The following is a 121,896-nucleotide window of genomic DNA, read 5'->3' on the forward strand; positions in this document are numbered from 1 at the left end:
GAAGCAATCGCATTAAGTCACTCTTCTTACGTCTGTGTTTTACCAAACACAGTTGTACTTGCTCTACTTGTATATGGAAACCACAGAGCTAACTAGTAACGTAAAGGAAAATATTCATCCTAAAAATTTTAAATTACACGACCCCAAATCATTTCAAAAATTGTAAACTACACAGAAGGAAAATACTTATTTCTATATCTATGTAAATGAATTACATGCCCATAAACTCTTATGAGGTTTATATAATAATTTGGAAAATGGAGGAAATCTGTCCAATATGGAAATCGTGGTTTTGTAATTTATTTCCCAAGTAATTAATAATGCATTCTTAATACTGAAGGCTTTCACCATGTTATGTTTCATAACTTTAAAAGGTGCTGATTTTGTTGAAAAGTAAGGTCACTACAATAAAACAGGCTAAATTGTCATTCGAACCCAAACTCTATGACCCAAACTTTCATTTTTAAAAAGCGGAAAGCTCTCAGCCGCGCTTTTGACCTCAAGGACGGGGGGAAGGTCAGGGGGCAACGGCAGGCGGGACTCGTGTGACACGTGGATGGGGCCGTGCGCAAACCCTCTGTGACGTCATGGAGGCCCCTAGAGGAAAACGGCCACTGCTTTCTAGGCCGCCCTAAGGGAAGTAGCGTCGGGGCCTCCCGGGCAGGGGTGAGCGGGCTCACTGGAAGATCTCACCGCAGCCATGAGCAGTAATGAGTGCTTCAGGTGTGGCCGCCCTGGCCACTGGGCCCGGGTGTGCCCTCAGGGAGGCGCCCGAGGACGCAGGGCCAGAGCCCGTGGCAGAGATTCTCAGGGCAGTTCCACCCCCGTACCTGGCATCTGCTACCGCTGCGGTGAGTCTGGTCATCATGCTAAGAACTGTGACCTCCTCGAGAACATCTGCTACAACTGCAGAGGAAGCGGCCACATCGCCAAAGACTGTGCTGAGCCGAAGCGCGAGAGAGATCAGTGCTGTTACACCTGCGGCAGAACAGGCCACCTGGCTCGTGACTGTGACCTTCAGGACCAGCAGAAGTGCTACTCTTGCGGCAAATATGGACACATTCAGAAAGACTGCACCCAAGTCAAGTGCTACCGGTGCGGCGAGATGGGCCACGTGGCCATCAACTGCAGCAAGGCGAGTGAGGTCAACTGCTACCGCTGCGGCGCGTCTGGACATCTAGCCCGGGAGTGCTCCATCAAAGCCACCGCTTAACGTTTTCCCTCCGTGTTCCTCGCCCCCACCACCACTTTTGCTGATCCATCGTCTGAAAACTCTTCAGTGACCAAAGGCTGATAGACAGAGACTACGCCTAGGCCAGTTAGCTTTAATTACCACGTTACAGGAAAGGGATGGAACGAATCTCAAGGAAAGGTATTCGCTTGTAAATGTCTCCTGATTAATGAGTTTCTGCACTGCTGGTGAAGCTCTTCGTTGGGCATTGCGAGCCCTACGCACTTTCTAGGTTCTTCGGACGTACTTTGGTTTAACCTGTCGTTGAGACCGACTATGTGCCAGCTGTTATTGGAAGAGTTGGGACTATATCAGTAAAGGAATCAGAACAACTTGGGGAACACAGGCCTAGAATCTATTAAGTAAAATATATGATGTGTCAAATGAAGATAAATTGCTACACAGAAAAGACCACTAGGCAAAACGATAGACATCGTGTATGAGACTTAGATACCCAAGACGCAAGACACCTTGAGGAGGTAACATTTCCTCCAAGATTCATTGTACAAATAAAGCTGATTCTAGGAATAACTATGACCTTGCCAAAGTAACTTTTTCACTTTATTATATATTGATTGCTTGGAATTATCTGACTTCATTAGCTTTTAAGTAACACTGAAAGATATCTCTATCTGGCCCTTCATAGAGTCTATAGTTTAATGAAAATAACCCGGAAAAGTATATTAATGTGTTTAACTAGCTTACAGAGAAAGCAAAGAGAAAAACAAAACAGCCAAGCAAAAATCCTTAGCAGCAAGCTGTGGGCATAAATATATTGATGGCAAAGTTTGTACTTACATATTTTAAAAAAAACATAAGAAAGCAAGTATAAACACTAAGATTAACATAGATTGGCGTGTCCGTAATTTCAAAAATATACATTTTCACAAATATAAATTATATTCCTATTTAGGAGTTTCTGAAACAATGTGTTTTCACACATGTGAAAATGTTCAGTTTCATGTCCTGGAATTTATTTTTAAAAATCAGCTCTGAAAAACAAGTTCTATCAAATAGAAAAGAAGGCCATTTTAAACTAAATAAAACCTAGGATGGGGAGGGAGGTAACTATTATTTCAGGAAAGAATTGAAGTCATAATGAAAAATAATTTAGAAAATAGCAATGATGACAATACTACACATCAAACCTAGAATGCGATAGACTTTATAGCAGCAAGAATACTGTAGAGGGTACAATTGTTGGTCCATAAATTCAAATGATTTAAGAAATGTATCTGAAGTTACATCCTTTCATGAACCTTCATAACGGTTGATGTATAACCCTTCATTCCCATCTGAGAGACCCCCTCAGCTGAGTCTAAACTTCTATGACCCTCCTAGGCTTCTAAAAATTGATTCACTCTCTGTGCTGTCTCAACAAGATAAATGCGGGCACCCTCCCAGCCCCTAAACGGGGTGATCTCAGTCAAATCTGCCAAGATACAACACGAAACTTGTACTTTACGCTGAGACAAATTTTTGAGTCTCATCTGTGTTGAACTCTATTTAGGAAAGGAGGAACACAGGACTCTTCTTTCGAATCCCCCAAAACCATCTGAAGTTTACTTTCCTATGTCCTCAGGAATTTGGCCCAGAGTTGGAGGGGTAAAAGAGGCTTTGTCCCTTTATTAAGGACACACTCAATATTTAAGTTCTCTCTACAGTCTCTCTAGGTAATCTTGTCTTGTCTCAGAGGAAAGGAAGCCTTATTTTGACTCATCAGTACTCCTGTGCCAGAAGTTACATACTGGTAGCCCTCTCACTGAATCAGGTCCACGATATGTTTAGTTTGACCTGCACGTTGCCTAACAATATTTATAAATTAGATGTCGACCTTTAAAAATGGGAACATTGCCCACACAATATTACTTTTGGTCTCTCTAGAACAAAAACAAACATCAGTTGGAGGTCAGTAGTACAAGTTTCCCCTTTAACTCCAGAACCTATTACATCCCCCGGTCTTGCAAAAGTCCCAGCCAGCACTCCTCACTCATTTACTTTACCTGCAAGGCCCTTCGAGCCACTTAAGCCTGTAACAGAACTCTGCTGTATGCTTGGGGACAGGGGTAGACAACTATATAACATTCGCCACACATGTTTAGTAAAAACTGCTTGTGAAATCCTTATCTTGATAGATATAGACGGGAAAGCACATTATATCAATAGAGGTTAAAAAAGCACTTTATAAAATTCAAGCTTGTTCCTGATTTAAAAAAAAAAGATATCTTAGAAAATAACTTAAAATAAGGTTAATGGGGCTTGCACTTCCAAGAAGGAGGAATAGAAGTACTTTTATCTATTCTTCTCATTCAGTGCAACTGAAATCCATGAACATTATATATAAACCGACTCTGAAAGGTAGAGAGAAAAAGACAGATATGCAAGGGGCCTCCGAATCGAAGGAACTGCACAGTGATGAGTCCCTGGGTTTTCTTCTAGCTCCATATATCCCTGACATGAAGTGGAAGAAGCCAGCGACCCAGAAATTTCAAGCACAGTCATAAAAAGACCCTGCAAAATCCTGTTCTCACTAGCCAAAGGGCCAGAAGAGAGGCAGTCTAGAAAGATAGAAAACATTTAGACAATAACCGGTCTACCTCAGCCAAACATCACAAGCAAAACTATGGCCTCACCCACCCCCAGCAAAGGCCTAGTGGAGGGGCTTAGACTCACATCATTGTAAAGCTACAGCGAGGTGCCCCGGCACCCCAGCCAGAGTACCACCTAGAGAAGGCCCAGCGGTAACGAAATCGCTCTTTGAAAGATGTAAAACATTAACAAACCTCCAGCAATACTAACAAAGAAAAAAGAGAGGAAAGATAAGTTACCAGTATTAGGAATGAAAAGCCCCTAAAGATGTCAAAGGAATCATAAAGGATTCTGATGAACAACTCTACACACATAGATCGAACAGCTTCGATACAATGAACCAATTCTTTTTTATTTTATTTTATTTTACTTTATTTTATTTAATTTTAATTTTATTTTATGCCTACAGCACCTGGTGTTCCCAGGCAGTCTCCCACCCAAGTACTTACCAGGCCCAACCCTGCTTAGTTTCTGAGATCAGGCTTACGGGCTTGTTCCGGGTGGCGTGGCCGCAGACCACGGACTGTGGCTCCACTGGGGCACAAACCCAGGACCTTCTGCGTGTAAAGCAGATGTGCTAGTCGCTACACTATGGCACCACCTCCCAAACCAATTCTTCAAATGCAAAGTATCACAACTCATCCAATATAAAATGGTTAATGTGAAAAGCCTTATACCTATTAAGGAAATTAAATATGTGGTTAAATAATATCTCTCAAAAAAATCTCCAGGCCTAATTTTCACTAGAAAATTCTAGCAAACTTTTAAGGAAGAATTCACACCAATTTTACACAATCTTTTCCAAAAATAGAAGAGGAAGGAACATTTCTCAATTCTTTTTATGAAGCTAGAATTATCTCAGTAGCAACATTTGACAGTATAAAAAAGAAAACTGTAGGCCAATATCCTTTATGAATATAGATGCAAAAATCTTTAACAAAATGTTAGCAAATAAAATTCAGCAACATATTTAAAAAATTATATATCATAACCAAGTGAGATTTTCCCCCCAGAATGTAAGGCTGGTTCAGTACTCAAAAGTTAATAAATGTAAACCAACATATTAATATGCTGAAGGAAAAATCATATGGTCATATAAATTGATGCAGAAAAAAAGCATTTGGCAAAATCCAACACTCGTTCATGATAAAAACTCTCAGAAAAATAAGAATACAGAGGAACCTCCTCAGCATGATAAAAAAAGAAATCTACAGAAACCTACGTTTGACATTAAATTTAACCGTGAAAGACAAAATGCTTTTCTCTGGAGATTAGGGAAAAAGAAAGGATGTCAGCTCTTACCACTCTTATTCAACATCGTGAGGGGAATTTAAGTTATTGCATTAAGGTAATGGGAAATGAAAGGCATACGGATTGGAGAGAAAGAACTAAAACGGTTTCTATTTGCAAGAGGCAAGATTGTATATATAGAAAATCCCCAAGTAGTCACCAAAAAAATTCCTAGAAGTAATAAGTGATTTCGACAAAGTTGCAGGATACAAGAAAAATATGTAAAAATCGATTGTATTCCCATATATTAGCAATGAGTACATGAACACTGAAATTAAAAATGCAATACCAGTTATAATCACTCAGAAAAAGAAATAGCTAGGCATAAATTTAATGCAATGTGTACAGTAATTGCATGTTAAAAGGTATAAAATGTTGATGAAAGAAACCAAATATCCAAATAGATGAGAGACATACCATATTTGTAGATTAGAATACCGAACATACAAGTGACATCAATTGTCCCCAAAATGATATACAAGTTTAAAGTAATTTTTACCAAAATGTCAGAAAGGTTTTATGTATATGTAGATTATTCAAACATTTGTATACAAAGGCAAAGAAAGTATAATAGTCAAAGCAATTTTGAAAACCAAGAATAAAGTGGAGAAACATTTGGTGGTGGAAGGAAATTTAACTTTGGGTGGTGAACACACAATGCAGTGTGTGTGTGTGTGTGTGCGTGTGTGTGTGTGTGTATTTGAATTATACACTTGAAACCTATTCTCTTTTATTAACCAATGTCACCCCAATAATTTTAAATAAAACATACTGAAAAAAAATAAGAAAGGGGGAGGAATTGGTCTATCCAGTTTCAAGACATTAATTAGCCATAGCAATCAAGACTGAGTGGTGTAGGTAGATATATATAGACACGTAGATCAATATAACAGAATAGAAAACACAGAAGTCAATGCACACAAATTTGTACAACTGAATTGAGATAAAGGTGTGAAATCACTTCAGTTGAGGTAAGAAAGCCTTTTCGACAAATGATGCTGAGCAAATTAACAAATTAACTTCAATCTAAGTCTCGCATCTTACACAAAAATTAACTCAAAATCAGTCACAAACTTAATACCTCTTTTTTTATGTGAATTTATTTATTTATTTTAATGAGTTTTAAGTACACAGTACATTGGTTAGACATCTCTATAGTTCATAAAATGATCAGACTTAATACCTCTTAATGCTTAATGCAAACTATAAAACTTATATGGAAAAAATAGAAGAAACTCTTTGGGATATATGGGTATTGAGTTCTTAGACGTGATAATAAATCACAACCCATAAAGGAAAAATTGATAAATTGGACCTTATCAAATTTCAAAATGTTTGCTCTGATACATCCAATAAATAGAATGAAAAGACAAAACTGCAGAATAGGAGAAAATTGTGAAAACCATCTATTCATCAAAGGACTAGTATCTAGAATATGTTAAAAAGCTCTCAAAACTCAATACAGTTAGAAAATGGGCAAAACAGATGAAGAGACATTTCACTGAAGTTGTATGGTTTCTAAACTCAGTTCCTTGTTAGGCTTTTCCCCAACCCCTCCTTTAAGAGTTCATGGCTGGGCACATTAGAAACTGTCTCGTGCTGAGCATGGTATGTACCGTTTAGTTCAGGCAGCATGGATATAAGATGCAACTAAATATAGCTCCGAAGTTGTCAATAATGAACCAAAACTTTAAAGAGCTTGAAAATGTCCCCAGTGAATGCAGCACATCCTATTACCTAGAGAAAGAGACAAGTAACAGCAACATAATTTCAGAATAAGGAAACAATGAAACCGACTTTACACACCTGAGAAAGCTGAATACTAAGCAATGAAGAAAACTGAAAAGTAATCCAAGTCACCACGAGAAGACCCCAGATTGCACTTAGAGTTTTTCTGTGAGTCCAGCTGGTTTTGTGACTCACTTGCTTCCCCCTTGCCCTTAGCCTTCCACTTTTGTATGTCTCCTCCTTGAATCACGAAGCCTGAGGACATAAGCTTCCAGCCAATATCAAACCTCTGAAGAATGAAGGCTCAGCTTTATGAAGGTGAGGACAATAAGTTTCAGTTTACACTAAGGATAACATCTTGACTTTAGGTGTGTTTCAGCCCCAGGCCCATTCAGGAGGAACAGCCCCACCCTACCAGGAAACCAGATGGGAGGATGCCATTGCTGAGTCCAGAGCCAGAGGGACACAGTGATGAATTACCTCCGCCCTATCTAATCGGTGACCCCCAACTCCTTTAGTGTCACCACCGTTGATTTTTCCTGACACACCCTGGAGCCAGGCCTTTGAGCGATAGCTGGCTTGTGTCTCCAGGACTCGCAACTCTCTAATAAACCCTTACTTGCTCTGCTGCAAAACCAGTGAGTAACTGATTCACTTAGCCACGGGCAGGCCGACAGATGGATTCCTTTTGCTCTGGTAACAGTGCTCCTTAAAGTGGGAATGAGGGTGGTGATAAAAACTAGAGAGTCAGTTGTGTAAATTTAGATTTATCTAAAATCAGTTAAATCCATTTATCTCCACACGCTGAGCATAGCCAGTCATCTGCCTTTCTTCCAACTTAGCTAAAGATTGGAGAGTCATTTTCCAGAAACGGTTAAACAATTTCTGGACCAGGAAACCCTGGCAAAGTTGAAATGAAGAGTACTATGCTTAAAACAGAGTAATTCAGTTATACAAATGCTTACGCAGCCTATACTGACACCCGCCCCAGCCCAGCCTCTGAGATTCCTGCCATCTAGGTTCACAGCAGGGGAAAGATTGGAAGACTTTTGTGAGGAATTGACCACCCCAACAGAAAAAACAAAAAAAGATACTGACATGGGGAGCTGCCCGAAGAAATAGAGAGCAATCAGAACCCTACGCAGCAAATTCATCCTTAAGTCTCACGCACATGCACATAGCTTCCAACTGGCTTTCTAAACACAAGTTGACAATCAAGGATCACCATGCATTCTTTTAAAGATAAATATGCATTTGAGGAAATATGAATATAAATAATACGAAAGACACAGACCAAAATCAACAAATACAGGAAGTATTTTGGAAGAAACAGAGGCCATTCATGGAAAGGGAAACTTAAAAAAAAATCTAAACATTCAATTTCTCTAATATTCCTTGCATATCTATTCTATAATTTCGTCCAGATCTGGCATGTGTTAGGGTCTTCCTGCCTCTACTAAACTGCTTATGTGGGTGTCTTACTTCTCAATAAGTAATTGAATTTTTATTAAAAATTTTGCATTATAATTAAATATTTAGGAATAAAAGGCCATGACCTCTACAACTAGCTCTCAAATGGTTTAGTAATCATGACAACAATAACAACAATAATAATAATAGTATAAGGTATATGGAAACTCCCTGTGCTATAATTGCAACTTTTCTACAGAAAATTTGCAAGTTTTACATATATGCTAATAGTAAATTAACATTTACACGAAAACTTACATGTTTTATGGTTTTTTTTAAATTAAGTTTATTGGGGCAGCACTAGTTAATACTATTATATAATTTTCAGGTGTCCATTATCATTTGACCTCTGTATATTCTATTGGGCGTTTACCACCCAAAGTCCAGTTTCCTTCAGCTACCATATGCTTGATCCCCTTTACCCACTTCATCCTCCCCCTACACCCCTACATTTGACCCCCTTTACCCCGTCTACCTCCCTCTCCTCCCCCACCCCCTACCCTCTGGTAACCACTAGCCTACAGTCCATGTCCATGAATCTGTTTATTTGTCCTGCTCATTTGTTGCTTTTAGGTTTCTATCCCACATATAACTGATATCATACGGTTTTCAACTTTTTCAGTCTGGCTTATTTCTCTTAGCATGATTATCTCGAGGTCCATCCATGTTGTAGCAAACGGCAATATTTCATCTCTTCTTATGGCTGAGTAATATGCCATTGCATCTATGTACCACAGCTTCTTTAGCCAATTATCTATTGTAGGACACTTCGGTTGCTCTTATGACCTGGCCACTGTGAATAATGCTGCTGTGAACATCAGTGTGCAAATATCTTTTTTCAGATATGAGTTTTTAAGTCTTCAGGGTAAATACTCAGTAGAGGGAGGGGTTGCTGGATCATATAGTAGATGAAGTCATAGTGTTTTGAGGAACCTCCATACAGTTTTCCATAGTGGCTGTACCAATTCGCAGTCCCACCAGCAGTGTATGAGGGTTCCTTTTCTCTGCATCCTCTCCAACATTTGTTATTACTTGTCCTGTTGATAATAGCTATTCTAATGGGTGTGAGAGGGTATCTCATTGTGGTTTTGATTTGCATTTCCCTGATAGCTAGCAATGTCCAGCATCTTTTCAAATATCTGTTGGCCATGTGTATATCCTGTAGGGAGAAGCGTCTGTTCAGGTCCTCTGCCCATTTTTTGATTGGATCATTTGTTTTGTTGTTGTCGTTATTGAGTTGGATGAGTTCTTTGTATATTTCATATATTAGGCCCTTATCGGAGACGTTGCTTGCAAATATATTTTCCCATTCTCACGTTGTCTCTTTACCTTGTTGATGATTTCTTTTGCTGAGCAGAAGCTTTTTAGTTTGATGTAGTCCCGTTCATTTATTTTAGCTTTTACTTCTCTTGTCTTTGAGGTCAAATTCATAAAATCTTCTTTAAGTCCAAGGTGCTTGAGTTTAGTTCTATGTTTTCTTCTATGAGTTTTATTGTTTCAGATCTTATATTCAGTTAATTTTGAGTTAATTTTGGTGTGTGGTGATAGACAGGAGTCTAGTTTCGTTCTTTGGCAGGTGGCCTTCCAGTTTTCCCAGCACCATTTATTGAAGAGGCTTTCCTTTCTCCACTGTACTTTTTTGGCTTTTTTGTGGAAAATTATTTGCCCATATAAATATGGGTTTACTTCTGGACTCTCAATTCTGTTCCACTGGTACTTTTTTTTTTAAAGGAGAAATATATTGTGTTAGACAACACATGTTTTTATACAGCCCTATGTGAGCCACTTTCCCTTGGGATTTCTCACAGGAAATCTTATTTAGAAACTGCTTAGTAAGCACAGTTCCAATTTTCCACTTGAAACACTGCCTCTTGAAGGTCACCACACCCACTGACTCTAAGGGAATAAACCCAGCTCTTTCTCATATTTATCTCTCCTTAATAGAATGTTCCAAATGCCATTACTGCTCATGCTAAGTTTATCTCAATTTCTTTGCATGAGTTTTCTAACAATCTGGATGCCAGAAATGAACATTTCTTGGATCAGATCTAAGGCACATTTAGATTCAGGTTAGAGTTAAACGTGACTCCATGGTTCCATTATCATGGAAAAGTTTCCCAAAGATAACCATTATGAATATTGGGCCCATGTGGTCTGATTGTTGAAAGGAGTTGTATTCAAAGAAATATATTCAATAGAGGTCAAATAATTTAAAAATATTTTCCATTTTTATCTATGTCTCTTTAAAAATAAAAAATCGAGTCCAACTTATACATAACAGCAATACTTTTTATATCCTCTCCTATCTCTTCAATTTTCTTACATCGCTACCCTAATATCCCTGGAGCTTCTTATCTGCAAAAAACGCCTTCAAATACTCCTGTTTTTCCCCCCTCTTCCTCCCCAGTACCTTTCGGTTCTTTATTCTGTAGATTAATTTAGCTTCTCTCTCTTTGCATACTTTCTTTTATTTGCCCACCTTTACTATGTTGTCTTTCTCAGTTCATTTTCGATTTCTTCATCACAGAAAGTCTAAAAACTGACCTGGTGGGGAAACTGGTCTCCTGGTTGAGGCTGTTAAACTGGAAAGATTGCTTCTCTTTGCTTCCTTTGGGGAAAGAGGACAAATTGATAACTTTAGCATCTTAATATATTTTTACCCTTTTACGTAGGCAAAAGGGGAAAAAAAGCATCCAGGGACCAGTGCTCAGGGCGATTCAAATAATTCTGCCTGGCAGTCTCTTTACCGTTGAGGCTGCTTTTAACAGACCAAGCTTGGAGAAAAATTTGCCCCAGATCAATCTTTAAGAGACTATTTGTTAGGTTTTTCCATAAGAAGAGATGAAATGCTGCCATTTGTGACAACATGGATGGACCTCGAGATAATCATGTTAAGTGAAATAGGCCGGGCAGAAAAAGTTGAAAATCACGCGATATCACTTATATGTGGGATATAAACCTAAAAGCAACAAATGAACAGGACAAACAGAGTCTCATGGACATAGAGAAAGGACTAGTGGTTACCAGAGGGTAGGGAGTGGGGGAGGAGGGGGAGGTCGACGGGATAGAGGGGTTAAATATAGGGGGTAAGGGGAGGCAAAGTGGGTAAAGGGGATCAAATATATGGTAGCTGAAGGAAACCGGACTTTGGGTGGTAAAAACACAATAGAATATACAGAAGTCAAATGATAATGGACACCTGAAAATTATATAATCGTATTAACCAATGTTACCCCAATAAACTTAATTTTAAAAAGATCGTTTATTAGGTTTTGAAATGCAGAAAAATATAAAAAAGAAACAAAAGATCTATAATTCAAAAATAAAATAAATACATGAACATGAGCAGAAAATTCGAACAAAATAGAAGAGTATAAAAGAATGTTTCTCTTCACCATGCTGCTCCCATTTGCCTCCTCAAAGGTAAAAGGACTAACGAAAGTTTCTTGTGTGTCCTTTCAGAAACGTATTTGTGCCTATGCTAACACATGTGTGTTGCATAGTATTGTCTCAAAAGCTCTAAGCAACAATACAGCCTGAAAATTCTTTTCCTAAATCAAGACGATAGAAGAAAAGTGGTGACAATGTGTATCTGAGCCCTGTGCTATTGGAAAGCGGAGATGGTTGAGAAATCCTCCACCCGTCTGTGTTCTGAAATACGCCTAAGCACCAAGGGCCACCTGCCCTCATATATTCACCTCCACGTCCCCATCACTTCGATAACATTTGCTGTCCAGCTTTTCTTCCAGCCCCCTTGTTTATCTGCCTGTGTAAAACTCAGGCCCCCTTCCTTTCCGTTGAGACATTCTTCCGCAGAAGTGAGCACTCTCCCCATTGCAATAGCCTGAATAAAATCATCTTTTTAGTCATCCAGTGCATTGTATCTTTCGCATTAATGCCAGAGAAAAATTCGCCTGCCACTTGTTAAGGAACAGTAAGGAAGATTTTATTCAAGGGACTATTGCGGCAGCAGGGAGAGATCAGGCTCAACTGGAATATATCCAGGACAAGTGGAGATTTAAAGACAAGGAGCGGGCTGGGGGTCAGTGGGTAGGAAATCACTAAAAGACAACCTCAGGGGTAAGGGGGGACTCTGACTTGACCTGAAGCGGAATGTCAGCCAGATCTCTCTCCAGCAAAATGGGTTTATTCGGGAACGATAAAGAATTGTAATCTGCTATGCTGTACTCCTGAAACTAATATAAAATAGTATTGAATGTCAACTCTAATTGAAAAATCAAAAGAGTTCCATAAAAATACCTGTGTATTTAAATAAGACATTTTCCAGATCCTCATACATGGGTAAAATCAAAGGACATGTTCTGAGATGCATTTCAGTTTCGAAGAAAGACGTTAATGTTCCATTTACCCTATCATTAATAATTCCATAATAATTTTAATGCCTGTCAACCCACACCGATTATAGGGGATTTCGAATAGAGTTCTCAAGTAGGGAAAAATGTACTAGGGTCAAGAGTTTGGAAGAATTCTGATTTGGTAGCAGAAATAGAAAACTTTATCACTTTTTTTTCACGAGGCAAGTTAACTTCTATATTACATGAATTATTTCTATCATGAACAGCATCACAGTAGAGACGAAAATGGATTGTTAGTCTTCAGTCACTTCTATGAAACAAAGCAGAGTGATTTAATTATATATGCTTAGCCTCCTAAAATGGACTCTCCCTTTTTTGGCTTTTACAGTTTTCACTAAGTACCTACTAAGAGTCATAACTTTAGAGTTTCTTTTCAAGTTTGCAAACAAAATATTTCAGTTTAGTTTATTTGTTTAACTTCATCTGGAAAAAAAATATTTAAAGGATGATGATGTACTGAACCAAGCCACATTCCAGATGAATAGGATTTCTAAATTCACGTATTTCTTTTTGACAAAATCTGCAGTACTTTCTCTATTACAGTGGTGTAAAATTAAAGGAAAAGTTCTTTTTTTATTGCTGTTAGTTAACCAGGAAGAGTAATGAACTCAGAGGGTAGGGGGGAGCCACTGAATAATGAACAGTAAAATGATTCCAATTAGGTCCCAGGCCTGAACTCCAACTTTTCTCATCTCAAAATAACTGACATATACTCCAGAAACAAAACTGGTTTTCTTGCATGTTTATAAGTGTTAATGTAAGTGTGAAGCACTGAGTTTTCTTCTTCTCTTCCTTCAAAAACAATTCTTTTGGTTTAGATTTTCATTTTTCATTGTTCTCCCATGCTTTGGAATTATGTCAAGATGCTGGTGCAAATCAGCAAAACCAAAAAAAGTCATTTTTTAACTGGGTCCATTAAAGGATATTATTTGAAGTGAATTTTCATAGTTCTTTCGAAAATCAACAGAATACATCGTTTAGTGGTCACATCACAAGCTCTTCACTTGACCTGGGACTTTTGAGGGTGGGTATGTTCATAACCACATCACTGCCCCGTTTGATTCTCTGTTTTAAAGAAAAAATAATTCTAGTAGTTTTTTTCCTAACTTCTGCCATGAAATTATGTCTTTATGCTCTCCAGGAGCTTAGAGAATATTTGAAATACAACAGAAAACTTGAGGGTGAAAAAGAATAGGTAAGAAAGGGAAAGACAGTTCTAAACATGAAACTTGAACAATATCAATCACCTACATAAATGCAACCAAAAAATGATGACAATACTTCTCTATAGTGAATTTTAAAAATTGCAATCCCGGACATGCAACCACGGTGGGTAACTTGCAAGTCCAATAAAACAAAGGAGAGGAAGCTCTTTTATCAAGGGGAAGAGGAAGTTATAGGGGGAGGGCTACTACAAACAAAGTGTTCTTGTTCTGCTCGGTGATAGACATAGGGCGTGAGAGCTCCCCCTACAGGCCTTCCACATTCATTTCAAATGAAGTTACTGTTGAATAAATTTTTTACACAGGATTCTTACTGAAGGCAGGTCAGGAGGATCAGATATACCACCGGTGAGGGATGCAGAATTTAATCAGATGTTAAGGGCGATCATATATTAAGCATGTGTATTCTTGCTAAACTTATTTAGCAGTATTTTTGCTAAAATTGGGCAATGCAAAGATGGATGTGGAAGTACAAAGGCGAAGGCCTTGTTGGGAAGAGAGTTCAGAGGAGCCTGACTAAAGTTTAGTGGGGGAGAGTGTCTGTGTCACTGAGAACTGAGGAATGCCACTTTCTTTTTTTTTAAGTGAAGAATACGCAGTAACCTTCAACATTAGGTCATAATCTGTGTGTAATTTTTGTTCTTAGCTCTTCCCAATTTCTAATTTTAAACTGCAGGAAATGAGGTGCCAGGGAATTCTTTGGGTTCCTAACCAGGACTTCCAAAACCTTAAAGATGCATTCTTAAAATCTTTTAACACTATCATTTATCCATAATAGTTCTCCACAAATGGTTACTGAACAGCAAGTCCAATATTTCAGCAGAGAATAATTAAAATTGTCACTATTTTACTGGCTTTTTCTTGCAATACTCTCTCTCTCCGTCTCCCTGTCTCTTTGTCTCTCTGTCTCTCTCTGTCTCTGTCTCTCTGTCTCTCTCTGTCTCTGTCTCTCTGTCTCTCTCTGTCTCTCTCTTTTAATATTATTCACACAAGCCACAGAGCCACTCCTCCAATATTCCCTTGCTCCATCATTTTTTTCCTTCCTTATTGGCAATGACTATGAAAAACCATGTAGGGCAACAGGAAGTGCACGGGAATTGGAGCCTAATCCATATTTCAGCACTGCCCTAGATGCCAACACAAATGAAGATTGAATTTTCCATAAATGCAAGTTGCCCACTGTATCTTTAATGGGAGAGAAACATCAACAAGACGCCTCATGGCAACAACGTTCTGAGTAGTCTCATTGCTTCCATCCTTGCCCACAGTCTATTCTAGGCAAAATTACCACAATGATCCAGTTAATGACAGGATGACATAAACTTTCTCCTCTCCTGGAACTGTGATGGTTTCCCACCTTCTTGTGAGTAAAAACCAGAGTCCTTGTCAAGAACTGCAATGCTGCATATGATATGACTGTCACTCCAGTTGTTCCCCATCATCCCCGTGACATTCCAGGAGATGATGAGCACCAGAGCAGATCCCAGCGGTCCCAGGCAAGAGGCCTCCGTCAGCCACAGGACAGCCCGCCCGGTCCTCTGGCGTGTCCGAGGGCTGCTCCTGCCCGGGGTCCCGGGTCTCTCCTCCGACACTCGCCTGCGCGTCCAGACCTCCCAGCCGGGTCGGGACCCTCACGCGCGCAGCCGGCCAGCCGGCCCCCGTGAGAGGGCCCAGCGCCTTGCAGACGCGTCCCCGTGCGAGGCTCCGTGGGGGGGCAGGTCACAGCGTCCAGGATGGGGTCCCCGCGCACGGGCAGCTTCCGCAGCAGGGCGGCGGGGCGGGAGGGGGGCGCGCCCACGAGGGCAGCCACTGGGGAGAAGGGACAGGGCCCTGCGGGTGCGGAGCAGGTGCAGCAGCCCGGATCCCGGGCGGAGGCGGGGGGACACGGCCCAGGGGCTGAAAGGGGCAGCGGCCCTCCACGCCGTGTCCCAACGTCCTCTCGGGCAGACCGGCTCCCCGAAAGCAGACTGCGAGGGGCGTCGCCCCAGATCCCTCGTGCAGGGGCCGTCGTGTGGCCGGAGGACACAGGAAGACCGCTCACCCCTGCAGAGGCCAGTGCGCGCACGAACTTTCGTGCCGAGTTTGCTGTCCTCGAAATCCACGTGTCTTTCCCAAAAGGCGGGTCTTCTCCCCGCAAGGGCCTGTCCCCCCTCCCATCTGGCAGCGCGGCGTGGGCACCCCCAATGCCAAGCGCCCTTCCCGGTTCGCATCGCCGAGCTCGCCAGCGCATGGGGCGGTGGCCCGCGAGCACAAACCCTGTGATTTCCTCCTGCGAGTTCGTCTTCCGTCGGCTTAATTCGCACGCCCCCGTCACGGCGCCCGACAGCGTGCAGGGGTTGTGTTTCCTCCCCCGCCGTATCCGGAACCGGAACCTACAGCTCCATGCGCCGGTTTCGCTTAGCTCCGTCCTGACTCAAATCGTCTGGGGGCGAAACAAAATTCTTCCTGACTCTGCCGAGACACCCGCTTCGCACAGCGGCGACGGGGCACTTGATGCCGTTACGAAACTGGTGTGAGTTACGAGGGGCGACACGAGGGGCCCTGAGGAGTCAGAGCTGGACCCTCACCGTCGACAGTGCAACGATCGTGCAGGCGCGCGCGGACGCCGGTGACGGGCGCGGGGGCCCTGTGCTGCCCTACTGTGTGTACGCGTGAGATCGTCCACAGAGGAGCGTTTCCAATGCGGAACAGAGAGGGCCCAGGTGCGGCTTATCCGCGGGCCGCGGCGGGCGCCTCCGCACGCATAACGGGGCTGCAGTCCAAGAGCGAGTGCGATGGGCGCGCGCACCAGCCGCGGCGTCGCCTGGAGACGGAGCCGTCGCCCCCTCATCAGGCAGCTTCTGTGGGGCTCCTCTCGGCCCTGACAGCCCGTTCGGTTGCCAGGCAATGGAAGGCGCAAGCCAGAGCCCTTTTCTCGGGAGGGAGGAAAGGGGGGAGGGGGGAAGCAGAAAGAGGTCGCCAGGGGGGAGGCTGGGCCCCGCCGGGGGGCCTGGCCCAGGTGCAGCGATGGCGGTGGCGCCCCGTGGGAGGCCGGCTGCCCACATCCCGCGGCCCCCCTCTCCCTGGCTCGGTCCTGGAGCTGGAGGCGGCGCCTAGGCCACAGCATGAGGCTCCGAGGGGGTCGGGGCGACGCCGGCTCCTGCACGTCCCGGGAGGACCAGTGAGGTCCGTCCGTGAGGCGCTTGTCACACCCACTCGCGGCGGCGGTTCTGGACAGGCCTGTCCCGCACGCTCCTGGGGGGCGTCAAGTTCACAAGCTCCAGGGAAGCGGCGGGTCCGCTGCAGAACGTGCACTGCCGAGCGCCCCGGGCGGGGGCCACCCCAGCAGCTGGGGGCGGGGGGCAGGCAGCTGCCTCCTGGGGTGGGGACGCCTGTCCGCACTGAGCCGTGGGGACGGGAAGCAGAGGCCTGTGGCGCTGCGCCGCGGCCTGGCCGTCTCCCGCGTGCTCCTGCGTCGGGGAGCCCTGTGTCCTGCCACTGGCTCAGACCCCACTGTCCCCGAGAGGCCGCGTGGGCCTGGGCCCGTCTCTGATTCAGTCTCCCCACCTTAGAAGGGGGAGTCGCCTTGCGCGGTTCCTCGCCTCCCTCCGGGCTCAGAGGGCCTGGGATCCGCATGGGAAGGGGGGCACCCCCACCCCCACCCACACCCCTGGGCAGGCATAGCTCTCACCCAGGGCGAAAGGGGCCTGGCCCACCCTACTCCCACCCTCCGGGCCAGCCTGGAGGCCCCAGCACAGCCGGTGACCTCTGCCTCTCGTTGCCTAGAGCCACCTGCCGATCAAGAGCGGTCTCCGTGCAGGCCTGGGAGGTGAGGCTCAGAGGGGCGCCAGGCTGGCGGGATGCGAGGCGGGCCCTAGCAGCCGCCTCGCAGACCAACCCTGGAGGACCCGGCCTCTGAGAGCGGAAGGGTGTCTGCACCCAGCGCGCGAGGACATCGGGGCGGGGGGCCCGCAGCCGGGAGCTGAGCAAGAGCAGGGCCCGTCAGCCCCTCTCTCTGCAGCATCTTCGTGGTTCCCGGTTGCTAGGTGCAGGCTCTTCCGTTGCTAAGCAACGGGAGCCCAGTGGATTAAAACCGATTTCCTGAGCTCGCTGGAGGGGATGGGGGCGGGGGCGGGGGCGGGGGAGAGGGTGGGGGGAAGGTGCATTGCAGATACCCGGGGGATGGGGACGCTCATCCTCACCTCCGAGCTTTGCCGGGGGATGTGGGCGGTGGGTGCAGGGAAGGAGAGGTACAGCTGGGAGCCGGTCCCTCGGGGACGGTGGGGGGTGGGGAGGGCCGTAGAGCAGGCGCTCATTACAAACAACAAAAGACAGAGAGCGAGCTAGCGATTAAGATGCCAATTAGAGTCCTAATGAATGCTAATGCTGCTCCTTTCTGAAACCCCAGGGAAGGCCTGCAGCCTCGGGGGCGAGGGGGGGGTCATTTCTGAGCCGCCTGCCTAGGCCAGACGGCACAGCGCTGGGTTTGTCCTCCAGACGGGCGAGGGCCAGAGCACTCTAGGGTCCACGGGCCCCCAAGGGTCCTGGGGCCCGACCCCTTGCGGAATGGCAGGCCCGTGACATGTGGCCCTCGGCTCCTCGCTTAGAAGGTCACCCCGGGATGACTTCAGCTCGCGCCCTCCTGCGACGGCCCTTTCTGTGCCGCGGCCCCAGAAAGCCCTGTGTCCCGCCAGTCTGCTCGCGGCTTCTTCCTGCCACGAGGCGACGCAGGGCCGAGGCACGGGAAGGACGCAGAAGGCGAAGTGTTAAAGGAGCTGCGTGCGGGGCCTGCAACGTGCGGACGGCCCTGGGCCCGACCCCGGGGACCTGCAGAACGGAGGAAGAGCCCCGCAGAGATGCCTGACCCCGCTTACTCACGCCGCGAGGGCCGCGGCCGCACGGGGCAAGGCAAACAGGAAAGCGGTCTGCAGGTCCTGCCCGACGCCAAACAAACCCGGCCATTCAGGCCCCAAGGCCAGACCGCGGGGCACCCGCAGAACAAAGGCCGAGACCCCTCCCGCGCCGCGCAGCCTTCCCCGCTGCACCCGGCCGTGGAAGGAAACCCAGAAGTGACTCCCGCAGCACTGGGGTCTCGCTGTCTGAGAGGAAGCCGGGCTGTGTGTGCAGCTCGGCCCGGCCCCAAGCGGCTCCGGTCTCTAACTGCGGCTCCTGCCTCTTTCCCGCGGAGCCGAGCCCCTCCCTCTCCCGGTGCAGGCCTCGGGTCCCCACTCGGGGGGCCCGCCCGCCCTGCATCGCGGGGAGCCGTGGCCTCTGTGCCCCGTGAGCCCCGCCCTCCCCCGCGGGCCACCTCTCGGGGGACGGACCGCGTGGGGGCCTCGCCACGACTCGCGTCCTCCGTCTCCCCGGCTGCCGCCTGGTCTCCTGCCTCCTCAAGGGGCAGCCAGTAGGATGGACATTTCCGGAGTGGCCAGGACCCAACTCCTGCCCTGCAGTGCAGGCTCGTCCCACTGCCCCGCTCAGGTGGGGTCCCCCTGGCCCAGGGCTTCGTCTTGGTTCGGAGGGAAGCAAGAAGATTATGTGGTTTATAACTGTTATCCCAATCCTAAACCTAAATTGCTGGTCTAAGGTTGAGCACCTGACTATTTAGAAACTCTTCCCAGGAATTTGAAATTGCATGTGGCATGTGTGTGTGTGTGTGTGTGTGTGTGTGTGTGTGCGCGCCTGTGAGAGAGGGAGGGAGAGGATGAGAGAGAATCTTTTTCCCATGCCGCAGAACCTTAGAAAGTAAACAATAGTATCCAGTGCCATGGCCCTATGAGGAAGCTATATTTCCGCGTGATTTATGAGGTCAGCAGAGGAAGCTGCTCCTCAGAGTGTGAAGCAACAAACAGACAAACAAAAACATTATAAAGAGAAGGATAAATGACATTGTCTATTGCCTCAGTTTCTAAAGACTTTGGAGTTGCCCGTTCTAGTCCATTCCTGAGGTCCTCGTAATATTCTTGAACTTGATTTTATGAGACACTCTTAAGTCCTTAAAATAAATTTCCCTATTTGGCCTGAAGCAAGTTTTCATTGGTTTCTGTTACTTGCGGCTGAAGAATCTTAGTATAGATACCTTAGGTTGATCATCATGCTTAAAGCCCTGGACCAAGTTCCTTTCATTTGTCTTTTAGCATCATGTCCAAAACAATGTCCGAGAATATCCTCTATTATCCCTGCTTTCGACTGTTCTCCATGCCCTTTCTTTGTACTGGCTGACATGCTGCAGTTCAGCTAGTTACTTTTGCAAGTCAGTGCCCAAGGGGTTGAGCCAGAGCCAAGTCACAAGTCAGCGCCAGCAAAGTAGCTGCATTTATTTCCAGCCTGTAGAAGATAATTTATATACTTATTTAGAGTGGGTTGGAGTTTGTTATAGAGAAAATGGAAGGACGGAGAGTTCCAGAGTGAACACAGACACCGAATCAGTAGAGGATGAAACACATTTATTAGACAATCTGCAGTATCCCAGCCAGGGATCTCAGAGAGGATAGAGCAGAGAACTGTAGGTAATTCTCTCAAAATCAAGTTGCCATGATGTGGTAACTGCTTTATGGTGCATAGGTTTGCTCATGAGGCAGAGAGGGCAAAATTATGATAAAGAGGTAGAGTTAGCAACCAGAAAGGACAGGAAGTCCAACGCAGAGAAATGAGAGGAGAGAAGGTGAAGGAATAAGGTGACAGAATGGAAGAAAAACAAGGCAGAACCCCCTAGAAACCAAAGCATTCTAAAAGCACGAAGTCACAAACCGGTTGACTCATCTGAAGATCAGCCAAGTCAGACAGGGAAGCCCTATGTCGTGTTGATATAGCCAGCGGAGCCAGGAGCTTTCAAGGCAGTGATTTAGGCTTTCTTGATTATTTGTGCAAGAAATACTTCCACATTTCCACCCCCATACTTATACCAACACAATCCTTTTTCATTGCCGTGGCGGCCCTTCGACCTACATCAAATGAGACAGCATTCTATCGGAGGTCTCGTTTCTCTCCATCCCTATTTTCCAAGCAGAATATTGATAGAGACACCACAATTCAGCTTGCAACTAATATCTATCATGACTTGGTGCAAGTTTCAGTATAAATGCAACTCATCTTTGTGTTTGATCATTTTATCCAGGGTGAAATGTTCCATCATAACCCATGAGAAATTCAGGAAAGAACCGAGGGTCTATCCTGGCTCAATCAATTGCAAGAAATGTACCAAAGTTAGCTTATGTAAAGGGAGGTTTATTCTAAGACTATGAGTACAGTAATAGGATGGAAAAAGTAGTACAGAAATCCAAGAATAAACATTGTAACAGGAATGGACCTCACCAGGATTAGAGTGTGGGATAGTTCTGGGCTTCAAGGTAGCCCTAGAGAATTTCAGTAAGAGTTTAGAGTCTCCTAGTGACTAAGTGCTTCTTTGCATTCCAGTAGCATCTGACTGCCTCTAATTAGTCATTGCTCCTCATAAAACTCTTTCTGCATGGTCTACGAATGCTTCTCCAGTTCAAAATGTTGCAGAAAAGTTGCAAAAACCAGACCTGCGGTAAGCCAAGCAGCACTCGGAAAGTTGCAGAACTCAGGCTGCGCTTGCAGTCTGAAGATCTGCACCCAGAGCTCAGTTGCAACTTTCCTGAGAGCTTATTTGGCCTGGGCTGATTGGTTAATTCCTCCTCAGATGGTTACAAAACCCTGGAGTTGCTAGGGGTTCCGGCAGTTACATTTGTTGCTTAGATAGAACAAACAAAAGGGAGGCTGAGTCTTCAGTTAGTTTTGAGGTCACCCTGCCTCACTGTCTATGCAGCAAGCTTCTCTACAGAAGCAGAACAAAGAGCCGATCAGCCCTTTGTGTGAAAATTCTTCACAACTATGCATCATGACGTTTTACCTGTAATAATTCATTGTTTGTTTTTTGTTTTGTTTCATATTGTATATTTAAGAAAGGAAGTATCTGATTAGCCCAGCTAATTTTTTCAAGCCAGGCCATACAAGCCAGCTTATGTGCTTGGGGATGTCTTTCTCACTCCTGTACCACAAAAATTTAGCTGTGGCAGGGAGAGGGTGGACCCGCAGAGTCACGTGGCAGAAAAAAAATGATTACTTAGCCAGCACCGGGTGCGGCAGGGCCATTTCGCGTAGAATAGGGTATGGATAAAGCTTGTACTGTAACTAACGCGTCTGTGAAGGGAAATTACGGCGGTGTCGAAGGGAATGAGACAATTGAATATGACATAAAGTGGGAGGGAGGAAAATGGCTGAGGCACTGGCGCGAACGACACTGTAGAAAGGCGGTCACGGGGTTCCCTCGCGGGGACACTCACTATACGCCGAGCTGGGCCCAAGCAGCTTATATTCATTCACTTATTTTTCTGCTGCCATATTATACCTGAGAAATAATAGTTACAAGTCAGTTATACGGGTGAAAAAGTTGAAGCCCAAAGAGTTAAGTATCTAAAGTTAGGAACAAATGAATGACAGGAGAAACGGTATAAACCTGGGAAGCCTAAGACCTAGTCCGTGTGTTCCTGGTACGGAGCAGGAAGCCCCGCGGGTGGCAGGAGATGGTGGCCTTCTCCAGGGAGATAGGCTCATAAGAAGAAAGTCATGCAAATGTCGTGGGCAGTTGGGTTCGCCTCCTGGGGCCATCCGAATTGGCACGGCAGTCTCTGGGGGCGCCGGGCGGGGCGGCAGCTGCTCAGTGTCCCCCGGCTGCGGGACAGCTGGCCGCCCCCGCCCCCGCCCCCGCCGTCCGCCCCGCCCCACCCCGGGGTGGGAAGCGCTCTTGCCCGGGGCGCCGGGGCGCCGGGTCCCCGCGGTCTCTGCGCCAAGCCAGGCGGGGCCGCGGGGGGCCGGGTGTCCCATCCCCGCGCACGGGAGGGGGCCGCTCGGGGCCGCCGCCTCCTCCCCGTGGGACGAGGCGCCGATTCCCGCCACCCCCCACCGGCCACGGGACGCGGGGTGCGGGGCGGCCCTTCCTGCACCTGAGAGGACCGAAGTTTGGTGCTGAGCCTTGTAAAGTCCCGGTCGCCGTGGAGGAAAGCGGTCAGCTGACGACGTCCCATGCAAGGCCAAGGTGGAGGACCCCCCCCACAACCCGAGGGCTCAGTCCCTCTCGCCCGAGTGGGCCCTGCAGCAGAAGGCGACGGCAAGGACCCGGGGCAGGAATAAGAGGGCAGGGTCCGGACCCTTCCAGCGCACCGCGTCCCCTCCTGGGCCGCCCGAACCCCGCTCAGCATTCCCGCCCCAAACCCACCTCGCCTCCGCCAGTGGGAGCCCTGGGCGTCCTTTCCTCGCCCAATGAAAACAGCCACATTAAAAAAAGTTTTTAATTTAAAAAGCCACATTTACCAACATACATTACAAAGATCTAGATTCATTGTGCACATAAAATAACATATCAAGCTGTAAGAATTAAGTAAAAATTTCTCCAAATCTCAAGTCCCAGAAATAACTCCTAATAACATCTCGTGTGTTTTTTCAGGTAGACGTACTATTCTACATCTCGCTTTTGCATTTTTAAGGAAAAATTTCGACGTATATATACAGAGAAATGCACAGATCATAAATGTATAGCCCGATGACATGTCATAATGTTAAGTTACCCCATAACCACTAATCGGACCACACACAACATTACTCGCACCCCGGAAGTCTCCCGTGGCTCCCAGTCATGCCAGCCCAGAAAGGTACCTACTATTCTGAGTTCTAAAAGCTCGGTTAGTCTTCCTTTGCATTAACTGAATTATAAGCACGTATACTTTTTTGTCTCTCTCTCTCTCTCTCTCTCTCTCTCTCTCTCTCTCTCTATATATATATATATATATATATATATACACATATATACACACATATATAGATATATATCCATATGTATGTGTACGTGTACATATATATAGATATATACTTTAAGTATATTCATGTTTTATACCAGTAGTTCAGTTCTTTTTTCCTCATTGCCATATAAAATTCCATTGTCTGAGAATCTCAGTTTACTCATCCAATCCACTGTTGATGGACATTTGGGTTCTTTCATTTTTGGATATTATCAATAAAGCTGCCATGAATATTCTTGTACTTAGATACACATCCTTGTTTGATATATGCCGAAGAATAGGACGGCTAGGTTTAATGGTGTGCTTCTATTTTCAGCTTCAATAGCTACTGCCAGTTTTCTAAACTGGTCACACCAGTTTACACTACTATGAGAGGTGAGTGCATTTTCCAGTTGCTCTAGACCCTCAACAATACTTGCTATTTTGAATACTTAAATAGCAATTCTTATATGGGTGCCCTGGTATCACCCTTTAATTTTAACATGAATTTCCCTGATGATTTATGAAAAACACTTTTCTATATGTTCACCAGGCATTTAGATATAGTCTTTTGTGAAGTGCATTTCTAATTCTTTTGCCAATTTTTATTTGGTTATCTGTCTTTATTTCATATAGATTTGTAAGGGTTTTTTATATATTCTACATATGAGTATAGTATAGTTAGACATTAAAGTAATTTACAAAGTGATCTCCCTAATTAGTCTATAGCTATTATACATATATAGTTATTACATTATAACTACGTATATAATTTAATATGCTATACTACATTATTTACTAGATTCCCCATTACTGACTAGTTTCCTTATGCTGTACTCCACATCCCCATGACTATTTCGTAATCACCAATTCGTATTTCTTAATTCCTTCCCCTTTTACGCCCAGCTCCCTGACCCCCTCCCATCTGGCGACCATCAGTTTGTTCTCTGTATATATGAACCTGTTCCTGTGCTGTTTGTTCCTTTATTTTCTCTTTAGATTCTGCATATGTAAGATCATATGGTATTTGTCTTTTTCTGACTCATTTCAGTTAGCATAATACCCTCCAGGTCCACTCGCGTTGTTGTAAATAGGAATAATTCATTTTTTATGTCCAGGTAATATCCCATTGTATATATGTACCACAGCTTCTTTATCCAATCATCTATTGATGGACACAGGTTGCTTTCATATCTTGGCTATTGTAAGTAACACTGCAGTGAACATAGGGGTGCAGATGTCTTTTCAAATTAGTGTTTTGGGTTTCTTTGGATAAATATCTGGAAGAGGAATTTCTGTGTCATAAGGTCATTCTATTTTTAATTTTTGAGGAACCTCCATATGTTGTTTTACATAGTGGCTATACACATTTGCAATCTTACCAACAGTGCGCGAGGGTTCCCTTTTCTCCACATCCTCACCAACACTTGTGTGTTGATTTATTGCTGATAGCTGTTCTCACAGGTGTGATGTGATATCTCATTGTGGTTTTAGTTTGTATTTCTTTGATGAATAGTGATGCCGAGCATCTTTCCATATGTTTCTTGGCCATCTGTATGTCGTCTTTGCAGAAATGCCTATACATGTCCTCTGCCCATTTTTAAAAATCAGATTGTTTGTTTTATTGGTATTGAGTTGTATGAGTTCTACATGAATTTTAGATATTAACCCCTAATCAGATGCATCATAGATAAATATGGTTTCCTCTGCTGTGCAGCAGTTTTTCAGTTTAATGTAGTCCTATTTGCTTATTTTTTCTTTTGTTTCTCTTGCCTGAGGAGACATATCCTAAAAAAAAAATACTAAATGCAATGTCAAAGACTTCACTGCCTATGTTTTCTTACAGGAGTTTTATGGTTTTCAGTCTTACATTTAAGTCTTCAATCCATTTTGAGTTTATTCTTGTATATGATACAAGAAGGTGGTTGAGTTTCATTTTTTCCATGTGTCTATCCAGTTTTCCCAACACCATTTGTTGAAGAGACTGTCTTTATCCTATATTCTTGCCTCCTTTGTCATAGATTAAATGACGGCACAGGCATGGGTTCATTTCTGGGCTCTCTATTCTGTTCCATTGAGCTATGTGACAATTTTAGATTCCTTATATAAGTGGAATCATGCAGTATATGTATTTCTGTGACTGGCTTATTTAACTTAGCATAATGTCCTGCAGGTTCATCCATGTTGTCACAAATGGTGATATTTCCTTCTGTTTAGAAACCTGAATTTATAATATTCCATTGTATTTATATCTATATCTATCCATCACAATTTTTTATCCATTAATTTTTCTATGGATTTTTCCCCAAATGCATTCTTCATTTCTGTTATAGTGTTTTCTATTTCTAGAATTTATTTCGATTCTTTTTTAGATTTTTCTATATCTTTGCTTACATTACCTTTCTGTTCTTTTATGCTGTCTATTTTTTTCCATAGAGCCCTTAGCATATTAATTATAGTTCTTTTAAATTCCTGGTCTGATAATTCCAACATCGCTGCCATATTACAATCTGGTTCTCATGTTTGCTCTGACTTCTCTTCAAATTGTGTGCATGTTTGTTGTTGTTGTTTTTGCCTTTTAGTAGTTCTTGTAATTTTCTGAAAACCACACACGATGTTCTGGGTTAAAGGAGAAACAGTCTGTGCACCTATAATTAGGTATCAGTCTTTTAGTGAGCTTGTGCTCCTGGCCTGTGAACCTTCCAAGTGATTCTCACTTTTTTATTCCCTTATGTGGGGCAGGAAGGTCAGAGTGTGCTGGAGTTGGGTATTTCCCTTCCTCCAGGTTGCGTAGACTCTGATAAAACCCCAATAGGTTACACTCTGGTAAAACAGTTTGGAAGGCAAGCCTTGTTGTAAAGAACAGAATGTATTGGAACTATTTCAAAATGGCTTCTTTTTATAGTCCCCTGACGGAAGCACAAGGACATTTTTCTCCAGTCTTCATTGTGAGGACCTTGTAGGGATCCTGGAGGCAAAAATCACAGAAGTGTTGGGGCACCACTATGATTAGGATCCCCAGGGTTTTGAACTTTCAAACTTGTCCACATTGAGCCTCCAGTAATTTATCGATTACAGTTTAGGTTTTCCTACCCCATTAGTGGTACCCGTGGAGGCCTTTGCTTTTGGTTTCTGTTCTGGTAAATGTAATTCTCTGTATCTGCCTGTCTTTCTCTCCAATTTTGGGGGCATCAGTTTGTCCCACATTCTCAATTCTCTGATGGATCTATAAAGAGTTGTTGATTTTTAATTTGTTCGGTTTTTTACTTATTAGGATGGAGTGATGATTTCCAAGCTCCTTACAGGCTGTACTGGAAAGTGGAACTCTTTCCTTCATTTTTGAAGGTTACTTTTGCTGAGTATAGAGTTCTTAGTTGATTTTTTTTTCTTTCAGCACTTTAAATATGCCATCTCATTGCCTCTGGCCTACAGAGTTTCTCGTGAGAAATTGGCCGTTAATATTATTGAGGATCCCTCATGCACGTTCAGTCACTTCTCTCTTGCTGATCGCAGTGTGGATCTCTTTAAGTTGAGCTTCTTAAAGATCGATTTGTTTTTCCTCAAATTTGGGAAGTTTATGGTCATTATTTTTTCAAATATCCTGTCTCCTTTCTCCTCTCTGTCTGGGATTCCCATTACATGCATATTATTACTCTTGATGTCATCCCACAGGTCTCTTAGATTCTTTATTTTCTTCATTCCTTTCTCTTTCTACTCTCCAGAACAGATAATCTCAATTGACATATCAAGTTCACTGATTCTTTCATCTATTTATGTAAATATGCTGTTGAACTCCTGTAGTGATTTTTTTCATCCCAATGATTGTACTTTTCAGCCCTGGAATTTCTACTTGATACCTTTTTATAATTTCTCTCTCTATTGATATTCTCTATTCATTTAGACATCATTCTCCTGGTTTCTTTTAATTCTTTGTTCATGTTTTCCTTTATCTGTTTGAGCATATTAAGACCGTAGATTTAAAGTCTTTGTCTAGTAAGTCCAATTCCTGAGTTTCTTTATGGACAATTTCTATTAATTTCTCTTTATTCCTGTGAATGGACCATATTTTCTGGTTTCTTTGCATGCCTCATAATGTTTTATTAAAAACTGGACATTTTGACTATTATAATGTGACAACCCTGGAAACCAGATTATCCCTCCTCCGCAGGGTTTTTTCTGCTGCTTATTGTGGGCTGTTGTTTGCATGTGTAGTGACTTTTCTAAACTAGCTTTATGAAGTCTGTATTTTTTGTTGTGAGTGGCCGCTGAAGTCTGTGTTCCGTTGCATTATTGATCAGCTGGTGCTTTGACAGAGTTACCTTAAATGCCTGGAGCAAAAAATGCTAAAAAGAAGAAAACAAGAAAGGAAAAAAAATGCTATCCCAATTTCTGCTGATTGGTTCTGTGTTAGAGAACTCTTTCAATGCTTAGCTAGGTCACTTACAGCTCTGCCTTAACTTTCACTTTCTACATGTGTCAAACCTTAATATCAGCTAGAGGTGAAAGCTTAGGGTCTTCTCAGGCCTTTTCAAGCATATGTCCTGCCCTGTTTATGCACGTGGGTTTCTTGATCCCCCAGTAAACACAGAAGCTTTTAAAAGCACTCATTCCACACATATCTTCTTCCCAGCCTCTTTTTTTCCAGGCTTCTAGGGCTCTCGACTGCTAGTCTCAAGTGTTTTCCCATGCCCCAGGCTATACCAATACCTATGTCTTTAAATGCTTTTGGAAGTAGCTTTCCTGAAAGCCTACTGACCCTGTGAACATGCTGAGCAAGTGAAATGAAGGGAAACCTTTGTGCCAGTTTTTGAAGGAGTCTCCAGGCAGGTTTAGACCCTTAACACACTTCTTTAAGAGTAAAGTCCATATTGCTCCCGCTGGTCCTAGCAACTTGCACCATTTGTGCCAACTACTGTCCTCACAGTGGTTGATCTGGGGTGTGGGGGATGGTAAGGGAATGATTTAAAACACCATGGCAGTCTCTTCCCATAAAGCAATATATTCTTTCTTCACCAAATCTTTGTGTTGTAAGTCCCCTTGTCATAAGTTTTTGACTAGATTCCAGAGTTTTTCTAAAGCTGATTCTGATGGTTTGTCTAGCTCATTAGTTGCTTTTTGGGAGGGTTGTATATCTGGAGTTTCTTACTCTATCATTTTCAGTGACCGATAGCCCTAATTTTAAAAATACTGTGTTTGCCAAAATATGTAGTTATGAGTACTCCATGCACCCTGAGGGCTGAAGTGCCTCTGGAACTTCTGAGTAGGTAGTTTTTAAGGGTGGCAGAGGGACTGGTTAAAGGAGAGGTCTAGGGAGCTTTTCTTCAATCTGTATTTGCAAAGAACATTGCATAAACTTGAGAAAACACCAACTGTCAATATCATGTGTGTGAGAACTGATGAAAATCATGGGGTGAGGTGTTGAGTCCTTCCCAGGCCCCTCTTGGTGCTGCAAAGTAGCAACTGGTTCTTTGACTGGGAAGCTACTTCTGAGACTACATGTTAAGATGAGAGGATGAGCCTGATCAACCACTAATCGACCCTTCTTGAGAGGGATTTGGGAGTCAAGCAAACTGGTCTGAATTTTTGGGTAGGCCCAGGATTTATAGAGCCTTTTCCTATCATTTTTATTTTGTACTGAAGAAAGTATATAGACTAGTCTGGTGCAAAGGCCAGGGCTATAAAGCCTTCTCATCCCCACTCCAGCTCCCCCAAATGCACAGTCTCTGAGGCTTGCTGAGAACCACTGTGCTCTGGAACTAGCTGCCTTCAATAGACGCCAATCTGGTCCAAAAGTAATTATCATATGCATTGATGCCTACAGCCACCAGGGGGCAGCTATACTTTATAGACTATTACGACACCCTCCCCCCCAGACTAAGATTGGATGGCAGCTTCCAAATTTCTTCCTGTAACTTTGCCCTGGAGCATGAAGTACACTGCAAGAAAGTAGGCAACTTCTCAAATCGCTTGACTTAGACATAGTCATCAAGTTACCTCTTGGGCCAGGAGAATATCCAAGTCTGGTAGTTAAGATTGAGAGTCTTAGAAAATCAGCCCTGGAGGGCCCTTGGTATTACCTGGGCCAGGCTTTGGGTTCTCGTTCTCTTCTCTCTCTCTCTCTTTTCCTTTTCTTTCTTCAAATTAAAGGTGCAATTTTTGGGGGGTTAAAAGATAGTGGTGATTGTTGACAATGGGAGGTCCTGGGCTCAACTCTGGTCTGAAAAGATGTCTCAGAATTCTAGGGCAGTGCTGTACAACTTCAGTCATATCCAGAACACCTATATCATTTTAATCTTATCTACCGGCCAATGTGTCACTATTTTTAAATGTTTCTTTAAATTGACTCACTTTTTCTCTTAAATAAATTCAGCCTCATCTTATGTAATACCATATTTAATGTACCAGGCACGCATGCGTGCGTGTGTGTGTGCGCGCGCGTGTGTGTATGTATCTATCTTCTAATTCATATTAAAATACATCCACAGCTATTGAAATTTAACATTTATTTCTTGTAACAGCTAAAATTGTCTTATGTCCTTGGATTTCACTTTGGGAAATGATATCTTGTGGCTCCAAAGAGCACATTTGAAAAAATACCTATCCTAGTTTATTTTTTTTTGTCAGGTAAAGACACTAAAGAGCCAAAAAGGGTAAGGGACTCACGAAAGGTGACTCAGTGACAGTGACAGAGCTGGACTCAAACCCAAGTCTACCAACTCCTAGTCTTTTTTTCTTTCACTTTACCAGATTCCAAAGGTATTAGGAAGCCCCTCTACTATCCAGACTCTGCTATAGGAAGGAAGAAAAAAAGGAAAAATGGCAGGAGAAATAAAAACAACTATTTACTGAATTGGGTCTAGACCAATGCCGTGCTCAGGAGGGCCAAGGCAAGTATGAGGTATAATGATTTCCTATGTCTCTCTGAGCCAAATACTTGCAAGGCATCATCTTCAAAGGCCTGGTCTCATTGGCTCATACATGCAACATGAAATTATAGAGCACCTATCATGTGCTTAAGGAAATAAAGGAGCTCACATTCCAGTGAGTGAAATAGCTCAGTAAACAGCTGGTTAAAGTGCTGAAATGTGGAGCACAGGGTACTGCAAAAGCAGAGGGAGGCCCGATGTGAATGAGAAGGGGAGGAGAGTGGGCACAAGCCCTCTCCTACACAAGTTCGACATCCTTACTCCAAAGGCTTGATTTTTCTCTTCTCTCCACCATGGGGACTGATACATGTTAACTGCCCTCGAAAGTCTGGGGTTGGCACCCTCATGCCAGACAAAGGCTATGACCATGGAGCTCTCTGCTTTTATTTTTACCACTGATATTTTCCACCAATGTTCCTTCCTTCCCCCTGCTCCTTCATCTTACATGCAAACAGAGAACCCATCCTCAAAATTGGAGTGAACAAATTGAATGTGGCCAGAAACTCAACTCCAAGAGTACTGAGCTCCGGGCTGTGGCTCCTCCCAACCTCCTCCCCAGTCCAAGCTGGGAACTGCAAAAAGGAAGTGTTTCAAATAGGTCTGTAACCGATTAGTATCATCTGATTCTGGTAGATCTATTTGGCTTTCCCTAGGTAGATGAGAACCTGGGGACATATGCCCATCTCCGTCACACATGTGGCGCTTCCCTAGAAATCTAGACATAAGGATTTTGTTGCTGATTGGCTCACAGGGCCCTGAGGGCTAACTCTTACCAACATCTCTGCACCCCCCTCAATTCCCCCCGAAATATCCTAATTCCTAAAATCAAATCTTCTCATGAGAAGAGGGCCTAAAATATTGTTTCTTTCACAAGTACCCTGGATTGGATCCCTTCTAGCCAGGGAAGTGTGCACCCTGAGGTAGCTATACTGGTATAGGTATAAAGCTAAAACTGGGGCTCCCAAGGCAATGATTATGGACATAGGCAGACCAGACACAGCACCAGACTCATCTTCAACTGTCTCTCCCTTCAGGATCCTTCTCCTTATCTGTAGTTTTCTCCCTGATTCCTTCTTGCTCCATTCACATCCCTAGGGCCCCCCAGTACCTCCACCTTCACCAATCTGATAAATTCATTTGAGGACGGAAAATTTCTGGATGGAGATAAGAAAACTTAGGTTCAAGTCTTGGCTTTTTCACATACTGCTTGAGTACCTAGAAACAAAATAATTTCATCTTTCTGAGCTTCAATTTCCCCTTTGCATGATAATCTGACTTGCCCACCTCAGAAAACTTCTGTACAGATAAAAGGGAATACTAGATATGAAATTGTTTTGTGAAGAGCCAATCACATGTACATGTAAAAGGTTGAGTGAGTCACTTTTATCTGGTGACCGGTATTTTGAAAGAACATAACTTGAAGGAAGCAGCATTTTAAACATCAAGGCAGGATGGGACAGAGGGTGGAGGCTCAGGCTACTTTGTTGATTTTCTTATCATTCACTTGAAAATCAATTATTAACCATCTACTATGAGTTGGGCACTCTTCTAGATACTGGAGAGAAAAATCCCTATTCCCGTAGAGCTGACATTCTAGAAACATGGAAGGGGCCTACAATAAACAGTCCCTGTCCTTACAGCCTTGGAAAATGAATCCAAGGTCTAGTTCTGAGCCTCAGGGTTATGGAAGAACTTTCGGTAACTTGCTTTAATCCTTCCTGTACGAAATCTGTCTTGACATCGATTTAACAATATCAACCATTTGTTGATGCCCTGTGAATATCCGAAGTAAAATACGCCATGTATTCAATAACAAGCATTTAATTAACAAATGTGGATTGAATGTCCACTATGTGCTCATCGCTCTGTAAATGTGGGAATAGTGAATGGAGGAGGGTGTATAGAATTAAATAAGGTGGAGTTTCTGCCTTTGAAGAGCTCCCGGCCTAGTAAGGGAGATAATTTACAAAGAGATAGGTCCCATGACACGAAGCTGGAGTTGCTCCAAAAAATGGTTTAACCCAGTAATAGGTGAAAATAAATTCCCAATAAAAGTGAAATATTATAATCGAGTGCAAAGTGCAATGAGAATACTATGAGAATACTATGAAAAGGTACTCAACCTTCTAATCGGGGAAATAAAACCACAATGTTATTTGCACCAGAATAAAAAAAATGAAAAAGATAAACAATACTAAATGTAGAGCAACTACTAGTGCAAGTTCATATTGAAATAATCACTTCAGAAAACTGTTTGGCAGCATCTACCAAAATGTGAAGATACCCAGGCCTTATGACCTAGTAGTTCTATTTTCTAAGTATATATCTAACAGGAATGCATACATATGCGCAACAGAAGACATGTTTATAGCACCATTCGTTAGACATCAGGATAGTGGTTACCATTGCAGCAGAAGGAGAGATTGTAAGTGTAACTCGGCACAAAGGGGATTTCTGGGATGCTGGTAATGATATGAGCTTTATGCACCTACTTTCCTAAATAAGAGAGATAACAAAAGAAAAGATAAGAAAGCAAAGCAATCTAATGCAGGAAATGGAAATCTTTTCAACAAATGATACAGGAATAATTGGATATCCATGTGAAAAGTAAGCCTTAACCCTTACCTTACATTATGCACAAAAGACATTGTCAAGAAAATCAGGCAAGATGTAAACTAGAAGAAAATTTTTCAAAAAACACATCTGACAAAGGACTGGTATCCAGGATACATAAATAACTTATACAACTCAATAATAATAAAAAAATGGACAGGCCAATTTAAAAATGAACAAAATATTTAAACAGACACGTCACAAAAGATGTATGAATGACCAATAAGGACATGTAAAAAATATTTGACATCATTAGTTATAATGGAACTGCAAGTGAAAACCATTACCCACCCACTAGAATGACTAAAATAAAAACTTTAAGAAAATGCAAATATGAACGAGTGGTAAGGATGTGGAGTTACTGGGACTCATATACTGCTGGAATATAAAAAGGAACAACTTTTTTTGGACGCAATTATGGCAATTTCTTACATAGTTAAACATACACCTTACTGTATGACCTAACGGTTCTACTTCCAGGTATCTACCAAAAGAAATAAAAATATGTCCATGAAAAGATCTGTTTACAAATATCTTTATTCATATTCAAGCTAGAAACAACACAGATGCCCATCAATGGATGAATACAACACCAATACAATGGAATACTACCCAGTACAACACAGCTGAATTTGAAAAGCACTGCGCTGTGAAAGATGGCATACTCAAAAGACTACATACAGTATTATTCCATTTATATGAATCTCTAGAAAAGACACAACTAACTCATAGTGCTTCTGTCAAAGATGAGGTGTGGGTGGGTTTAACTGGGAAGGGGCTTTAGGGAGGTTTCTAGGGTGATGGTAATATTCTATATCTTGATATGGGTTTGAGTTATACAGGTATGTACATTTTTCAAAACTCAGTAAATGTTCCCTTAAGATTTACGTATTTAAAAAATAATTTATTTATTTCACCATATGCAAATTTTACCTAAGAAGAAAAAAGCTGCAAAAAAAGTAACTCTAGAGAGTTCCAGTCAAGACGGCAGAGTAGGTAAACTCTCAGATTTCCTCCTCTTATGACCACATCAAAATTACTACTAAACTACAGAACAGTCATTAATCAGAACCACCTGAACTTTGGCTGAACAGAAGTCCTATAGCCAAGTACATACAGAAGAGGGCACCTCGAGACTGGTAGGAGGGAAGAAGACATGTATTGAGCTGGTCCCACAACCATGTGGTGAGAATCAGTAGGGCTATCCCAGCTGCAGAAGGCCCCTGAAAAGTGAGGGGTCCTGGCCCCACATCAGGCTCCGCAGCCTGAGGCACCAGTGCCCGGAAGAGCAGCCCCCATGATATCTGGCCGTGAAAATCGGCAGTCCCTCCAGGTGAGATGGAGGGTGGCTGGAACCCGGGTGTCCTCTTAAAGGGCCTGCACACAGACTCACCGGTGGGCATTCACCTTTGGCTATGGTGGAGGGCTGATGACTCGGGAGGCCCTAGACACATACAGGGAGAGGCCGAGGGGTGGGGGGCAGCTGCCAGTGTGGGAGCCCTTCTCTCACATAGCCGGGGGCCAGGCAGGCGCCATCTTGCCCTCGCTGAGCCCGCTGCTGTAAGGCCAGATCACAATTCCCATTGGTCCCAAGAGCTCTGCTCACTCTGCCCCAGGGACTCTGAAGCCCCAGCTCACCCAACTCGCACTGTACTAGGCACTTTTGGCAGCCAATAGCCAGCCCCATTCCACTCTGCACTCTTAATGTGGAGATGATATGCTACTATATATGGAGAATCTAAATGATTCCACCAAAAAAACTGTCAGAACTGATCAATGAATTCAGTAAAGTTGCAGGATACAAAATATTCACAAACTCTCAGGAAGAGATATTAAGAAAACAATTTACAATTGCATCGAAAAGAATAAAATACCTAGGAATAAATGTAACCAAGGAGGTAAAAGCCCTGTATTTAGAAAATTATAAGACACTGAAGAAAGAAATTGAAGAAAACGCAAATAAATGAAAGCACATACCGTGCTCAGGGGTAGGAAAAATTAAACATCATTAAAATGTCCATACTACTCAAAGCGATTTGTAGCTTCAATGCAATAACTATTAAAATATCAACAGAATTTTTCACAGAACTAGGACAAATAATCCTAAAATTTATGTAGACCCACGAAAGACCCCAAACGGCCACAGCAATCTTGAGAAAGAAGAAAAAAGTTGGAGGTATCACGCTACCTGATATCAAAGTATACTACAAGGCTACAGTAATCAAGACAGCATGGTACTGGCATAGAAACAGACACGCAGATCAATGGAACAGAATCGAGAGCCCAGAAATAAACTCATGGCTACATGGTCACTTAGTCTGTGACAAAAAGTCAAGAATAGGCAATGAGGAAAGACAATGTTTACAATAAATGTTGTTAGGAATATTGGAAAGATACACGCAAAAAAAAAACTAGACCACCTTCTTACACCATATACAAGAAAATAAACTCAAAATAGATTAAAAACTTAAATGTAAGACCGCAAATCATAAAACTCCTAGAAGAAAGCATAGGCAGTAAACTCTTTGATATCACTCTTAGTAATATATTTTTTTGATGATTATCCTTGGGCAAGGGAAATAAAAGAAAAAATAAACATGTAATAACTTTGTATGGTGTCAGGCAGGTACTAGATTTATTGGGGTGATCACTCTATAAATTATATAAATGTCTAATTGCTATGTTGTACACCTGAAACTAATATATTGTATGTCAACTGTAATTGAACAATTTTAAAAATTATTAAATAAACGGAAACAGAAGACTCACAGACATGGAGAACAAACTGTTAATTACCAGATCGGGGGTGGGGTGGGGGGGCTGGCTGAAAAATGGGAAGTGATTAAGAAGTGCAAATTGGTAGTTATGAAATAGTCATGGGGATATAATGTACAGAATAGGAAATTTAGTCAATAATAAGGAATATAGTCAATAATATTATAATCACTATGTATGGTGCCAGGTGGGCACTAAACTTATGGGATACTAGGCTTATCGGGGAATCACTTCATAAGTTATATAAATGTCTAATCACTACACTGTACACCTGAAACTAATATAAAATAATATCAAATATCAGCTATAATTGAAAAATAAAAATTAATTTAAAAATGAACTCTATTAATAATATACATGCAGAAATATTGGGAGAAAGATATGTACTGGTGTCTTTAATTTACTTTGCAATGCATTAAAAAAAAAGATGGATTGATAGGTCAATGGGGGAGTTGGATCAATGGACAGATATGTGATTAAAAGCAAATACAGTAAAATGTTAATGGCGGAATCCAGTATTGGGTATATAGGTGTTTATGGTCAAATTCTTTCAATTTGGTCAAGGGTACGATTTGAGAAAAAGACAAAGGTTATTTGCGAGCGGTAAGGCAGGAAAGCGCTCTGTGCTGCTTGGGCTTAAGTCTCTCTGCAGGAAGTGTCCTAGGAACCAAATGGAGAGTTTTGGGTAGTGAGGAATCGTCTCAGATTTTTCACCAGTTGAATGACATAATCAGAGGTAGTGAAACTTGACCCCTGAGCCTGGAGCATACCAGTTACTCTCTAACTCAGCTGCTGACACATGATTCTGGCCCTAAATCCCACCACTGTTTAATTGTTCTGTCTATTACTCTCTAGAAACTTCCTGTACAAGGCCTTGGGGTCCTAAAGACCCTATGTCTGTGGCTGTCTTGGAGTACAAAAAGTCACCTCCAGAAAGGTGGACTAGGTAATGTCTGAAGATGGAGACACACAAAGTTTAATTATAGCCTTCTTTCTGCTACCCTGAACCCAACATCGGCCCGCCCCCAAGTGTCCTTCACCTTGTCCTCCTTTGATCTCTTCAGGAGTTAGTGTCTTTATCTCTGATGTGGTGCTAGGGGACTTATCTTTTCGTATGTGTGTGATTTATCTTTTTAGCTAGACTGAATTCTTTGAAAGCCAAATGGCAAGCAGCAGCCAAATGATATTATCAGGGAAGAGCACTTCCTAAATCGAACAAAACAAAACACCTACCAAATGTAACACCCCAAAGCCTTTACCGAAAGAAGCCCTCAATATGCTGAGGAACTCTCAGATCTGATCTTGTCTCTGACATTTCACTTTCCCCTGAAGTTTCTCACCGATTATTCTCCTTTTCCACCCTGATCCAAGCATGGGCACAGAACCTTACACCCCAAAGAACAGATGAGACTAAGCTGAAATGTTCAATGAGACACTAGTTAATTGGAAGCCATCCACAGTGGAACCCAAACACTGTTTCTGCCTTCAAGTTACTTGGGTTCTTGTGGAGAGACATGTTAAAATGGCAATTTTACTGTAATTTCATACATGCTCTGATACATATATATATATATAATGATTAAAATCATAGACCCTGGAGTCAGACCACCATGGTGTGAATCAGAGGTCCTTTGGCAAATGATTGAATCTTTCTCTGTGTCAATTATAAAATGATGCCCTGACCTTATAAGTATGTATGCCATATCGCCTTCCATAAGGATCTGAGGTCATTAGATGAAAAAACTTAGGTGATTTAGATATCACCTTAAGTATGTCCTTTTCTCTTTTTAGGTTTAAGTTTTCCCATCTGTAAAATGAGGAGGTTGGACTTTGTGGAAGGTCCCTTCCAGCTTTGACATTCTACGTTCTAGATTTTGGAACTGAACCAAAGTCAAAGAACATACTAGGTAATTTTCTTCTTTTTCCAATGTAAGCAATCTTTAAGCCATCTTGCTATTAGCATTTATTGAGCACTTACTACATGCCAGATGCTATGATAGGTGCTTTCTATATTTTATTGCTAATCCTCACAACAAACCTGAAAGATGAACATTATTTCTATTGTTTATGGGCTTTCTTAAATCAAGGAGCTAAAAGCATGTATGTATGCATGTATGTATGCATGTATGTATGTACGTATGTATGTATGTATTTAGAACACCTTCTTTGTATTAGACATTGTGTTAAGTGCTAAGGATACAAATGTAAATAATGCTAACCTTATGCTCAAGGAGGTCACAGTCTACGGGAGGAAAATGAGATTTATCAAGATCAAGGCCCATCTTTATGCTGCACTGTAAACACACTTCTAAGACACCTGTGTTCCAGCCCTACAAGGGTTCTGCTCCTCAGGACAAAATACTTTTCAGCCAGGGTCTAGCGCAATGTTTAGCATACAGTACGCTCTCAGTAAATATCTCTGTCATCTTTTCCCCTCTATGCCTGCTCTAATAATAAGCCAAATATTGAGCATAATTTCTTCCTTGGCATTCAGGAAGCAGGCTTCATGAATATGGCCAATTGATTTTTTTAATGCACCCATTATTATGAATAGCCTGCTGGCTCAAGCTGGAATCAGGCTACATCCAATATCTTTTCCCTTTCATGCCTTGACTTTGGCCATCACAAAGACATCAGCATTCAAATTTATTTCCTAGTAATATGAGTTCCCATCAGTATTCTTTCCTGATTATGGACAGTAAAACCACAGTGTTATCTGCCTTTGAACTTCTTTTTCCACTACTAGAGCATCCTGGCTCCTTTTCACAATCAATCCCGCTTGGCTCTTGGGTCCAAGGAGATGTGGTGTCAACAGAACTCTTAAGTTAGCCTCATAGAAATGAATAAATAAAAATGAATGGAGGGAAATATTCGTGCTCACCTTCTTGAGAAAACTCTCAACGTGTCATCCATTCTCAAATAGTTAGGATGATTTAAGCACAGGGGGATGATGCAAATGACTTGTTGGGTTCCATTCTAGCCAGAAAATTATGTTGGAGAAAAAGAGAGGCTCAAAGGAAGGAAGTACCTTTGGCCTAAAATAGAGACCATCAGGGATAAAAGGGCTAGCAGAGGTCATCTGGTCCAGTGAGTTCCAAGCTCTAATCTGCAGTCCCATGACAGTCTGTGACATTTTCAACAGTCAGCTGACATGTGGAAAAAATTGTCAAGTAGCCTTTCTTCAGAAAGACTTTTCTAAGTAAAAGTCAATGCCCTTTCTACATTTTCTATATTTCGGTGTTAAAATGTCATTTCATTAATGGTATGTAATGATGCATGCCGTTACATAGAAACATTAAAATCTGACATCTTTATGTTGGTCCCCAAAGTTTTGGGAGAAATTTTAGAGAAATTGTACTAGTCTTTGAGACCCAAAATTTCGGTCATGATCGTTTTGGTTTAGTGCTTTCAAAACCTGGTAGTACATCAATATTATCAGAAGCCTTGTTAAAAGTATGTATTTCTTTTTTATGGCTGAGTAATATTCCGCTGTATATATCTGGGGGATCACTTCATACATTCTATAAATTTCTAACCATTGTACCGTATACCTGAAACTAAATGCAAACATGAAAAAGAAAACCTATGTATTCCTGGCTCACACTGCCAGATCTTCTGATTCAGCAAGTGTGGATTGGGACCCAGGAGTCAGTACTTTTACAAAAGTCTCTATTTTCTTTCTGTATGATTCTAATGTGCGACCACATTAAGGAACAACTGCTCTGCTTCACTGACTAGTGTGAGCGATCAAGGGCATCAGTGAGTGGAATGATTCCACTGTGGGCTTCTTTCTGTTAGGGATGGGAAAAAAAAACACATTCTTTCGCTTGCAGATAAGCCAGAGACTTCCACTGGATTTCCCACGGTGCACAGTCAGACAAGTAAAATAATTTAAAGGACTCACTTGTTATGAATATGAGCCAAGCTGAGTAAGTCTATCACAGTAGGCGCTCTCTAAAGATTTATTAACATCGATAATGTTTGCTGACCAAGTCGGATTGAGAAATTTGCAGAGAAAACTTTATCTTGAGACTTTAGCCCTGACTCTACCACCTCAATCTCAAAATGTCTTCACCCCCATCTAGTGGAATCAAATGTAATAAATAGTAGTTGTAATTATTAATATTTTCACTAGAATATAAAATCCATGAAGACAAGGACCATTTTATGTTCCTAGTGCCTAATACGGTGACTGTCACACAGCGGTTGCTCAGTAACTGTTTGTGGAATGAATGACTGAATGGTATGAAGGAGTGTTTCACAGAGCCATCCCTTTGTCTTCATCCCGACAGTCGGTGCCTTATTTTAGAGCAGCCACTTTTTTTTTACTTGGTTCATTGCTTGGTTTCCTTATCTCTTATCTTTCCAAGACACAGTATCTTCTGATGTTACTCTCTTACTCAAAAGTCTTCAGTGGCTCTCTTGTATAACCCAAATAAAGCCTATGCTTCTCAGCAGGACATTTAATAACTCTTTGAAGTAGGTATTGACTTCATTTTACAGATAAAAAAAACCTGAAGCTCGGAGACGGAAAAGAATTTAGGATAACACAGGTGTGTAATGGTAGAACCAAGATTAGAATCCAGGTTTCCTCGTGCGGCCGCTCTAGGCATTATAAAGAGCTTTCTAAACAGGGGCAAAAGGGTAGTTACTGCGTGCTAAAATGGCGGAATCCTGTCTCCTGGGTGGGGCATAGACTTCGAAACTCACACAAATGAGCAAAGATCCCTGTTCTACCTCTTAATGACTTTGTAGATTTAAACAACTGGCTTGATAAGACAGAGACAAATTGTTCCAACCTTAAAGCAGGGGGCCCTAACTCCTGGCTGCAGACCAGCACAGTCCCTGGCCTGTTAGGAACCGAGCCACACAGGAGGCGAGGGCGGGTCAGCCTCATCTGTATCTGCAGCTGCTCCCCAGCAGCAGCATCACCGCCTCAGCTCCCACTCAGATCAGGCATTAGATTTTTATAGGAGCCCCGGTCCTTGGTACCAAAAAGGTTGGGGACTGCTGCCTTAAAGGGCTGTTACGAACATTACATGAGACGATGTATGCAAAGGTCTAGCATAGCGCTACTTTCCCAGGAGATTCTCAGTGAGTGTCACATTTAAACAATGAGGAACAGAGGATTTAGACAGTAGGGGTCTGGGATGGGCTGTGAGATTCCAGGATCTATTCTTAGTTCTGGGTCTTAATCAGGTTCCCTGCGAATGGGAACCAGGGCTAGCACTCCCCTGGGAAAAGTCGGTCACGTGCGCGGTGAGAACTCTAACTAAAAAGTACGCCTTAAGTCCCAGTGCCCATAGTGTCCATGATTTGTCTCTCCCCATGGCTGAAGCATTGTGGATTTTCTTTAAAATACAAGAGTTTCTTGGGAGAGGCTATATAAAATTTGGTCTGTGCTTTTTCCTGTTAGATAAGGACGTCCGCCGCCACTAGCAGCCTGTTAAAATGCTTCTTAACATTCGAGGCCCATGCAGGCCACCAACTCCTCCGGAAACCTACTGTGCAAGCTAAGCCGGATCCTGTCTTCCCCTCCCTGTCACCCTCCCTGGGAGCCTGAGGCTTCGGTGTATGGGGACCGGCCTTGAATTTCAGTTTGTTCTTGACTTGTCCCAGGACCGCAGGCTAATAAATGCATCGACTTCGGTGAGCCTCAGATTTCCTGCTTGGAAAAAGCGGGTGATAATAATACTAACCTCAGGGCAATATGGGACGTGCTCTATGCGCTTGAGCAATTCCTGCTTTGCGGACCGCCCCCGCGATTTGTGAATGTGGCGGGTTCCTCTCCTGATGCTACAGGCCTCTCGGCACACCTTTAGCCTCCCGCCCAGCTCGGCCCGCCCTCAGATGCTTAGAGACCCGGTGTTCATGGGCAGCCGGCGCAGCCCTGAGCTGCATTTGCAGCGGGCACGCAGTCTTTTCACAGAGCAGGAGGTTAATTAGATGCCGGGCAGAAAGAGCTCAGCGCCCCGCGGCGCGCCGGTAGCTGGGTAACCCCGCGGCGACCTTCTGATCACTATATTAGACGGGGGACCTCAGGTGGGGGGGCTGCCTCGGGTCTGGGGCTGAACGCGGCAGAGCGCTCCGGCTTCGTCCCCCGTCCCCGGCCCGGCCCCGAGCGCTCTCTGGGAATCAAAGTGTCCCTTACTCTTGCCGGGCTGGGGCCTTAGTCTGGGACGTTCAGCGGGACTCACAGGTCTCTATACCCGAGGTGGGCGGAAGGGGGCGGTGGGTGTCGGAGGACATCACCCCACTAGCGGCTCCGCCGAATCCCAAGCGCTCAAACAGCGGCGGCGGAGGCCCGAGGGACCAGTCCGGCCGGGGTGTCGGGGGCCGGGCGGCCCTGGCCCAGGCTGGCGGTTCGACCTGCCATCCGATGCGGGACGGAGAGTCGGGCGGAGTCTGAGCGGACCTCCGGCTGCCGCCCTGCCCGTGCCCGGCCTCCTCCGGTGCCGCTGCACCTCCTCTCCTCCCCGGCCCGGCCCCCGGCTCAGACCCGGCCCTCTACGGCTCCTTTGGGCTCCAGGTTGGCGCAAACAAAGCCCTGATTGACTGCCCGGAGGGGCGGGCCTCCGCGCGGGGCCGCCTCCTCCCCTCCGCGAGCCGCCAGGGATTTGCCGGGAAGGGCGGAGGCGGAGGGGGAGAGCGCGGAGGGAGAGCGCGGGACTGTGGGGGTCCGAGCCCCCGGGATCGAGAAGGCCGTTCCCACTGTGTGTGTAAAGTCTGGGCTGTGCCCTTCGGGTCGCCCTCCTCAAGCTCCAGGGGGGACACAGGGACTCCCAAGGGCAGGGTGGGGTGCCTCACGGGTCAGCTGTCGTCCCGAGGTCCACGGAGCCACCCCAGTTCCAGGCTGCTTGTGAGGAAGGAGGGGGCGGGAGGGAAGGACAGGCCGGGTCTTCCGTGGGGATCGAGTCGCTCGGCGGCCGTTCGGAGCCCGCGGGGCGGACCGGGCAGCGGAACAGGAGACTTTATGCTGTCGCTTTTTCCGTTTCTCCTGTCGCCGTACTGGGCGTGCGGACGAGCAGGACAGCGCCGGGCAGTGTGGGCGGGAGCCGAGGGCGGCAGGGGCAGCTGGAGGAGGTCGGCGAGCACGAGGAGGGGCAGGAAGGGCCGGGGAGCAGTGCGGAGGGAGGAAGAGGCGGGGGTGGGGGGAGAGGAGGAGGGGGAGGGGGAGGAGAGAGATGACATGGGAGGGCGGGAGGGGGGTTGAAAAGGGGAGGAGGAGGAGAGGGCTCGAGGGACCGTCTGTCGCGGGACAGGCTGGCCAGCTGGGGCGCAGAGCCGGGAGGAGGCGGCGGCAGCGGCGGCGGCGGCGGCGGCAGCAGCAGCAGCAGCAACAGCCTCCGAAGCAAGTACCAGCCACACAGCGGCTCCCGCGGCTCGAGCCGCCACAATCCCCCCGCCGCGATGGCGCTGCAAAGCCCGGCAAGCGACGAAGCCAAGGGGCCCTGGCGGGAGCCAGACGCGGAGCGGCAGGACCGGGTGGGCAGCCCGGAGCCGGAGCCGGAGCCGGAGCCGGTGCCCGTGCCCCAGCCCGAGCCCCAGCCGGAGCCGCAGCCCCTGCCCGACCCTGCGCCGCTGCCGGAGCTGGAGCTAGAGCCCGGGGCGGCGCGCGAGCCCGAGCCCGAGCCCGCGCCCACCGTGCAGACCCGCGGCACCTCGCGCGGCTTCCAGCCCCCCGAGGGCGGTTTCGGCTGGATGGTGGTCTTCGCTGCCACCTGGTGCAACGGCTCCATCTTCGGCATCCAGAACTCCTTCGGGATCCTCTACTCCATGCTGCTGCAGGAGGAGAGAGACAGCAACCGCCAAGTAGAGTTCCAGGCAGGTGAGTGGCCCCGAGCGCCCCACCTGGCACTCGAGGCGAGGGTGTCTGCGCGCGCCCGCGGCCGCCAGCCCCCCGCCGCCCGGGGCGCCGAGCCTGCCCCCTCCCCGGCGCGCTGCTCCGGCTCCGCCCCCTGCCCTTTGCCCACCGCGCCGCTGACGCGCGGACCGAGGGGCTCTGGGGTGGAACCCGGGGCGCTCACTGATCGCGGGCAAGGCAAAACTTTATTGCCCTGGGACAAATGCAGACGCATCTTTTAGGTTCCAAGTACGCTGGCCGTGTGGACTGGGGAGAGAGATTTGCAGAATGGTTTTGGGGGTGGGGGTGAGGGTGGGAGCGAAGTCACGGAGAGGGGAACAGTGGAGAGGGTGGAAGGACTTTCACAGGGACACACACCGCGCATCTCCGCGAGCGGTCCCTGCTCGTGGACGCGGAGAGGACGCCAGGGATCCCGGTGCCTCCGAGCGCACAGTCAAACACATGGCCGGCGAGAGGAAGGGAGGGAGGCAGGGAGTGGGGGTGTGTGCGCCGCTCCTGGCCCGCGGCGGTTGCCGCCCAGCCGGGCCCGGCTGTCCTCTGCCGCTCTGGGGGAGCCGGCGGATCTCCATGTCCTCGGAGCTCAGCCCCGAAGCAGGCAGGAGGCGGCCCGCGTGGTCTCCCGCCCAGAGAGGCGTGAGCCGCCCGGCCGCTTGGGCCCTGCGCCTCGCTCCCCGCCGCCCCGAACTTCAGCCAGGCGCTCTGCGCCCCTCGGTTCTCCGCGGGGTGCTTGCCTCGGCCTCAGCCAGGATGCAGGCTTCCGGCCCTCCCGCTTTCTTGGGGGGCCGACTTAGTCTTTTCCCCTAAGACAAGCAGGGCTGGGGGTCTGTCCTCTCTCACGGTGGCGGCCAGAGGACCGCACGCTTGCGCGCTCTTCGCTTTCAGCCCGCGTGTGAGCTCCGAGTCGAAGGAGCCATCGGCATTGACAGCAAGACAATGGCCAAGCCCCCAGCACTCCTCGTGAGGACCCTCGGGCGGGAGGTGAGGGCCGCTCCCTCTTGCGGCTCCTCAGGACAGCTCCACGAGCGACCCGCTGCAAGTCGGAAGCTCCGAGTATATGGCTTTCCACAGCGGCGCCTTGGGGCCGAAGGGTTCCCTCCTCTTGCCATCCGCAACACGTACTCTGCTGCTCTCCCAGGGGGCCTGGAGGTCACTTAGTGAATACAGAAACCCCGAGTTCTGGGGCGCCCACTGGAGAGCCCCGGTACCAAGCACTCCTGGTTTTTTTTTTTTTTTTCAGTTTTTACCTTCACTGGGTGGCTTCCGCTCGAAGAAGGGGTTTGGGGGCTCGTGGGGCCGCCGATCTTGTTGCCCATGGGTGCCACGGTGTACGAGTCTCGTTTGCAAATTTGAGTGGGCGCCTGTGGCTGCCCAGGGCCGTCTCAGGACTGCTCAGCCCACGCTGATGCCAGAGCGGAGGGGTCCCCAGACTGCGGAACAACATCTGGGGGCAAGTTCACTGCTGCGCCCAACCCCGAGATGACCCTCGCCTGCTTTAGCGCTTGGCGGGCTCTTGGGAAGGCATCTGGGGCCTCTGCCCCTGGCCTAGTCCATCCCACGGGGCACCTGCTCAGCACTGCTGTTGGCCTTTGGGGCTCGTGGCAAAGTCTGGGTGAAACTGGATGGGAGGCCATGGGGGATGGGCCGAGACTAGGTCCTGGCATTCTTGCGATGTGAGCAGGCCTACAGCCAGGGCCTTCGGAGTGTGTAAGAAAACTTGGAAAAACCACTACTTTACCAGGAAGAGGTTCACTGCTGGGGAACGAACTTCAAAGTAGGTGATCATAGGGGACTCAGGGGGAGGGCTGGTTGGGACTTTCCTGTCAAGACCTCACAATGCAGCTGGGAACAGGAGGTGCGGTGCAGAATTGTGGCCGCCGGTACTCTCACACAGACTAGGTCCATTGACTGGCTGGGGCTATTGGTTTCAATTCTGGTGAGTATAGGTCAGGAAGGGACAGAAAGAAATTCGGTCTGTCCCCAGGGTCTCAGAATACTTTGGCTTCGGTCGTCACTGTGGTGCATCTTGAATTCATGAAAGTTATTTTTGATACTGAAGGTTCTCGGGAACACCTCAGTTTTTACTTTGAAAAAGTCAAAAACATCTCAGCACATTCCTGAGCTCCTCGAAAAACCTCATCCTTTCTTGAGCCCCTCAACTTTCTCAAGCAACTGTTTAGATCAAGAGGTTCCAAATGTGTCTCTGCTTTCATATTCTTTCTGCAGTTTACTCACAGTTTCTCAGTCACCTGTGCCACAGCACTGGTGTCTCGAAGGGATAGAATAAGCTGGCAAAGGCTCGCTAAATTCTTGATCGGCCAGTATTTGCCCAATAGCCATTTCTGGGGCACATGGAACACACCCGTCCCCCTCCCCCTGTCACACACACACACACACAGTCAAGGAGGTTGGTGCATTGTCCATTTCTATTAATGTCTGCCATGGCTTCCATCTTTAAAAGCCTATGAATTAACGTTTGGAGGCATCCCACAACCAAAATTCTCTTCACAGCCTTAAAACTGCATTAATTGGCTTTATGAGTCTAAGGCTCTGCAGATGATTGTGGCTGCCGTGAGGGAGCCCCAGAGAGAGGCAGCTTCGATGTTTGAGGTCTAAGTCCACATCAGAAGGTAAAAGACAAATAGAATTAAGGCCATTCTAGAGCATGCAATGTGTGGTCTCTGTGGGCTCTGTGATGTGTACAGTTGTGTGTTGGCACCAGCAGTATATCTCGTACCTTCTCTTTACCTGTTTTGAAAGGAAAGGCAGCTTTCCCCAGGTCCTAGGCCTGGGAGGACTGGCAGGCTAAAGGTTCCTGAGATAGAAGCAAATGACTAAGGTCTGTTTTAGGGGAAAAAAAAGGAAAAGATCAGGAGAGAAGCGAGCCTATACTTTTTGCAGACAGGATAGGGGCAACTATGCAATTCGATGGGAAGTATAACATGCCTTCCTGGGATGAGAGGGGTGCCTCTGAGAGAAAAGAGGAGCAAAGTGGCATTGGTCACAGGCCCCAGCTCATTATTGGAACCCTAAGTGAGTTAGGGCTGCGGTGGGGTTTGGGTTAGAGGTCCAGGGAACAAGGCAGAACAAACCAGAGTTCTTAGCGGTGGCTCCAAAATTAGGTCTTTCTGAACATACTCCAGAGTAAACCCATTATCCTGCACTGTCCACCTCAATTGCCAGTCTAGCGCTGAACCATAAAGTATGATGGGAGGCATCGTTTATTAGGCAATTTGTGAGCATGGCCCTTGTGGGCTCCCAGGTGGGGAGAGCATGGCTAGGGCTCTCACTGCCTATGGAAATGGTCAAGAAGGTTGGGTGCAAGATAGTTCAGGCTCATGGGTTACTCTGATGGAGACAGAATTTTCTAGGTATGGGAACATGGTACACTCTGCATTTTGGGCAGAGTCCCAAGGACTGGTGAGGCCGGCAGCAGATTAGGCTGCTTTTCTCCTCCTCATCTTAGGGGCTTTCATTGCTTGGTTCAATGCTTTAGTGGGCTGACCACTAAGTTGCTAACTTTTGGAACCAGGTATCTTTTGAGAAATGTCTTGCCTTTGGCCAGACATCTTTCAAGTTAATCCTCTGTCTCTTCCCCCAGACTGGGACCTTGACTCATACTGGAAAAGATGAGAAGGAGATGTTGGGGTATTTGGAAGCCAACCGGGGGATACTTATTTAAGTTGGAGTAGCTGGTTGAGGCTGGATTCCTGGCTCAGTGTCTAGTAGCCTCAAATGCTCATTCTAAGTCTAAATATGAACCCCAAAGTGCCGGTGACCTCAGTAATACTGCCTAGGCAGTGACTAGGAGTTAGACAACTTTGGGTCCTTGACTTGCTCTGTGACTTTGAGTAGACACTTTACCTCTCTGAATCTTAGTTTATCTATCTGTGAAATGAGAGAGTTAGAATAGATGAACTTTCTAGCTCTGCCAGTCTGTCTTTCGAGAATTTTGCGAAGTTTTATTCTTTACTATTTACCTGGAATGAATTTTGACTCATTCAGACAGTTAATCTGCCCGAATGGAGGTGCAGACGAGTTGGGAGGAGACTGGTAAAGGAATGAAAAGTCGGGTAGATGTCATCTCCCCATGTTACGTGTATTTGAAGACTATGGGGCTCCTCCTGTGTGCTGATGTGTTTGAAAAGACCCGCTCCTATTTTCCCCAGTATCTAAAGGCAACTCTGGATGTACAACTGCTTCTCCCCAGAAGGCCCTGCTCAGCATGGAACTGGGCCCCCAGGAGAATCCTTTTGGCTTGGCCCGCTACAGGCCGGCAGAGTGGGTCTGTCTGCTGCCGTTCCCCAGGATTTGAGCCTGTTCCTAAAAAGCGTTCCCTTAAGCCTCAGCTTGTACTCCTCTCCTGAAGCTTCATTTCCCACAGCTCATTCTCATTTCTCAGGAATCCATAGTTCGTTAGTGCGACCTTGGTTTGCTGTTACTTCAGGATAGAAGAGTAAACCAAGGTCCCTAAATGCAAGACAGTGGTTTCCTTCAGGGAGCTTCAGATAGGGAGGGCATCTTCCTAGCCGGGTCGGGACTGCTGCCCAGGTCCCATTTTGGGACTGCTGCCTGCAACCCCAGGGAAATCGCTATTGTGTATCCACAATCCCTGGTGAACTTCAGCTCCACCCAAGGTTAGCTGAGAGTATGGCTGCCGAAGTAGCAGGCGCAGGGCTCTGTCTACTTTTCCCTGAATTTATGCTTCCATTTCATTGGGAATATTGCCTCCGGTGCCACGAAGAGTAAACAAGCAGCTGGACTGTTGACATTTCCAGAAATCCGCAAAGGGCGCCACCTCGGCCTTTTGAGCAGACCAGCTTTCCAGGGCGGTATGCTGCTTTTCTCGCCAGTATCTTTTTGTTCTGCTGCATTTTGCAAAGAATCATTTACTCCCTTCAGATTGTATGAAAGATGGAGTGAGATTTCCTTTCTCGAAAGAATCTTTTATCTGGGATCGAATGAGTAAACCTCAGAGAAACAGCTTCATTCGTAAAACCTTAGAGAAAAGGCTTTATTCGTCACACACACACACACACACACACACACACACACACACACTCACACTGTATGCCCCAAGCCATGAATTATGACTACTTTATCTGAAAAATGTCTTTTGCCATCTGTTCATGGAATCGGGTTTAATGAAACAGAGGCTTCAGTAGGTGTTATGGGGGGCTAGTGCAAAGCACCCAGACTCGAAAACTTGCCAGGTGAGAATGATGAAGAGAATATGGTCTCCCTGGGTTGTGCCTCTTGGCCTGCACCCCTTTGTAACTTCCCAACAGTGACGCTTGGAAATATGTATTAAAAGTTTCTACTTCCATCCTCCCCTTCTCCTGTACCTCTCTTAGGACTGACAGGGTACTGGGAAGAGGGTTGGGGACACTCCAGCCCTCTCCCATTTTAGGGGTGAAAGAGGACTGAGCCTACGGATGTTTAATCCTTGAAGGTCAGGGCCGTGGTAACCTATTTGTGGGTAGGGAACGTGGCCTGTGTGGGTAACTTGAGGAAGTGCACGTCCGTTCAACTTGGTAGCTTTGCCCTCCTCTATCCTTGACTTTGCTCCAGTTTCCGGTGTTAGGAGAAGAGAAACGCGCTTCCTCGAGACACATTTTCGAGGCTCCTATTTTCACGGCACATTTGCTGGATGTGCCGCCTCCCTTCCTCTCAGTGTTGTTCTCTCTCTTCTCCTTCTTTGCCTTGAAAGATACTACAGAGTTGATTGTAAAGGAATCAGAGAAGGCAGGGGACAGACACCCAAGTCCTGAGTAGAGTCAAAAGTGCCTTCGCTGAGAGTGTGGAGGGGGGGAGCGAAGGTCCCAGGATAGCTGCTTCCTTGCTTCCATGTAGCTGAAAGGAAAAGAGGAAGGGAACTGTCGCTAAACAAGCGACACAGTCTCTTTGCCCGGCCTATCCAAGTTGGAAGGAGATGTACATGCACCCAGGTGTCCAGACCTGTGTATACGCGCGTGCAGTTGGGCACTTGATGTCTGTCTGGGCCAATTAGCACAGTTGCTTACAACATGGCACCTGTGAGACCGAGGGTATAGGTTCAGTCACTCATTTAGGTCACTGAGCTTCCACCGAGAAAACAAATGTACTGTTCCCTACACACGCCCCTCATGTGGGGTTGCCACTAGTCACGTGGGGACTGAGTATAAGCCCTTCATGATACTGGGGACAGGCATGAAGACACAGTCCCGTGATAGCTGTTCTGCTGCATTCCGCAGTGTGATTTCTTTGACATTTACTTCTGTCAAGTACCTTAATAATAATAATAATAAATAGTAATAATAATAATTGCTAACATTTATTTAGCATTTAGCAATTAACTCTATACCAGGCATTATGTTAAACCCTTTACATGTACCAACCCATTTTAATTCTAAACAACCCTAAGAGGTAGGTACCATTATGTTCTCCATTCCGCACATAAAAGACACAGAGGCACAGAAATTAAGTACCTTCCTTTAGCTCGTATAGAACATAATGGCAGAACCAGGATTTTAACCCAGGCAGTCTAAGTCCAGAACGGCAGCTTTTCATTCCTGCAGCCTCAGAGCATGCTTATGACTAAGGGATAAAAAGAGATGACCAAGAAAGGGTTTAATAAACAAAAGTCCAACAGTCTCATGATCATGACATTCTCCTCTAATTTCCCAGCTCACTCTATCCAGAGTCATGATCCTTGGGTCCAAAAAAATGGCCACAGAAACCATTTCTTCTTACTTTTATTTAGTCCTGAACAAGTCACATAACTTTTCAAGGCTTCAGTATTTACTTTTATAGGACTACGAAAGGGTCATACATAGCTCAGGGCTGTATATGTTCTTTTTTGTTGCTGTTGCTCAGTTCTCTAAGAGCCCAAGGAGAGGAGGAGCCGAAGCCCAGGTCATATACATTCAAGGAAACAAGGCATGTTGAAATATTTACAGCTCTTGGCAGAAGCTCACGAACCTCACTCAGTGAAGCCCTGAGTTTTTTAGTAGGAATTGCTAAGAACTGGGGGCGAATGGCGGGTGGAGTTAGGGTGTCACTTCCTCCTGAGGGTCTCTTATGGAATTTCTGTTCTCCTGCAGGTGGTGAGGAACAAGGAAAGGGATATCTAGGGTCAGAAGGTCTGGGCCGGGAACAGAAGCACAGAAGGGGCCTTGCTCATTTGTATTTAGTTTTGGAGTGGGCCGATTTCCTTGTGTTCCAAACAGGATTGCCCCAGAGGACAGAGGGCACAGAAGGTCGGAGGCCTGGAGGAGGACAATAATAGTACTCTTGAATAACTATTTCAGCACCCACTTAGGGAGCCTCCACTAAGACTATCTAGTAGTCAAATCAGAATGGAAATGTTTCTCTGCTTGGTTACAAGCAAGGAAATAAAGTCCCTGAGTCCTTCTTTAAGAGTAAGATTTCAAATATACCAGGACTTATTATCTTGACTTTCAGTTTTTAAATGTCTGAACTGGAAGGCATTTAAAGACCACCTGATCCTACCCATTTGGTTCTCATTTTACAGGTGGAGAAGTGAGTTCTGGAAAGATGTGGCCTCAGTCAGCATTATGGACAGATTATTGTAGCACTAGGAGGCTGGCTTGTTAGGGGAAATTGGTGCAAGGGGTGCAGCTTCTGACACCCTGGAAGTTCCCCAATTCAATCACTGGCATACTGACCCCTTCATCTCTCCCTGAACTTTTCCTAAGTCAATTGCCAGGCACTACTTTGTGGAAAGAGATTGTATTATATTTTAATAGATGTAACTTTATTTACTATTAGGAAAAATTCAAGAGGTACAATGGTTAAAAGTTTCTCTCCCACCTCTGTCTCCCAGATACCTCGATTCCCTCTAGAGAGGCCACAGTGTTACCTAGTGTGTCCTTCCAGAGATGTTCTGTATATGGACAATAAATTGTGCCTATGTGTGTATGTATACACCCTGTTTTTAAAAGACAAATGGTAGCCTATAATTTGCATTATCCTCCATTTTGCCTTTTATACTTCAAAATATATCTTGGATATTATTACACACTAAGTCCATAAAGTCCTCACTTTTTAAAAAATAACTATAGTATTTCATAATATGGGCATATCATAATTTATTTTATCAACAGCTATTCAAGCTATTACCAATCTTTGAGCATAGGCTTTTGGAATCAAACTGCAGTAGATTCGATTACTTACCACATAGCTGCCACAAGGCTTTAGCTTTTTGAAGTCTGAGTTTTCTCATGCATAAAATAGAGTAATAATAATATCTGTCATTATTGGTATGCAGAATAAATGAGATGAGGCATATAAAACATCTAGCATATAGCCTGGCACATAATCAACAAATAATGAGTAAATGTTAGTTTTCTCCCTGCTCACAAGGCCTCTCCATCCCCTCTACCTCCAATTCAATTAATGTTGGTTAAAGTCAATAGACGTTTATTATGTGCTAGGCTGGACCTTAGATGAGCCAGAGAAGGAAGTATCCCTCAAGAAGTTTATAATTTCGTTGAGAAGATATAATATACCAAACAACCACAGATTGCTGCTAAGTAGTAAAAATTTGTGTATATATAAGATTGAATGCAATATTTTTACGTAGTGATGTGGAAAAAGAGATGAGCGTGAGGGCCAGAGGAATCAAGGATGGTTCGCTGGCAGACTTGCAACCTGAAATAGAATTTAGCTAAGTGAAGAGGGAGCCTATGAATTGGGCAGTGTTGGAGTGAGGGTTGAGAATTGGACAGTTTGGTTATTGCTCAGAGTCTGGATCTTTGCCCTCTGGAAGCCCAGTGAATCACTGTTCCCCATTAGGTGCTCAACCAGCAGGTGGGGTGGACTGGAGGGGCAGGAGGAGAGGAAAATACTGAGGACATTTGTAGAGAAGGGCATGAGGCAGGGGGATGTCTGGGCATCGGGCCACAGAATGATGTGCCTGCAAATGGTTTGTGGCATAGCCCGTCCAGCCTACACCACCTGCTCTTCCATGTCAGCAGCCCAGGCGCTTTTTCTAAGAGGCCTGAGAAGAGGGATAAAGGGCTGGAGAACAGAAGCAGAGCTCTAAGCCCCCACCCTGAGTCCCAAACTGGCCTCCAGATGCTGTGAGCCCCAGGAGAGGGAGAGACTACTGAGGGATAATAATCCCTTCTGTGTGTGGCACATTGTAGTTTATATCTTAGCTGATCTTTATCCTTGCAACAGAGACAGTTATGAAATAAGATACTCCGTCGAATCTGATCATGTACCAACATCTTTGATCACAAGTGCTATGTTCAGGGGTTCTGAAAAAATGAAAAGTCAATGTAGTTTGCATTATTTATGGAAAATTTCACGACAGGGAGGGGCTGTGTAGAGAGTCATAGTCCCATTTTATAGTTACAGAAAGTGGAGAGCAGATAGAGGGCAAGTGAGTAGCCTAAGGTCGTACATTTAATATTTAGCAGAGCTGAGACCAGAGTTCAGGTCTCCTAATTCCATGTTCCATGGCAACAGAGATGCAAGAGCACCCTGAATGCTGGAATAGGGTTTTTTTTTCTAAATTTAATAGCAGCCTGGAGTTTAAGTGTATGGATAAGAAATACTATAGTATGATGAAAAGTAAATTAACAAACCATTGGCAGGTGAAGAGTTAAGAGGGATGAAAATGAGGATCATTGAGGGAACGATCTGGGCATAGCTAAGGCCTACTGTCTAAGGTCAAGAAAGAGCACTGGACTAGGAGTCAGGAGGCCTGAGTTCTGCTCTGGCTTTGACCTTGATGAGCCCCTCCCCCTTTCTGGGCCTCAATTTCTCCACTTATGTGATGAGAAAGCTGGACCTCCCAGACACTTAGTGATGCTGAGAACTAATGGTTTCTATTAACCAAAGAGGCCCTGGGTACTTCCTAACAAGGGGTCTGGAGTGATGGGAAATGGTAAGGTAGTGAGTGTAAGGGAACAACTTCTCTGATGAAAATGAAAAATAGATCCTCCTAGGACATCTGGGCAAGATAGCAGAGTAGGTAAATGCTGTATTCAACCTCCTCCCATGACCACATCAAAATTACAACTAAATTATAGACCAATCATCATTGAGAGCTACCTGAAGACCAGCTGAACAGAAGTCCTACAACAAAGGAAGCACAGAAGAAGCCACATCGAGACTGGTAGGAGAGAAGGAAACACAGAACGGGCTAGTCTCACACCCACATGTAATAGTTAAGAATAAGGAGGGATATCTCAGCCGTGGAGGTCCCCACCTGAGGAGTAAGGGGCCCCAGCCCCACACTGGGCCCCTCAGCCCAGGTTTCCAGTGCCAGGAAGAGAAGCGCTCACAACTTCTGACTGTGAAAAGCAGTGGAGACTGTGGCTGAGGAAGGTGGTTAGAGACCCAGCCAAGCTCTGAAAAGGGACATGCACATTCTCTAATGAACTCATTCACTCAGCAACACTCGCCCTAAGCTCTGGTGAGGAGACAGCAGCTTGAAAAGCACCTGGGCCGCATAGGAGAGGAACTGAGCTGTCTGGGTTCAGGGTGAGGGGAGGAGGGACAGCGCACTCTGGACAGAAGTGCTGGCAGGTGCCGGTGTTCTTGTGTTGAGCCCTCACCCTACCTGGCCTGCAGGTGCATCTGGGTGCCACATGTGAGTCTCCATCAACCTGGCTCATGCGGTCTGGTCCAACCTGGTGACTTCCTGAGACTCTGTGCCGCCTGACTCACCCACCAGCCTGAACCAACTTCGGCTGCTGTTCCTCACAAGCCACAAACCTTAGCAACACTACGGACGTCTGTAAAATTGGTCAAAGGCCCACAAACCCCACACAAGCAGCATCTGGCCTCAGCATGCTCATCTGTCTTGTTAAGTGGCTGCAGGCCCAACACTAGTGGTAGCCAGCCTTGGTTCACAGTTTAGCTTCTCCCAGGTGCCTCCAAGCCCAAAACGGACAGCTACAAACCGCAAATCACTTTTTAGCTCCTAACAGGTGGCCCCGGGCCAGGCACAAGCAGCAGCTGACCTTGGCCTACACTGGAGCCCCTCCCAAGACGCCCCAGAACCAAAACACCCAATGGCCAGCGCCAGACCACACCAGAGCACCACCCCGTTAACTCCACAAATAACACACCCAACGGGTGTGCTCAGGAGGCACCAGAGACTCCACTAAAGTGAATCCTGCTCTGTAGGCTCAGCCCCCTGCACAACAGCTCCTCCACTGTAGCCATGGCCAGAACTCACAGCCAGTCGGTCTGAGGGTCAATCCCAGCCACTGACATGCCAAGAGCAACCAAGGCTCAACTACAACAGGAGGGCACGCACGACCCACACAGCAGATACACCTGGAGCACCCAGCTCAGGTGATCAGGAAGACTGCACCACTGGGCCGCACAGCACGCCTACCACGTAAGGCCACTGCGCTAAGACTGGGAGACACGGCAGCCCTGCCTAACACATGGGAACAAACACAGGGAGGCAGCCAAATGAGGGGGCAAAGGAACATACAGTCAATAATATTATCGTAAGTATGTATGGTACCAGGCGGGTATCAGACTAATCAGGGGAGAGTTCACTTCATAAGTCATATAAATGCTAAGCACTATGCAGTACACCTGGAACTCATATAATATAAACTAATACTGAATGTCAGCTGTAATGAAAAAAGTGAAGTCGGACCACATCCTTACACCATATACAAGAATAAACTCAAAATGAGTTAAAGACTTAAATGTGAGACCCAAATCTATAAAACTCCTAGAAGAAAATATAGGCAGTAAACTCTCTGAAATTGATCTTAGTAATATATATTTTTCTGATATAGCTCCTTGAGCAAGAGAAAGAAAAGAAAAAAGAAACAACTGGGACTACATCAAACTAAAAAGGTTTTGTACAGCAAAGGAAGCCATCAACAAAATGAGTGGAAGAATAGATTTGCCTACGATACATCTGATCAGGGGTTAATACCTAAAATTTATAAAGAACTCATACAACTCAATACCAATAAAACAAACAATCCAATTAAGAAAAGGGCAGAAGACCTGAATAGGTATTTCTCCAAAGAGGACATACAGACAGCCAAGAGACATATGAAAAGATGCTCAATGTAACTAATCATCAGAGGGATGCAAATTAAAGCCACAAGGAGATATCACCTCACACCTGTCACAATGGCCACCATCAATAAATCAGCAAACAAGTGGTGTTGGCGAGGATGTGCAGAAAAGGGAATGCTTGTGCAGTTTGGGTGGGATTGCGAATTGGTGCAGCCACTGTGGAAACAGTTTGAAGGTTCCTCAAAGAATTAAGAATAGAACTACCTTATCATCCAGCAACTCAATTTCTGAGTCTGTATCCAAAGAAAACCAAAACAGTAATTTGAAAAGATGTGCACCCCTATGTTCACTGCAGCACTATTTACAATAGTGAAGATATGGAAGCAACCTCAGTGCCATAGGTAGGAAATTGGATAAAGAAGAGGTGCTACATATATACAATGCAATCTTAGCCATTAAAAAGAACGAAATCGTAAGATCTTCTAACACATGAAAGGGTTAAGAAGTACAAATTGGCAGTCACAAAACAGGCACAGGGATGCGAAGGACAGCAGAGGGAATGCAGTCAGTAATGTTGTAATAACTGTGTATGGTGCCAGGCGGGGACTAGATTTATTGGGGGGTGGCAATCACTTTGTAAGTTATGCAAATGTATAATCACTATCCTGTACATGTGAAACTAATATAATTTTAATATTAACTGTCATTAAAAAATAAAAGAATAAAACAAAACAGATCCTCCCAGATCTGAGGAAAGATGGGTTGTAAAAGGGAGCTGTCCCATGGTCTCTATCTTATCTCCTTGGAGAATTCCACTGAAGAGAGGCGAAAGGAGAGCATGTGTGCACGAGGGAGCAAGTACCTCGATGCGAAGCCGAGACCTGGTGGGACAGATCATGACAAGGCGAGGCAACGTGTCTGCAAATCTCTCCTGAATAGCCTCCACTTCCATAGCACTTTTTAAATAAAATAAACCCAGGTAAGCCCAAGGGAGCTTAGCATTATTGTCAGGAATCCTAGCGGTAAGAGTGCCTGGCCGGGGTACCTCCTGGGCTGCTCTGACGTTGGTCACATCCAGGACCAGAGGAAGACATTTAGAGGCCCCAAGCACTGTTTTTCTGGCCAACAGATTCTGAAACAGTTCATTAAATCTGTACTTTTATCATTTTGGGGTGGCCCTGCTTGACTGGTGCCCTAAACTCATACTTAATCCACCTGTTAGCTAATCCCGCACTGACCACATCAGCCTATAAGCCCCTCTCCTAAGTTCTGGAGGGAACCAATCACTGTGGGTGGTCTAGGTCCAACAGCTTCATGCACAACTGGGTGCCCTGCTGCCCACCTTGTAAGTGCTAATCTCGCCTAGCCCCATGACCTTCTTCCAGCTGGGACTTCCCATTTTGTTACTTGGAAGGAGAGTTTATCTTTGAAGCCAAGGCAAAGGGAGGACAAACGCCTGGAAGTCCCAATAGGTGTCCCCTGTAGGAAGCTTTAAATGTTAGCAAGGTACAAATTCCGGTGAGGAATTGGGATGACATAGTGAAAAAGAAACGGTGAGTACCTCCCGCTTCCAAGTGCGCAGGTGACCATCTCCCCTCCCCTGAGCCGTGACCTCTCCAAGGACTTCGAATCAGTGATTCGGGAACCTTGGAGTCACTCATCATCTACATTGCTCTTGACCAAGTTCTAACCATTCAAACGGTGAACAATAGGACCGAGGTGTGTGACAGGAGCCCCAGTGCTTTTTGCCTTGACCCAGATTTTGCTTATGGAAAGACTAGCCGAATGCCGGTTTTCCTTAGATCTTCTGGCCAACGAGCTGGAGGGACCTGGTGGCCAGGGTAAGGGAGGTTAGCAGGATGCCAGACAGGTTCATTTGCTACCTTGCCCGGGGATGGCACCGCTCACACTGAGGCCCAGCCGGGCCTGTGCTACCTGCTCTCCTCACAGAATGTCTCAAACGGGAAGGCTCAGGTGGAACCGGTCAGACCAGATGTTGCAGGCCTGTGGCTTTTAGGAAGGAAAAGACAGCCAGCCAGAGGAGAGAGTAGGAAGGAAACAAACCTATTGTCCCAGCTCCTAACACGAAGAAGCCCCTCCGCCCCCATAGGCTCCAGGGTATTAGCAGTGAACACATCCTGAGGATGCGATGGCTCATCGATGTCCCATGAGTGGACTTGGCTAGTGTCCCCAAGCAGGACCAGCAACCTGCAGGCCACTGTCCAGACCATGGCTCAACAGAGAAGAGCACTGGCCCTGGGGCCTTCTTCCTTTTCGTAGAATTTGTTTCAGCACTAACAGAAAACACACACCCATATACACACAGACACACACAGTTATCTTTCTTCCTCTCACGTATATACCGACACGGAGGCAGACGTGTGCATCCATGTATGTATGTGCATGCACATGTGCATATATGTACAGGTGAGCATACCATAAATCCAGCTACTCCCTACACTGTGTAGTTCTCTAAAGGTCTGAGAAAGACCCTGTTTGTAAATTCTACCACTTCTGACTGATGATGTTCTTTTCGCCCTTGCTGGGGCCTCTTCCCTGCTTCCATCTTGTCTGCAGATTGCTACAGCTGCTAACGAAATTCAGGCCTCAGTGTGTGGTATCCACATGTCTGCAGCACATGGATCTTTGTCCAGATACTCCGTGAATAGCGCTACAACTCTATTCAGCACAATATATTTATAGACATGTTTGCAAAGAGCCGACAGTAATTTCAACTTTTTTTAAAAAACATACTTAATCCAGGCTCGAAAATACTTACTGGCCCACATGCCCAGAAGCTAAAAGAAATTAGATATCAGGCCTAATGAAAATTAGTCACAGAACCTAAATGAGGCTGAATCAATCTCTCTGTCTTTCTGTCTGTCTCTCTCCCTCCCTCCCTCTCTCCCTCCCTTCCTTTGCCAATCCTTTTTAGTCCAAGGATCTCTGAGCCTGGGTTTGGGGGTGGTAGTGGTATGGAGTGAATTTATTTCAGAGAGTCTGGGGCAATCAGAGCCTGATGTTTTTGGAGGGAGGAAGAGAAAGAAAAGGGACAAAAAGCAGAATCCTTAACTTCCAGAGAGCAATCACATAGAGTACCCCCTCATTTTACATGTGAGGAAACTGAGGCACGTTTAATGAGACCTACTTTTACTATTTGCTTGGTAATGGCTGAGGGTAGCCTAGCAGCAGTCATAATAATCGTGATTGGGATCCCACCGCCAGTAAAGTGGCTTGCTCAGAGTAAAACAGCTAGTAATAGGGGAATTGTAATTCAATCACAAGTCTCCTTAATTAGCACTAGTAACGCCATTTACATTTAAAAAATATCAAAAGCTTACTGCATGCCAGGCACTATGCAAAGATTTTTCATGGATTATCTCACCTAATCCTCAAAATAGCCCTATGGGGGAATAGTCCTCTTATTTTAATACATAAGGGAGTTGAGGAACAGAAATGTTACATCATTTATGCAAAGTCCAACGCTAGTATAGCATTAGTAGTATAGGCTGTTACTTTCCAAGCCCAGGGTGTCTTGTCCGTGAATATCAGATTCTCCATCTACTTGATTCCTAAAGCCCCTTCCAGCTTACACCGGAAGAGTTGATGACTTCTATGGTAACCCTTCCCCGTAAACTCAAGCAGCCTTGGGTCACTTGGCTGTAGTCCCCTGTCATTCTCCCCTTCCCACTATCATCTCAGGAAGAATGGCCCCCAATCAGCTCAGTCTGAGTTGTCCTGGGGAGACTCAGCTCCACCAGTCCAGGCCCCGGGTCCCAGGTGAGCTACTTTCTGTAACAACCTCCAGAAGCTGCTCTTTGGCTCTAGGCCTGGGCCCTGTAACTCTTTCATTCTGTGAAAAACAGGAAATATCCCCTTAAATTGGCAAATAAGAAACTCTTGCAAAAGGAGCCCAGGGAAGCTGCGTCCATGCCTCTTGTAATTGTGCCCACATTTCAAGGCGTGCTGACTTTGATTCTGCATTGTCCACAGCCATCCTTGGTGGGCTGAGATGAACACTTCCTTCTCTGCCTACTCTCTCAGGCTTTTGATGAACTTTTCATCCATTTCTGAACCTTGAACAGCAGAAGAAGACAGTTTGACTCAGAGTGATATTATTCATGGTTTGGTACCTGGTGGGGGTGGAATTGATCTATCCTATCAGAGGACTGCCAAAATGTGCTTAATGGCCAAGATCTAGGATGAGCCAAGTTGCTTGTGGAGGCAACGCCTGGGGAGAGGGGTTCTCCCTAGGAGGGTCCTGAGCAGCAATGTCTGCCAATTTCACCATTATCTCCCCTGTGTGACTTTGGGCAAAGTATTTTACTGCCAAGAACCCCAGTCTTCTCATTTGCAATATGGGCCAAAAAGCAGTTTTTAGAGGTTTGACTTGATTTTAAATTCAAATTCACCCAGCCTCGCTAGTGTCCTATCTCCGGTGTTTGCTCTGAACACTAGGTAGTCATCTGCTTCTGGAATCTCTGTGTTTTTGGTGGAAAATCCCAAGTTTCCTAGAGTTCTTTGTCCTTCCAGGGTCAAACTGTAGCACAGAAAGGCTTCTTCATTTCACCCACAGGAGCAACGGTGATCTCAAACCTATGCAAGCCAGCAGAGGAAATCTACTTGGGAAGATGCGGATGATGAACCTGTAGCTAAGAGAACTCAAATAAAGGACATGTAGATAGTGGCAGTTTCCAGGTGGTGTGTGTGTGGTTGTGTGTGTGCTTCTGTCGAGGGAGGTACAAAGTTCATCTGGAAGCATATGAGAGGTGAGAAATCTGGCTTAGCTATCAAGATAACCATCAGTCTCCAGGAATCAAATAAAACTAGGCAGCAAGCCTAATGAAAATTAGGCACCAAAAAAACGTGACTTACATTACCTTTATATCTCCTTTTCTATTTGGCTTGGGTTCCTACAAGAAGAATCATTATATTTTCACTACCTATAATACCTTTTGCTAGGTGCTATAATTGGAAGGTCAAGGGGAGACAGAGAACTAAGTCTCATGCCTCATGTCTATATGAACAGACATATAATTGAATACGATAATTAATATATAAGAAGAGATTTGGTGATCCTAGCACCTAACGCAATGCAGTATGTATCGTAAGTGCTTCATAAATATGTAATGAAAGAAATGAGGGCCAGATACAGGAGAACACGGGCATGCTTGGGGAAAAGTTCGTGTATTGTGGGCAAGAAAGCCCAAGTGGTTCATGCCTGTCATTCCACTGCTAACTTCTCAGGCCTGATTTGCAGGGCCGCTTTAAAGGTGTGATGTGTTTGGATTTGTTTTGCAAATCATTGTTCTTAACAGCCAAGGTCAGAGTTTTCGGCTTTTCCTTTGACTGTTGATCATCCACTCTGCAAGCTTCACTTTGCTCCTCGACACCTGGCAAATGACTCCATTTCCTTGCCCTGGCTGTGGACTCTCATTTCAGTTGTGGAGGCCAAAAATTTCCCCGCTCTCCCTCTTCCTCTGGGACCAAACAGGTTTCTGAATTCCAGAGTAGAGCCATATTCTCACTCATATTCGGGCTGAGTCTGGAACTCCCAAAGCATGTTTTACCTCGTTAGCGCTCCAGGTGTAGCTGGACCACATCAACTTCCTGGACATCTGCTCTGGCCTTCCCCAGGCAGCCTGGCCTCCCCACCCCCAGTTTTCAGACTGAACCTAAGTCAATTCTCTGCGTTCTTTCTCCCTAAGTCCTTGGATTCGGCCTCCTGTCTCCAGTCAAGCCAGGGATCAAGGTCTCTCTCTATTTTCTTAGTGTCAGATGTTTAGATTTTGGCGTGGGGCCCGGGTGAAGATGAGGATGACAGAATGACAGAGTTACCTAACTGTTTGCAACAGAGAATGCATTCCTCCCCACCCGGTCTTGCCCCAACTTGTAATTAACTACCTCTCCCTTTGCCACCCCTCAATACATTTTTGCCTTTCTCTTCCTAAATAAGGTTATTAAGTTCCCTGACTTATTCAGATAAAAGGTGCAATGTTTAAGAGACCATAGGTATGTCCTTTGGGTCTGAACATGTGGTCAACTTCAATCTTTATGCGTTTTCAGAGAAATGTGAGATGCCCAGGCCTGAATCGTGTGAAAGTCGTTGCCTGATAAAGGGTTTTTGGATGGCGACGCTGCTAATCATGATAAAGTACGTGGTCCACATTTGACTCACATTCCTATAAGGTTGCTGCTAGAAGGCCCTCAGCTGTCCTCTAGCCCAGTGGTTCCTGACCCTGGCTGAGCATCAAAATCATCTACGGAGTGTGTTTAAAATGCAGTTTCTTTGGGGCCGGCCCATGGTAAACCTACTGAATCAGAGTTTCTGACGTGGGAACCCAGAGTCTGCATTTTAAATTATCTCATTTAGTGATTCCAATAATAGGCTGGGTTTGGGAACTGCTTGGTTGAATCCTTGATTTGTTTTAGATGAGGAAACTGAGGCTCAGGAGGGTAGCGGCCTATAGCAAAGTGGCCAAACAGGAAAATAAGGGCAGAGTCCTTCTGCCTCAGTTGTCGCCGTCCCTTCTTTGCAAAGAACACCCGTGTTACTCTCCATGCTGTCACTATCTTTCCATGTCTCCAGAACTGTGAGGACTTTGATGCTTGGACCACGTCAGATCCATCTCTGAGGCCTCCAAGTCCTTAAGCGTGATACCTGAAGCCGGGATCCCAGTATGCTGGGCAGGTTCACGTTCTTAGCCCTTGAACCTGCGGTTTTCCGAGGATGAAGGGTTGGGACAGGAGCCACAGTGCCCTCTTCCTTCAAAAAGCAGGGCTGACTGCAAAGTCTCAAGTTTGCAAAGTTTTCAAGCCCAGTTTCCGTGCTGAGGGAGCCGGAATGTCTAGTGGCGGCAGGTTACCTGAAGCTTGGGCTGGGGCCGAGTGTCTGTTTGTTTATCTCGGGGAATTTTGGCCTTATTCCCATCACGCTATCGCCAGCGGCAGCCTTAAGTGCGAGGATAATGACATGCTCTGAAAAATGCCTCAAACATCAATTACCCAGCATTGAGACACCTCCTGGGAGTTGTTCCTTCACGTCCACACCTTAAGCTGTGCTTATCACTCTCTCAGCACTCTGCTCAACCCTGCGTAATTCTGCAGGTCTGCCCTCAGCTCTGGCCTGCTGTTCTTCAAAGCCGGGTTAGGAAGTAGAATGGGAAGACGGCACGCCAGGCAAGGCCGATCTGTAGTTTCCAGTTTTGTGCATGGAGATGAGACCAATAGCCAGCCGACAGAGGAGTGTGGAAGAAGAGGCACTGACTGTCACCAGACACGGGTTCTAACCTCACCGCCACTGTGCTCACTTGCCACGTGGCCGCGGAGTAGATGCTCTCCCCTCTAATCCTCGGTTTCTTTGCCCGCACGATGAGGAAATTGGGCTCAGAATCTTTCAGCTCCGATTTAATGGTGCTAATTCAAGAGCCAGGCTGTAGGGTCGGGCAGGGGCAGCTAATGGATGATGCTCATTCCATGATGTCATGGTGTCCTATGCATCCCGCATCCTGAGTTCACTCTTGGAAAGCTGTGTTATTATCCCAGGCTCAAGATACGACCTCCAAAGCAGAGCACATTATATGTTCGTGCCCTACCGTGCTGGCTTCGGCGGGCCTAAGCCGGGCAATATCTCTGGATGTCTCAGCTTCTTGACGGCAGGTTCAACAGAAAACTGCTTTTCCAACTGGATGTGAGTACCTGAGGACATAACTAACTCTGCTTTTCGGGGTCCCCTCCCCAGTCTCTCTTGCCTGCTCTGCAACATTGTGGGGCTTTTTAGCACATGACTCCCTCAGCCACACACCCCTCTAACTAGGTCACCTGCTAGCATTGGCTTAGTGCCAGCAGTCTGTGGTTTCTCTGACTGGAAAGGCCTTGATTCATCCTGTTGCGGGGAACTCTTCTGTTAGGTGACTTTGCTCTGGGGATTTCTTCTCTGCCTATCCCTTCTCCTCCCAACACACCCCCATCCCTTCTGTTTCCCACCCCCTGGCCCAGTCTCTTAAGGATACACGGGATGATTTTCACCTCAGAAGAGGGCACTCTGGTGTACCAGAACGGTCTACGCTTTGACCACCAGTGATAGCAACAGGGGCTGACTTGGGAGAATTTTAAAATCCTCCAAAGCCGTGACTAATAAACTGGTAATCTAAGGAAAACCCATTTGTTTGTTATGCTAGCAAACATCAGGACAATCCTTAGTCACCTCCTTCCAACCAAATTGCTTTCCTTATGCCCTTCCTATTAAGAAATTATGGAACCCCCTTTGTACGCTTCAGGTCCTAGTACAAGGCCTGGCTGGCACATAATAGATACTCAATAAATATTTGTTGAATGAATAATGATGGAACAAATGAAGACTAAACAGATGTACGAGCCAAAGGAAATCATGTTAGCTGAGTCAGGAGACCTGGATCAGCCACCAGCCCATGTTTTAATCTTGGGCATGTCCCTTGCTTCCTGGATTTAAGTCTTTCTCTCTCTGTAGAACTGGATGCTGAACTTAATGGTCTCTTAAGGGTCTTCCATTTCTGGCAGTTCGTGACTCTGTAATCTGAACTCCTGTACTAACTACATAAACCCCCAAGCGTAAAAGAAACTTCCAACTAGTCATCAGATAGTATTTGGTTCATGCTGATGGGAAAAAAGAATTAAACTCTGGATTTTGGACCATGCCATTTTCAGAGAAGCCACTGCTTCCCACCCTGAAAATGGGGGTTTCTGATTGGGTCTCACCTCTATGATTTAAAGGCACGACATTCAAGGTCCCCCACTCCTTGCCCCTCTGCCCCATCTTGGAAGGCCCAGGAGAAGTATGTTGTGCATACACAGAGGTCTTGATTTTTAAAATCTCACGCAGCCGTAAAAATATATGCAGGATTGCCTGCCTGAGACTAAAGGAAAGCAGGGGAAAACAAAACTAAAGAAAGCAACAGAAAAGGTAGAACTTCTCTTAATTAGTCTTTCTTTCTTGTCCCTCCGGACTGAGTTTCCATAGGGCTCTGTGGGCGAAGCACATAAACTTTAAAGAATCTTTTTAAGGGTAACCGTTAAGAGAACTTCTAATCCTGAAATCTATGGCAGTCTGATTACAAATACATAACCAGTAGAACGGTGGTTTGTTTTGTGTATGTTCTTTGAGTTTGGTAAGTCAGGCTGGTGTGGGGCTTAGGCAGTCATATTTGGGCATATGGTAAGTTTCAGAGGGGGAAGAAAAGCAAAACATTTATCAGAGAAAGAATGCATGCAGTCTAAAATGTAATCAATAAATTGAAAAGTTGGTTACTCATACCTGCCACACTCCCTCATACATACAGTTAAGCTCCATGGTCAAACGTTAGATTTAGGCTCGATAATCCCCGAGCTATGTTCCAATTCTACTGTTCATTTTCTGATTCTATGAGATTATTCAGACTTGCGATGCACATTTCCAATAACACCCCTGTGGTTACTTTCAGTGTTTTATTCCAGGCAAACAACAAATGACCATGTAACATAGCTAGACCTTGGGTAGGCTTGGTCATGAAGTGACATGGTAGGTTGGTGGTTAGTTGGTGGTGAGCTATGAAGCAGGGAGAACTCTTTGGATCATCAGGGCATAGTAGCTCAAGAAGGGATCATAAAGGAAGTCTGTGGATGTGTCCGAGGGGGCAGTTTCTCATAGTTATATGCCTATTTCCATTGAAAGTCACTCTCCAAGGGGTACCCCCACCTGTCATGTGACAAATGTCTCATAGGAAAATGTGACAGTTAAATGTGCCACACTGATCAAATGCCTTTGGTGTACTTGAGCCTCCCTGGTGATATAAATAGAAGAGAATGAGCCTGGATTCAAATATGTCATGCTCTGTCAGAAAGAGAAGGGATGTGTTATCCTTACTAAGGGGCTTGAGGGATTCCATAGTTGGGAAAGGGCCAAAGGAGGCCCTCTGTTTCTAGAAGGAAGAAATTCAATGTGTCAGAGTACAATTTGAGCTAAATGAGTAGCATCACGGTGTTCCTTGAGCCCCTTGGATCATGGTAAGATGACCAGAATAGAGTTGGCAAGCCCCCCAGGACACGTATTGAGGCCAGGCCAGGTGTAGTTCGCCCTGAGCAGAACAAAGCACAACTATCTCCTCTTTTGTTGTGACTATTCCATTTGGGACAGCTCGGTTTAAGATTTCCAATGACACAGCCTGCCATTTGTCTCTGCTACGATTTACCTTTCACCTTGAGTCACTTTTAAAAAAATACACTTACACATCCCATCCGTGACCATCTTCATGGCATATTTAAATCTGGTTTCACCGGCTCAGAAAAAGCTACGTTTAAACCCCGCATAGCTCTTGGCCAGCAGGTCACATATATTTTCCCTTCCTCTCTCTGATTATGAGGTGCCCCCAATCCGGCGAGCCAGAGTCCTCATTGTTTTCCTCCTTGTACCCTAGGCACACTTCCGCCTCCAGGCTTCGACAGCACTAAACCGTCATCTTATGATGTTCTCCTTCCTCTAATCCATTTTTCATGACCCAACTTAAGTCACTACGTCTTCTATGATGTTTTATTCACTTGACCTTAGCCAAAAGCCCAAGAAACAATCATGAATCACAACACCTCTGAATCACATGGATCTGTCCTCTGAATTTTTAAATATCTATTGCGTTTTTTATATTGCTTCACATTTAATATTACATAAGACCATATGTGTATAAATTAATATCTTATCATCTGCATTGGAGGCGTTCGACTGAGTCATACAAGTGGACACTCTAGAGCCGGACTGCTTAGATTCAAATCCAGTTCTACAGATTCCCCATTGTGTCTTTATGCAAATTAATCTGTGTGGCTCAGTTTCTTCAAAATCAGGATAATAATTGTAGATATCGCATAAGGATGCGTGGTTTTGTAAGTTAATTGATATGTGTGCATTACTTAGAACAATGCCTGACACATATAAACACTCAATGAATTTAGGTATCATGATTACATGCTGTACGCTTTCACATATGTTATTTTATGTGATCTGAGAGGAGGTTAGAATGTTCATTGTTGTCTTTATTTTGCAAATGAGTAACTAAAACTTGAGAGATTAAGTAATTGTTCAAGGTCATACAAGTGAGCCGTCTTAGGGTTAGTGGGAGATTAACTATAAAGTAGAGGAGAAAATGTTAAGGGCCGTGAGAAGGGGGAGAAAAAGGCCCCCAGGAATTTAAAAGTTCTTCTGGTTGAAGAAGTAGGGAAGGCTGGCTGCAACGAGGCAGGGGTTGGATAGGATCGGCCTTGATGAAAGTCTTCCGAGCCATTGCAAGAGGGAGCCCAAGGCGGGCGGGGGGCAGTGGAGGAGCTGGGGTGTTGCTCCTCCTACGTTATACTTCTGGTGTAGAGGACATGGATCAGAAGGAGGATGAGTCCGAAAAGGAGATACCGGGTCACTGTGTGGGAGAGGAAGGAAGACAGTGGCAAGCCAAGTCTTTGGACTTGTATTCCAAATTTGCTACTCAGAAAATTCCTAAATATTTGGTTACTGTACTGGGCTTTTATAATCCTTGACTGATTAGTCCTGGTGACTTTATTAGATGAGGCAACGGGCCTCCTGTGAAAGGCACGCACGGTCTGCGTAGTTCTTCATTAAGCTGTACAGGACTGAGGAAAAAGAAGAACCAAGGGCTTTCTCAAGTAGCTTCTAGTCTACGTAATGGACTTATGTGTAAGTCGTGGTTGGCACATGGTGAAACTGTTATTCAATTGATAGTGTTCTCTAATTCATGAGTAAGGCCGCGGGAGAGAGGCAAGAAATGTCTGAAGAAACTGCCAGGCATGAAGGCACTGGCTGGGAAAGAAGGTGCAGGGAAGGCAGATTAGGAATTGAATTGGAGTCAGAAGAAGACATTTTGCTCCCTTCCCAACAGGGAAGCAAGTCATTCTCAGAGTCCGGCATGTGGGCTGAGAATCATGGTGAGGCTTGAGCTTGGAAAACAGTAACTTGAAATGTGAATTTTCATGTGCGCTTCTAACTCGGCTCCCTGGGCCTTCGGCTGCTCAGTGGGGAGATAATGGAAATAAAGAGGAGAATGCAGGTGACGTGGTTTCAATTCCTTTGGGTGCTGCTGCAGACACATTTGAGTGGTCATTATTATGGGATGGGAAAGAAAGCTGGATGGCAGATTAGGATCACTATCACTACCACTGCTATTGCTACTATTAAGAATAATAATATTAATAAATATGTGTGTGATGCACCAATGGGAGCCTGTACTTGGCACTGCCCCTGCCTAATGGGCTCACAGTTGAGAAGGACCTGAGGACAGTTTCCATGCTTTCCAATTTGGGCTTTGTCTGGGTAAGCGGTCCTTGGGACCAGCCCTTCCCAGTGGGCTGGGTTAGCAGTGCTCTTTTGCGCTCCCTGCTGGCCAAGCCCTGCCCATGCAGCAGCAGCAGAAACCCCCACCTAGCCTCCCTTCTCTTGCCTGGTAAGTTCCTAGAATGTTGAAGGAGTAGGAAAAACCCTTAGGGGACACGAAGTCCAACTCCGTCATTTTACAGGTGGAGATATGGAGGCTCGGAGAGAGACAGGGACTTGACTAGGGTCACATGGGAAAGCACTGTCAGGAACAGGAACAGGGCCCTGACTCAGGTCTCCTGGCTCACTTTCCAGAGCATCCATGTCTCCCTATCTCTCCAACCTCCACCAACTCCCAGTCACTTGACTTGTCACCTAGCCGGCATCACGCTGAGACTATGGGCTTCCTTCAACACCAGCAGCCCATCGAAATCCATTGGGGAGCTTTTAAAAATTCTATTGCATTGGCCCTACGCAGGCCAGCTGAATCGGCATCTCTGGATAAGGAGGGAGGGGGCAGGGCAATGTTTTTAAAAGCTCCTTGGGCGATTCTAATATGCAGCCAAGATTTAAAATAATGTTGAAGAGAAAATAAGCCTGACATCTGTGATGCCTAAAGGACAGACTCCCAACGAAGCAGACTTCTCAGCTACTGTTGTATTGACTGTGGCCCCCCCCTGCACCTCAGCAAGTCCCTAAACCCTGGTATGTACAGGGCCTAGGAATCTGGGTCACTGATGCTACCCTGAGCCCCACTGACCTCCTTCCCCCTCATCCCAGAAGTATTTTATTTCTGGCCTTCTTACCCATCACAAAGGCCTCTGAAGAGACTGCCTGTCTCCAGTGGGAAGTCCACAAACAATTTTCCCCAATTTATGACTTTTCTTAGGAGCGCCCCCCACACAAGTTGTGTCTCTTCTCTGGCTCTCTCCAGGGGGATCAGACTATGGAACCTTCCTGCAGCCCCCACCCAATCTGCTGCCCGTTCTCAGACATAAAGCTTGCTTTCTGAGCATCAGACATTGAGATAAACTGAGCACGTGGAAGGGAGAAGGGAGACACTGAGACTGCGACCCCCGATGCCTGTCTGGCGTTTGGCCTGCCGTCTCACTGTCTCCGGGCCCATAGGCATGTGTAACATGTACTTGCCCCGGAACGAGAGAGTAGAGATGGATATCTCTTCCCACACCATCGAGTGGTCTTTCTCTGTTCAGAAAAGTTAGATTTATCAAAATATTCCACTAGGAAAACTAAGCATTAGTAACACTGAATAAATAAAGCCCCCTCTTCAACATACTGCATTCACCTATCTATCTGTAAATCATCAGGCTGGAAGGGATTATTAATACTTGTTTGGCAACATAAGAACTTTAGTATTTTGTGGTCTTTTGATAGCCTCCGTTGGTCAGATTTCTGCTCCCTCTTCTACCTCTTTCCACCTATGACTCAGTGCCAGAGAACGTACTTGTTAAATCTTCTATGATGGTGTTTTGCGGGCTTTTAAAATGTAAAATCAAAGCTAGAGCGATAAAGAAATTCCTTTGTGTCACCGTTATGGGAGAATAGCTTATTCTATCCATGGCATTGGTGGTGGGTAGACCAGAATACCCAAAAACCCAGCTAGGCTCTAAACCCTGCCTTACTAGAGCCCTGCTTGGATCCCTTCAAGCCAGTTATAGACCTCTGCTCTGGGCTCTTGTAGTAACTGAGCCCTGACCTTGATCTGGGTATTTCCGCTGCCTCTTATGAAGGCCAGAAGTGCAGGCTGGTGGTGGCCCCCAGCGGAAGCACTTTTCAGTAAAGGCTGTACCCCTGCCAGTTACCTCGGGTTCTGGAAGAGAAAAACTCACTGAAGGGGGAGGTTTGGGGTCTCCATTGGGATTCCAGTTTATTGTGAGTTTAGAGGATCCATCTGTGACTGTAGGGAGGTGGCTTACATGCATCCTCGGTTTTCTCATCTATCAGTACAGGTGTGTAGAATAATGCAGGTTCGGTTTATTGGGTCAGGGTGGTCAACAAAATGTTAAGTTTCCTAAACTTCCTAACCTCTTCCTATCCTTGTCCTAATAACCACACCCACTGTTGGAAGAAAACAGTCGTATGTGACACTCTCGCCACCTTCTTGGCCATTCTCTGATTTGCTTCATGTTCGACAGGCCAGAGGAAGGAAGGATAAGGGGTGCGTAGAGCAATCGGGGGTACATTCAGTGTGCCTCGAAACGCTACTGTAATCGAATGGCTTCGATTGGCAGCTAGCATGGGTGGAATGAACACATGAACTCATGACATAGGTCAGGGCCACAGAAGCAAAGAGCTGCAGCTCAAGGCGGGTCTGACTTTAATGCTTCATGCAGAGGCGCTCTCGTCCCTGTCCTCCTCTGTCCTTCATCTCTAGAGCCCTTGGCTGCTGCCCTCTGAATTCCGTCCCGGCATGTGCAGTGAGGCGCCTGCTACACAGCACGGGTGCTAAGGTAGGCCCGTTCCTGAGAGACACGTAACTCCTGTCACTGCTGCCTGGCTTCGGCTTCATGAATTCCGCATGGCCTTGCTAAACCTTCCTTGGAGTGTGAGGCAGACTTGGACACTTCCTCCTCGCCTTCGCTCCCTCTCTCTTTTGTTCAAGTTCAGACTTACATTGCGGCCTCATGGCTCTCCGAGCCTTCCCAGGCTTCCTTCCCATTTAGTCTCATTTCCCTTAATAAATCCTTGCGCATTTAATTCCATTTTACTGTCTGATTCTTGGAGGCCCCGGACTAACACAAGTTATGAGCATTGTAAAATCAAACATATTCACCTAGAGTCTGGGTCTATCCCCAGGGTCCTGAGCATTGGACACAAATCCCTAGGGTTTGGAGAGATTTTAGGAGTGATTTAAATTTATTGCTTTGCTGTACCCCATATCGGTATCTCAGATAAATAAGTTTTTTTTCATTTTTTTAAATTTTTTTTCACTGTTTCACATTACTGTCTTATATGCATTCTTATGGAGGAAGAACTTTTTTTTTTAAATTAAGGTGTAAGTGACATTACATTATATCAGTTTCAGGTGTACAAAATAATGATTCAATATTTGTATGCATTGCAAAATGATCACCACAATAAGTCCAGTCAACACCTATAACTACATGTAGGAACAAAATTATGTCTTATGCTGAGAATTTGGAAGATCCACTTCTAGCAACTTCCGAATATGTGATATGATGTTATTAACTATATTCCCCACCTCTCGCCCCCGCCTCAGGCAATCACTGATCCGATCTCTGTATTTATGAGCTCGATTTTATCTGTTTTTCTTTTCAGATTCCACATATAAGTGAGATCATATGGTACTCGTCATTATCTCTGTGGCTTATCTTACTTAATATAATGCCCTCTGGGTCCATCTGTGTTGTCACAGATGGTGGCGGTTCACAGGAAGATCTCTCTTGGTTTCCATTTCAGATTCGGAGTCAGGGCAAAATGTGATTTCCACTTTTTCTGTGTTTTCTCAGTTCTTTTCTTATCCGAATTGTGGTGTTTAAGTTTTTCTAAAGGACAGAAATTTGTTGGAAGAGCAGTGTGTATGCGTGTGTGTGCAAGCGTGTGTGTGAGAGAGAGAGAGAGAGAGCGAGCGAGCGAGCGAGCATGCAAGTGAGACATGTCCTCCTGCAGTTTGTTTCCAGCTTTGCTTGGCGGTTCCGTCACACGCAGTGCTAGGCAACACACATGGTGACCTACTTTTACAAGAAAGCTCTTTTTGGAGTTGCAGTCGTTACCTTGCTCCTTGGCCTGGGATGGGTCTGCCACTAAACGACAGATACAGATGTACGGCACGGAGGGTCCGTGGTTCTGCTATCGCTACCAGATTAAATCATAAGGTTGAAAGGCATTCTAGCTCTGATCTTTTTGTTACCAGAAATCACATCAGAGATTTGAAACTTAATCACTTCCAACTCCCCCTAGGAGAGATTCAGCCTTAATCCTATCTCCAGCCCCATCTGGAGGGGCCAGGATGCTTTGTTCCGAGCTCCCGATTTTTCTAAATCTTGTCCCCTTCAGTGGCCTTCACTCTCTCCTACCCTCGGTGGAGTGTTTCTTCCTGACCCCTTCGGCCCAGCCCAAGCCAGCTCCTTTTATAGCTGCCCCTCCCCTTGAACTCCCTCTTCCTGTCCCCTCTTCCCCCTAGTGGCGGAAACTCCACCTCTGTTGACCCAGTATCTTTGAAGAGGGTCCTGAGCTGCCCCTCTGAGTTTGGGCGGAGTCCCCTGTAGGTATCCAGAGAAAGGTCTGGAGTCAAGGTTATTTGTGCTTGCGGGTTGGTTCCCGGGCACCTCTGGCGGCTTGAAGTTCTCTTCGTCTGAGGTGCTACTCGTACTGAGGCACCTGTTTCCTGGGTAATCTCCTGACTGCTAGTGTTTCACCCGGAGCTTTTGGTTCTGATTTGGTGTTCTTGTCCCAGCACGCCCCAACTTCACCACGAAGCCTGCCGCAGATCTGTGGAGAACGGCCTTGCCCAGAAGGCAGGAGGAAAGCGCAATGGCCAAAGAGAAACGGGACCGAGCAGGGGACAGATAAGTAGTTGTGACTATGACCAGTGTAACAGGGATTCATTAGGGGTTCAAGACACATGTGAAGAAACCGAAGAGAAAATATAAACCAAATAAAAGCCCTTCAGGAATACCACGTAGAGGCCCAACACAGGGGTGTGGCTTGGGGTTCCCAAAACACGTGGGCCACCAACTTCTGCCTCTGTCCTGAGACCATGTGCAGGCCCCTTTACCTCTGTGCAACGTGCTTTATTGTAAGACTGCAACTGGAAAGGAAAAAAAGGTTCTATGGACTTAGAAAGCTTTTAAACTTTCTAACTTCTAGTAACAAGTCTGGGAAAGTAAGCATTTAGCCTTTGTAACTTCTGTATTGGTGACAAATCGACAAGAGAGCTGAAATGGATTTTGAGCATCTGCTATAATGATTTTTTTGCTCTAAATATAATTAGTTTTTTAGAACTTAAGACGTTATAATTGATGGACAATAAACTGTACATGTTTAAATTATTATTTGGTAAATTTTGGTACACACATAAATATTTGCAATAACCTAGATAATGAATATGCCACCCACAAAACCTTGCCACTATTGATCTATTTTCTTACTATAAATTAGATGGCATTTTTAAAATTTTATGTAAATGGAATCATACAGTATGTACTTGTTTTGTGTACAGACTCTTTCGGTCAGCATGATTATTTTGAGACTCAAAATAATGCGGATCAATATTTTGTTCCATTTCATTGCTAAGTAGTATTCCATTGAATAAACATAACATTGTTTATTCATTCACTTGTTCATAAATATTCTGGCTTTTTCTAGTTTTGGACTATTACAAATAAAATTTATGAACATTTATGTACAAGTACTTTTTAACTAATGACTTCTATTTTTAAAATCTTTTTTTTTTAGCAGAAACTGACTTGGCAAGTGTTGCATTTGTGTTTCTGTTTTGGAAGTTTTTGTTGTTGATGGTTCACATCCTTTTTGATGTAATCACACATTACTGAACCTACAGTAGCACTTCCGTAGGCATAAGGAATGGGTTTCCGAAAACTCATGTAGAATAATTTCAGTTAAAAAACTTAAGACTTTTTGTATAAAAAGTTGTCTTGGGGAGGACGAGAAGCAAAGCATTTGTAAAAATGACATATTTACTCAAACGAGTCAATACATATTATATCAAGTGAAGACAATATTAATTTTTTTTCAAATACACTGGCACAGACAAAGACTGGAGTCTGTACTGAGCTGGGAGAGATGAGAAGTCCATCAGTGAGACGGTTTCAGATGTACTGCTGCACCGCGGAGCCAGGGAATATGGCAACACGGAGGAATCCAGCCTTTAGGGCTGAGCTGGCCCATGGCCAGCAAACAGCTGTTGTTTAAGAAAAGGGGTTCAGAGAGATTGCATGGTGTGCATTTGTTAACAGCATTGTTGACAGAGTGAGATATGAGATCTATCTTGTCTTCCTTTCAGGCCTCCCCAAGGAAATAGCCACACTTTTATTTCATTCTTATTTTATTTTGGTTTATATTTCCTTAATAAAATTCAACATGGTTCCATGGGAGTATTTGGAAACCAAGAGTGACTCTCAGACTGGGAATGAGTGCTGCTTGAGGAGACTGCCACAGTGAGGAAAGGGACAACCTCAAATGGGCAATGCAAGCAAAACAACTCTGCCCTGGACTCTGGAGTCCCCGTATGTGTCCTTGACAACGAGTTGCTCCAGCGAAAGGCAAGACGAGAACCCTTCAGAAAGCACTGACTCGTCAACTGCTACAACAGCACAGGTTCCCACTGCCCACTCTTCAGACTCTTCCCCTGGGCCTTGAGGCCACTCAGACCAGCTTGAATAGCATGTTGCTCTAGTGGGCTGCCGGAGAGGCTGGGGGCGGTGTTCAGCCCATCCTGTAGGTCGGAGACAATGTTTGTGTACCAGGGCAGACCCCAGTGGCAGGCAGGAAAGGGCTGGAGAGAGTTGGAGAGAGATCTAATGAGGAGCACAGTGCAGTTTTCTTCCTCAGCCAACCCCCATATTGGGGTGACAATTCATGGAGATGGGATGCGTTGTTCTTGGCTTGCTTCAAGCCTCTGGGCAATGAACAAAGCAGTCAAGAGGCTGTGTGGGGGGCAGGATAAAGGTGAGGAGGAGACTGAGGGGAGCTGGTGGAGGATATCTGGACTAGGAGCCCCTGGGGCTACCCAGGCGACTGACTGATCTGCTTACAAACATTAGAACTTCCCCTCTCCGGTCCTCCCAAACCCCAGGGACTGCAGACTGCTTTGCTCTTCTAGATCAGGAAGAACATGATGTCCTTATCTCGTGGGAGAGGGCTAGTCAATACCACCTCCAAGGAGAGATGAGAAGGGAATCAGGATTACTGCAAATCCAGCAAGCAACGCCACTGGGGGAAGCCTACGAAGAAGGGTGCAGGCTCCATCTAAGGCCCCAGGGTTCCAGGAGTCCGGATGGGCGGTGGATGCAGACGCCATACTCTCTCACCAATGCTTCAAAGCCCTGGTGCTCGGGGCTGGGGTGAACTGTTTACTTTTATTGTGTCTATGAGCTTTTTCTAGACCTGGCTCCTAAAAACATATGAAAGACAAAGAGCTGCTTAGGCGACAGTGTTCTCCGCCCCTTTCCCTTACTCCCTACTCGCCATTCCTCCCACCTGAATGCATTGTGTCCAGGGCTCTAATTCTTGGTGCCTCTCATTGTCACAAAGAAGTCAACCTATTGTATCTGGCGAAAACAAAGTTGCCCTTCTCAACGTTACTTTAGCAGGCTCCACTCTGGCTATAGCCACTCTGAGGACCAGCTCATTCACATTGGGGACACAGTAAAACATCTGGAACTTGTGGTTTGGGTCGAGACCATAACGTCCCGATCTAAGTTAGGGTTATCATGGTTTCAGCATGATACAAAAGCCCGTGGCTTTGTCACGTTACTCAGTACTTAATGACATGACCTCACTCCAGTTTAGCTAAACTTGGACTTCAAGGTCCTTTCGGTCTGCCTGCAGTTGTTCAGTGGACTGCTCAGGTTGCTAATGCTTCTTATGGGTCCCTTTCTTACTCTGCTGAGATGTGGAGACACGGAGCATTGGGTAAGAGAAAGTACGTTTTGGATTGGAAAGTGGAACACTTCCAGGGTCATATGCCAGGTTAAGGAGATCATATTGGGTTTGGGGACAGCACCTACCCTTCCCAGGCTGAACTAGGTCACCAAATACCCAGGTAGTCTCATCTAGAGAGAAAGAGAGAGATCTAAGGCCTTTTAAGGGCTTACTCCACTTCTTCTGCTTGCCGTTCTCTATCTCTCTGTACCTCGTCTTCCCACTCAAGTTTAGCTCCATTTAAAGAAAGCTGTGTTTGAAAGTGGTAAAGGTCCTTAGGGAAAATCTTTTCCGAAACCTTCATGATAGAGCCAGAGAAAGAAAGACCCAGTAGCGTAAGGCACTTGACTTAGGCTACACAGCAGATGAGTGTTAGAGCTGGGAACTGGGGTCTAGGGCTGAGGGTAGAGAGGAAGCTTCAAAAAGAGGGTATCCCCTAACCTGGGCTTTGTGGTCACCTCTACGGTTGCTTTGTAGTTTACCTGGTGGACAGGTAAACTGGCACCAAAATATCTCAGAAATAGAGATGCTGCCTCTGAATAATTCTTTTGGAGCTTGAAGACTGTGCATGTTTAATTTTCCAAAAAGAAAATCCTAGCAGAGGCAAGACCGTGTGGGAACAAGGCTCAGGGCAGGTTCTGAGGGAGGCAGCTCTGAGGAAGCCCCCAGTGACAGCCTTTGCAGACTGCACAGTTTCCGAAAGCCTAACTGGTATTCTTGCCTCCTCCCACATCGTCTACAGACTGATCGCTGTTGTCACGGCATCATGCTCCATAAAATGGAAATTTGATGTCACTCCCCAGCCAGAAACCACGGACGAGTCCCCATTGACTTGATGATATTAGACACAAACTTCCGAGCACAACGTCAAGTTCCCCGGCTACTTTTCCAGGCTCATCTTCATCCACCCAAGAGCTACCTAAAGCACCCACACGTACTTTCTTCATTCACACCATGTCATTCATATTTCAGCTCCAAACCATTGTTCATGCCGTTCCATCAGCTTGACATATCTTTCTCTGTTGTAAATATCCCACACCAGAGTGACACGTTTATTACAATCAATGAGCCTACAGTGACACGTAACCATCACTTGAAGTCCATATTTTACATTCGGTTCACTCTTGGTGTATACGCTGTGAGTTCTGATGAATGTCAAACTCTCTTGTTATATGGTATTTCCTATTCTTTCTTAGAATTTCCTTCCCTCTGATTACATCACATATCTGGTCTTTCATGTTGTCCACTTTGCCCATTAGAGCCCTTACATGTTAGTCACAGTTGTTTTAAATTTCTGGTCTGATAATTTTAACAACTCAGCCGTATTTAGTCTGGTTCTGATGCTCTATCCCTGCAAACTGTTTTTAGCTTTATAAATGTTTTGTAATTTTTTCGTTAAAAGCCAGGCATGATGTAGTAGGTAAAATGAAGTCCAGTGAATATGGTAGTAAGGTATGTGGCAAGGAGAAAGTATTTTATAGTCCTCTGATTAGATGGCAGTCTCTCGGGAGCCTGTGCCTCTGGGCTGTGAATGTCACAGGTGCTTCTCCAGTCTTTTTACCCCCTTAGGTGGCCCGGGATGGCTGGATGGGGCTGAATTGGGTATTTGTCTTTTCCTAGGCCAGTTGGGCTGTTGATAAAACCCCAACAGTATTCAGAAACCAAATGGAAAATCTGGAGTTGAAAAGTACAATAGGTGAAATGAAAACTTATTTTATTTTTTATTTTCTATGTGATGAGACATCGTCATGATGTTTTTTAAAAATTATTTAGGCATGATTTTCTTTAGTTATTTGGACATATCTGCAATAGCTGCTTTATCTTCTAAGTGTCCCACAAAACAGTTTCTATTACCTGCTCCCCCCTCCCCTATTTATAGGTCACACGTTCCTATTTTTTTTGCATGTTTCATATTTTTTTCTTGTTGAAAACTGGACATTTCAGAAAATATAGTGTAGCATCTCCAGATACTATAATGGACTTTTCTGGACTAGTTTGGTGCAGTATGTGGCCTCTGTGGCACCTCAGAAGCAGCAGCCGTGGACATGTACACAGCATCACCACCGCCAGGGATTACTATAGTTTTAGCAGGGCCCTGTTTCTTTCACCGAGATCCCCATTTAGCTTGTAGCTGATCTATCTCTAGTGGTATCAAGCCCAGCTATTAGCCTGCACTAATTGCTTCTTAATTCCACTGTTATTTTTTCATAATGATGCCCACGGGCATAAATTGCTACACGATCTTATCCAATTAAAGCACACCCTTGCAGGGACAGGCTGTTACCAATTTTTGAGACTTGCTGAGATCCTAGAACCCATCTTCTTAGTTCTTTCTTTGGTTCTCTCCTTAAACTTCTAGGTAGTCTACAGTTGATACTATTATCATGGAGCTGGCAGTCCCCTGTTAATTGCTCACCATTAAGAGCTTCATTGTTTCTAATAATGGCCTTAGGCAAAACCTCTCCACTGTTTATTTTTTTCCAAATAAAGTTACTCCCTTCAGGGAAAGCTAAGGGGCTCTGCATTCTTATAATCCTGTCTTTCCACTGGGCGGAACTTGTTCATTGCATTTGAGCTGGAGGCGGGGAGAAGAGCCCACTTCTCCCAGAGTAACATCCCTGCTCTGTGAGCAGAGTATACTGAGCAAGAGAGGAGCTCCTGCTTTACTCAACTCGCCTTTGCTAGCATGCAGCCTCCACCCTATGAGCGAACCGGGCGATGATCAGAGACAATGTTCCTGGCCTACGATTTCCGGAGTGGACCTGCCACTATGCCAGTAGGAGCTGGATGGTGCAAGGCTCTCCAGTTCTCTGGGTCCCGCCTATCTGGGATAAAACTGCAACACAGAGCTGGTAGGGAGGGATGACAGACTCCAGCATCCTACCCTTGGGGGGTCAAACTAGCTCAGCACAGGGGACTTCATGAGGACATCCCCCCCTCCCCGTTATTGGCCACAGCCCTGAAATATACAGCTTTAATTACACTGATTTGGGGAGGAGGGGCAAGGATGGGAGAAAATCATGGCTCTCACGCCATACAGTCTTGCTGTTATTACCAAGATTTATTAGAATCTCTTGAATCAAAGTTGTTCATTTGCTGTATGACGTTAGGACAACATTTTTAAAAATTACATTTCACCAGTTATGGCAGTTTCATTAGAAAACGGGTCAACTGGACTCATTGTACCCCATTCTCCTTTCTATTAGTTTTGGTAAATACCCCCCCCCCACACACACAATCTTCTTGCTTCCCTCCGAACCAAGACGAAGCCCCGGGCCAGGGGGACCCCACCTGAGCGGGGCAGTGGGACGAGCCTGCACTGCAGGGCAGGAGTTGGGTCCTGGCCACTCCGGAAATGTCCATCCTACTGGCTGCCCCTTGAGGAGGCAGGAGACCAGGCGGCAGCCGGGGAGACGGAGGACGCGAGTCGTGGCGAGGCCCCCACGCGGTCCGTCCCCCGAGAGGTGGCCCGCGGGGGAGGGCGGGGCTCACGGGGCACAGAGGCCACGGCTCCCCGCGATGCAGGGCGGGCGGGCCCCCCGAGTGGGGACCCGAGGCCTGCACCGGGAGAGGGAGGGGCTCGGCTCCGCGGGAAAGAGGCAGGAGCCGCAGTTAGAGACCGGAGCCGCTTGGGGCCGGGCCGAGCTGCACACACAGCCCGGCTTCCTCTCAGACAGCGAGACCCCAGTGCTGCGGGAGTCACTTCTGGGTTTCCTTCCACGGCCGGGTGCAGCGGGGAAGGCTGCGCGGCGCGGGAGGGGTCTCGGCCTTTGTTCTGCGGGTGCCCCGCGGTCTGGCCTTGGGGCCTGAATGGCCGGGTTTGTTTGGCGTCGGGCAGGACCTGCAGACCGCTTTCCTGTTTGCCTTGCCCCGTGCGGCCGCGGCCCTCGCGGCGTGAGTAAGCGGGGTCAGGCATCTCTGCGGGGCTCTTCCTCCGTTCTGCAGGTCCCCGGGGTCGGGCCCAGGGCCGTCCGCACGTTGCAGGCCCCGCACGCAGCTCCTTTAACACTTCGCCTTCTGCGTCCTTCCCGTGCCTCGGCCCTGCGTCGCCTCGTGGCAGGAAGAAGCCGCGAGCAGACTGGCGGGACACAGGGCTTTCTGGGGCCGCGGCACAGAAAGGGCCGTCGCAGGAGGGCGCGAGCTGAAGTCATCCCGGGGTGACCTTCTAAGCGAGGAGCCGAGGGCCACATGTCACGGGCCTGCCATTCCGCAAGGGGTCGGGCCCCAGGACCCTTGGGGGCCCGTGGACCCTAGAATGCTCTGGCCCTCGCCTGTCTGGAGGACAAACCCAGCGCAGTGCCGTCTGGCCTAGGCAGGCGGCTCAGAAATGACCCCCCCCTCGCCCCCGAGGCTGCAGGCCTTCCCTGGGGTTTCAGAAAGGAGCAGCATTAGCATTCATTAGGACTCTAATTGGCATCTTAATCGCTAGCTCGCTCTCTGTCTTTTGTTGTTTGTAATGAGCGCCTGCTCTACGGCCCTCCCCACCCCCCACCGTCCCCGAGGGACCGGCTCCCAGCTGTACCTCTCCTTCCCTGCACCCACCGCCCACATCCCCCGGCAAAGCTCGGAGGCGAGGATGAGCGTCCCCGTCCCCCGGGTATCTGCAATGCACCTTCCCCCCACCCTCTCCCCCGCCCCCGCCCCCGCCCCCATCCCCTCCAGCGAGCTCAGGAAATCGGTTTTAATCCACTGGGCTCCCGTTGCTTAGCAACGGAAGAGCCTGCACCTAGCAACCGGGAACCACGAAGATGCTGCAGAGAGAGGGGCTGACGGGCCCTGCTCTTGCTCAGCTCCCGGCTGCGGGCCCCCCGCCCCGATGTCCTCGCGCGCTGGGTGGAGACACCCTTCCGCTCTCAGAGGCTGGGTCCTCCAGGGTTGGTCTGCGAGGCGGCTGCTAGGGCCCGCCTCGCATCCCGCCAGCCTGGCGCCCCTCTGAGCCTCACCTCCCAGGCCTGCACGGAGACCGCTCTTGATGAGCAGGGTGGCTCTAGGCAACGAGAGGCAGAGGTCACCGGCTGTGCTGGGGCCTCCAGGCTGGCCCGGAGGGTGGGAGTAGGGTGGGCCAGGCCCCTTTCGCCCTGGGCGAGAGCTATGCCTGCCCAGGGGCGTGGGTGGGGGTGGGGGCGCCCCCTCTTCCCATGCGGATCCCAGGCCCTCTGAGCCCGGAGGGAGGCGAGGAACCACGCGAGACGACTCCCCCTTCTAAGGTGGGGAGACTGAATCAGAGACGGGCCCAGGCCCACGCAGCCTCTCGGGGACAGTAGGGTCTGAGCCAGTGGCAGGACACAGGGCTCCCCGACACAGGAGCACGCGGGAGACGGCCAGGCCGCGGCGCAGTGCCACGGGCCTCTGCTTCCCGTCCCCACGGCTCAGTGCGGACAGGCGTCCCCACCCCCGGAGGAAGCTGCCTGCCCCCCGCCCCCAGCTGCTGGGGTGGCCCCCGCCCGGGGCGCACGGCAGTGCACGTTCTGCAGCGGACCCGCCGCTTCCCTGGAGCTTGTGAACTTGACGCCCCCCAGGAGCGTGCGGGACCCGCCTGTCCAGAACCGCTGCCGCGAGTGGGTGTGACGAGTGCCTCACTGACGGACCTCACTGGTCCTCCCGGGACTTGCAGGAGCCGGCGTCGCCCCGACCCCCTCGGAGCCTCACGCTGTGGCCTAGGCGCCGCCTCCAGCTCCAGGACCGAGCCAGGGAGAGGGGGGCCGCGGGATGTGGGCAGCCGGCCTCCCACGGGGCGCCACCGCCATCGCTGCACCTGGGCCGGGCGCCCCGGCGGGGCCCAGCCTCCCCCCTGGCGACCTCTTTCTGCCTCCCCCCTCCCCCCTTTCCTCCCTCCCGAGAAAAGGGCTCTGGCTTGCGCCTTCCAGTGCCTGGCAACCGAACGGGCTGTCAGGGCCGAGAGGAGCCCCACAGAAGCTGCCTGATGAGGGGGCGACGGCTTCGTCTCCAGGCGACGCCGCGGCTGGTGCGCGCCCCTCGCACTCGCTCTTCGCCTGGAGCGCGGTTCTGCGTGCGGAGGCGCCCGGCACGGCCCGCGGATGAGCCGCACCTGGGCCCTCTCTGTTCCGCATTGGAAACGCTCCGCTGTGGACGATCTCATGCGTACACACAGTAGGGCAGCACAGGGGCCCGATCGTCGCACTGTCGGCGGTGAGGGTCCAGCTCTGACTCCTCAGGGCCCCTCGTGTCGCCCCTCGTAACTCATACCAGTTTCGTAACGGCATCAAGTGCCCCGTCGCCGCTGTGCGAAGCGGGTGTCTCGGCAGAGTCAGGAAGGGTTTTGTTTCGCCCCCAGACGATTTGAGTCAGGACGGAGCTAAGCGAAACCGGCGCATGGAGCTGTAGGTTCCGGTTCCGGATACGGCGGGGGAGGAAACACAACCCCTGCACGCTGTCGGGCGCCGTGACGGAGGCGTGCGAATTAAGCCGACGGAAGACGAACTCGCAGGAGGAAATCACAGGGTTTGTGCTCGCGGGCCACCGCCCCGTGCGCTGGCGAGCTCGGCGATGCGAACCGGGAAGGGCGCTTGGCATTGGGGGTGCCCACGCCGCGCTGCCAGATGGGAGGGGGAGACAGGCCCTTGCGGGGAGAAGACCCGCCTTTTGGGAAAGACACGTGGATTTCGAGGACAGCAAACTCTGGGCACGAAAGTTCGTGCGCGCACTGGCCTCTGCAGGGGCGAGCGGTCTTCCTGCGTCCTCCGGCCACACGACGGCCCCGGCACGAGGGATCTGGGGCGACGCCCCTCGCAGTCTGCTTTCGGGGAGCCGGTCTGCCCGAGAGGACGTTGGGACACGGCGTGGAGGGCCGCTGCCCCTTTCAGCCCCTGGGCCGTGTCCCCCCGCCTCCGCCCGGGATCCGGGCTGCTGCACCTGCTCCGCACCCGCAGGGCCCTGTCCCTTCTCCCCAGTGGCTGCCCTCGTGGGCGCGCCCCCCTCCCGCCCCGCCGCCCTGCTGCGGAAGCTGCCCGTGCGCGGGGACCCCATCCTGGACGCTGTGACCTGCCCCCCCACGGAGCCTCGCACGGGGACGCGTCTGCAAGGCGCTGGGCCCTCTCACGGGGGCCGGCTGGCCGGCTGCGCGCGTGAGGGTCCCGACCCGGCTGGGTGGTCTGGACGCGCAGGCGAGTGTCAGAGGAGAGACCCGGGACCCCGGGCAGGAGCAGCCCTTGGACACGCCAGAGGACCGGGCGGGCTGTCCTGTGGCTGACGGAGGCCTCTTGCCTGGGACCGCTGGGATCTGCTCTGGCCCCGGAGCCTCAGTGGCAGGGTTGGACCTCTGCTCTTTCCTTTTGCCGTTGTTACCCGCGGCCAGCAAGTTCCTCCCTGTGGGTCTCAGTTCCCTTATTTGCACAATGCGGGGGCTGAATCACAGGATCTCCAGGGGCTTTTTGCCTCCATTTGTGCATCATCTCCAGGAAAGGGAGAGTCATTACACGCCTAGGTAACTGTTTGCCGATCTGCATTATCTGGACAGGCAGCTGACACTTCCTGCCTGTTTCCTATTGTCTGGGCTTTATTTCCTCTGGCCGAGGCCCACAGAAGCATGTCGATTGTGCCAGAAGTACCTAGGTGGGCATCAGGCATTACCGCAATTCAAGTTACAGTAGTGGGAAGTGGCTCCTGGATCCCGCAGGTCCCTGCTGCCCACCCCGAGGTGTTTCAGAAGACAGCAGTGTTCAGATATCATGGCGTCGAGCCATTGTGGAACTGACTGTCTCCTTGCCGTTCGTGTGCCAGGACAGGGAGGAAGCTCGGGGTGAGGAAGAGCTCTTCCGCCAAGGCTGTGGAGGGAGCGGCCCCGGAAGTAAGGGGAAAAGCATAGGAAGATGTGTGTTTCCTTGGAACAGAAAGGGAAGTGTCCTTTTGACCCCCGGGCCTCTCTCCCAGACTCTCCGCCCCTGTGCGCATGCTGTTCGTTTGCCGCTGGCACTAGTGCGGGGCTTGTGCTCATGGAAGACAGGGATCTTGGGGAGCCTGCAGTCTTCTGGGGTCCAGGTGCCCCCTCCCTTCTCTCCCCTGTGCTGAGCCCCAGCGTCGTTATACCTTGGATGAGGAAGGAAACACAGGTGCAGCGCGTGCAGCCCCTTCTTTCTCAGAGCTGGGCCGCGAGGCCCGGAGAACGCGGAGCTCCTGCCCCTGTTGCGGTGATCAGAATGCCGGAAATCCGTTCGCTCAGTTATTAGTAATTTAAAGCAATGTTTACTGCAGGATTTTATTCTGTAACGGAATACACAATCTCGACGAATCTCTAAGAAACAATGATGAATTTGAGTGTCATTCTGAATCTGTTCCTTGAATCCTGTTTACTCTATTTCACAGATAGAGAAACTGAGTTCCAGAGAAGGGAGATCATTTTCTCAAAGTTCCATAGCAATCAGCTGTAGAACTGAAACTCGGGTTTCTTAGGAATAGTTAACGTTTATAAATGCAATAACTAGATGTCCCAGTTTATAAATGTTGTCCCATTCTAATTATAGAAATTAAAATTCCTTGTCAAAACTAGCTTGGTTTCGACAATTTACATTCCATTCGTTTTACCTCATATGTATTATTTCATACAGTCTGCACAACGTGACTACTATTACCCCCATTTTACAGAGTGGGAACAGTTAAGTCACTTGCCTGAAGGCATATAAAAGGTACCTAGTGAAGCCAGTGCTGGATGCTCTATTGTCAGACTATTCTTCAGAGTTTCCAGACCAACCTCTTACCGTAGAGGCTTGGGCTGAGTACAGAACAGCTGCTTGATTTCCACTTGTGCCCTGTCATAAAGGTATTTGCCACAGCTGCGGAGAGCAAGTAGCTCAGAGCAGGGGGTCAGAAGGACACTCTCCCTAGGTCTGGTGCTGAAAAGCCTTTTTAGGGAAGCTCATGACAATGGCACGATCCAGTCGAATGGGGAAGTTGTGGAGGGCGCAGCTGCGGCCCCCAGCAAGTAGTTCCCAGGAAAACCAACTTTGTAAAATCGTCTCCGCCTGGACACACTTTTCTTCGTAGCGGAAGGGTGCTCGAGACAGTCACTTCCCACCCTGCCCTCCCACGTTCCCTTGTGCGAAAGTTCATCCTGAAAAGTCATTTGTCTCCTAATAAAACCCAAACTTCAAACCCATAATTAGCCATTTATTTCTGAAGATGTTTGTCTTGGCATGGAAGTCATCCCCTCTGAAGAGCACATGTCTCGACAAACAGCTCCTGCTCCTCTTTCCCTTGATGCTTGCTAGCTCGTCCGCCCCGCTGGCATCCTGGATCTTCGGGAATGCCACCCGCGTAGAGCGATGAACAGCCTGGGCTGGGAGCCGAGCGGCCTGGCTTTTACTTATACCCGCAAAACCCACCAGGTGCGGCTCATTAACTGGAGCCGGGATCAGCCTCTGGCCCACTGTGTAGAAAGGGCCTCCGGCGTCTTCCAAGCAACTTTGGACCTGAAGGTAGGGCCTCAGCTACTGTCTTCGAAATGTTCCCTGAAGTCATGTCCATCCTCCACAGGGTGGGAGAATTCAGGGAACATCTTTGGGGTCCTAGATCTCAGATGTAGATAGATAGATGCCTAAAACCTCGGAGTCCTCCTTAGCTCTGTCATGCTTGGTCTGTGCAAAGTGTCTTGTTTCTCTTTAATATCTTAAGTCTTTGTGTACTATAAAAATATAACACGTTTCTTTAGGGTCTGGCGCTAACAGATTAGTGGCTTTGGGCGGTACGCTTTAACCGTTTGGGCCTCGTTTTCGCGTGCATAAAGCGAACAGGTTGGTTTGGGTGAGTACTGTGTCGTTATTCCTAACTGTTGTGAGTGTGCTTCACTCCTACGTCCGCCCTCGCTGGCAAGTCCCTCTCCACCTAACAAACTCTGACATCAGCTTCCTCAGCGGTGGCTTCCAATCCTGCCTCCATACCTTCCTGGATGCAGTGAGCACAGTTATCTTTTTAACATTCTTCTTGAAGCGCGTGTAGGCGCCTTCCTCACCCCGTTATTCAAAGCTCTCCATGCTCAGAGCTGGACAAAGGCCCAGGACACATCCATTTCGTGAGGGTCTCTGGATATTTTTTAATGAAAAAAAAAGTCTAATTACGCTATTAGAAATCGTGATACTTTTGAAACATTTCCCTTTAACACCTAAACATTTAACAACACATCATACAAATATAAGGCCACACATGCCATTCCCAAGATAATTACAGGATTGATATGGTCTACATTAAATACGCTTTCTGAATTAGAGCTCCGGCCAAATGGTCCTTCTGACCTCCTCTTGTTCATCCCCACAAGGGACTGTGACAATAGACAATACTATTTGAGCCAACTGTCACCGGGCAAGCTCCCTTTACACAAGTGTTACCTTCTTGCTTGCAGTGGCCAGACCCTTGGCTTGCATTGTTCCACAGCCACCTCAGCACCTGATGCTAGGCCCGAATCCTGGCAGGTTCTTAGTCTGTGTTGCTGTCATGGCTGAAGACCAAGTGGAAATCTGTTTACAACTCTGTTCGCGTTCCTGCCCTTTACTTGCCCCATTCCGGAACACCACAGAGAGTGAACCTGGAAGACCTCCGAACCTCAAGACCCTGACGTTACCCACCCTCTACCCAAATTATACTTTTCAAACCAACCTCTCCAGTCTATCCCCACAGGCCCCTGACCTGCTCCTCAGCCACCTCACTTCTGTGTCAGCTTTCTTTGTGACCTGAGAGATCCACACTCAATTGAAAGGAGACAGGGAGAACACTGTGTTTCTTTTATCTGATTTCCTTTTGACCCGTACTGCTTTCTTTGCTGTCTTGTGGGCGCATGTGTAGGTATTCAAGTGAAACAAGCCCAGACTTGTGAATTAAGAACTTCGAGGAATTTCTGTTTCTGGTACAGTGGGAAACCTGGGGTAAGCTGTTTGCCTTCGTTGCACCTTGGTTACTTCATCTATTGAGAAGGTATCGAGATAATGAGATTAAACTCCAGCGTTGCTGGAAGATGTCATGTTTACTTGATCTCTGGCATTCCAGGCACATGGTGACCACGGGGTGCCTTGAGAGTAGCACCAATCAGTGAGAAGTCATGTTCGTAATGATGTGAGAGAAAGTTGGGAATAAGGGAACGAACGATAGACTAAGGGTCAGAAGGCCCAAAGTTAGGCACCCTTCTAATATTAATTTGCTTTGTATCCTTGGGCAAGCCAGCGAAGCTCTCCGGCTCTAATTTCTCCCTCTGCAAAATTGGGTATATATAGCATAGTAGCTAAGAGCAAGGCTTTAAAATCAGACCAGACTCTTTCCTTACTAGCTGTATGACCTAGCTCAGTCACCGAATCTCTCTTGGTCTGTTAACTTACTTGAGGGAAAGTATAAGGGGGCACTGATAGTATTTACTTTATAAGGTTGTTATGGGGATCAAATGAAATGACAGCTAATATACATAAGGAATTTAACATGACACCTGTCACATAGTAAGCGCTATGAAGGAAAGGAACACACAGGGAGGATCTAATGAGATAAATGCTGGAAAAGGAAGATGCAAAGGACTCTTCAAAAGCAAGATGGATTGAAATTAAAAGACGATTGTTAGGACCTTCCCTCTCTTGCTGCGAAGAGTTTTATCCTGGACTCTGTCTTGCTCAGAGCTGGCATGAGAGGCTATCGCCTCCCCTTCCTACTCACCCGTCCTTGCCATCGTGATGGTTTGCCCCTCTTGGTGGATGGAATTGGAACAGGGGATTCAAAATCTTGACCTCCATCCCTCTCCCAACGCTACCAATCCCATCCCTACTGCAGAGTCACCTCTCAGATAAGTAGCCAGTGCCCAACCCAGGCCAAGATGGCACATGAAGACACACTATTTCATAATGGCCATTCAACAAAGCTGGCCTTGATAAAGGAGGGGCGTATTGTGTGGGTGTGAGTTTTGCTTCTGTAGCGGAAAACATTTCATTTCTACATGCCAGGTCTCTTATATTACCTCACTAAATCTTTGCCAAGCAAACATTTTAGTTGGTATCTTTATAATATCCATTTCCCCTACACTTACAGTAAGTAAGTTCCTCAAGGTCAAACAGCAAGTAAGTAAAATATGTTGTTCTTAAATCCATGTCTGACTGACTTCACAGTCTGCACTTTTTACCTCTATATTATAGAAAGACTCATCTATTCCAGAAACTTCCTGTAGTGGTACCGATTCCAGGATGGCCAAGTTTAAGTGTAAGGAAATTTCTCAGTCGGCAAGCGAGTTGCCATCCACCGTAATACCCTCTGGCCTTCAGGGACTTTCCGTCCCTCCCTCTGCTCTTTCCATCAATTTCCCTATTTCTCTCAGAAAATGCTTAACAGAAAGTGTCAGTATCTCCAGAAAAGGTATTTTTTAAGAACTTAAGTATAATTGGTATATAACCTTTTATTGGTTACTTTAGTTTCAGGTATACAGTTCAGTGGTTCCACATTCTTAAACCTTGCAACGTAAGTTACTACAGCGAGTCTAGTAACCACGTGTTACTGTGCAGACTTATCACACTCGCTGTTACCAACTGGGTTTCCCCTCCCACCGGGTCCGCCTCGCCCCCAACGCCCCGCCCATCAGTTTGTTCCTGCATCTATGAGTCTGTTTTCATTTTGTTTGTTCATTTATTTTGTTCTTTGGATTCTACATATAGGTGACATCAGATGGTATTTGTCCTTGTCTCAGTCATTTCGGTTAGCACAATACCCTTCAGGTCCATCCATGCTGTCACAAATGGTAAAAATGCATTTTTAATGGCTGAGTGATATTCCATCGTATATATGTATCATCTCTTCTTTATCCAGCCATCTAGTGATGGGCACTCAGGTCGCTTCCTTTTTTTGCTTATTGTAGATAATGCCACAGTGAACATAGGAGTGCATATATCTTTTTGAATTTATGTTTTGGATTTCTTCAGATAAATACCTAGAACTGGAATTGCTGAGTCATGAGGTCATTTAATTTTTAATTTTTCGAGGAACCTCCAGACTGTTATCCATGGTGGCTGCACCCATTTGCGGTCCCGCCACCAGTGTGTGAGGGTCTCTTTTCTCCACATCCGCACCAACACTTGTTGTTGGTTGATTTATTGATGACGGCCATTCTGACAGGTGTGAGGTGATGTCTCATTGTGGTTTTAATGTGCATTTCTCTGATGATTAGTGCCATTGAGCATCTTTTCGTATGTTTACTTTACATCTGCATGTCCTCTTCAGAGATATGCCTATGCACGTCTTCTGCCCATTTTTCAATCAAGGGGTGCATGTGTGTGTGTTGAGTTGCATGAGTTCTTTATAAATTTTGCATATCAACACCTTATAAGATGTATCATTGGCGAGTATCTTCTCCCATTCAGTAGGTTGTCTGTTTGTTTTGTTGATGGTTTCCTTTGCTGTGTAAACACTTTTTAGTTTGATGGAGTCCCATTTGTTTATTTTTTTCTTTTGTTTCCATTGCTCAAGGAGCTGTATCAGAAAAAAATATTACTAAGGTATGTCAGAGAGTTGCTGCCTGTTTTCTTCTAGGAGTTTTATGTATTTGGGTCTTACATTTAAGTCTGTAATCCACTTTGAGTTTACTTTTGTATATAGTGTAAGAGAGTAGAAAAGACTTTTTATATTGAAAACTGAACTCTGCCCATGTTTTTACAGTTCCTCCCCTTCTGCCCTCTTTTCCCTACCTCAATCCCTCTGCTCTCACAAGGAGTCCAAAGGTGCTAGGGATTGTCAACAGATTCGTGCTCAGAGTCAGGAACATTGCCTAATCTTAAGAGTGAGATTTCCTCCGGCTGTGATAGTTCATGAAGCCATAGCAGGAGGCCCCTAACTGTGGAGCCAACGTTAGTATTTATCTCAGCTCTGCAAATCAAAGCCTTATTGATCTTGGCAGCTAGTCTGCCCTGCATTGATTACCTTGTCATCTGTCCCAGGCCAACCATCCAGGGTTTCCTTCCTAATGCTGGACTGCGAGTGGTGTGTGGAGAGCAGGTTTTGGAGACAGTGATCGCTTACCTGTCTCCTTGGGGTGCCTACTGGAAGGAGCTACCTAAATTGGCTGCCTTTTTAGCTCAAAAGTGTTCCCAAAGCTGAGAGTAGGGCCCTGCCCAGTATCAGTCTCAGAGCAGGAATGGGCTCATAGTTTAGCATTTGTTTCTTTTTTGGCTCTGCAAAGGGCCTGACGCTTCCTGAAAGCAGATCTGAGAAAATTAGCCATTTGACCCCTGCTGTTCTTCCCTAATTGTTGGACAGATCATTGGAGCAGCCGCATGTTTTCACACAGGGTGTGGATGGAGACTTGGTAGCCTAGTAGGGAGCAGCTGGTAAGCGCTATACACCATTGCCAGCACCAGCTGCAATTACTCCTTCTGTCCCACAGGCTCAGAGTTTTTTCCCCAACCTCACAGGGCCCGGGTGAACCAAGGCCTCCGGGCAACCTAGAGCTTGCAAGGCAGAGATGCTAAAATGGCAGAGAGCCAGACAGAGGAGTGAACAGTGCACGGTGATGGAGGAAGCCTGAGGCCTTGCTTTCTACCCTGCCACGAATCTGAGTGTGTGGATTTCAGTGTCTTCATCTGTAAACAGCAGGAGGATCAGTGGTTAGCCTTCGCTTCATGCCTCTGGATGTCTAGTAATACGCAGCAGGGACCTTGAGGGTGGAGAGAGACCCAAGACTGTGAGAGGAATCCAGATTGGGTGGCACTGCCTGAGAGTCCAGGAAGGCCAACTCCACAGAGCCATTGCATAATTGAGCATGACTGTGACACAACGTCTAAGGAGAAAGCGGTCAAAGGAAATGGCCGGGGGGACGGGGAAATGTCAGGGACTTTCTCATGGAAACCCAGGAGGAGTAGAACAGTGTAAGAGAAGATCTGAGCAGAGCAGCTACCACAGGCCTGTCAGGCTTCACGGTACAGTCGAAGGAGTACTAGAGTAGGAGTCCGAAGGTGTGGGTGTTATTCCTGGCTTAGCAATCGACCTCATGTGCGTCCTTAAGAAGTTTGGGGTAGCTCTGAGCCTCAGTTCCCCCATTTCTAAATTTTTGATGCTTTATTGAGGAACAACAAAGATAACAATGAACGCATATATTTTCAAGTACAATTTGACAAGTTTTGACATACGTACATACTCATGAAACCACCACTACAATCAAAGTAATGGGCAGAGCTATCCGAAAGGTTCCCCTGTCTCCCTCCCACTCCACTCCCTGCCCCTCTCACCCCTAGGCAACCACTAAGAAGCTCTCTGTCACTCTAGATTAGGCTGTATTTTTCTACAGTTTTACATAGGTGGAGTCATACACTGTGTATTTTTTGGCAGGTTCTTGCTTCTTTCACCCGACATAATTCTTTTGAGATTCATCAAAGTTGTTGCATGTTGTTCGTCCTCCTGACTTCCTGCCTCCCTTCTTTCCTTCCTCCCTCCCTCCCACCCCCTTGCTATTTTCCTCCCTTTCCTTTGAGGAGGTGTTGGGGAAGTGTTGAATTTCATTAACATGGAAAGGTCTCTAAAACATGAGTAAAGTTGTAAAAGCAGATTATAAGTGGTGTGTACTATATATACTGTCTTCGACAAAACGATATGGATATATGTATAGGAAAAATCTGTAGGAATGCATACCAAGGTAAAGAAACTTGTCTCTAAGTGACCGGAAGTGTAGAGATTTTTGCCTTGCTTTTCTGTTTTCTAATTTTTCAAATGTGCAAAAATACAGCTTTTAAAAAGTAGGAAAATGTTACAATATTTTAAAACACCTTTATTGAGGTATAATTAACATACATTAAATAGCCCATATGTCAAGTACACAATGTAAATTTTGATATGTGTATATCGTGACGCCTCGCCGTATTTGATAATTAGCATATGTATCCTTAAAAGTCCTCTCCCTATCAACAGGCAACCATTGCTCTCCTTTCTGTCACTGCAGATTAGTTTTTATTTTCTAGAATTTTATATAAATGGAATAAAAAATAGGTATTTTTAAGTCCGACCTCATTTATTCTTCATATTTGGTTTCCAATTCATCCGAGTTGCTGCATATATCAGTAGTTCATTCCTTTTTATTCCTGTGTTCCATTTCTTGGTATGTGTATACTACACTGTATTTATCCATTTACATATTGATGGGCACTTGGGTTGTTTCCAGTTTTTTACATTACAAATACAGTTGCTATGAAATTCATGTACAAGTCTTGATGTGGACATATTTTTTCATTTCTTTTGGGTTGCTTCGTCATCATAATTCTGTGTCTAATCTTTTGAGGAACTTCCGAACTGTTTTCCAAAATAATTGTACCATCTTCGATTCGCAGCAGCTGTGCACCTGGAGCTGAGAGTTCCAGGTTATTCCAAATCCTCACTAACAGCTGGTCAGTTATTAAAATTTTAAATGTTGATGAAAACATGTATGCTGGCATCTCATTTGGTCTTAACTTTCCCTAATGACTATTAAGGAAAGCATCTTTACATGTATTTACCATCCATATATCTTCTTTGGTGAAGTGTCAGTTTATCAGATAGAGGATTGGCAAATATTTCTCCCAGTCTGTAACTTGTGTTTTAATTATCTTAAAATGTCTTTAAAGAGTAAATTTTAAAAATTTTGTTGAAGTCAATTTTATGTATTATTCATAGTTTGTGCTTTCTGTGTTCAATTTAAGGAATCTTTGCCTACCCCAATGTCACTATGATTTTCTCCTATGTTTTCTAGAACTTTTATCTTTCTAGTTGTTACATTTAGGTCTATGATTTATTTTGAGTTAATTTTAGAATATGGTATGAGGTAGCAATTAAATTCCACCCTTTTCCACATGGATGGCCAGTTGACCCAGCACCATTTATTAAAAAATATTACTCTTTCTCTGTTGAATTGTTTTGATACTTTTGTTGAAAATCAACCAGCCATATATGTGTGGACCTATTTCTGGTCTCCTTATTCTGTCCAATTGATCTATGTATTTATCTTTATGCCAATACTACAATGTCTTGATTATAGACCTTTATAGTTAGTTTTGAAATCAAGTCATTATAAGTTCTCCACCTTTGTTCTTGTCAAAATTATTTTTGCAATTCTATACCCTTTTTATTTACACATAAATATCAGAATCAGATTGTCAGATCCTACCAAAAAAAAAAGAAACTTGGTGGGATTTTGAGATTGCATTGTATCTACAGAACAACTTTGGAAGAAGTGATATCTTAAAAATATTGAGTCTTCCAACCCATGAAGAAGATATACTCCTCCATTTATTTAGGTTCTCTTTAATTTCTCTCAGCATTTTATAATTTTCAGTGTAGAGATCTTGCACATATTTTTATCATATTTATCCATAAGCATTTTAAATATCTCATTATATTCTAAATGGTATTTTCATTTCAATTTTTAATTATTCACTGTATTATATAGAAACATGATTTGTTTTTGTACATTGACTTAGTATCTCGTGAACTTGTTTACCTCACTTATTAGTTCTAGTAGCTTTTTTATAGCCTTTTGAATTTTCTAGAGACAATCATGTTGTCTGTAAATGGAGAGCATTTTAAATCTTATTTCTAATCTGTATGTCTTCTTTACTTATTACACTGATGAGAACCTCCAATGAAACATTAAACAGAAGTAGCAAGAGGAGACATCCTTGCTTTATTACAAATCTTAGGGTAGAAGGCTTTAGTCTCTCATTATTAAGTATGATGTTAGCTACAGATTTTCCATAAATGCCCTTTATCAGATTGAGAAGGTCTCCATCTATTACTCTTTTGCTGAGAGTTTGTATCTTGAATGGATATTGAATTTTGTCAAATACTTTTTCTGCATCTATTGAGTCAATTATATGAGATTTTAAAAAAATAGTCTTGTATAATCACATACTGCATGAAGTGATTTTTGAATGTTGAACTAACCTTGTATTTCTGAGATAAATACTACTTGGTCATGATGTTTTATCCTTATTCTATAATGTTGGATTTGAACTGCTGAAACGTTAAGGTTTTGCAACTGTGTTTATAAGGGACAGTCATGTGTAGTTTTCTTTTCTCTTGATGTCTTTACCTGGTTTCAATATTCAGGTAATACCAGACTCATAGAATGAGTTGGAAAAGTGCGCCCTCCTCTCCTATTTTTGTAAAAGTTTGTGTAGGGTTGGTATTTCTTCCTTAAAGGTTTGGAATTCACCAGCGAAGCCATCTTGGTTACTCCCCCATGATTCTTGAGGACCCTTTCAACTTTAATGTTCTACAGTTCTGATAAGGGGATTTTTCTCAATCTCTGTGTTTGTATTCTCCCTCTGTGTCGTTATTTCTTATCTGTTTGTCTCTGCCTCATGCCTCTTTCACATACTCTCTATTGGGTCCATTTCTGACAATCTGTCTGTAGGTGCTGACCAGTCCCCTCAGAGAAAGCTGAAGAAGCTGTTTCAATTCATAGTTCCTCCAAGAATTGATGGTTTTTGGTTTAAGAATCATGTGTATTATACCTTAGCTAGTAGAGTAGATAACTGGCCATTATGCTGACTATTTGGCAAACCAGCAGTTGCCAAATCAGTGGGCCATTAAGTAGAACCCAGTCACCCCTGAAAGACTGGGGCATTTTCAGACCTGACATGGATGTGTGAGTCTCTCGGGGCCTCAGTGTGACTATCTGTGAAATTAAGACCTGGATCCCTAGATCTTAGGATTCCAAGAATGAAAGTAAATAAATAATAGCAGCAGAGAGAAGGAGGCCAAATAACCTAATAAGGGGAGAATAAATCGACTTATATTTTTAGTGATTATTTGACCTTACACATTTTAACACTCAATAGTAGATAGTCCATTAAAGTTGGTATGTTTTGAGACAAAGTGTGGAAAGTTAAAAATGAGATTTGTTTAAATGTGCAATGCTTGGAAAAGAATGTTTTGCAATATTACCCTGTCAACCCATAAAAACATCACCATGTCCTAATGAAGAAAAAAAAATCAAAACGTTGGCAGGATCAAATACCAGGACAAATACGAAAATACTTCTGGAATTTTTAAATAAAGTTTTGGTACAAATATGGAGTAGAGTCCTATGGTGAGTAGCTAAGAAAGTAAATGAGCTTAGAGAGGCTGAGAGCTGGCAGAAAGCTTCTCAACCCACCATTTTTTAGAAAAAGAAGAAAGGTTCGTAATCAGCTTCCTTGAATAAGAGTATTTCGTCTATTCACTGGAAAAATAATTATCTAGCACTTAACTCTGGGCCTTGCACAAGGCTAGAGAAATAGTTAATAAAGGAAGCTCAGCTGGAGGTCATGCGCTGGTCAGCCACAAAGTGAATGGAGGTTCGGAATCCTGCCATCTCAGTCCCCAAGGAACACCAGGGTGCTGCATTTCTGCTCTCTGGAACTCCTCGGCTGCCCCCTGAAGTGTCTTCACTCACCTCCTCCTCAATGTGTTCTACCAATCCTTTCAGTCATCTGAGGAACGCCTGCTGATCACGTGGCCGGATGTGCCAGCATACCATCAGCACAGTCCTGAGCTGCCTGCCAGCCCACCTACATGGTCCCATGCCCTACCTGTGCCATTCTTACCACCCCACTTATCCCAACGACATTTAGTTTCTTTACCATGTTCTAGGAACTCTGAAGAGGGGTAGAGATGGAGCAGAAATGGGAATATTTCTGGCAACAGAGACTCCATTTCATAGTGCCATTTTATCCACTTAGCATTGGCTACAGCAGTTGGATAGCTAAGCCTTAGAACATGAGCTCCTAATACTATTTGAGCCTCTGTTAGTTCCCCCACAACAAGAGGAATTTGTGAAAGCCTGTCATTTATTTGGAGAGTTTGGCTCTTGCAGTATCCTCTTCCCCTTTTTCATCTCAGAGGGAGAGCTCAGATAGGTTGGCTTTTGGCAGTCAAGGAATAAAAAATCTGGACTTACATTTGAGTTCTTTTCTGAGCAGTCTCCCTGTACTTCAAAGCCTATGAGCCTGGGTAAGGAGCCAGGGCACTAATTGGGCATTTGATTGAAAACACTTTTTTGCATTAGGAATCTTGAGGGTCAATAGGCCCAGGATGTCGCTGGAAAGGCCAGGGTTCTGCTCCTGTACTGCCCAGGCCCAACAGAAGCCCAGCTGGCTGTGGGTGCCAAGAAGAAAGGAGGGAGTACCTGCTGAATACAGACATTGTGTTCACTTCAGGTATAGGCCTTTTGGGGGCAACTCTCTAGGAGTACTTAATTAACTTGAGGGTAGTGGTTGAGGCTAAAGAGAGCTCTTGGAACCACTGGGTAAAAGCTGTGGATGGTGGGTTTATGCACAGTTCATCCTCAAAGTCCTAGCACTGTGTTGGACAGAACGTTTATTAGTCAGAAATTACGTATTTGTTTAGTACTTAGTGCAGCTGTGAGTTGAAAATAATGCGCTCTGCTTGATGGAAAGTTGTGGGATGCCACGCCTGATTTCGCCAGGTCTGTTTAGAAAGATGACCCTCTACATCTGTGGTTAAAATCTACTTTTTACCCTTCCAAATTCTCCCACATCTCAGCTGCTTCATTAAAATCTCTTTGTCCCATAAGAGTAATATGGGAAACAAAAAACTCCCTAGCTTTGAGTCCAAGGACTTTCAAGAGTTCTAGAAAACGTATACTGATGCCTTGTATTTTCCAAAAAAGAAAACTGAGTGCAAGAAAGGTAAGGTAAACGGTAAACAATAGCACTCATTGACCATCAACATGGTTATAGTTATCATCGTTATGACTTTTGGTTCTTTTTTTTTTAAATATAGTCAACCCTCAATTATTTTTCTCCTACTAAATTTCCTGATAATTTTTCCCACTAGCAATCCTTAAAATACTTTGTCTTATATCATGCTATTCTTCTTCAGTCATTAATCTAGCTGTTAGGTTACCTTACTTTCCCTTAATATAGTAAATTTTCTTTTACTTGGAATTTTTGACTTCTCTGAAAATCTTTAAATCAAAATTTTTACCCTGGTCTTGAACCATGAAATTGATGTATTGTATTGCCGTATCTTAAAAAAAGTGTTTCTCTGTTCTACTGTAAGATCCTTAAAGGCAAGGACTATATGTCACTTCTTTAGCATATTCAATGCCTGTGGGATAGCCGTTTGTCTGTGCCAGCAAGGATGTTAAATAATGTTAAATAACTGTTAAATGAATATCACATCTAGATGGCTCATTTTAAAAAATATATGTTTAGGCCGACACCATCTTTGGATCAGCCCAGCTGTCACTCTGCTACAATAAACCTTGCTTAACCTCTAATAATATATATATATGCATATATATATTTATATTAAAAAAACTATATTAAGGTACTTTTTCCTATTCCCACCATGAAGTATGGCTAAAAACACTGGACGTTATGTATAAAACAAACATAAGAAAGCTGAAGGGTGGAGAGAAAAATGCCAATGGGCTCAGGATCTCCGGACCCAAGCAACAACGCAGCAGTGAATTACCTGGGTTTCCTTTTTGCCTCATATTTCTTAGACCTGGAGCTGAAGAAACCATCAGTCCAGAAATGCCAACAGAAACAGACAAAATAAGCCCCAAGAAAAGCCTGATTTCTCTAGCCTTAAAACCAGGAAAGGGGTGGCCTAGCAAGATAGAAAACTTTGAGACAGTAACTGCTCTACTCTGGCCAAATTCCATGGGGAAAAATGCATTCCATCTGACCTTTACCAGCAAAGGCCTACTGGGGATCCTACACTCACCCAGCTGTAACGAGATTCCTCAATCGCCTCCCCTGCTAAGGTAATGTTGGACAAAACTGAGTAGGGAGCCAGGAATTTCATCTTTGCCAGACTGTAACCTCCAACTTTTCTCTCATTCCTGGAGAGGTGCCAAGGTGGTGTCAATGAAGGTCAAGCAGAAAACTAGGTCTTTCGCCATCGTTCTGTATAGTATCAGTTGGAGCCATGTGAGAACTATTAATAAGAGACCCTTAGCACTCCCAGCAAGGAAGGAATCAGAGGAAGCCCATTGGAAATCTTGAACATCAACAGCAACAAGGTACCCATCCTCCCCAGGGTGTCGATGGAAACTAAGCAGGGAACATGGACTTCCGCTCCCACCTCTTCCACCCATAATGAGGTGGGTACCTTGCTGGCACCAAGCCACCTCATAACATAATATGCAAAATGCCTGGGATACAATAGAAAACCACTTGCCACATCAAAGACTAGGAGAATCTCAACTTCAATGTGAACAGACAGTCAACTGACACCGACACTAAAATAACACAGATGTTGGAAGTGTTTGATGAGGATTTTAAAGCGGCCGCCATAAAAATTCCTCAGTGAGCAATTACAATTATGCTTGAAACAAAGGAAAAAATACCAAGTCTCAGCAAATAAATACATGGTATAAAGAAGAAACAAATGGAAGTTTTAGAACTAAAAGTTATGACTGAAATCATCATCATCATCATCATCATCATCATCACTTTACTTTATAAAACAAATAGAAATTATCCAATCTGAACAACAGAGAGAAAATAAATTGAAAAAAGAAAAGAACAGAGCCTCAGGGAACTGTGGGGGCCATAACAAGAGATGTTCCATTCCTTTCATCAAAGGAGTCTTGGGTGGAGAGGAGAAGGGAGGAGCTGAAAAAGTACTCAAAGAAATAATAGCTGAAAAATTCACAGATTTGGCAAAAGACAAACCTACAATATCAAGAAGTGGGGTGAACCTCAAAGAAATGTCAAAACACATCATAATCAAACTTCTGAAATCTAAACACACACACACAGAAAATAATCTTGAAAACAGTGAGAGAGAAATACACCTTAACTAAAGGGAAAAACCAATGACAGTGGATTTCTCATCAGAAGAAAGAACATTTTTCAAGTTCTAAAAGAAAATCATCGACCCAGAATTGACAGTGACAGTGCCCTACAGGAAAGAAGGGGAAATCTTGAAATCCTCGGAAGAAGGAAAACTAAGAGAATTTGTCAACATCAGACCTACCCCAAAAGAGCAGCCAAAGGAGGTTCTCTAAACAGGAAGAGACAGCAATAAAAGAAATTTTGGAACATCAAGAAGGAAGAAAGAACAATGAAAAGAGTAAAATTATGGGTACATGCAATAGATTTTCCTTCTTCTCTTGTGTATTCTAAATTATATTTAACATTTGGAGCAAAAATATAATAATTCCTGGTGTGGTTATCAATGTACATAGAGGAAATATTTAAACAATTGTATCGTATTATAAATGTGGAGTGGGTGAAGGAAAATAGAGGTTAGGTTTTTACACTCAAACTGGTGAAATGTCAACATCGGTGAACTGTGACAAGTTCTACACATGTAATGTAATAGCTAGAGCGACCACTAAAAAAGGTATACCAAGGGTACACTGAAAAAAACTATAAATAAACCAAAATGGAATTCTAGAAATTGTTCAATGAAATGGCAGGCAGGGAAAGGGAAATAGAAAGAGGAGAAAACAGAAGAAACGGGAAACAAACAAAAAATGACCATAACACATCCATGATTATGCTCATTGCAAATGGTCAAAATCCATAAATTAAAAGCCAGAGATTGGGAGACTTCCAGTCAGGATGGCAGAGTAGGTAAACACTGTGCTCACCTCCACCCATGACCACGTCAACATGAAAAGTAAATTACAGAGCAATCAACTACCTTTGAGAATCACCTGAAGGCAAGCTAAACAGAACTTCTATAACTAAGTATATAAAGAAAGCACCTTAAGACCGGTAGGAAGGGCAGCGATGCTGAATGGGCCGGCCCCACACCCACGTGCCGTGGTTTGAATCGGGAGGGATATCACGGCTGCAGAGGTCCCAGCCCCACGCCGGGCTCCCCGGGCTCCCCGGCTTGGAGCACCAGTGCTGGGAAGAGGAGTTCCCACAATAGCTGGCTGTGAAAATCAGCGGGGACTCTGACCAGGTGAGATGGAGGGCAGCTGTAGACCCAGGCATTCTCTTAAAGAGCCCAAGCACAGAATCACTCACCAATACTTGCCGTAAGCTCCAGAGAAGGGGCGACAGCTCAAAAAGTGCCAGAGACATACCAAGAAGAACTGAGTGGTCCGGCTTCACAGCTACGGCCGGAGATGCAGCTCTCACTGGGACTAAAATGCAGGCAGGTGTCATCATTCCTTTGTTGAGTCCGCCATTCCACACAACCAGCAGGTACAGGTGGGTGCACAATTTGAGTCCCTATTAGCCTAGCTAATACAGCTCATGTGCTACTCTAATAATTCCCTGAGACCGCACTCAATTCACTCAAACAGCACTAACTTCTTTAGGAGGCAAATCGACACAAGTAGCTGGACTTGGCCCATGCCGTGGATTTTCCTAAAGTCTCTGAAAGGTCCACAAACCTCCAAACAAGCAGAGGCTGGCCTCGGCGCACCCTTTGCCTCTTGCTAAGCAACCCCAAGCCCAGCGCTAGTGGCGAACTTCTGTGGATCACTATGTAGCTCCAACCTTGTGGCCCCAGGTGGGGCACAGGCAGCAGCCGATCTTGGCTTGCAGTAGACCCCCTCCCAAAAGGCCCCAGGACCAACATACCTGGTAGCCAGCTTCAGACCACACCAGAGCACCACCCACCCACCTCCACAAACAATACACCCAGAAGACGGATTCAGCGGGCACCAGAGCCCCACTAAATCCTGCTCTGCAGGGTCAGGCCCTGCACAACGGCTCCTCCACTGTAGTCATGGCCAGACCTCACAGCTAGTCGGCCCAAGGGTCAACCCCTCCCTTTGGTTTGCCAACAGCAACCAAGTCTCCATTACAACAGAAAGGCACAACCTGGCTCAGATGGCCAGAAAGACTCTACCAAGACCAAGAAACATAGCAGAAGAAAGAAAAGATAAAAATATGAATAAAATACAATAATTACATGTCTATCAATCAACAATTACTTTAAAGGTAAATATGTTAAATACTCCAATCAAAACATAAATGAATAAAGAAGTGGTGCATATATACAACGGAATATTACTTGGCCAAAAAAAGAATGAAATCTCACCATTTGCAAAAACATGGATGGACCTAGAGGATATCGTACTGAGTGAAAGTCAAATACCATATGATCTCACTTATATGTGGAATCTAAAAACAAAAGAAAACAAAAACAGACTCATAGATGCAGAGACCAAAGGGACAGTGACCAGAAAGGAGGAGGTGTACGGGGGGTGAAAATGGGAAGTGGAATATAGTGAATAATATTGTGATCAAAGTTTGCACAGTGACAGATGCTTACTAGAATTAGTTGGGGGATCACACTGTAAGATACAAAAATGTCTAATTGCTATATCGTATACTTAAAACTAATATAAGCAATAAAATATTGTATACTAACTATAATTAAATTTTTTTAAAATTAAGAAATGAACTTAAAATGAATCATAAATATAAAATACAAAAGTATAATTCTTCTAGACAATAACAGGAGAAAGCCTAGATGACCTTGGGTATAGTGATGATTTTTTAGACACAACAAAAGCATGATTCATAAAGAAATCATTGATAAGCTAAACATTAAAAATTAAAAACTTCTCTGCAAAAGACAATGTCAAAAGAATGAGAAGCCACAGACTGGTAGAAAATATTTGCAAAAGACATATCTGATAAAGGACTATTATCCAAAATATACAAAGAACTCTTAAAAATGAATAATAAGGAAATAAACAACACTTTTAAAATATAGGCCAAAGACCTTAACAGATACCTCATTAATGAAAATATATAGGTGACAAATAAGCATATGAAAAGATACATAACATCGTATGTCATTAGGGGATTGCAAATTAAAATAATGAGATCCCACAACAGACCTATTAGAATGGCCAAAATCCGGAATGCAGACAACACAAAATTCTGGCAAGGATGTGGACAAAAAAGAATTTTCACTAATTGATGATGGGAATGAAGGATGGTACAGCCACTTTGGAAGACAGTTTAGCAGTTTCTTGCAAAACTAAATATACAATTTAGCAATCTTCCTACTTGATATTTAACCAAATGAATTAAAAAACTTATGTCGACGCAAAAATTTGTACATGGATGTTTATAGCAGCTATATTTATATAATTGTCAAAACATGGAAGCAACCAAAATGTCCAATAGGCGAATGGATAAACTGAGGCTCATCTAGACAATTGAATATTATTTGATGCTTAAAAAAAAGAGCTATCAAGCCATGAAAAGACATAGAGAAAACTTGAATGCATATTCCAAAGTGAAAGAAGCCAATCTGAGAAGGCCACATACTGTATGATTCCAACATATGACATTCTGGAAGTTTTTTAGCTTTTAGTTTTACGTTTAAGTCTTTGATCCATTTGCATTAATTGTGTATATGATGTGACTATTGGTGTTTACAAAGCTTTCTTGTACATGTGTTACATCTGATTGTCATTGAAAAAATCTTTGAAGAAAGCACATCAGGAATTTTAATCTCCATTTTACAGATGAGAAGACGGAGGATTAGAGATGTGCTTTGTGACTTGCTCACAATCCCACAGCTAAAAGGTAAATTGTGATGAGAGTTCAGGTCTAGGGAGACCCAGGCCAGTACTTTGGGAGCTCAAGATGGTGCCTCAGCAAAGCAAATTTTCCCAGTGGGGATCTAAACAACCTTTTAGGCACTGAGGTAAGAGAAAGAATCAGGCAGCGCGATAGCCCTGACCATACTTGGACTGCGCTCCTCTGACCCACTTGAAGAAAATGTTTAGAGGAGAGCTCTGAAAGTAATAGAAAGTTAGAATTTTATGCTAAGAGAGGAACTAAGTGAAAGGAACTAAGATTATTTGGCCCAGAAGAGAGAGGTACAACATGTAACTTGAGAACAGCCTTCAAACAAACAAACAAACAAAACTCCTTGGCTATCTTTCTGATGGCTGAGTAAGGAGAAATGGACTAGAATAATATAAGTAAAAGGACAAAATTTTTTCCTTCCTGGTGAGAGGATTGTTACAGACACTTAAGAGCTTCTATAAACAAAAGGAACTCTTTTTGTTTGAGTTTGGAGCCAGAGATTTGTCCAACATGGGCTCTGATGACCCCAATGTTTGAATCCCATTTTATATGTAGCCTCTGCTCGCAGAGCTTCAGTGATGGGAAACTTCATTCATCTCAGTAGAAGATATAATACAATGAACTTTGGACTAGGAATAAGGAAAGTTGGGTTTGAGTAAGTCTCTTCACATTTTGGGGCCTGTTTTTTTTTTTTTTACCAGTAAAATGTTAGTGGAAAGATATCTTTGTTTTAGTTTCTGTTGGTTTAACTGCTGTAACAAATGGCCCTCAAAAAATCAGTGGCTTTCTTCAATAAATAGTGCTGAGAAAATGGGAAAGCCATTTCATTCATGCAAAAGAATGAAACTAGACTGCTATCTATCACTATACAGCAAAAGTAAATCAAATGGATCAGAGACCTAAATATAAGACCTGAAATAATAAATTGCTTGGAAGAAAACGTAAGTACCAAACTCATGGACCTCAGATGTAGAGGATTTTATGAATCTGACCTCAAAGGCAAGAGAAGTAAAAGAAAAATAAATAAACGAATGGGGCTATATCAAACTAAGAAGCTTCTGCACAGCAAAAGAAACCGTCAACAAACAAAAATGCGACCATCTGAATGGGAGAAGATATTTGCAAGCAACGCGTCTGATAAGGACCTAATACCTAAAATATACAAAGAACTCATACATAACTCAATAACGACAACAACAAAACACAATTCAATTAAAAAATGGACATAGGACCTGAACAGACGCTTCTCCTAAGAAGACATACAAATGGCCGAGAGACGTATGAAGATGCTCAGCTTTACTAGCTATCAGGGAAATGCAAATCAAAACCACAATGAGATACCACCTCACACCTGTCAGAATAGCTATAATCAACAGGACAAGTAATAACCAATGTTGGAGAGGATGCGGAGAAATAGGAACCCTCACACACTGCAGGCGGGACTGCAAATTGGCACAGCCACTATGGAAAACAGTATGGAGGGTCCTCAAAAAACTAAGAATTGGTCTATCATATGATCCAGCAATCCCTCTACTGGGTATTTACCCCAAAGACTTGAAAACTCATATCCAAAAAGATATTTGCTCATCGATGTTCATAGCAGCATTATTCACAGTGGCCAGGACATGGAAGCAACCGAAGTGTCCTACGATAGATGATTGGCTAAAGAAGCTGTGGTACATATATACAATGGACTATGACTCAGCCATAAGAGGAGATGAAATACTGCCACTTGTGACAACATGGATGGACCTCGAGATAATCATGCCGAGCGAAATAAGGCAGACAGAAAAAGTTGAAAACCATGTGATTCATTCGTATGTGGGATATAAAACTGAAAGTAGCAGGCAAAGATGACAAAGAAACAGAGACCCGTAGACATGGAGAGTGGCTTAGTGTTTACCAGAGGAAGGGGGCGTAGGCAGGTAGGGGTAAAATGGTTAAATATTTGATGATGGAAACAAATTTAACTTTGGGTGGTTAACACACAGTGCAATCTACACACACATGACGTGTTATCGAATTGTACACTTGAAACCTATTTGATTTTATTAACCAATGTCGCCCCAGTAATTTTAATTAAAAAATTCAGTGTCTTAAAGGACAAGAAGTTTATTTCTTATGTAACACTCAGGGAAGGGGTTCCACACATCTCCAGATAACTACATGGAGCGAAGTTCTACCCTGCCTCTCACGTGTTCATGCCAAACTGCCAAAGAGGCTGAAGAATGTAGGTCAGTTGAGTGGTGGCCAAACCAGGCTTTATCATTGACCTCATCTTCAAAGGACCCCTGTCTCAGCTCTGAAGTTCTGGGTTTACTTATGAGCTAGACTCCTGGTTCTCGCATTGCCCTGCTACAGGCACTCTGAGAATTGCCTACCTTCTCTGACTATCAGGGAGTAGCTGGCCGGCAGTGCAGGCCAATGCGATGCCCCCTGTGAGAGGCCAGAGAAAGACACCAGCTACCCCAGCAGATGCCACATTAAGCAAAGGTATCTTTGTGTTTGTCTCCTCTGCAGCGTGGGTAGGAGCGCTCTCAATGGGCATGATCTTCTTCTGTTCTCCCATTGTGAGTATATTCACTGATCATTTGGGCTGCCGAATCACAGCAACTGCTGGGGCCGCCATTGCTTTCGTCGGCCTCCATACCAGCTCTTTCACCAGGTAAGGCTAGGTGTCTCTCACTCCATGCGGCCCCTTCCATGTAGGGTTCACAAAGACCCTGGTCCCGGTTTTGGCCTCAATTTCTGTATCTGTAACATGAGGGAATTAGAGCGGATGGTCTTTTCAGTCCTCTTTCAGGAAGCAGCTTTTAGAGCGAGTGCGTGTGGATCCTAACCATTATGGGATTCCAGGGGGAACCTTCTGATGAAAAAGGGGTCAGCTGAGGCCAAGGCTGTTTAGCATTTCTGGATCCTTTCCAGATATTTCTGGCTGCCAACATATGGACTGGCACAGATAAAGGTTCATATCTTGGGCAGGAGAAAGGATGTTCAGCAGCCTCACCCCCTTGGGTACAGACTCAGCACCCAACCTCCCAGCTAGGCCTAAGCCGAAGTCAAACTGTGTCCATCGGTCCTACTGGCAGAACTCGGAAGTATCCATGACAGACTTTCTGCCAAAGATACTTTGGAAGTTGTAGTCCCTCCTTCTTCCAATCCGCCCAGGCTGCTGTACGACAATGGTTATATTCCGTAGGCCTAAGTTTCCACTGCCATTAGAGAATGATAATTGTGTCCGGCCACAAGCGGGCCCCGTGAAGATGAGTCAGCTTCCTTTGTGACTTGAGCATTCCTGGCTGCCTAGCCTACCCTCCAGCGGAGGCTGCATCTATCCTGCAATGGTTTCTTGGCTTGGTCCCATCCAATTGAGACAGAGGAGGGGGAAGCCATGGCCTGCCTAGACCCTGCTCGGCCCTCTCGGGGCAGCAGCTGCAAACCGTTTCAGGACCCCTCTAATTGTTGTGGCCTCATTTGCCCCTGTGGGAAGGTGCTGGGCCTCAGAAGCAGCTCCAGTCTCCACACTGCACAACAGAGGTCTGTTTTTTAAGGCCGAGCAGAGCAAAGTATAAACAAATTAGCAACATACGGATCCCATTTCCCTTCCAATCTGCATGAGCTCAGTTATAGGACGGGAAGGAGCTCAGATGTGTTTTCTTCTTTAGGTACATTGGAGTAGGCGTTCTGTTCTGCAGGCACCAAGCTCCTCCCCTACCCCTTTCCCTTTTGTGTAAGAACATTTTCGGAGCCAAGAAATTTTCTGGATGGCTTCACATCCAGTGAAAAAATATGGTTCTGCTTGTGGCTGGAGCTCCAAGTCATCCTTCCTATTGTCTGAATTTCTTTGGATGGCAATCTTACTTAGGGTCTTCTTGCCTTGGGGTCTGGCTAGAAATATATCCACCACATAGCACCCTGAACTGAACCCCAAGCTTTGCCTCTACCGGAGCCCTCCCTGAAGGTCTAACTCCTGTCCTTTACACAATGCCCTCAGCTCGGGCCCCAAGGAGTCTGACAGAAGAGGAACAGTTGGCTTAGCTATGTGTTCTAGTAGGGCATCCCTTTTGAAATCAAAACCCTTGTCCATATCCAGTGAGTGCCCAGCAGCGAGAAAGCCATAGTGATGATAACTGCCTCAGAATCATGCACACTAGCACCACATCTCTGTAGCATGGGCCCAGTCCTGTAGCATGAGGGCTGGGTCTTTCCATGGGGTGTAACTGCCTGAACATGGAAAGTGTTAGGTAATTAACTGGGCAGATAAAAACTATTGCGAAATATGTAGAGGCTTCAAAAAGAAAACAAAATTCTTGACTAGGTTGTGGCAATATTGTCTGGGGGCACATGGCTGGCCAAGCTAACCTTCCGATGGCCTTTTCCCTGCTGACATTTGGCTTCCATTATAGAGACTTGTGACCACAGCAGTACCTAAGAGTTTCAAGCCAGAACCTGTCTTACTTAGCCAGACACACAGCTTCTTTGAGGCTCCACTTCCTGTCGAGCAGTCAGGCTATGTTGACAAGCTAATCCATACCACGTCTATTAACAGGACACAGGCTCTGGAGCTTAAAGGGATTTTATATTTTATGATCCACAAGGAGACCACATAAAGGGTTTTGGGATATTCAGAACTCAGGCAGGGTTGTGGGGGTGGGGGCACCTGGGTCAGGAGGCTACCAGCCATTCTCTGAATTATTAAGGGTCCTGACCACGGAGAAAGGCATTGAGGAGTCCTAAAGAGGATCTCAACCATCCAGCCTTGCAGACTTGTGTTGTAATTTGGGGTAAGGCTTTGACTACACACCTACCCATGCTGTTTATGTAAGCAGTAGGTGAAACCGTTCTCTCTAAGTCATTGCCTAACTCCTTGTAGCCCATCATCCAGCCTTTCTAAAAGTGGTTATGGCTTTCTTTTGAACAATCCTGTCTGATGGTTTGCTGTGATGCATTCAAACTACAGTCACACAGACCTTGAGTCAAGTCCAAGCTTTGCTGATCCCCTTGGGTAAATTACTTTACTTCTCTGAGCCTGTCACTCCATCTGCAAAGTGGGGATCAGAAGGTGCTGTTCCTTGTCTGTTCTGAGGGTCAGTGGTAAGTGGGCCTGTGGGCTAATGATGGGGGGATTCAGGTCTCGGGAGGGTGGAGGGAGGAAGACAGGCGGATTGCTGGTCAGGCTGCTGAGGATAGCTCTTGGTGTCTCTCCCACAGCTCGCTAAGCCTGCGTTACTTCACCTATGGGATTCTCTTTGGTGGTGGCTGTTCCTTCGCCTTTCAGCCATCTCTCGTCATCCTGGGCCACTACTTCCAACGCCGCCTGGGTCTGGCCAATGGTGTAGTATCTGCTGGGAGTAGCATCTTCTCCATATCCTTCCCCCTTCTCATCAAAACACTGGGGGCTAAGATAAAGCTCGCCCAAACCTTCCAGGTGCTGAGTACCTTCATGTTTATTCTTACGCTGCTTTCACTCACCTACCGGCCCCTCCTGCCCAGCTCCCAGGACACCCCAAGCAAGAGAGGTGTCCACACCGTGTGCCAACGCTTTCTGGTTCAACTCAGGAAATACTTCAACATGCGAGTGTTCCGCCAACGTACCTACCGCATCTGGGCCTTTGGGATTGCTGCTGCTGCCCTTGGCTACTTCGTTCCCTATGTACACCTGGTGAGGAATACCAGGGTGGACCCAGGCGGGGTCCACCCTACCTGGCTCCAAGCATCTGTCCTTAACCTGCCTGAAGTCCAAAGAGTAGGGGCGGAGGATGCTGAAAGGGCAGAACTGGGACCTTTGGGAAAAGAGACAAATCAGTAGTTGGAGAGACTCAGAGTGAGAAAGAGTTGAGGGAAGACCTCAGAGGGAAATGGGGGGCATTCCTTAGGGGAAGGCCTAAGGTCTCTCCCACTGGTAAGTGTAGATGGGTTTCCGGGAGAAGATAAGCATCACCAGGATGCAGGAGACTGGTCCAGGTTACCCCAGGATGGCGTTTTCTAAAAGCGTGTTCTATGGAATGCTGCTCTTGTGGTCCAATGATCTCTTGAGCTTCATATTGTGCAGCAATCTTTTAATGGCAGAACTATTGGGTTTTCTCAGTTGTTATGGCTGCATTCTGTCCTTCCAGGGCTTGGAGGAGGATTGGATACACCCACTCACCTCGGCTGTTGTTCAGAAGCCCAGAATTGAGAGCCAAGGGATATGCAGCCTTTTAAGCTCTTAGAAGCAGCCAGAGAGCTCTTCTCCAAGCTAAGGCTATGTGGGAGAGGGCTGCAGGGAGGAAGTTCTTGCTGTGGTCTGGATATGCCAACAGTTAACCAGTCAGCCTCTCTTCTTTCTCCTGTCCTGGGGGGGGGCTGCTGCTCTGCTTTCCAGATGAAGTATGTGGAAGAGGAATTCTTGGAAATCAAGCAGACCTGGGTCCTCTTGGTGTGTATTGGGGCTACCTCAGGCATCGGGCGCTTCGTGTCAGGCCGCATCAGTGACTCCATTCCTGGACTTAAGAAGATCTATTTGCAGGTGAGTATTCCCACCCTGTCCGCTGCAAGGAGAAACAGCCTACCGCAGATGCTGGGTTACCCCCGCCCTTTGGGATAGAGAGGTAGGGTGTGTCACTGCTGTGCCTGGGCCCTAGATCTGACACCAGCTTGTTGTGCAACATGGGAAAGTCAATAAAATTCTTCGAGCCTCAGTGTCCCTTGCTTTCAAATTAAGACAATCATCCTTGTTCTGCCTCTTTCATCAAGATGGAGTGAGGATCCAGTGAGAGCAGCATAAATGCAAACTCTAAGAACATTCTCAGAGAAAGTTTTAATTAATAATGGCTCTCCCATCTGAAAGAGGAAAAGGAATGCCAGGAGTTAGGTGCTGCCCCCCGGGGGAACTGATCTCTCTCCTCTAGTCCCAGGCCTAGGTCCATCACTTCTTATACTTTCAGAGCTACTTGTGAGCACTGGCTGTCAGAGGTCATCATCTTGATGTATACGAAGTGCCACATAAGTCAAATCATTTCCCTTCCCTAGGCCTCACTCTCCTCATTTGTGCAATGAGAATAATCCTTGATCTTACTATCTCACCTCACAGGTGAGGACTGAAAGAAATTTGGGTGTGGCCAGGTTTTAGGAAGTAAAAAAAACATGTTAAAGGCATGCAAGGTTTTAATCCTTCTGACGGTGACACAGGTAGCCTCATGTGGGCAGTAGCAACAAGGATGCTAAAGAGAGCACTTTCTGTATGAACTGGCTTCTGGTCTGGCTTGAATACAGACTACTGCTCAAGCTCTCTGTCTTTATCTACCTGGCAGCAATATTGCCTTTCTGGCCTGACTTGTGTTTTCTTACTCCTGTAGCTGGGTTTACCAGAAGGTTCCCAAATGTGGAACCCTATGGAGGGGTCGCAGCAGTCCCAGAAAACACGTGGTCACAAATAATCCATTAGGAAGGTGGTTGAATTCTCGCTTTCCTGGGTGAAGCCCTCAAATCACTTCCAAGGAGCCCTAACCACACTCACAACAAGGATTTCTCTAACAGTCCCAAGTATTTTCCTAAATACTCTCAGATGTCTTGGACAAGGATATGATTAAAATTTCCTGTTGTGTTTAACTCTATTAGGTTTGCAAGACCTGGTGAACCTGCTCCGTCAGAGCTAGGGGTTCCCTTATGGTTCATTCTGTCTAACGTCTTGAAACAGGAAATGAGATGGTAGTGGCAGAGCTCAATTCCTCTGTAACGCTCTTCTCATATTCTACTTTACCCTGAGCGATGGAAGGCAGAGCCAAGACCCAGAGATGATAAGTGTCTTGACCAAAGTCAAAGCAAAAGCCTGTAATTGGTATAAACAAATTATGAAATTATGAATTCCTGTGCAAATATAAGCAATTGCTTTATCTGGGTGGATTTTTACAAAGGTCATTGTCAGTACCTTTTGGCATCTTGGGGCTGCTGATCCTGACAGGAAAGACCCACAGGGGTGGCATGTGGAAGAGTCTGCGAAAGCCACAATACTCTCATGTAAAAAATGAGGAACTGAGGGCCAGAGAGGTAAAGTGAGTTGTCCAAAATCATCTTGCTGGTAAGTACCTCAGGCTGCAAACACAAGACAATGGATGAACTTCTTTGGCTCCCTTTCTTCCTGGGTTCAGGCCTGGAAGAGGAAAGGAGTGTGTACATAGCCTCAGGTTCTAAAGAGCCACCCACTAGGCCCTGCGCTTCCCACTCTTGAAGAAGACAGGCACATGTGTCTGGTGTGAAGCCTCTGTTGGAAAGGAAATGGTGACAGCCTGCAGGACAGCCTCAGTTCGGGCCAATTCTTAGTTCAAGTAGAGATTTTTAATTTCTAAGCCTTGGCCGGTTCTCATGGAGGATGTTAAGAGGCAGCTAGATACAAGAGGTAGTAATTAAAGCTGATTAAAATCAGTTAATGGTGTCCTTTGTGTTATGTACTAGCATTAACTCTTAATTGCCATCCATTATGGCTTGGCTGCTGCTAGGTATGTCTGGTTTTATCTCACAGTATCTACGAATCTCCTAGAGAAGCAGCTGGGTGTCCAGGTTCTTATTCCTAGACCCCGCCTGACTCTCTCCAAACAGCCAGAGCAAAGGGCAAAAGTCCTCAATAAGGACATTTCCTCAGTTGGCACAGCTGTCACATTTTTTTATCCTCTCGAAAAACCAACTGATCGACCTAACAAACCTACTGCGAGCAACGACAGCCTCACCGTTAAATAGGAGCACTCTTAAAGACTTTGAATCCTTCAATGTAGGACTCAGAAGGGGCTGTGTAGCCCAACTGTCCTCTCTGCTGACATCCCACTGCCCCATTTTGTGAATGGTAGGAATGAGACCCTAAAAAAGGCGGGGCGATTTGCCATGTGGTCTTGACTGAAAAGCATAACATGACTAACTCAAGCCCTTGCTCCTCTAGGTCATCTCCTTCCTGCTCTTGGGCCTGATGTCCATGATGATCCCCCTGTGCCGGGGCTTCGGGGGCCTCATCGTCGTCTGCCTCTTCCTGGGCCTGTGCGATGGCTTCTTCATTACCATCATGGCCCCCATCGCATTTGAACTGGTGGGCCCAATGCAAGCGTCTCAGGCCATTGGCTACCTCCTGGGCATGATGGCCCTGCCGATGATTGCTGGGCCTCCCATTGCAGGTGAGACTGATGTTACAGGGGAGCCGTGAGCAGGGGAGCCCTGTCTTTCCCGGGCCCTGGGTCTCCTGAGCACCTGCACTCTAACTCCCCTTTCCTCGCATTCTCTGATAAGCGACCTTGCCAGAGTATGTGAAACCCCTGACTACTCACTATTGGTGAAAGAGACTAAGCACAGTATATGCACCTGGACTCATTTTGGGGAATGCGCTTTTCATGGTTTACATATCTGTTTCAGTGGAGTTTTGCTGCAGACAGCATAGCTGAGTCCAAGAGGGTAGAGCCAGAAATGGGTTTGACCATTCTTATTGACCCAGTATTCTTTCTCTTCACAGGCAAGTAATTATGTGCAAGGTACTTGGGCAGGAAGAAAAGAGAAAGTGGGTTTTATCAAGACTTACAGACATCCACCTCCTCCTCTACTGGCTTCGGGACTGAGTCTGTGGTAGAGATTTGGTTGAGATGCGTCCCGCGACTGGGAGCGCAGGCAGCAGGCATAGCGTTGGCTTCTGTCTTTCAGCGCTCCCAGTTTCTCTCCCTGCTCTCTAAGAAGGGTATTGTTAGTGCCCCACGGAACATTAGAAACAGTGTTCCCTGGAAAATCGATGAGAAGAGAACTTCGTCTCCTTTCTTTAGGGTTTATTGCAAATATTATTTCATGGGCTACCCTCTCCTAGGCTGGCCAACTGGGCTAACTCAACAAATATTCCTCGAACAGCGATTCTGTGCAAGGTGTTATGAGGTCACTTACCATGCTCTGTGACAGTGGCAAAAGCTGCCACTCAGGCCCTCATGCCACAGCCACACCGTTCACTGGGGGACGGTAGCCTCTACTCAGCCCCTGATCCCAGAGGTAGATCCCCGAATCACATTTCTTGCCAGTTTGCTTACCTCCCAGGCAGCCCAAGAGCCTGCTTGCCTTTCCTCAGTACTGTTTCTGGGCCCATTCTTACTACGAGGTACCTCACATTAACTCCTGGAGGTGAGCAGGGCAGGCCTTGCATTCCACGCCTAACACATCCATGGCCTTTGCAACTTTGAGGAACCTAGAGCGGCCAACCGTATCTGTAACCACAGCGGAGGGTACACATACAGCCTCTTCTTAGGGCAAATGGGAACTTCAGAAAAAGGGCGAAAGGAACTTGGCCAGATTGTTCTATAGGAATGCTCTAGCCCATGTTAGGGGCAGAAAGGTATATCACTGTAAACCAAGACAAGCCTTGGCCATCTTCTGTGGGGATATTTTAAAATTAGCTTCTCTCCTAATTCCATACCTAGGAGTGACTAGGAGTTAGCTGTAGCTTCAAGAAAGTCACAAATGGAGACCGTCCATAAAAGCTTCATTAGCTGCTTTCATAATTTGCGTTAGCTTCAAGGCAGGAGCCACCTGCCTTTGTAATAGAGGTTTTATTTCTTTCAAGTAGAAATATTTCAATTGACAGGGCTCCTGGGGTCAAGGTAGCGTAGGATAAGACACAGAAAGCACCTTTGGGAGGTAGGGGAAAGCCGAGCTTCATTTTCCTCTCTCGATGTTTCAGGCCTCCTCCGCAACTGTTTCGGGGACTACCACGTGGCCTTCTACTTTGCCGGTGTGCCCCCGATCATCGGGGCTGTAATCCTCTTCTTCGTGCCTCTGATGCATCAAAAGATGTTCAAAAAAGAGCAAAGGGATTCCAGCAAGGACAAAATGTTGACCCCCGACCCAGACTACAATGGGGAGCTGCTGCCGGGCTCCCCCACCCCTGAGGAGCCCATCTAATGCCTCTTTTTTGCCATTGTGTGCTACTCTGTAACCTTTCCCCTTCGCCCCACCCTGCTCAGCATTTACATTTTTGCCACCAGCACACTTGTTCCCAAACCTGTGCACATAGCATTTCAGCCACCTGACATCCCTTTGGAGCCAGAGCTCCAGGTGTTCCAAACTCATGAATCAAATTCTCCCCACAAATGCCTTTAAACTTGCCAGGGTCCCTCTCCTCTCAGGATCTAGGAATGCTTGGAATCAAGCCATGGCCTGTGGAACCTCTCCCTATACTTTGTAACCCCTGGGAGAGGAGGGGGCTGGGACCTCTTGGCTCCAGCTCGTTCGCCACCCAGTAGAAACAACTGCCAGAGGTGCACTACTATGTCCCCCAGGAGCCTGGTGGGAAGACCCAACTGCTGGTGGGAGGTGGGTGCAAGGAAGGGCAAGGAGGTCAAATAACACAAGAAACCTCGTTTAGCCTTCCCAAGAGCTGTGGGTGCTGTTAGTGTACAAGTGTACAGATAGCCCCCTGTCATCTGGCTGGTTAACAGTCTGCCTCCTTCTTCCCTTCCTTTTTGCCCTCTACTTCCTCCTCATTTCTCTTTGCTCTCTATTTCTTTTCATGACTGTCATAGACACATGGGTGCTTAAAGAAAGGAGGGACCAAGAGCTTGGGCCAATCAGCCATACCTCGGCCCAGCCCACCCCTGACACTCATCTCAGGCTGACTTGCATCTCACTTTTTGGCACAAGCTGCTACAATCATAGACTGGAAGAGTAGACTATCACGTAAGGAAAGGGCCTTCAGTACCACTCCCAGACTTTTACAGAGTTCCCAGGCCGGTGCATTAACCTCCAGGAGCTCCGAGCTCTCCATCATTGCATCCACCCGTGAAAATGTGATGCCGTCCCTTTCATGTCAGAAGGCATGGTGGGAAGGGTCGTAGTTATTGACCTGGTAAAATATCAATTCCTCCATCTCTCATTATTCATTACAGGTCAACATTTCCACCTGGGCTAGGCCACAAAAGGGCTTGTTTTAGGGAAAATCTTATTCCCAACTTGGATCCTAAAAAAGTAGAGGCAACAGTTGCACTTAGGGTTAGACAGTTTCTTTTAAGAAGCGGAAACTATCTTAGCCTTTACCAACAAACGTGTCCCTCATGCTGTGCATCCTGGGCCACTCTAAAATAGGTGCCAGTGCTCAAAGAAAGGACACTCTGGGCAACAGCTAGCACAAGTCACCTCACCAAGAGCTCACACTCTCTCCTTGCTCGGCCTCTGTGTCTCTTTCTCCATGATCTGGGTCTTTGTCTGTTGTGTTCCTACTACCCAGACCTTTCCTCATCTTCTTGCCAGGCATCCTTGGTTGTCACTTGGCTGTCACCCCAAGCCAAGGCCATCCCAGGGCCAGGAGGATGAGGTTGTCTCCAAAGGGCGCCAAAGAAGACAACGGTTCCGTTATAAGTAGGCGGCTGGGACGTGGTCGGCCTATGATGGCATCATTCAAGGCCAAAGCGTGAGCCCCCTCCACTGGTCCCAGTCCAGCTCTTATCAAGTTCCCAAATGAAAACTGCTGATCCTTCTCTCTGTGGGTAGGAAGGGGCCTAATCACTAGCATACTGTCAGCTCAGACAGCGGTGCGACAGGACAATCTGGGCCCCGGCAGCCTCGTGAGTCCCAGGAGGGACCGCGGAAAGAGCCGGGGCGGCAGAGCCTCCGCTGCTGTCCCTTACCTAGTCGCTGGGCCTCCTCCGTGGCTCATGGAGCGAAGAGCTCTTAAGAATCAGGCTAAAAAAATCAGGCTACGATCCACTCTTCTCCAGATGACAGAAAGTCGTTTACAGGTCTCCAAACTGCCCTGTCAGGTGTCACATGAGGGGGGAGGGGAGTGTCACATCAGGGGAGAATGTAGCACAGTATTAATATATAGGGTAGGATGCAGCCTCTTACGGATCCACAGTCAAATCTAGGAAAATGAACAAAATTTGGGAGTTTGAGGCCTGGTACATTTAAATCGTCAAAAGGTTTGGAACAAAATAAACAGATGTAAAAATCCAGCTTTGGTATGTATGTTGCCTATGAGGGTGAACTAGCCTTAACCTGAAGCAGGAAGTTTGGCTTCAGAACTGACATCTCGTTTCAAAACAAATTTCTGCCAGGGAGTAACCTTCGCGTCTCCCTGGTGTCCGCGCTGCATTAAACCTAAGTGGAGGAAATTGTGGCTTCCAGATGCAAAGGGCCTACGGCAAATTCACACATTTCATCAGTGACAAAGCAGGTTGAGACCTGCGCTCAGGTCACTGACCCCAAAATGGGAAGATGATGTGGTACGGCCATCTCCAGCAGGGGTTCAGCAGGGACAGCTCCCGCGAAAACGAAATCTGAGCCAAGTCCGACTGTGAGCACAGCCCATGTTTGCATGTTTGCATGATTACCCTCACTCCCAACTGACACACAGTTCTGGCCTTGGAGAGTTGGTCCTACCTAGGCCGTTCCAACTCCAGCAGCCAAGGCGCAAGCAGAGTGCATCTTCCTGTGACCACACACTGGGCAGACAGGGCGAGGAGAGGGGACTGGCTGCCTTTGAAGGGCGGCTTACCACCCAGCTCTTGGCAGCTGGGTCCTGACTCAGCGCTCGCTCACAGCGCCGGGATGCCAGGCTCCTCGCCTCCTCCCATGGAGGACAAGTGCTGCGCCCGCGCCGGGCCGAGGTCGGCTGCCCGCGCGCACGCCCGCTCCGTGCCTGATCGCTCAGCGCCATCGGGTCGTAGAGCGTGGGGACCGAGCTGCGCAATCCCCATGCAGGTCTGACGAGCAGACGCTGCCCTCGGGGGCCTGTCCTGCGCGAGGAGGTCCGCTGACCGGGACTGCAGGGTCCCCGACGTGTCCCTGTCGTCTCACAGCTGGATGGGGAGGGCGCTGGTCTGAAGCGGAGCCCGGGAGCAGGCCCGGGGGGTCTACTGAGCGCCGCATGGACATCGTGGTCGCGGCCCGCGGCCATGCGCGCGCCTGGCTCCCAAGTCAGCGCAGCGATATTTTCTAAGGACCTGCTTTGTGTCACTTTGCTAGACAGAGGGGTTTCAGCGGCCCACAGCGCACGGAGCGGCTCACGTTTGGGCAGGAAGCGTCGCCCCGCGCCTCGCGGGCGGCGGGAGCTGGGGGCGTGGGGGCGGGGATCGGCGCCTCGTCCCACGGGGACAGGACGGCGGGCCGTGCTCCTTCCCGCCGGCGCCAAACGTCCCGCCCCCGCGGCCCCCGGACCCGGGGAGGGGGGGGCTGGACCTGCCACTGCCCTCGGGTCGCCGTGGGCCGGAGCGGTGGCTTCACCACCCCCCCAGCCCCGCCTGGCTCTGCGCAGAGGCCGTGGGGACCCGGCGCCCCAGGCGAACGCGCTTCCCGCCCCGGGGTGGGGCGGGGCGGACGGCAGGGCTGGGGGCGGCCAGCTGTCCCGACCCCGGGGACACTGAGCAGCTGCCGCCCCGCCCGGCGCCCCCAGAGACTGCCGCGTGCCTCCCACACACAGCACTGGGCCCACAGGTGTCTAAGGGTCCCTCCGGCCCAGGGGGGCAGACAACCCTTTCCCACCCCACCCCCACCTCCGTTCCCTACCGCGTTTGGCCCCAGGGCCCCAAGCGAGGGACCCGGCGCAGCTAGTGTACAAGCTAACAGGACAGGACAACAGGCTGTGGCTGGGGACCGCGTCCTGAGGTCATAGCACAGTGGCAGTGGCGCCGCGTTGGCCCGAGAATGGGCCCAGCCCTCAACCCCGCGCCCCGGTCTCCATGAAAGCTGTCCCAGAACTCCAGGGGACGACGACGACGCTGGTGGCAGCCCCCCCAGCTCGCGGTCCACTCCCAGACCCCGCCCAGACTGAAGCTGAGCCGCCATCGGCTGCAGCGCAGGGACCCCGGGCCGCGCTCCCCACCCTGCCGAGCGAGGTGAAGGGGGCCCGGGGGCCTTGCCGTCCTTACGTCTTAAAGCCTCACCGAGGCCAGTTTCCTCTTGCGAGTCCCAGACCTTCCGGCTCCCGCCCCCGTGTCCTCGTCCCCCCACAGGGGATGTCACACAGACAGACTCTCTCCAGCCTTCGGCTCCGCGAACCCAAGAGTCTCCCCAGCCCAGGCACATCCGGGCGCAGAGGCACGTTCCGGGATAACACGGTGCCCTCGCTGTCGGGTGGGCACGTTACAGGCCACATGCACCGCCACAGGCCGAGTCACGCCGTCCCTGGGGGGCCGCTGCTCCGACGCCTGCTTCACAGTCCGGAACAGCGAGGCCCGGGCGGGAACTGAAGGCTCCGAACCGCTTCTCCCGGGCCCTTTCCCGCTCACCTCACAGCGAGCGCGGAGGCCGGGGAACCCCCCTTTTCCTCTGGCGACTTCTCAGAGCACCTGCTTGCGTCTCTGGAGTCAGCACTTGGCAGGGCCGTGCTGCCCAACAACTTGTGCCTGGCCCACCACCCGCCCGCACGCACATCAGCCCCTCCTGCGGAGGGGAGGGAAAATGGAAGAGGAACCAGGAGTGTCTGATGCCCCTTCCCCTGGCAGCAGTCCTGATTGCCTTCCAGGTTCCTCTCTGCCTCAGTCCTCCTCTCATTACTCAATAACGTCATCATCAGTAAGGGCTACTTTCCAGGGCCTTCCTTGATGCCTATCGATCCCCCTCCCCGACGTTCCACATTTCCTGCTGGGCTCTGAATTCTCAGATCCCAATAAGCCCCTAAGTCTTTCCTTCACGAATCCAAACCAGGTCTCTCCAAGGTCAGTACTCACCTGTCAACCACGATGGCTGGGTCTAGAAAGCAGGGAGAGCCAAGTGTCAGGGAAAGTCAAGTTCTAGGCCAAGCTAGTTCCCAGTCAGTAACTTACCTTAACTCCCTCTTTCTAGCCAACTGAGTTCTTCACACTCCTTGGTCAACACCTGAGGGGCAAGGCGAAGAGCCTAAATTTCCCCTTGTATCTTGCTATTACAAAGCACCTCACCCCATCACCATGGAGATGTCCTACAAGGCCATGTATGGAACCTAGACTGTCATCCCGGCCAGGCGGAAACATGGGGAGCACTAAGGAGGTGTCCTTGTCCCTTGCAGCCCTGGTGGTATCAGAGGAAATCTAGCCTTGACGCTCACTTTCACAAAGCAGTAACGAGGAGCCTCTCACTACCAGAGTGTCAACAGCAGCCCAGTGGGGAACCTGAGCTTCTACCTTGATTGCACAGTAATGACATAGTTCACACCTTCCATCACTGGCGTGCTGGCCAAGGACGCCTGCTAAAGCAGAATATGTAAATAAGAGCCACAGTTCCATTACATACTACTCAAAATGTCCAGGTTTCAATAAAAAAAAACATTCGTTACACCAGGATGTCGTACCAGAACCAGGAAAATATTGACTTGAATAAAAAACCATAACGATGCCAGTAACAAGATGGCACAGGTGTCAGCAGCATGTGACAAGGAACTTAAAGCAGTCATCATAAAAATGCTTCTGTATTTATGAACATGCTTGAAATAATTGAAAAATTAGAACATCTCAGAAACTAAATAGAAGATATGGGCGGAAACCGAATGGAAGTTTTAGACCTGAAAAATAGAATAACTGAAATTTTTTAAAAAGCCTCAACGGATAGGCTTCACAGCAGAATGAAGAAGGCAGGGGAAAAAGGAAGACCAATATAAGTTATCTAGACTGAAGGAGAGAAAGAAAATAGACTGAAACAAAGGGAACAGAGCCTCACGGAACTGTGGGACTATGACAGAAGATCTAATATTGGTGTCATCAGAGTCAACAATGAAGAAAATACAAAAGTGGAGCTGAATAAGTGTTTGAAGACATAATGGCTGAAAACTCCCCAAACTTGGCAAAGGACATATTCCTGTATAGTCAAGAAACTGAGCAGAGCCCAAAGGACGAACTCAAAGAAATCTGTGCTGAGACGTATCACATCAAAAGTGCAAACGAAACACACAACCAGTGGAAAAATAATTAGAATGAGAGTGGATTTCTCATCACAAATCATGGAGAAGGAAGGAGTCATAATTTTTTTCAAGTGCGAAAACGAAAGAACTGCCAACCCAGAATTGTATGTCCAGCAAAAAAGAAAAAGCTCTTGAGGAATGAACGGAAAATGGACATATTCTTAGATGACCAAAGGAGGTTCTGCGAACAGAAAAGAAGTGACAAAAGACGGAATCTTGGAACCTCAGAAAGGAAGAAAGTACAATGAAAAGAGTAAAAATGTGAGTAAATCAAACAGGCGTTCCTTATCTGCTTGGGTTCTCTAAATTATGTTTAACGGTTGGAGCAAAAATGATAACAATGTCTGATGTGGCTTTTGAGGTATGTGGAAGAATTATCTAAGACAATGTTATAAATGAGGGGGAGCAAAGAGACAAAAAATGGAGGTAAGGTTTCTATATTTCGCTCAAACTGGAAAAATATCAACACCAATAGACTGTGGATTACATTACCACAGTACATCAATTAGAGATTAGCAGAGTTGATTAAAAATGAGAAGACTGTACGTTGTCTACAGGAAATTCATCTTAAATATATGATAGGTAGATCGGAAGAAGAGGATGGGGAAATATGTGATGTTAATAAACTGAGAACGGCTGTATTAATTTTTGACACAGTAGACTTCAGAGCAAAGAAAATTACTGGCAAGAGAAAAGGACAAAACATATATACTAAAAGGGTCAGCCCGCCAGGAAGAAACAGCAATCCTAAACAGTGCTTGCTGCAAAGTAGCTGAAGCAAAACCCGAGAAAATAAAGGGGAAATGGATGAGTTCACAATACAGTTGGAGACTTCAACAGTGTATCTCAAAAACTGATGGGAAAACTAGACAGAAAAGTCAGTAAGGACGTAGAAGAACTAAAAAAGCCATGCACCAGGAAGACCAAATCAACATTTGAAGAGCGTTGCACCTCACAACAGCAGAACGTAAAGCAAGATAGACCGTATCGTCGCCAAATTTAAAATAACTGAAATCATACTTAATGTGCTTTCTTAGTATAATAGAATCAAATTAGAAATCAAAACCAGACAAATACAAAAATCTCTAAGCAAGTGGAAATTAGACAACACACTTCTTAGCAATGCATAGATCAAAGAGGACATCTCAAAGTAAATAAAAAAAACAGACAACTGAATGAAAATTAAAATACAACATATCAAGATATGTGGGACAGAGTAAAAGCAGTATCGAGAGGGTTGATAGCACAGAATGCTTACATTATAAATTAAGAATAGTCTCGAATTTAAGTTCCTACCTCATGAAACTAAAAAAGAATAAACTTGAAGCAAGCACAGGAAGGGAAGATACTGGTGAAACTGAAATTAGGACAACAGAGAAACTCGATAAGACAAAAAGTTAGTTCTTTGAAACAATCAATATTTGTAAACCTCTAGTGAGAATGACTAAAAAGAGAGAAGACCTGGATCATCAATAGCTGGAATAAGACAAGAGATATTATGGATCGTAAAACTATTAAAAAGATAATAGAATACTATTAATAACTATCAATAACTAGAATTCGATAAGTTCCTCATAAAACACAAGAACTCAGTCAAGAGGAAATAGATTAGCTGAATAGTCTAATGACAACAACTTAATAAATTGAAACTGTAATTTAAAACCTCCCCCAAAAGAAAAGTCTACATGGAACCACTGGAAAAATTTATCAAACATCCAAAGAGGAATTAACAATGATTTTAACAATCTCTTCCAGACAACTTAAGATAAGGAAACACTTCCAAACCGATTTTATGAGGCCAGGATTACTCTGATATTAAAACCCAAGCCAGTACAAAAAAAAAAAACCTATTGGCCAATAACCCTTATGAATACAAATGCAAAATTCCTCAACAAAATATTGGCCAACCAAATCCAATAATCTATCAAAGGAATTCTACGCCATGTCCAAATGGGATTTTTTCCAGGTATGCAGGGCTATTTCAATATTTGAAAATCAATACAATGTACGAGAACAAGTTAAAGATGGAAAATCATATGACACTTAATTGGTGCAGAAAAAAGAATATGACAAAATCTAACACTCATTTATGATTAAAAACTCTCAGCAAGTTAGGAATGGAGGAGAGCTTCAAGTTGATAAAGAACATCTACAACATCTATAGCTAACATCATACTTTGTGGGGAACAAGGCAATGGCTAGAGAGCCATGCGAGTATAATCCACAGATTTTTAAGAAGGGTACAGTAGCAATTTAATGGAGAAATAATCTTATTAACGAATGGTGTAGGAACAATTGGATAGTCATAGGTCAAAACCAAACCAAACCAAACCAAAACAAAACAACACAACGTTGGCCTAAACCTCGTGCCTATAAAAAATAAACTGAAAATGGATTATAGATTTATATTTATTTTTATATTAAATGTAAAACTAGAACAGTTTTAGAGGAAAACATAGGAGAAAATCTTCAGGACGAGGGCTTGAAGAGGAGTTTGTTAGACATGACACTAAAAACATCATCCACAGGAAAAAAAAATGATAAAGTGGACTTCATCAAAAGGAAAAAGTTTTCCTATGCAAAAGATCCTGTGAAGAGGATGAAAAGAGAAGCTACACACTGGGAGAAAATATTTGCAAACCACATATCTACTAAAGGAGCATATCCAGAGTGTATTAATAAAACTCAACAGAAACAAAAACAAACAGTGCAACTCGAAAATAGGGAAAAGAGATGAAGA

At 46.0% G+C, this 121,896-nt stretch overlaps 2 protein-coding genes across 3 annotated transcripts in view; both read left to right on the top strand.

Annotated features, from left to right (window-relative positions):
- ZCCHC13 (zinc finger CCHC-type containing 13) overlaps positions 1–4,155 on the top strand; it is a 6,248-nt gene extending 2,093 nt beyond the window's left edge. The window contains exon 1 of the mRNA XM_016130751.2: positions 1–4,155. This exon is cut by the window's left edge and continues 2,093 nt beyond it. Within this exon, the coding sequence (XP_015986237.1) occupies positions 701–1,213 (513 nt within the window). The 5' untranslated portion in view covers positions 1–700 and the 3' untranslated portion in view covers positions 1,214–4,155.
- A 38,442-nt stretch (positions 4,156–42,597) lies between these two features.
- On the top strand, positions 42,598–115,236 carry SLC16A2 (solute carrier family 16 member 2). Of its 2 annotated transcripts, XM_036226679.1 has the most exons (7): positions 42,598–42,856; positions 43,260–43,825; positions 104,816–104,960; positions 107,507–107,957; positions 108,660–108,803; positions 111,207–111,435; positions 112,971–113,658. In XM_036226679.1, the coding sequence occupies exons 2-7, from the start codon at positions 43,408–43,410 to the stop codon at positions 113,189–113,191; spliced, it is 1,608 nt and encodes a 535-aa protein (XP_036082572.1). In that variant the 5' UTR covers positions 42,598–42,856; positions 43,260–43,407; the 3' UTR covers positions 113,192–113,658. The 2 variants fall into 2 exon arrangements, with proteins under 2 accessions (XP_036082572.1, XP_015986224.2); XM_016130738.2 differs by lacking the exon at positions 42,598–42,856 and having other exon boundaries at positions 43,266–43,825; positions 112,971–115,236.
- The last annotated feature ends 6,660 nt before the right edge of the window (positions 115,237–121,896 follow it).

The sequence above is a fragment of the Rousettus aegyptiacus genome, unplaced genomic scaffold, assembly GCF_014176215.1.
Source record: "Rousettus aegyptiacus isolate mRouAeg1 unplaced genomic scaffold, mRouAeg1.p scaffold_m13_p_9, whole genome shotgun sequence".
Classification (NCBI taxonomy): domain Eukaryota; kingdom Metazoa; phylum Chordata; class Mammalia; order Chiroptera; family Pteropodidae; genus Rousettus; species Rousettus aegyptiacus.

What these genes read in the sequence shown, in the direction of transcription:
- SLC16A2 (XM_036226679.1), top strand. Translation starts at nt 43,408, where the DNA reads ATGGCGCTGCAAAGCCCGGCAAGCGACGAAGCCAAGGGGCCCTGGCGG. An exon ending in CATACCAGCTCTTTCACCAG is followed by an intron (nt 104,961 to 107,506) that starts GTAAGGCTAGGT and finishes TCTCTCCCACAG; the next exon opens with CTCGCTAAGCCTGCGTTACT. An exon ending in TTAAGAAGATCTATTTGCAG is followed by an intron (nt 108,804 to 111,206) that starts GTGAGTATTCCC and finishes TTGCTCCTCTAG; the next exon opens with GTCATCTCCTTCCTGCTCTT.